Raw genomic sequence first — 144,179 nt, forward strand, 5'->3', positions numbered from 1 at the left:
TTTAGGTGGTTTGCACTATATGGTAACATTTTTAGGGCTAAATTCCACACATACATATGCAATTCCTTTAGGCTTGAACTGTAGTTCTGCATGTGGGTCTGAGGGCATAGTTTCAGACCCAGCTTTCATTTATATCCAAATAACCCTAGTGAAGGAAATGTGGTTGCTAGGATGTAAAAGAGGACAGAATTTGACCCATAATTTGGTCCTTAGAATTATATAATTGATCCAAGTCTTTCAGCTATTCTTATTCACTTTATTCTTATTACTCAATCATCCATTTGTTTGTTTTCCTGTAATTCCCTATGCTAAATGACTGTTCATAATTTTATAAGTGTTGAAGATCAAAACAACTGTTTGTAAAAATGAACCAGATCAAAATGTCCTATACCTTTTTTGCTTCAATAGATGACTGTTCTTTTATTTTTCTATGAAGTCAAAAAATGACTCTACTTCTGTATTATTTATCATTCACACATAGCTGCCTGAAGTCTTATCTTCTGAAAGACTGTCTTTACTGACTAAAATGAACTGTTTTTGTCAACTTATTTTTAGCTTTCAAAATTTTTCAGTACATTTGTATCTATACTTAAGCTGCATGTTTTACTCATTCTTTGCTGTCCTCTTGCCATCACCTACTATTTCTGTCTTTGATTATCTGAGCCAAATTTCCACCCAGCCCACGAAAAAAGGCTGGGAAATGATAGTGGGGCCAGCCTGCTGATATCTCCAGGCAAGAGTTAGAAGCATACATGAGAAGGAAATGGGGCTGAGAAACATTCTAGCTAGAGAGGCTGGGGTAAAGTGTGGTTTTGTGAAAACACTTAAGGGTTGACACATTTTTGTTGAATCTCAGATAGGATTTCCAGGCTTCCTGATGCTGAGCCAGACTCATGAGTCAGTCAGGCAGCCTGGAAAGCCAGCTGGCCTGGCAGTCCTGCGGTTCCTAGGCCTAGGATTCCCTGGCTCTAGGACAATCCATGTGGCTGGGCTGCCCTGGAGCTGGTAGAAACCAGGCTCTGCAGTAGCTGCTACAGACACTTTCCATGTCAGTTTCACAGGTCAGTTCCATGATACTGTTCAGTGGTGGGCAGCTGTGAAACTGCCATGAATTATGTCAATTTCATGAACCAGCTATCTGGGATCATCTTTTATCTAACACCATGTTTCTGGAATGAAGTTTTTCAAAGTTGCCAGTTTGTGGGAAATTTGGGGGAGTGGAAATTGGTTTTGACCTGAATTTGATTGAAATTTCAGAATGACAATTTTCTGTGAACCAGAATTTCCAAATTTCAACTAGCTCTACTTGAAATACATCATAAATTGCTTGGGAGTCTTATGTTGAGCATGTCACAGCATCTGGCCCTAGAATTTTTATCATTTTCTTTTTGCACCCAGCTCCATCTTTAAAGAGCTTCCTGAAAAAGGAAATAGGGTTCTTTTTGAGGCAGGCAGGGTTTTTACAGCTGGGAAACTGAAGCACCAGGACATTAAGGTCAACATTTTCAAAAGTCACCACTAATGTTGTGCAGCTCAATGACGGGGCACCAAATTTAAGACAACTAGGACCTGGTTTTTCAGAATACTTAGCATTTTTTGCAGCACTTCATATGTTCAAAGCACATTAGGGACATTAACTGATTAATCTTCTTAACACTCCTGTGATTTATATATTATTATCCCCCTTTTACAGATGGGAAAACAAAGAAAGGCAAAGTGATAGGTCCCCAGCCACACAATGAATCACTAATACAGCCAGAATGAAAATTTAGGACCCCTGTTCCTCAAACATTTGCTCAGTCCTTTAGACCACCCTTCCTTAGCTCCACAAGTAGTCAGCAATGGCAGCTCCCCTTGACTTCCCTTGTAGTTGTGATTGCTGAGCACCTGTGAAAATCAGGCCCTATATGTTTTAAGCTGTACACCCATCAAATGAGTAACACATGATTAGCGGTTACATGCAAAATTTCTGGTGTGACTCGCCCAGTGTCATGTAGGCACTTTATGGCACACACAGAATCTAGGTCACCCGGATGACACACAAACTGTAACCATAGGCTCATCCTTTCTCTTTTTGCAGTTCTTTGCCTCATTCTCCACACGCCTTCCAACTTCTGCAACCCAGGTCCTTCCTCACTAGTAACCCTGATTCAGCCACAGAGCACTACCCATCCTGGGCACAGGCAGGGGTCCTCTAAGGGAAAAAACTGCGCGATCACAGGAAAGGCTGCACAACAATGCATGCACGCAAGGGGGCTGGCCAGGGCCCCCTTAAATCTGGTTCTCTCATTGCCCACTAGGGGGTTTCTTGCACCTTCCTGGGAAGCTCTGCTATTGGCCGCTGGCGGAGGCAGGGCACTAACCCGGGCTGACCCCGACCAGCAGCACCCAGTATCCCCTCTCTCAAGGCCCACGCGTGGAGACTGGCAGCGGGGCGGGCGGCTCTGCAGTTGGAGGGCGCCACCCCGCCGCGTGCACGCGCCTCCCTTGGGACTGCGCGCGGGGGGAGGGAGAGGCGGGAGCGCGATGACGTCTCCGGGACGCCGACAGGTTCCTATTGCCGCCGCCTCCGCTGCTGCCGCTGGGGTTTGTATGAAAACATCGGGGGCGCTGGGCTAGAGCCGCGCCCGGCCTGCGGGTGACTCCGGCTTCCCACTGGCCCCCTCTCGTTTGGGTGCGACGGGAGGTGCCCGGAGCCGGGCGGCGGAGGCCGAGCCTCGCGGACCGCAGCCGCCGCCTTGCCCCGGGGTGAAGGTGAAGCCGGGCTGGCGGGCGGGGCGCGGACGGACAGTAGGCGCCCCCCTCCCTCCCCGCAGGGAGCCCGGCGCTTGGCTGCTGCGCGGGCGGGAGCTGGGCACCGGGCGGGAGTGGGGAGAGCTCTGCCCACGGGCTGGGGATCTGGAGCGGGGGTGGCTCTCCCGGCTGAGCCGAGCGGCGGGCGGGCTGGCTGCCTGGCGTGCCCGAGTCCGGCTTGCGAGGGAGGGAAGGGAAGGGAACCCCTCGGTCCTCTCCACCTGGTGAGAGGTTAGCGGGGCTTCCGATGCAGATCGGGTCCCTGCTAGTGGTCCCAGGAAATATTTGTAGGGTTGCCTTGGTGGTGGGTAGCCCCGATTGGCTATTGCTGTCCCACCTCCATCGCTACCAAAGGCGGCCAACGTAATGGAGGTGTTAGTTGCACTCTTCGACTCCGCGAGAAACAGTGTGACTTTTGCAGTGGAAATGTTGAGTGTCCTTAATAGTTGTTTAGTCTGGACTGTTATCAGGTTATCTTACTGATTGCTTGTTTTTGTTCGGTATTTTTATCTAGTCAGTGCTACTATGCCAAGTGTACTAGGTTACACAATTTGTTTACACTAGTGCATTCTCGCCCTCCCTCTGATTTACAGCATGTGGCTTTTTTTACATCTGTATTTTGGTGCCAAACATTTTCTGGTGATGTTAGATGGCCCTTGAACAAAACTTGTCCCCCTTAGAAAGCAGAAAATTATACATAATATTATATTGCCTTATCCACATTTGTATTGCTGACCTTCCAAAACTTTCCTCTCATGACTCCACTGTGCTAACTGTGTAGGCAAACGAGCATAAGTATTTGTACATAAATGACCACTGTGGAAATAACGCTTAGTAAGTGCGCTTAACCTGCCAGGAATCTGCTTAACATAACGTTCTTAAAAATCTATAGACTAGTGTCTCAGTAATAATATTTTGCACTTAAATAACACTTGTCTTTCCCCCCTACCCTTCTATTGAAGTGCTGTGAAATTGATTTGTAGAACTGGGATTATTGGTGACACTTTCAAAAGTGCTTAAGTGCCTCAGTGAGGCTTTTAAGTTAAGTATGTGGTGTATAATATCTGGAGATATACCTATCTCATAGAACTGGAAGGGACCCCAAAAGGTCATCGAGTCCAGCCCCCTGCCTTCACTAGCAGGACCAAGTACTGATTTTGCCCCTGATCCCTAAGTGGCCCCCTCAAGGATTGAACTCGCAACCATGGGTTTAGAAGGCCAATGCTCAAACCAGTGAGCTACGCCCCCCCCCCCCCCCACTTTCAAAAAATACTTTCAAAAGTGCCTAGGAGATGGTAAGCTATATTTCTGAGACTTCTGTGTGTAACCCTTTACAAACAAACATCTGTAACTGTTTAGACAATCAAAGTTAGTTGAGCTTTTACTCTTTTCTTTCTCTTCTAGGTGTAAGATTTCAGTTGTAAATTTTGGGGCAGGGATCATATATTCCTATATATTTGTACAGTGCCTAATGCAGTGGGGAATTGATCCGGATTGGGTGTGGTGGTCTTCAGATACAATTGTAATACAAATGTTGATATGGAGGAAAATAGAAATATGTTCACAATGATGGGAAAGTAGTGATATAATTTTAGAGGAACTTTCATACTTGAATGACCTTAACAAGAAAAGGTTTTGCAAAATGTAATTTACTTTGCAAGTAGCTGTTAGTGTTCATTTTGTTGCATATCTATTTTTGAATACTTTTTTTTTTTTTTTTTGGTGACAAATCCTGTAAAACTGTCATAGTCTTATGCTTATGACTGCATAGCTGTTGCTGGAAATGTTCATTACACTAAGCATTATGACTTCATTTTAAGAGGCACGGATGAGAGCATTGTGGCTATGATGGTATAAGTTCTTATTTAAACACCTCTTGTAACTGGAAGAACTTGTTAAAAGAGATTGTCTTGGCATATTTAAATTGCTTAGTAATGTGTGCCTAATTAAATCTTAAAATGGTTGTTACACTGGGAACAAGCTAGTGATAATTTGACACAATCTCAAAGAATGCTCAAATTTTCTAACAGAATGGTGAACAAGGGGTTTATTAGCACCTTGTCCCTTGTTCACCACCTTCCCCTTATCAGTACAACAACACATGCTTTTAATTTCCTTCTCTTCTCTTTCTGCATTTTATCCCCCCCTTTCTTTTTTCCCTTTTCCCTTTTTACTTTTTGCATTTTGTCTCTCCCTTTCCCTTGTGTGCTCTTCCACTGTTTCTCTAAACTTGGTGTGAAGAACATGCTTTGGGAAGACCATAAGGGTCTTTCATTTCTTTAGCTAACTACATGTGGAACTTGCTGTAGAGGACAACTGAATTACTGAAGGTTTTCCCTCTGAAGCAGTTGGCTTTTTTTTTTTTATTGCTGTTCAGCTCTGTATTCTTAACTTCATTTTGCTGCTAGACTGTTCGCCTCAAAGTATAAACCAGAGTATACATCTGCTGGTTCATTTCTCTCTCTGGCTATAGAAGCCACTGCAGAGCAACACAAGGTGCTCCTTTCCCTCTGACTTGAGCTTGCTGCTTCTACAGTACTCTTTCTATACTGGGAGGCTAAGCCTCAGTAGTGAATCCATTTCTCATGACAACACAAGATCACTAGTCTGGCCCAGATGTTCATGAACATTTCAGTAAAAATTGTCTTCTGATTGTAGAAAAGTTTCCCCTCCTTCCATCCCTTCTTCATTGGAATCATCTGATTTTGAGTGGTGGGATTCTCAAAAAAGGGACTTTAGTGTTTAGCTGCCATTCTAGGTACCTTAGTCGAAACATTTAGATTCTCATAACACTGATCATCTGCTGTCTAGCCTTGTAATCACATAGGAAGTTTAGGTGCCTAAATTTCTTCTAGTAAAGTCCCAAGCTGATTAAATTTCTGCTGGTGGCCATACATGCAGCCGCCTCAGTCCTGACACCACTGAGCAGCTTTGCACCTAATTCACACCTAAATCCCAGTTGGATTCACAAACTAGGCATTCCCAACCTATCTTGCCTGTGGGGCCTGATCCTGTAGATGTACTTGTAGGCTGCCTTAGAACATGTTGACTAGACGGGGGGCAGCCGCCTAGTGGGGAGCTGGGGACAGCTGGGCTCTGGCTGCCCAGCTTTCTTGTCAATTTCATGGCTGCATGAAATTGACAGTCAATAGCTGATGGAAGTAACACAGTGTCTACACCAGTGGTTCTCAAACTATTGTGCTGGTGGCCCCTTTCACATAGCAAGCCTCTGAGTGTGACCCACCCCCCTTATAAATTAAAAACATTTGTTTATATATTTAACACCATTATAAATGCTAGAGGCAAAGCAGGGTTTGGGGTGGAGGCTGACAGCTCGTGACCACCCCCCCATGTAATAACCTTGCGACCCCCTGAGGGGTCCCAACCCCTAGTTTGAGAACCCCTGGTCTACACAGAGACTGTCGCCCCAATTACACCGACATAGGCGCTATGCCTCTTGTGGAGATGGAATTATGTCGGTGTAGTAGGGTACTTACATCTGTGGGACAAGGCTGTCGTGTGTACTCTGACATAAGCTGCCTTATGTCAACCAAACTGTGTAGTGTAGACCAGGCCTAACTCACTTTGAGGGATGGGGCTTAAACCACACACCTCTTCTTGGCATTTCCTATTAGCTAGTCTATGTGGCTCCCCACTCAAAATGCTAGTTATGTGAATCCCCTTTTTTAGGGGCCCTTTTCTTTTTATCATGTTTATTGCCCAAGTATTTTGGTACTTCCCACCCTAAACACATTCATGGGAAGTTAAATCTCTAAATAGGTGAACTGTTCTTGTGTATCATGTTTTCTTTCTGTTATAACTTGCTTGGCAGGCAAACCTGAAACAAATTAGTAGCCAAATTACAGCCTAAATTAATTTTAAAAAAAAGTTGGGGAGTGGGGAAAGGAAGATCATTTTACCTACATAATACTTCCAGCTGAAGTTGTAATGACCGAGACTCAATCACTGGAAATTCTCTGTCAGAGACAGTTCTCAGATATGGATTGCACTTGCTAAAATTTGTTAAACTTCAGAGTGATAATTAGGGTTTCTCTTTCTCTTTCTGTTAAATACACTACACTAGGGCAAAAATGTAATACTGCTCACCATAAGAATTCTTGTGATCTATTGTTGGCTAACTATTCCACACATCTTTACTGTGTCCGAGACCTTCATAAAGCTTTGTATAAGCCTTTTTAAATGCCTCTGTATAAACTGCAGGTTAGTGTTAGCCTTGACAAAGACCAGCTTTTTACTGTAATGTGGTAGCATGTAAACTTTTGAGATGGTTAGTTTTCTTGTATAGTAAATATTTGTAGAAAAAATAAATATAAGGAAACGACAATAGTCCATCTAAAAGTATCCTCTCTAAAGATTTTCCAGCTTCAAGAGCTTATACTTAATTTTTATTGTGGGTCTGAAAATAGACTCTCTAATTTCTTATGAGACTCCTAGTTATGAAGAGATTTTTTGCTTTGATTCAATTGGTAAAGTTACATTTCTGTCTTCCTGTACTTATCCAAAAGACTGTAGTCACCAGAGTTGGCAAAGACCTTCTGATATGAAACAGCTTCTTAAGGAAGGAATATTTTCAATGCAATTTGAAGGTGTCCATGCTATGAAATGGGGAAAATATATTGATATCAACACTCAAATTCACAGCCATGCAAATTTAGAACATAAGAATGGCCATACTGGGTCAGACCAAAGGTCCTCCAGCCCAATATCTTGTCTGCCGACAGTGGCCAATGCCAGGTGCCCCAGAGGGAGTGAACCTAACAGGTAATGATCAAGTGATCTCTCTCCTGCCATCCATCTCCACCCTCTGACAAACAGAGGCTAGGGACACTGTTCCTTACCCGTCCTGGCTAATCGCCATTAATAGACTTAACCTCCCTGAATTTATCTATTTTTAGCTGCACAAAATCTCACACTTCATTTATCTATGGTATGCATTCAAATATCTGAAAAATTATTAGGGAATGGTAGGTTCTGTGAATAGGAATGGAGCACACACTAAAACATTTTATTGTTTTTAAAACTGCTTTAGAGGAAGAGAGCTGATCCCCACAAATTGTGTATCTTTATTTCTGCTGTTGACTGACTTTCATTCTTAAAGAATTTTCAGAAAATATGTTATTTAAAAAAAAAAAAAGTGTTTGTATCAAAGATCTTAGAAACTAGGCTGGCCCTGGGCAACATTCTAGAATAAGTGTAGATACTTGCAATATTAATTATAACTACTTGTAAAACAAGGTGTTACTGTAGAGTTAGGCACAACATAAAGTTGATCACTTGAAACATCGCTGAGAGTCCTGCAAATTTAATAACTGATTAAGAAGAATTGATGATATTTCAGGTCACTAAAAATGTGAATTGGGCTGCAGAAAGAAAGTAGATTTTTGAATTTGTGCCTTAGACAGAGACCTCTAGATATTATCAAATTTGAAATCTCCCTGAAGCACTTTGGAGTTTCATGAGTGTTAGTAAATGAAGCAATATACGTTGAAGTTCAATCTGTTAGTCTTTAAGGTGCCACCAGACTCCTTGTTGTTTTTGTAGATACAGACTAACACGGCTACCCCCTGATACTAGTCTAATTTAGAATGGAAAATAGCAAGTTTCCGTTGACTAGCACTTCTAAGCTTGTATAGCTACGTTGTAGAAATGGCCTCTTTCAGAAATGAACCAGTCCCTCAAAAAACCAAACCAACCCCCTCTCCCCAAACGACTGGTAGAGATTGTCATTTGTACTACCTTAATGTGGAACTTGTCCACCAAATCTGTGAATGAAGAAGTGATCACTTTCTCCTCTAAAAGAATTGAATGTATGCTTTAGATTATAACTCCTTCAGGATGGAGATTCTCTCTTCTGTGTTATAGTGCCAAGCACAGTGAGGCCCCAATCCCAGCTGGAACTTCTGGGCACTAACATAATATAAATGTTTACTGCTAAAAGGAAGGACATTTTGTTCTGATCAAATGATCACTCACACCAATCTATAGTAACTAGCTTCTGTCACCCAAATTATGGGTGAAGATGCGTGACCCTAACTACCCCTGTATTCAGACCCTATGCACTACTGCAAGGGTATTTGTACAAACTATGCCTTGTGAGATGTCATTTGAGAACTAAAACCACACTAGTTAATAATATAATTGAGGAATATATGTGACAATGGTGCATGTGGAGTTATGGAGGACCTCTGATACTATGTTTTAAAGTCTGTATTTGAACAAAGTAAAAACAAGTCTGCCCTGGTCTTGAATATGAATGGAGCAGATTACCGCATATGTAAATTGTAATTTCATGGTCAAATAGAATCATCAAAGCTCACAAGGTGGTTTTGGGGCGGGGGGAGGTCTGCGTGTTTGGATCATAAAAAATTGTGTATTTGCTTGTTTAACCAGCTTGGTCATCAGACAGAGACCATGAGGCTATATTTACATAAAAGCTAAACAAAACCATCAAACTGACAAGGGGAGGTGATAAGGGCATAACTGTCAGCAGAGGATGGAGACTGCACTCCCAGGAAGGCATCCTGTTCAGGGTCAATGAACTTTAAGAGAGATGCTTTTCAAAGGTTTACTGGACCTATAAAGAGAGGGGCAGTGAACCCTTAAGATGACAAGGGTAACCTGCACCTTGTACATCTGTGGAAGGTCCTTATTGAGAGAGAGTCAGCCATGCTGGACCAAGAGTAATTAGTGAGTGAAATCATCTTAAACAAAGACTATGTCTTGCTAGATTAAGTTCTAGATTTGTAAATGCATGTTAGCACTTTTATTTGCTTGTAATTATATCTACCTGTTTTTCTTTTTTCACTTGGCATCACTTAACCTGTGTCCTGTTGTTAATACTAGTTTTGTTTTAATCTAAACCAACCCAATGCTGTGTTTGAATTGGAGTTTCCAGTTAATATGTGGCAAGCTGCTGAGTATTCTCTCTTAACGGAGCAAACAAACCTTATTTCTCTGAGTGGTCTAGGAGAGGGTTGGTTGCCTCAGGGCAGATGGTTTTGGGGAAATGCAGGACTGGTAGTGTGTTGGGGTCACTTGGCTGTTGTAACCAAAGTTGGTGGAGATCAGTGTGTGTCTGTGGTGTAACAAGCAGGCTGTGGAGTCAGTTACTGAAACATAGCTGCTTATCACACAGACACTTGGTGTGTGCTTTCTGGGAGCAGAGCATTTTATGGCATTCAGGGCCGGCAGTGACACAACCTCTTGCTGGTCTGGATTGCATCCCTAAACGTCACAGGAGGATATTGAGATAAGTGTACACCAAGTATCCTAGAGATTCTTGCTACATCTAGTAGGATTCTGATGTTATAAACTTAAGCCCTGATTCAGGAAAACACTTAAGCACATGCTTAAGTGCTTTCCTGGCTTGTGGTCTTTGGGCCTGTTCCTGAAAACACATACATGCATGTGTAACTTGTAAATCAGGTCTCTTTGGGAACAGGCCCTATGTTTGTAAAATCAAAGTCCTACTGGATGCTTTAGCAGAATGACATCCATAGGGAGTACAATGAATGTAATAGTCTATTTTTATACTAGTTTGTCTAACCAAACATTCCAAATGTCTTGAAAAATCTTGCTGCTTATCAGTTTATAAGCCATTCTTTCATGCATTTTTGAAGTTTCCCAGTATCACCAATGATGTACCATCAGGATCCTTTCTGTTTTCCATTGGTGTGATGCACAAGAAAAAAGAACATGCAGAAATTCTTGTCTGTGAGGACCAGCAACATCTATAGGAAGAGTGCCACTATTGGTTCTAGTGGAGGGTTTTAATTCTGTTCTAATTGTTCACATATTGTTTTTCTGTATTTTTGTAGTTTATTCCATAGTGTGTATGTATAAAAAGTTGGCATCCTTCCATATTTAGTCTCTATTCATCTGTGTAATCATTTGAGTAGAACAAAAATCATGAAATATATTCTAAACGTTGTATCTACTGCTATATCTTGTTTCAAGGTACAAGCATTTTTTAATCCCTCTAAATGTTCAAGAAGCCTCTTGCTCAATAACCTGTTAAATCGTATCCTCAAACAAAAAAAATCATCCGTTGTGTTGTGGTTGGGTTCATACATCCATTTTTTGTCCATTACATCAATAATTGCATTACAGTAGAACAGTGGTTCTCAACCTATTTATCATTGTGGGCCGCATATGAAGCCCACAAAGTGTTAACTGGGTCACAAATTGAGAACCACAGAGCCCCCCCACAGTCACTTATCCTCAGTGCCCTCCACCCAAAGACTCCTCCACAAAGTGGGGCCAGGAGCGGAGAGCTGGACGTGGGGCAGGGACCCCGGACTCTGCTGCGCGGCGACCCCGAGTCCTGCTGTGGGGGGCTGGGCGATAGCCAGCTCTCCAGACAACGAGCTCTGCTGTGGGGGGGCCAGACGGCAGCCAGCAAATACAGTACCGTACTATGGTAAACCTAAACTACAAAGAAAATAAAGGGAAAACAGCATTTTTCTTCTGCATACTAAAGTTTCAAAGCTGTATTAAGTCAATATTCAGTTGTAAACTTTTGCGAGAACAACCATAACGTTTTATTGAGTTTCAAACAACCTCCATTGCCAAGGTGTTTGTAACTCTGAGGGTCTACTGTATAAGCATGAGCTTAAAAAAAGAGAAATAGACTCCAATCCTGAAAATAATTAAGCACCTGAGTAACTTTACTCACCTGGGTTCTGTGGGACTACTTATGTGAGTTATAGTAAGCACCTGCTTTAGGCTTTGCAGGCTTGGGATCATTGCATCATGAGGCTCTCACGTATTCTGTTAGTGTACTCAGTTCAGAGAAAATGATCTGATGTTAGTTTGATCAATATTGATTTGTCTTAGGAAGACAAAGCTTGGTGTTCAAGTTTTCAAACAGATTGAAACTTTAATTAAAAATCTATAACATCTTCTGGATTTTTGAAATCTCAATTATTTGGGTGGTGATGGGGATCTGTCACATGTAGAAAGTACTCCATTTGCTTGGTGTTAGGGTAGCTCTTAATTTTTTTTTTTTTTTTTTGGTCAATCTGATAAGTTCTGGCAAAATTGTCTTATGTGTATGTAAGCAAAGTCAGAATGAGCTCTACCCTGACATGTGGTGGTGAGTTGCGGAAAAGGACTTCAGGGGCTGATCTCATTTGCCTGGGCACACCCACCCCGCCTAGCATGAAGGAACTACTTGCCCAAATGGTCACTTTGGCTGCTGTGGGACCCTCAGTCTCTTTGTTATTGGGGGCAGGAGTAATAAAGTGGTGTTATCCTGGTCATGGAATCAAGGACAGTAGAATTCTACTTGGCATTTTATGACAGAGGGACTCGCCCTCAACTAAATAGCACTTGCTAGGCAAGGGACATGGGTTCCAAAGCCCAGTGAACTGAGAGAGGCTGGGGATGCATATCTGTACCTGGTGTTTAGGGCCCTCAGAAGGCGCCCACAATACCACTTTGACCCCTCCTCTCTCCACTGTGTAATAACAGAGCTAATTTTTGACTTCTTTAGGAGTCTTGTTACATGCCGCAGAGCTGAAATTACTGATTCCTAGGTCTAAGCATTAGACCTACTTTGGCCAAGTGGTTCTGAGTGTGTCAACACTGCCTCCCCCCCCCCCCCCAACAGCTGAAATCACTAAAGAGCTAAAGTTACTAAAGAGCTGAAATCACTGAGAGCTGTGTTAAGGGAGGGTGAGGGGGAGCTGAAGACATATTGGTTAGCGGCCAGCAGGACTGCTGGCGGAGAGGAGCAGCTGGTGGTGAAAACTGTAGCAGAACCCCGTGGAGAGGCGTGGCAATCAATGGTTGACCCGAGTAGTGGAGCATGTAAACTGACCCCCATACCTTCCTCCACTTCCACCCAGGCTGGGAGGTAAACTCTGCAGATGAACTTCTGAACTCTGGGGGCTGCACTGACCAAGGACAGAAACTGTGGGTGGGGTGACTGTTGGATTGCTGTACTTTTCCTGAGGGGAAAAGGACACTGCCAAACTTACTTGGGGGTGGGTCTTTTGCTCATTGTTTGCGTTATGAATCCTGTTTGTGTGATGTTTCCCCAACATAATGCTGCAATGTTTCCCTCCTTTATTAAAAGGCTTTAGCTACACTCCGGCTCTGTGCTTGCAAGAGGCGCTTAGTGGGGATGGTATGTAATTGTCCCAGGTCACTGGGTGGGGGCTTGAGCTGGTTTTGCATTCAGTTATTGAAACGGAACCCCTAGATACTGAACCTGGCCCTTGTTGCTGCCAACTCTGACGGGCAGAAGGGTTACATGTAGGCTTGGCAGAATAAGATTTTTATTTTTTACATGAGATTCTAGGAGCATTACCTCAAGTGGCCAATCCGGCACTGTTTCGCTTGTGACATTGACCAGCTGGCGGACAACTGAGTCTATGGGTGCATGCAGTATCCACATATTAACATGTACTGAAGTGCTTTACAAGTGGAGCCAGCTACAGAGCTAAAGTAACTAGGATCACAAGATAGCAATTTGTTTCATTCTGAAGCCCACAAAAGCACTTTGGTGCAGTTCAAGTGTCTGAATGCTCTAGGTCAAGGGAAAAATAACGACAGGAAGAGGGGGGGAAAACAGGAGGAGACAATAAAAGAGATGGGGAAAGAAAAGAATGGGGCTGTTAATGTTAGCAACTCACATGACTGGAGAATTGTGTGCAAAGTGTACTGATGAATTATCAAAATCTCTCTTTAGTAGTCTGCTAGACCATGCAGTGAACTTGTATTTAAACCCTTTAAAAAAAACCTAAAGAAATAATCCTCTGATCCTATCCACTTGCCCCACACTAAGCTATTCCTTTACTGCTGGCAGTCAGACAGCATTACCTACAGCTTTCTTAAAGAGACATCAATTTGAAATTTAGTGAATTAAAATAAAAACTTAAAAGTATTTTCAGATACCATATCTACCCCATGCCCACTCAGAACAGGTATAGTATCTACAAGAATTTAAAAATAAGGTGTGTGGGGTTTTGTTTAGTCATATTTTCAATTACTAGATTTCCAGTTGATATTTCATATAGTCCAATATGCATGAAGTAATAGCCCTCTATGGGCTCAAAGTTTACCAGTTACAGAGAAAGAGTCCAACTTCCACCATTAGGACTACCAACAACCCAACAGACCAAACCTGCATACAACTACACTGGACCCTCGGTAGAACACAGGATTTGGGATCCATGTACTGTACCGTGGGGACTGCGTTAAAATGAAATGCAATTAAAGTAATTAAATTTGGGATCCATGGCTGCGACCGCATTATATGCGAATTCGTGCTATGTAGATGCACGTTCTTCCGAGGGTCCAGTGTATATATTTTTTAAATTTCCAAATAAAAATGCTTCTTTAAGCTGGAGTTGCAGTTTTATGTACATAAAAACAGCCAAAATCCAGGAGATTCAAAGTTAAACTTCTCATTCAAAGTGTATTTAAATATATAAAGAGAACAGAAACAGAGTTTGGTATCAAACACTCTTAAATCTGCAACCCTGTCCATCCACAACGTAAGCTTTGTGTATGAGATCAGTATCACAGTTATCTATTCATTCAGGCTCTTATACTGGTGCTCAATTGTAATATGACCTAACATTTTAAGCTTTGGCTATTTTTCCAATTCAACCAGAAACATCTAAACACCAGAGTTCATGAGCTTTAAATTTATGGTTAAACTACGTCAGTGATTTATGTAGCAGAGCATACATATCCTAAATGCGAATATAAATTGGGTTTATGAGGTTTCCAGCCACAGGCAGCCCTAACTACTGGGCACAGAAACAGGTTAAAATGGTTACAAGAGTACCACAGCATTAAATGAGAAAAGTATATTAGAAAGGGAAGAAGTTAGTTGGTCTTTAGTTTATAAGCGTGTGTTAATACCTTGCATTTATATAGCAGCTTCTATCTGAAACTCTCAACATGCTTTATGAATTTCAGTTAATTTAACCTCACAGCACATCTGTAAAACATCTTTGACCTTCCATTTTTCCACGTGTGAAGAGGGAATAAGCAATTTTCCTGTAGGAACTCAGTGTTGGAATAATGTGACTCCACACCACTCACTCCATCCATTAAGTAATCTGCACTGTACCCAGGCATGCAACCTAAAAACCAAGGCCAGAAAGGTTTGCACTGAGGAAACCTACACATGTACTACACACACCCCTCTGTCTCTAGCCATGAATCCTGAGAGACGAGCAAGTCAGACACTCAACTAGCACAAATCTAGAGGAGGTGAAACAGCTGACCCACATTATGTGATTTTGGAAGTTGTACATGCAGTTATTTGTATTTTAAGAAAATCTAAAGACGTTAACCAAGATCGGGGGCCATTGTGATAGACTAGTGCAGGGGTTGGCAACCTTTCAGAAGTGGTGTGCCGAGTCTTCATTTATTCACTCTAATTTAAGATTTCACGTGCCAGTAATACATTTTAATGTTTTTAGATGGTCTCTTTCTATAAGTCTATAATATATAACTAAAGTATAGTATGTAAAGTAAATAAGGCTTTTAAAATGTTTAAGAAGCTTCATTTAAAATTAAATTAAAATGCAGAGCCCCCCAGACCGGTGGTCTCTGGCATGCGTGCCATAGGTTGCCTACCCCTGGACTAGTGCTTGAAGGGTTTCCCTTGACACCCATCTGCCCAGTGAGTAAGCCCATTACCTTGGGTGAAAAGGTACCTGTAACACAGGGGTGGGCAAACATTTTGGCCTGAGAGCCACATCTGGGAATTGAAGTTGTGTGAGCATGCATGGTCCACCATACAATTGGGGTTGGGGTGCTGGAGGGGGTGAGGGCTCCATGGTGAGGCCAGAAATTGAGTTCAGGGTGCAGAAGGGAGCTCCGCACTGGGGCAGGGGGTTGGAGTGCTGGAAGGGGTACAGGCTCTGGTTGGGGGTGCAGGCTCTGGGGTGGAGCTGGGGATGAGAGGTTTGGGGTGCAGGAGGGTGCTCTGGGTTGGGATAGAGAGGTTTGGAGGGCAGGAAGGGGATCAGGGCAGGGGGTTGGGGCACAGGGAGAGGATCAGGGGTGCAGGCTTACCTCAAGTGGCTCCCGGAAGCAGCGGCAGTTCCCTTTTCTGACTCCTATAGGGAGGTGCAGCCAGGCACCGCTCCTGCAGCTCCCATTGGAGCGCCGGCGGGGGCCATTGGAGTGGGTCCATTGGAGTGCGTAGGAGCCGAAGTGGGGCTATGCCACAGCTTCCGGGAGCTGTGTGGAGCAGGGCCATGCCATGGCTTCCAGAGCCGTGTGGTGCAGCCCCCAACCCTGTGCCCCGGCTGGAGCGGGGCCGTGCTGAGGCTTCCAGGAGCCATATGGTGCAGCCCTCAAACCTGGGTCCTGGCTGGAGTGCTGGAGCGGGGTGAGCCCCAGATCCTGCTCCCTAGCGGGAGTTCACAGGTCAGCTTAAAAAGGCTTGCAGGCCGGATCTGGCCTGTAGTTTGCCCACCTCTGCTATAACACCATGTTCCTGGAAAACATTTCTCCCTACCAAAATTAAATCAATTCCTTCTCTCCCACCCCTCTAATCCTCACTCCCGTCTCATCTCTCTTAGCATTGTCCTTTTCACTTTCATATACACCAGCACACAAAGTTTCAAGACTCCTTAGCAAGCCTATAACTCATCCAATTGTATTCTCAATCTTTATTGCCAAAAGAAACAGGAGAGGGGAAAGAAAATGTAAGCACCATGACCAGACAATGAGTATATTGGCCAGGAATTGCGTTTCTCCCTGGTACCTGGCTGAAAAACTCCTCTATTTTGTACTTCTCTTAAGACTAGAGAGTCAACTTCTAAGGCTTGGTCTACACTACCCCCCTAATTCGAACTAAGGTACGCAACTTCAGCTACGTGAATAACGTAGCTGAAGTTCGAAGTACCTTAGTTCGAATTAGTTCGAACTTACCTTGGTCCACACGCGGCAGGCAAGCTCCCCCGTCGACTCCGCGGTACTCCTCTCGGCGAGCTGGAGTACCGCAGTCGACGGCGAGCACTTCCGGGTTCGACTTATCACGTCCAGACTAGACGCGATAAGTCGAACCCAGAAGTTCGATTTCCAGCCGTCGAACTACCGGGTAAGTGTAGCCAAGGCCTGAGATATCTATTTGTTGCAAACAAAAACGGGTACTGTATAGTAGAAATCTCATTTGCTCTGAATAGCAGTTATGTTCAAACAGTAAACAACCAGCTGAAGAAATAAGATACGGATATATACTGCCTGTGTGATAGCCTGCTCGTTGCACTCTTCCATGCTTGCTTATGTTATGTATACCCTTGTAACAGTGATGGAACGGGGGGTGGGGATGAAAAAAATCTAATGTCTTCAAAAATCACTTTACAGCTTTTTAGTGTTTGTGTTAGATTAATCATAATTGTATGGTTATTGCATGATATCACTACAGGGCAGAGGTAAGGTTGTTTGGGTGCCTTAACTGTTTGTTTGTTTCTTTAAGATGTTGGGATTTCTTATGTGTAACCTTAACTCTAAATTCCCTAGGGCTGTACAGCTTGGTTTAAAGATAAAGAAATAAAAATTGGAGATGTTGTTAGTTAATACAAGTTAATGAAACATTTTCTGCCTAGTAATATGAACAGGTTATTGGCAACATGCTTCTTGAAAATTTATAAGGATTTTTTGCCGTCTTCGAACGCTTGTTTAATGTGCATTCTTCTATTGTAATATGAGTGTCCTCTCAGACAACTACCATAAAAGAACAATCTATGGTAACTTAATCATGTCTTCTCCCTCCAGTTATCTCTCTGGCCTGGTTTGAATAATCTGAACTTTATAACCTTGTAGATAAGGTATTTTGTGTAGTAGACCCAGTTGTAGTCCTTGTAACCAATTCTTCCCCCACCTCCCTCTTTTTATGGAAGGAAGCAGAGAAATTCTACGTTTGAACATTGGTTGGACAAACTGGCCAGCCACCTGTTAGCCAGACACACACTGTTGGTGCTTCTTGTGAGAAGCCAAACATTCTTCCTCCCCATTGGTTGCTAGGAAAGGAAATTGCTTCAGGTAAGGGGAGGGAAGCTGCTGTTACGCCTCACTGTTTATATTGGTCTTGGCTTGTAAATGTCTGAAAAGTTTGGAGTCGCTTCTGCTGTTGGTTTGGGGTTCTCTTTCTTCTACTGGCATCAGTATCCTACTTGCGCGTGAAGCATCCTATTCTTTCTCTCTATTTAAATTTTTGATCCTCCTTTCTCTCCTACAGATCACTTTATACCTCTTCTGCGGTTCATCAGCTAGCTGCATAACAAAACTGGAAGTTTTGTTACTGCCTGTTATCTTCAAGTGGTAGTGATAATAACAAGATCTTGTAAACTTGAGGCCTAGTACGCCGCAGAGAAAGTTTCTCACCCACAAATCGCAAGAGGATAAGTGCCTTTGTTTTCCAAACATACTGTTTGAGTTTGTCTTGTACTTCAGTGCTTTATAACAAACATATGGCCTCTCAGAGAACTCTTCTTTGTATTCTAGGGGGTCTCACTCACATTTTATCTCGGATAGAATCACTGAGATTCAGTTTATGGTCCTATAAACTGCAACCTTAATTGCTTAGAGGCACCATATAAGTCTGAGAGAGACTCCAAGGACACTATGTACTTAAAAGGATAGGAAAACTAAGCTATTGGCATGCTGTGGTTTCTGTCCAAGAAATATTTTCAGGTCCTACTTAAATAAGAATACCAAACACTTTGTTTCTGACGGTGCATCTAGATTTCTAGTCTCAAAATTTAAGAACATGAAGCGGCCATCAAGAAAAGGAGGTATAGTGTGGCATCTCAAATTTTTTCAAGAAATTTGGAAAAATGTACATATCTGGCTCCAGGAGATGGAAAGCAGGTAGCTTTCTTCTCTGGACATATCACGCAAGTTGTTCATGATACATGCATTATGATAAAATTACTGATTTTCAATATCTTATCAAAGTCTGTATTCCCTGAGATTAGCATGATTAAACTATAATTTAAAACCTTACTGCATGCTTACTGTATTTTCAGTATTCTATTAATTTTGCTCCGTTCCTCAGGCCCTATATGTTGAATTGGGAACAGAATTACCTTTTTTCTTCCGTGTACCAAGTACTCTTTATGAAATCACTTGTATTTAAAACTTCCAGTGCAGAGATTCTGAGCACTATAATATGATGGTAGCACTTCATTGTACAGCAAGACAATACATTGCTAATAAGTCTTAATTTTTTAAATGTGTTTTACAGGTTATCCGAGATGGTGAATTGAAGAACTAAGTTTTTTCCAAGATGAACAAAGTAAAAACAACATCAGAGAAAAGGTAAATGCAGCAGTATATAGACTTCTTGAAGTTCAACCTAGTTACTTTTCCATGTAACGGATCTTGAGAACTTTACATTTTAAGGAAGCATAATACATTTAAAAAAAAAAAGGGCAAAAAATACAAAACCAATTATGTGGGTCCATAGGGCTACAGTAGTAATCAAACAGTTACTGTAACCTCTTCATATAAAAATAGCTTTAATTAAATGAATTATTTTCTTTTAAATAGTAACTGATTTGGAATTATTTTCTCTCTCATATTGATCAGGATAATAGATGCTATCACCCTCTTAAGTGCATTTTTGTCATATTTGAATTAGACTTACTATATGAATAAACACTTTCAAAATTGCATTTAATATCTTTGAAAGAAGTAGTAATAAATTAGCACAACACTAAATATTTTGGAGGACAGTCATATGCAAAAATGCGCATCAAACTGCATGCTTACCTTTGGGCATGCAGTTATCCGAACTGCGCATGCAAAAATGGTCATTTGGACACCTGTTACCTGAAATGCAACCATAGTAATTAACCTTGCAAATACTGTATAGGAAAACTGTTGCCTGCCTGTATTTGAGCACATCTCTGGGATTCCATCTCCGAATTTGTCTTGAATAGCAATCCTTCAAAGCATTGCATAACTACAAATATGAACAGAAGCACCAACTTCAGTGGGGCCATATGCATGTATAGAGAGAGGTGCTCAAGACTGTCTATATTCCGAACTAAGGGGGTGATTCCCCTGTTCGTGTACATATGTTTGCATCGCTCTCATCAAGCTAGCACAAGTATAAATATCAGTGTAGCTGCAGTAGCACGGGTAGTGGCTGTAGAGGCACAGCTTAGCTGTGCAAAGTACATACTTACTGATTTCCGGCAGGTTTGTACTCGGCACAGCTAAGCCGTGTCTCTCCTGCCGCTACTTTTGGATCCAGGGCTACGCTGCTATTTATACTTGTGCTAGCTCAATGAGAGATAGCAGGGGAATCGCACCCTTAGTTTGTAGTGTAGAGGTAGCTTAAGTGGTTGCAAAATCATAGCCTTGACTTTCTTTTGTTTATACCAAGTACCTACGAAGAAGCTTCTGGGCATGGGGGTGGCAGCAGTGGAAGCAAGCATACAGGCAACTGAGTATACAGTACTACAAAATTTCAACAGTATTAAACTTTTCTCCAGGCATTTCAAAAGCAAAACTCCTGCCCATTCACCCCATCCTTTTTGGCATAACCTTTCTCAGATAGCAATTTCAGTCAGGCAGGTTTCATGCTCATGAATGGTTATTGCTGAAGGAATAAAGTGTAATTTTATAAATCACATACATGAGACAAATTTACATGTTGTGTTACCAAAACATGAGCAAGAGACATTTCCTGCTACAAAGATCTTGCAATCTAATATAGAGGCAAGGGTGTCAAAGTCAAAATGCTGATTACTGATGCATATATATGGCTGATGGCTCAACTCTTGAAGTTTGTATATAAGGAACAGATTATTTCATCATTATGAAACTATTTAGAGAATTTACAAAATGTCTTATGAATGGAAGAAGCTTAAGACATTTGTAACAGTTTGGTATTCACTGCAATAGCAAAAGCATCTAGCTAGCTTGCTCTCTTGGAAAACTTTCTACCCCTCCAGTGCAAAAAAAATTTGCAGGGTATTTTACCTTTCAATGTATTTCTCTATAGTATTCCTTTCTAAATTAGAGTATGGATTTACATGTTGGACCCATATGCCACCATGTGGATTTATCTCAACCACAGGAGGGATTTCAAGTTCATTATGAGGATCTCTTACCCCCATTTGGAGTAGTCTTGGCTCCTTACTTGTCCACTGCAGCCATGGAACAGTTTGACATTTGAGACTAGTGCTTGTTGTGTTTCCTCGCCTGGGCAGCTAATGAAAGACCGATCTTTAGAAATGGTCAAGAGATCAATATGCATCCCAGCCAGGGAGCATTAGTTTTTGGAAAGTGAAGTCCTTTCTCCGCAGTGGGTATTCCTGAACTTGAGTTCCTGCTAATGATGGTACCAAGAAAAAGGTATCCTTAACTGGATTCAGCTCAGGATACATTGGCCTTTTGCATGGAAGGATAATCGGAACTAAACAGATGTAGATAAAGATAGTCAGTCATTTTGTTATTTTTTAAACGCAGTTAATTTTGTTCAGCCATATAACTAAAAACAGATATACCTCTAATAATGAGTAAACTATGCGAAATACATTGCATATCGTAGACAGTGTGTATTACTGAGCTGTGTGCCTGCTGTGGTCATTAGAGGGTTGTGAACCTTCAAAGATCAGGTTAAAATTAAATTCACAAGCATTTAATATTGGAACTGCTTTGCATTGGGCTCTGAAATAATAAAATAATAATAAAACAGAACAAAATGCACAAACCCCAAAACTGGGCTTAGAGAAACCTCTTATGAGAAATCTTATAGTAAAATTTGAGTTTGCTGGCTCACTGGACGTGTAACAAGCAGTCATATTGGAATGAGTCATATGACTTGGCCTCAGTGACTTTTCCCAATAAGCATTTCTTGATGTCTAAATTCACTGAGTTGCATCCTCGGTGTATACCGATAGAGGAAGTAGAGCAAAATAGCTGACAAACTGAAAAGTACCAATGACTTCCTCACTCTGGCTGCACTTCATTCTTAGTGATAGAATTCCTGTAGGAAGTGTAGCCCTAAGCCATTCTAAGATGACATCTAATGGTTACTATAGTAACTCCTCAGGATTCAATTCTCTTTTTGGTTAAGCTCTAGAATTAGGTCATTGAGTAGAAACTGAACAAGGTGTAGGATGTATTTAGCTTGCAGCGTAGTGAAAGTCCTCTGCAGAAGGAGTAATGGATATGTGTGAACCCATCATTCCTGCAGAAATACAGTGAGGATGCTTAGACCTCTTGGGAAGTGGGCAGGACTTGACAAATCCACTTACCAATGGCAAGCAGAGACCTTTCCCTGGTGAGTGGGGAGACCTACGACATAAACTTCTGCAGAATTCCATCTTTTTTTGAAAAGAAAATTTGTTTATGGCTGCTATGATACCCTTCCAAATATGAACCAATGCTCAGTTCTCTGTTCTTGATTCTGTAGACAGCTCCAGTGCCTCTGTAGCTGCTAGTTTTCCCAAGCTACTGTTGAGTGAAATGGACAAGAGTGGGCAGTTACAGCTTTTCACAGGATTCTGAATGGCAGTAGTGAGGGTGACCAGTTGATTCATTTAATTTAACTGCAGCTTGGTGGGGTGTGGGAAGCTGCAAGCTGAAGCACAGACATTGGCACTATCCACCGGGGAAAAAAGGTGACCCAATAATAGCAGCCCTGCCCTGCAACAGTCAGTAGCTAGGACACTGTCTTACTGCAGCTAGGAGGCTTTAGGGTGGGAGAGGGGAAAATGTGCCTCTGCTCCCTGTTAGTAATCAGAAGGATTCTTGGGTGAGAGAAAATAGGCTTCACATTTATCAGAGACTGACTCCAATGTTTGGAGACCCCAGACATGGCCCAGGAGCGGCAGCATCTGCTTTCCCAGGAATTTTGACGTACTTGGTTTCTGAACAGTGCTTTCCCTATGGAGCTTTCTGATGGCAGTGTCCTCTGTCTTTCTTACCAGTTTCTCTTAATTTTTCTGGTCCTGGGTAAACCTAGGAGGACCAGATTGCCTGAGACAAAGTTAGTGCTAGGTGTGAAAGTAGATAATTTCTCTTATGGCTATTTTAAGCAGCTGTGTGTGAATCATACATAAACTGTTGATGACCTTTTTTCCTGTTTGGTGTATACCAGAGTTCTAGGATTTTGTATATTGTCATACATTATTCTTGTGGAGTAGTCTAAATTGGTCTTCCCTTAATTAGTGCTGGGTGTATATAACTGGTTAAGATGGGTGTTCATGAAGTTAAACTATACTTTAAAAGTTATAAACTAAAGGAGAGTAGGTCATGCAAAAAACAAAAAAAACCCTCTAATCCTTATTACTGATAGATTTGATACCCAAAGTAGATGTCTGTAGTGCTAGGCCCTGGCAAATCTTAGTTTTGATTCCCCCCTCCCCCCCTTTGACTTTTCTTGCTTTTCTCTCTATCAGAACTGTCAACATTCTAGGGTTGAAATACCAGACTCAAAATGAAGTATACAACAAAAATAGAATGAAAGCTTCAAATGTTTCATTACTTTAATATTTTTAGTTATCTAGAACTTCATTTTCAGAATTGAGCTTTTCTGTTATCCATTTAATAGAGGATATATTATGGCTGAGATTTTTAAAGTAGTCTAGGTGACTGAGACATCTTCCATTGGTTGTGATGAACACATACATCTAAATTCACAAGCTGCTTTGAAAACTTTAATCTTTCAAATGTTGTCTCATTTCCAGCGGTATATTTGAGTTGGACTTTATGTAACTTGTGATCAAGTACAACTGGAGGTATATTATGGTCATGCTTACTATGGGACCCAAACCCATAACAACAGTATGATTCATGGAGCTTTTTACCTTTGCATTTTATTGTCACATACCTACCTTGACAGCTGCACTTCCAGCACAGTTAATAGCACGAGGCCTATATGGTGCTAACACTCCTGTCACCCAGGTGTCTGATTTAAAATACTTGTATTCTATAACTGTCTGGCGTTTATGCTTAAAATATATTTTTAAAAAATGACCCAAGCAGGATTCAAATCTGTGAAATGCTTCCACTAGAGACTAGCCCTCGAACTCAGAGTGCCACCCTGCTACATGGGTATACACTCTCTTGACAGATCTTCCTAAGTCTACAGTTGGGGTGAGTGGATTATGGCGGTGTGGGGAGGCAGCAGCATGAATGTGTAGAGTGGCTGTGACTAACTGCTGTATTGATTATCTAATGCCTAGCTTGGTTTGCATAAATGGACATCAGTGAGTTTAATTTAGTTTCTGGATTCAAAGAATAAGTATTAATATAGCAAATCCTATCTAAAATTTAAAGAAAAGTTTAGTTCCTGCTTTTTTTGAAAAACTCAACTCAGCCTTAACTGTGGAGTCAGGTCGATCTCTACAATAATCCTCTTATTTTTACACTTTCTGATTCTAGGTTTATCGTTTTCAAGACAGTTTTATTCAGTTAATGTTCTGAAGATAGTTAAGCTCTTTAGAATGTTCCTGGTTGATTGCTATAATGCCAATTTCCAGCACCCTTTTAAGTCTAGACAAATAAGCCTCTTCTAAACCTTATGGATGAAAATCTTGAAGTATTTCTGAAAGATACAATCTTGTAGTGAGAATGGCTTATCCTTTCTAAATCTCTAAACGCTTCCAGTAAGTGTTGAGTGATTATGCTATGTGTTGACTGGCTTTTGTGAAGTGCAGCTGAATGGCTCTTAATATGAATAAAGCAATCTTGCATAGATTCATAGATTCTAGGACTGGAAAGGACCTCGAGAGGTCATCGAGTCCAGTCCCCTGCCCGCATAGCAGGACCAAATACTGTCTAGACCATCCCTGATAGACATTTATCTAACCTACTCTTCAATATCTCCAGAGATGGAGATTCCACAACCTCCCTAGGCAATTTATTCCAGTGTTTAACCATCCTGACAGTTAGGAACTTTTTCCTAATGTCCAACCTAGACCTCCCTTGCTGCAGTTTAAACCCATTGCTTCTTGGCTCTATCCTTAGAGGCTAAGGTGAACAAGTTTTCTCCCTCCTCCTTATGATACCCTTTTAAATACCTGAAAACTGCTATCATGTCCCCTCTGTATTCTCTTTTCCAAACTAAACAAACCCAATTCTTTCAGCCTTCCTTCATAGGTCATGTTCTCAAGAACTTTAATCATTCTTGTTGCTCTTCTCTGGACCCTTTCCAATTTCTTCACATCTTTTTTAAAATGCGGTGCCCAGAACTGGACACAATACTACAGCTGAGGCCTAACCAGAGCGGAAGAATGACTTCTCGTGTCTTGCTCACAACACACCTGTTAATACATCCCAGAATCACGTTTGCTTTTTTTTTTTTTTTTGCAACAGCATCACACTGTTGACTCATATTTAGCTTGTGGTCCACTATAACCCCTAGATCCCTTTCTGCCATACTTCTTCCTAGACAGTCTCTTCCCATTCTGTATGTGTGAAACTGATTTTTTTCTTCCTGAGTGGAGCACTTTGCATTTGTCTTTGTTAAACTTCATCCTGTTTACCTCAGACCATTTCTCCAATTTGTCCAGATCATTTTGAATTATGACCCTGTCCTCCAAAGCAGTTGCAATCCCTCCCAGTTTGATATCATCCGCAAACTTAATAAACGTACTTTCTATGCCAATATCTAAGTCGTTGATGAAGATATTGAACAGAGCCGGTCCCAAAACAGACCCCTGCAGTACCCCACTCGTTATGCCTTTCCAGCAGGATTGGGAACCATTAATAACAACTCTGAGTACGGTTATCCAGCCAGTTATGCACCCACCTTATAGTAGCCCTATCTAAATTGTATTTGCCTAGTTTATCGATAAGAATATCATGCGAGACTGTATCAAATGCCTTACTAAAGTCTAGGTATACCACATCCACAGCTTCACCCTTATCCACAGGGGTTATCCTATCAAAGAAAGCTATCAGATTGGTTTGGCAGGATTTGTTCTTCACAAATCCATGCTGGCTGTTCCCTATCACCTTACCGCCTTCAAGTGTTTGCAGATGATTTCCTTAATTACTTGCTCCATTATCTTCCCTGGCACAGAAGTTAAACTAACTGGTCTGTAGTTTCCTGGGTCGTTTTTATTTCCCTTTTTATAGATGGGCACTATATTTGCCCTTTTCCAGTCTTCTGGAATCTCTCCCGTCTCCCATGATTTTCCAAAGATAATAGCTAGGGGCTATTAGAGAAGTATTTAGAGACCATATTGCTTCCTGGCTAAATGAGGCAAAAATCCTGTTTGTTGTAAAACACCTAATGCCTTTACTGGGAGTTGAGCAGGATTGGGAGTACGGTGAAGTGAATGAGATTTGCAAAGAGTAATTATGAAAAGTTTTGAGTAGGGATCTTGGCTGTATTACTCCCTCTCATGGGTATGAATACTATGGCGGATGGATTGATATTTGTTGGATGGTTCGGTTTACTGGGGAATGGATTGGAGAAAGGTCTTGTATTTGAGTGCTTTCATCTACTGGAAGCTTGGGGGTGTCTTGTGTTGTGTTATAGACCCTTGCAACCTGCTTTTGGAGTCCTTGCTCACCTACCTAACTGGCAGATAGTCATTCAGTGCCACTGCAGGATAGCTGAGAGGGTTCGACAGCATTACAATAAATTTAGCATATAGAGGCCTGGGGGTTGGCTGAAGGGGCTTGGATTTTCTGTTACTTGCTGAATTAGGCAGGGGATTGGACAAAATAAGACCACAAAAGAGCAAGGGTAATGTAGCTAATATTAATCACACTACTCTAGTTTGTAGTCTCTTCTTTGGTGTACTGAATATTGGTTTTGAGCAACTTAACTCTCTAATAAGCTGTTATTAAAATAAAGTTAATGCTTTTCATGATAACGTGCATGTGGTATAAGACCTGTCAGGATGACTGCAGGACTGTTATTACTCCAAATGTTTCCTTCTGGGTTCTCGGCTCAGCATGAGGAAAAACAGGATTGGGGAGGTGTTGTGGCTGTACTGGTCACATTTGTGTTTAAATGTAGGATATTTTCCATCCCAAAACTACATTCAAGTATAAGAGTGAGTCATGAGAGATCAAAATGGAAATTCTTTCTTAGTGAACAAGCTGCTACAATACACAGTAGTTTCTAGTCAGGCTGGTTGGATTCCTGTCCATTTTGGGTCTAAAATTGTTGAGAATGAGCATCCTTGAAGATTACCATTGAACATTGAGTCAGCAGTCAGATATCATGGCTTCCGTTATAATCATGGGATCATCCTGGGTGATTTCAAGCTCAGTGCATACAGATACCACTGGATCTCAGTTTTGGATGGGGATTAGAGGCAGAAGTGTGGAATGAGGGATGTGAAGATTATCTGTTATCATGGAGTATTATCACCTCCTGTTTTAGTAGCAGTGCTCACCTCTGCCCTGGATGACTAGAGAATTAATTAGATTATGTCTAGCCTTGGAAGGCTAACATTTTTATTGATAAATGTTGGTAAATGTCCGTTAACTGTACGCACAGAAACGGACAGAAATCCACTGGTGATCAAAATTTGCAGATACACAAAGTGAAAATCCTTAAATCAAACTAAAATTCTGAAGAGCATTCTTCTTACTTTGTCTATTTCTTTTGACATGTGGTGTTTAGCAGTTATAAAGCTTTTAATTTTTTTAATCCGTCTTATTAAATAATTACCTAACCCCCTCTTTGCAGCTTTGAAAATTTAAATATTTAAAAATAATGGATAAAACCCATAATTTTGCACAACTGTGAAAACTTAAATTGATAAAATTCAAAAATGGTTACAAATAAACCGATAGATAATATCAGTTTTTTAAAAATCAATTTCTGACCCTAATGATCTCGTTGTACATACAAGGAAGCAAAACTGGAACAGCTGAGAGGGGAAAGGGAGATTGTCAGATTAAAACTTCTTTTTTTATACACTTTTAACTCAAACAGTTGAGAAGATGCATATATTTAGTAATGGGATTTTATGATATAAACTTTAGATTACGGAGGACATCTTCAAGCAGTTTATATCAGTTTTAAGAATAGGCCATATTATTGGGCATAAACATGTGGCAATCTTCCTTTTAAAAGTTACTTTGGTTTTGGTTCTGAAGTTATAGTTTAGATGCCAGTGTAAAGAAATGAAGTGTGGCTAGAATAAGTTTCCTTTGCTGCTGTTGCATCAAATTGTTTCCACAGTTATAAAACACTTGCTGTCAGCCATTTTTTTTTTTTTTTTTTTTCTTGTTTTAACATTTACATCCAAGGGTAAATTCATCCTATGGCAAACTTAATAATAAGAGCAAAACCATTCTAAACTATAGCTCAAGCAATAATAATCCATCAACTTATTTATAAACAACATTGTCACTATTTATAAAACTAGTGTCATTGTTTAGTTTTATTGCGAATAGCCAGAACTCACTGTACATCGATTAAAATAAGTTGTCATTTACTATTGCTGAACTGTAATGGAATGCTTTGCTGTGCCAGTTGTTCCTTAGAAACCATAGTTGTACGCAGCAATAATTTTAATCATGGAAATTTTTTAAACCTATTTTCAAATGGTGGGGTGAATGTAAAAATGAATGAATACAATCTGATTAGTAATAGTTTGTTTTAACTTTGTCAATGACATCTCAAGTATCTTACATTCTACAAAGATGAAGATGGTTTGATTTATGTTGTAGGGGATTTGAACTAACCTTAAGGTGTTTGTTTAAAAAATATAATTAAATATGGTAGTGGGGGAGATAATATAAATATCTGGATAGAAGTGCTCCTTATGAAATGTATCTCCTCTTAAAACACTATCACTTTTATGTAAATGACTAAGACATCAAGCCAAGCTGTACTTGTGTACCTCAAAATGAGACAAAACTGTGACAGAATAAGTCATTCCCATCAATGTCAATTTAAAACGTTCTGATTCTCTACAGTTCTTCACTTTTATGAACATTATAAAATAAAGACCCTCCCATCTAATAGTGATAGTTTATTAAGTTTTGTGCTGTATTTCTTCCAAAAAATATTTGCAAAACTTAAGAAACCAAACTGGTTGCATATATTCTCTAAAGATAAGCGAATAAGTAATAAAGAATGGGATTGTCTCAAAATGGTTTGCAGAGAGTATGAGGTAAAACTTAATACGGCTGTATTTTTTCACTGTTAGAGATTTATCAGAAAATGTTGAAAGTGAATGCTTGCTGTGAGAAAACAGGTGATATCAGTGAAAAAGTGATGATATTAAAACTTTCAGCCAGTTTTTTTTTTTTCTTGCTGCATGTGTGCAGAGTAAAGCCTAACACAAGGATATGATTGACTACTCAGTCTTGTTCGGTAAGATAGCAGGAGCCAGGAAGGGATGGGAGACTCTAGATATGACCTCCTCTTAGGCTCTCTCAAGCAGAGGCTGTAGACCTGAAGCATTGCTATGGGGGTGTGGGAAAGAAAAGATAGGAACCCACTAAAAAGGTGACCTGTATCTCCCAAAGGAAACAGCATTATTTTCTCAGGATAGGGTTGGCTTCCATTTCTTCTAAGCTTTTTGTCTAAATGCTCCTTTCCTTTCCCTGGTGTGGTCATTTTCAGAACAGACTTATTGTTCAAGCTGTCTGAAGAGGAATAAAAGTTTGGAAGAGCAGAAAAACGCTGAGGAACTGAAAAGTGATCTGCTCTTGTTTTTCTCCATAAACAGTAGTCTCTTTTGGGAGGGTGGGCTCTGGTTCTGTTATGTTCTTGAGTACTTTATTTCTCCACATCTGGATGATTACACACCCTACAGGCTAGCCAGACTTTGGGGCTTTTGTAGGCATTTTTGTAGACCAGTCTGGCAGACTTCAAAGCCAGGGCTACTGTATAGACAATAAAATGTCAAAGTAGTTGAAAATGGATTCTGATAGGTGGATTCCCCCTCCTGTGGTAAAAATTCATGAGAGATGGCCAAGGAGGAAGTAACTTCTGCAAAGTCCCCATTCTCCCCTTCTAGTGGTGTTCTCTGGATGTTTTATTGGGGTGTAGGGTGAAAATTGTCTCACTCACTTGTGGAATGAATCCTTGGGGGGAGGCCCATAATGGTTTTAGAGCCTAAGTGATTTTCCCCATCAGACCCTTCCCCATGTTCCTTGAGAGCATGGCTCCACCAGAGATGTGCGGCCCGGGACTTCCCTGGTCATGGTGGCACTGGAGACACCTCTTGACAAGAGGGATCTTAACTGTAGAGGAGGTTCCATGGAAGATGTGATACAGCCCCAGTTTTATATAGTTGTAGCTATTTTCCAATCAAGACTAAATGTTGTGGTGTTATAGGTATGAATTTGAAGAAATAAGTTGCTAATAACAGTAGATTTGTAATAGTACAAACTAGTTAGTTTTAATTAATTAGTCAGTCATGAATTTCCCATATGATTTCCTTGGGTAATCTCAGTAGTTGGGGTGATCACTTATGTCCTTGGAAAATAATGGGAGCTTTGTCACTGAATTTAGTCCCTTTTAACAATGTAGCAAAGACAACGCTGCCCTCCTCTGTATAACTGTCTTAATGAGTGTGTCATTGATAGCAGGGAAGAAAAGCTAATTTTGAGAAGTAACTAAATAGAGCAAAACATTCTGTTTTAACTATGAAATTGTACAACCTACTGATCTAAACCTAGTTCACTGAAGAACTAACTTTGACTTTAAAAAATGTAACTAATTGGATTTTGCCATGTGAGGCGAAACAAAATATTTTTGTCATATGTTGAATAAGGATTGAAACATAAATATAAATGTTTCTTCTAGTCTTACTAACAATTCTCGGATTGTGGGTCTGCTGGCACAGCTGGAGAAGATTAATTCAGAATCTTTGTTGGTAGAAGCAGACACTGCCAGATATGTTACCTCAAAGATCCTTCATCTGGCTCAGAGTCAAGGTAAATATTTTATTTTACTTAATGTTTTAAAAATTGTCCCTTCTTCTCTTTCTACACCTCATCCCAAAACACACTTGTATACAGCATATTTGACTGCCACATTTCAGCACTGAAGTTCTGTTGGTGTTTTCTCACCTAGTCCTTCAAAAGAATTTCTATATTCCTGTTTTATGTGAACAAACAGTGAGAAGTGGTATTTATTACTTGTCTCTATGTACTTGCATGTGGAACACAAGATTCTTCTATCTCAGTTCTTCATAATCTGACAGTTTGCCATATTGTACGGTATTTTTGGTCTCCTAAGAGTACCACCACGAGTAATTCTATCAAAATAAATGACAGTACTTGTCCTTACTACTGTATTTAGGCATTCACATTTAAAAAAATAGAGAAGCAAGCACTTGTATTGTTGCTTAAGAACATGCCATATAGAAATGATTTTTGTTTTTTTTTGTAATTTACCTAAAAGGGGGAAAAATAACAGACACAAGTATTTTTTCTGCATCTCTTGGCTGAAGAAAAATGTAACCTTGAAGGTCTTTGGGTAAAAGATTCTTTCTGGTACCCTAAAAACACATCCAGTAATACTCTGGAATAACAAAGGAGGAACCTCATTAATATATAAAGCAGCTAACTGATCAACAGAACTTCCCAGTACAGTCAAATCCATTGGAACAGCCTGGCAGACAGAAAGGGAATGGCAAATATCCCAAAGAATGATGTTGAGGTAGCTTTATTTCTCACATGCACTACAATGGAGGCATCTTAGTTCTTTTATTTCCTTCCTTCCTTTTGAATTCAGATTCCCCTTGCTCAAGTGCTGTATGATCTCAGTTTATTTTCTTCTGTCTGGGAGCAGGATCATTGGTGTCCACAGCAAAGATCTTTCAGTGTGTGTGGATTTCCTCTCAAACCTGTGACCTTTTCAGAAGAACTGAATTTCTAGTAACTGGAACTTGTTGTCCTTCCTTTTTAAGGAAGACTGAGGAATGTGCTAAATCTGAGTTCCTGTTGTCTCCTTTAGATTGCATATATCAATGCATCATAATTCCAACCTGCCATTTTACCATTCCTTTCCCCAGTTCCTCAGTACTGTAGGCGAGCAGTCTAGCTAATCTTTGGTGGCTTACCTAAGAACATAAGAGTGGCCATACTAGGTCAGACCAATGGTTCATCTATACTGTCTCCTGACTGTGACCAGTGCCTACTACTTCCAAAGGAATGAATAGAACAGGGTAATTGTCAAATAATCCATCCCTTGTTGTGCAGTCCCAGCTTCTGACAGTTAGAGGCTTAGGGGAACCTGTGCCAGTACCTTCTATGCAGAATCTTCTGCCCTCCTCCCAGTCCCCTTACTAGCACAGTCCATCATTCTATCTCCACCTTCCAGTGGCTTTCCACAGTAACTCATCTGAATGGTCTGGGTCAGGGGTCGGCAACCTTTCAGAAGTGGTGTGCTGAGTCTTCATTTATTCACTCTGATTTAAGGTTTTGCATTTAAGTAATACATTTTAATATTTTTAGAAGGACTCTTTCTATAAGTCTATAATATATAACTAAACTATTGTTGAATGTAAAAGTAAATAAGGTTTTTAAAATGTTTAAGAAGTTTATTTAAAATTAAATTAAAAATGCAGAGCCCCCCAGACCAGTGGCCAGGATGCAGGCAGTGTGAGTGCCACTGAAAAGCAGCTTGCGTGCCACCTTTGGCACGAGTGCCATAGGTTGCTTACCCCTGGGTCATACCACTGGCTTGTCTGCTTCAGAAAAAAATCCAAATAGCTAGAATCTGCAGAGAGAGGCAAGCTTGAATTTCTCTCCTCCCATGTTGTGTCTGTGTGCACCAGGCTGGCCTGGTGTAGGCTGCCATCTTTGTGGCCTGTTAACAGTTCTCCACAGATCTGTGAAGTAAAGAATAATCTAGTGGATTATAGCAGTGGATCTCACTGTGACGGGTTGGATCACATGAACCCCCTTGGGAACTGACAACTGAGGTGCCAAGACTACTTCTGCCCCTGCTTTTCCTGCCAGCCTGGGAATCCAGCATCCTGTCTTGCTGAGCCAGATATGCCAGTCTGCTCCAACATAGACCCAGGGTCTAAACCACATGTTCCAAAGCTGCAGACTTAACTGAAAGCAACTTACAGAAGTGTTTCTGTCTTTAACACTCAGATGCCCAACTCCCAATGGGATCTAAACCCCAAATAAATCTGTTTTACCCTGTATAAAGCTTATTCAGGGTAAACTCATAAATTGTTCGCCCTCTATAACACTGCTAGAGAGAGAGATGCACAACTGTTGGCCCTCCTTCCCCCCAGGTATTAATACATACTCTGGATTGGTTAATTAATAAGCAAAGAGTGGTTTTATTAAATACAGAAAGTAAGATTTAAGTGGTTCCAAGTAGTAGCAGACAGAACAAAGTGAATTATCACGCAAAATAAAATAGAACACGCAAGTCTAGAAAACTGAATACAGATAAAAACCTTACCCAGTAAGCTTCCATTTACAGACTAGTCTCCTTCTAGTCTAGGTCCAGCAATCACTCACACCCTCTGTAGTTACTGTTCTTTGTCCCAGCTTCTTGGGGGTGGAGAGGCTACCTCTTGAGCCAGCTGAAGACAAAATGGAGGGATCTCCCAGGGGTTTAAGTAGACTCTTGTGGGTGGAGACCCCCTCCTCTCTCCTATGCAAAGTCCAGCTCCAAGATGGAGTTTTGGAGTCACATGGACAAGGCACGTGTCCATGCATGACTGAGTTCCTTACCTGCCAAGCCACATTCCTGGAAAGGCTCCGATGCGGATTGGCGTCTTCGAGTTCATTGTTGGCTTAAGCGGTTCTTGATTGGGCACTTAATTTCCACATTCCTTTTTCAAGAAGCCAACCAAATGCTTTATTAGAGCTATCAAGCAAATATACAGCCAATATTCCTAACTTCAAGTACAAAAATGATACATGTATTCAAATAGGAGGAACGTGTTCAGTAGATCATAACCTTTACGTAAATATGTTACATGGCATATGTAGCATAAAACATATTCCAGTTATATCATATATACATTCATAAGCATATTCCCATGAAGCCTTATGGGGTACACGGTCACCTGTGACTCAATGTTACAATAGAAAAATGTTTCAAGAACTTCTTCCCATGTAGTCATAAAGAAAGGGAGGGTCTTTCTTGACCGACTTCAACCAATTTGTGACCAGTTAGTTGAAAATTCCTGACTCTCATCATCAGCCTCTTAGTGCCACTGTACAAGTCAAGTGGCTGTAATCCTGCCAAAAGATAAGTATTGGAGAAGAAGTGCCCCAAAAATGGTATAGTGGTCAAGCCACTTCTGAAGGGCCTATCTATACAGTGCATTTTCAGACAAGGAAAGATGTCCAAATACCAGTATTCTTGCCAATCACTTTTGGTATCCTACAGTTTCAGCCTTGTCTTCAGCGGTATTGTTCCTCGGCCTATTCAAGGTGATCAAGAACTGTCATCAGCAAATAGTTATAAAAGTGTCAGACTTAACTTTTGCCTCCTCCCAAACAAGGCATCCCGTTTCAAGTTAGTAATACCTTATTAGAATGGTTAAGTCAGATGGGGATCTGGAGGATTAATTATCACTTTTCCCTGGCAGCCTTTTTCATTCTTAGCGTATCCTAAATTTCTTGTGCCTTTTTATATCAAGAATTCTTCTACAGGGACTATCTATGTCAAGTTGCCTGAACCCAAGCTATTTCCTTACAGAAAGAGTCTTCTAAATTTATAAGAGATGCCAAAAGTGGAAGGAAACTATTAAATGCATTTCTTAATGTCGACATGTTTTCATTGCTACACTTTAAATATGTCAATTCAAAAGATCAGTACAAATATAAATGAATATTTCAAATGAAGTTCAGATTATGGATATTTTCTTCTGTTTTTTCAAAGTCATCCCTCCTTAGCCCTGGCTGCCATTAGTCCCACTTTAACTTCAGCGGATGTTTTAGGCATCCATAAAGTTCTCAAAAATAATAGCAACAAACAAAATTTTAATGAGCCTTCTGTTTAAACTGTTATGTCTTTTCCTTGCCTTATTTTATACTGCTTTACAGAACTCTTGTCAGGATAGGTGACTTTTAAATCCCAGAAATAAAAACAAATTACGTAGCAGTTCAGGTTATGGTATTAAGAGCCCCCAGTACAGAAAACTTACATTTGGATGATTCATTTTACAAACTATTAATGTTGGAGATGTTAATTATTTAATTGTGGCATTGCTTGTTACATGATATGGATTTTCTAAATACACAGAGGGACATAGTGCTTGCCCCAAAAAGCATACAGTGTAAGGTACCAATCCTGCAGACCACTCATGGTGATAAAATTAAGCATATGCAGTTTTTGCATAAGTGTTTACAGGTTCAAGGCCTAAGAACTTTATTCATAAATAATAGAGATCATCGGTTACTTACGACAAACTTAACAAAATTTCTCACAAACTGGGAAGGAGGTGTGGTTTTGGGATTTATTACCTTGAATACCAAAACCTTAATTACCACGTAGGTGTGGTGTGTTTGTTTATAATTTGACTAGGGTGACCAGACAGCAAGTGTGAAAATTCGGGACAGGGGTGGGGTGGGGTTGGGTTAATAGGCACCTATATGAGAGACCCCAAAATCGGGACTGTCCCTATAAAATCGGGACATTTGATCACCTTACATTTGACTAACGGTTGGCATGCCTATTAGTGGTTGACTTTGTGGATGAAATTTTTCAAGCTTTTTCATTAATTTTCTCATGCACTAACTGGGGGAGGGCAAAGAGCAGAGGTTTGGGATTTACACTGTGTGTGTGTGTGTGTGGATATGTAATGTGTATGTATATATGTGTATGTACTCTTGTACATACTTACTAGACTTTTACGTATATGGTAGGCTTCTATGATAAAGGCTAATTATACAGTGTGTGTATGTATATATGTGTAATATAAAAAGCTACATTATTGAAGGTGTTTTTCTGTGTCTTGGTTTTTTTTTCTCCCCTTTTTGGGGATATTTTTTTAATTTTTTTTACTAGGATTGCTGTAAAATAATACTTTGTAATAAAATAACATTACGTCATGCACTTTGAATAGATTGAAATGCATATATTAAAAATAGTTAATTTAGGGGACCTTCATTGACAGTGAAAGAACTTCGTAATATAACTGGAAAGAAGGGAACTATGAAGACAGTATAGATGAAAAATTGTATAAAAGAGTAAAAATGGAGGACAGGTATAGCAATGTATTTATTAAAATTTTGATTAAACGATCATTTATCCCAATTTTTAAAGGGCCTCATTAGTTAAAGAAAACTTGGAATTTTTTTGTTACGAGATATGGTTGACCCTATATACATTTATTTATTTATTTTCATATCTTGTTTTCTAAACAGTCTTAATATGCTTTTCTATTGGATTGGTTTATTTTTATTTTGCTTGGTGCATTATTTAAAGCAGGCACAAGATGCCCCCTCATTAGGTAGTTCATTTAATCACTGTTACATTGGCTATAGGGAATAAAGGGGTTAACTAGGGATTGGATTAGGCTACATTTCTTTAGATGAGATTCTTCAGTCTAACGTACAGCATTATCAGCAGTATGTGAGACACATGTTGGAAACATTGAAACTTTCCACACATCAGTGTAACTTTACCTCTTGAAAAATTCTCATGCTAGTCTCTTCTCATTTTACATTTTCATTTTGGCAGCTGAACACTAGCAGGTTGATGTTTCTATATGAAGTCACAAATAACCTTGTAACTCATTTGTCAATCTGTTTGTTTTTCTTTTTTGTCTGCTTTGAAAACTAATGATAGTACATCTATTTTTTGCACTGTTTTAAGAGTCCATTGTCTTAGATTCAGAAACTGGAGAAAGCTCCTGTCAAAGGCCATGTTAAATATGTCCCAAAGTAATATTTCATGACTCTCCAACTAAATACTTGTTGCATTGTCAGAGCTATAATTTAAGAATTAAAGTATGGTAAAAGAATGGTGAATACAAGCCTGTCACAAGTTTGGGGCTTTGTAAGACACAGTACAGTATAAGTTTACTGAGTGCTGTTATATTGTGCAATAAAAAGATTAGTTTTAAGTTTATTTTTTCTGAAATTACCTTATTGCAATATTTTGAAAAGATTTTGCAGAAGGGAAGAAATGTGTACTAATTGTGTCTGAAGATTAAACTGATATTTTAAATTTTACAAGAAAACTTGCATTTAGCTGTGAGTGCTGTTAACTAGAAATTTCTTAATAGACGTTAAATGGTTGAATGGTTATTTTGGCTTGAAACTAGTTGGCGATTAAGGAAGACCTGGAGAGTTTTATGAAGATGTGCATTAAGTGTACCACGTACATAAGACCATGAATTTTTGAGTGTTTCTATTAATTGTACATGAAGTGTTCTCATTGCTAAGTCTAGCAAAAAAGTTATTTTCTTGCATTTCTTGGGGACCATAACAGTATGTTGCAATGATCACACATACTTACCTAAATCAAGTCACTGTTGAGTTAGCATTTTGAAAATCTCTTAAGAAAATCCAGTCCACAAAACAATGCAATAGAAATTGAATTTTGAGGGGTCTACCACTTGTTTTCTGAAGATACACTTGTGATACTCTTTGGTCTATGTCCTTGCAGGTAACTAAGTCTGAAACTCAAATTTGAAATATTGGTTTCATCAGGGGGAGTCTTGTGCCATTCTTGCAATGGAAAATAGCCCTCTTTAGTGTGTGTGTTTGTTTGTTCTTCCACAGTGTCTTAATATTTTTAAATGTTTACTTCCTCAATAAGTGTTCCTCAGCAGTCTAGTTCCAGAAGGTCTGAGTTTATTTACTCTTGCTCCTCATCTGTATATATCCATCTGATGTCTCTTGACTTGCACTTAGTCTCTGCCCCAAGGGGCTTACAATCTCTTTTTTTTGTTTGTTTTATATTTGTACAGACCCTAGTACAATGGGGTCCTTTTCTATGACTAGGGTCGTTAGGTTTCTACTCCCTTGACTGCTCTGTTTCATTGTGGAAAAAATCCAATTGAAATGGGTCAATTGTTTTCCCTAAAACAAAAATGTTTTGGCATTTCCCTTCTGTCTGAAATTCAGCAATTTCTAGTTTTCATTCCAAATGGGAGCAAACTTTTTTAAAATGTCAAAACTTCCCATGGAACAGAAAGTCCTGAGTTTTGATTAGCTCTAGTTAACACAATGTTTAGATTTATGGGAGGAGTACAAGCTTTTCTTGGAGTTATTGTTTCAATCTGTCTGCTTAGTCACACAGACAACACTGCATCATTAATCTTTTAGGGGTATGTTTTCATTGCAGAGTTAGGCTTAATGATTGACGCTTGGGTCTGAGCACCTAGATTAACCTGTCTCTGGTGTGAGCAGCCACACTGCAAAGCCATACACGAGTTACTGTGTCCTCAGTGGTGCTGGACTCACCGGTGTGTGACTCTGAGACTTATGGGGGTACATCCCATGGTTCTCTGTGCTGCCCTAAGCTGAGCTGTTCTGATTCTTTCCCAGTGACTTGAGAAAGCATGTTTGTCCTTCAGGATATGCAGGGGAATTGTGGGAAGGTATTGGAGGACTATTGGCAGCTGAGCGATGTAACCTGTGTCCTCATTGTAAGGGTGATGGGAGTGGTTCCCAACCTCAGTGAAAGTGACACCTGGGCACTCTTACATCCCCAGCTCGCCCTGGTTAAAAGCACACCAGACTTTGTGGGGAGAGGGTTTTGTGCATGATATGAGGGAGATTAGGAGCAGCACCCGAGTGACGGTCACTGTTAACTCTGCAGTGAATACATATGTGCATTGTATGTAATTTTCACTCCATTAATACTAGGTACTACTTTTTAATGAAAGTTTATATTCTGGAGAATCTGTGCAGCATTTTGCAAGAGCATGATTCTGCAGCAGTTTGGTCAGTCATATAATCACAGTACAGATACAGGTTAGAGTTACGTAGCTATTTCCATACTAACTTTTTTTTTTTTTTTTTTTTTTTTTCAGTGGCTCATGGCTTTCAAAACTTTAAATTGGGGCTGTTTTTTATAGGTTGGCTTCACTCTGAAATGAATGTTTTTGGTTTTGGAAATAACTGAATAAAAATGGTTCAGCTTGTGATGGGGGTGACCTGACCCCTTAAGATCAGTGGTGTCTAGGGGTCAGCCCATTGTCCTCATGTAGTGTGGTCATTTAAGATTTTGGCAGGTCTGGTGAAATTGGGCGAGAGGAAATGGTCTCGGGAGTAAGTAGTGTTTCAGAGGAATTCCCATTACTGTTTCCTTAAAGTACTGGGACAGGAGCTTGGCAGCGGGGGCAAGACAAAGCTCCGATGTCTCCTGGAGCATTGGAATGAGTTTTGGGAAGGGGATCAGCGCATATGCTGCCACCTCCCTCATAGCAGGGCAGACATCAGCAGGAGAAGGCTGGCCTGCTGAGCGCTCCACGTTGGAAGACTAAGTGGGGGAAAGGTCCAGCTGAAAGTAAAGCTGGCTAAGGCTCTACAGCTGGCCTAAACCACAGCCTTATCTCCACGGAGAAGAGCTGGGGGGATTCCTGTCTGTAGGAGGTACCTGCCTCCTCTCACTACCTCAGCTCTGAGAGGAGGGCTGCGGGGAGCTCCTGTCTTAGGGAGGGAAACCAGGAGGACTGTTTGAAATACAGCCCAATGGCTGCCATAGAAGCCAAGGAGCCACCAGGAGTAGTAGCCTAAAGCAACAGGGAACCAGATCTTCTGGAGGAGATGACCCCCTGGTGTATGACTCTGAGGAATGATCTGCAAGTGACGGATGGTAGGAAACAGTAAAGGGGTGGGAGAGTGGTGCTTCAGGCAGGGTACCTGGCCTATAACCCAGAGGAGTAGGTGAGCCTGGGTTCTCCTTCCTCTCCCCAGACAGAGTGAGGAATACAGGTTTGAGGACAGGAAAGAGGCCAAGAATCAGTGGTGCAAGTAGAAATAATTTCTTGCCGGTACTGCACTCATGGGAGGGACACAAGGGAGGGCATGTGACCCTCCATGTGACTCCTCCCCACCCCAGCCTGGGGCCCCCACGCTCTCCCTGTCCCCTCTGACACTCCCCTTACCTGTTTAAAATTTTAAACTGTTTAACATGCAGTTGTAAAATGATGCTTTGGGCTCCTGGTGCCACCTCTACTTCCAGGTGTCATTGAGGATCCAGCAGCACCCCAAATTGAAAACTTCTTAAATGAAAGAAGGATAGGAAGGACAATCACCCCACTTTCCCTTAACACACTATCAGTGCCTCCCGTATGTCCAAACTAAGCTTCTGCTAGGTTGCCTTTATCTAAGTATTGCTCTCCGCCAGGCACTAGGAAATCAAAGATGTGTGCCATCTGGGTTTAATGGAAAAGAGGCATAGAACTTTGTGTGCCATGTGCATCTTGATAGAACTACAGCCCAAATTGTTTTATTGTTTTCCTCACCATGAAATACAGGAGGGGCAATCAAAATGAGCCTGGCAGAACATGCATGAGAACTGTCTCTGGACAGATAAGCAATTTATCAAAATCACATTCTCTGATCTCTTGGGGCCAAATCCTATTCCCATTGAGATCAAAAGGAGTTTTGATGTTGAGCTCAATGAGAACAGGCTTTGACATTTGGAGAGGAAAGAACAAAACCACTCAAGCAAGGGCTATGTTGCTTATACCACAGGTATCAAAGGCTGCTAACTCGTGTGAGAAAGTCAGCAGATATCTGATCTTTGTCCATTGCAAGGGAGAAATCCGCAATCAATGAGGATAGAACAGTTTCTGTACCATATGCAACTCATAAGTACATCTGCAAAGGATCAAGGAAATATGAAGGCTCCAGGTTACCTTAAAGTCCTCAGTCCCTTGGTTAGAATGCTCCCATTAGTATATGTTCATAGTCCAGAGGCTGGAGCAGGAAAGAGGCAAAATAGATGTTTCCAGGCCAGGCCTTTTAGCTTTTGCCAAGTAAATGGAGATCTGTTCTTACTATGAAAGATGGTGTTTGGAGTCACATGGGCAAGTTACATATCCATCACCCCCACCCATCTTCTAGTTAGAACATGCACAAAAAGTCCATTAAGAATAGACAGGCGTTTTCCAGGGTCCGTTGTGAGCTAAGTGTTCCTTAATGGGCCATTCAACTTGACTTGACTTGTCCCTTCATGTGCTGGCTAAATAGCTTGTGGGCGTTACCAGAGGAGCAAACATGTAGTAAACATAGCTAATATTCATAACTTCAGATATGAAGATGAATATACATGCATAGAAATAGCATAAACATAAGTACCAGCTATTTCATCTACATGAGTATTCCCAAAAGTGATTCTGAAAAATCACACCACGTACTTGAGACCCTATGTGCCAGCACCATGCCCCACTGGAGTTTTATTATCTGTTATGTAACCACAGAAAGGGAGCCAGTGACATGACTCCGTTTAGCTGTTCAGATGTGACTGCACCTTTAGTCAGTGAGGGCATACTGGCTGGCACACATTCAGGTTATTGGGCTTCAGTGTTTCTTTGCAGTTAACTTTTTAATGTTCATAAACCTGGTATGTGCTGAGGTGGCTTAAAGCATAACACAGGTTTTTAGGTTTGCAAATCTGTGAACCTCTGCCTCTGAGATTTTATTTATTTATTTTTGCTGGTCATAATGTGAATGGGTATCCTCTCCGCCCTCTGCTCATGAGATTATGTATGTGTCTTGTAGCACTCTTCTGAACACCAGTTAAAAGGATTTTTTTTTTTTTTTTCAGTAAGTGTGGACTGATTATTTTCTCTTAGAAGGTATGTAATTTTTTCAGGTTCACACTGATTAACACAGAAAACAATTGGGGCTGTTAAATTTTCTTCAAATTCCATAGAAAATTAAGTTCAGCTATATTTTCCAGTACAGTGATGAAATGGGTGTTCGTATATACCAACATTATCTGATCTGGACTTGATGTGATGCAGTATGAATGTCATGGATAATTCAGACCAATGGGGAGAAACAGAATCAAAAACACAGTTTAAACACCTTCCATCCCTGTTCCCCCCCCCCCCCCCGGGACTCCTGACCAATTTAACAGTACAATACATATGCTAACAAACTTAAACAAAGCCTTTGTTTAAGTTTGTTAGTACACCGCTACCTTGATATAATGTGACCCGATATAACACAAATTCGGATATAACATGGTAAAGCAGTGTTTCGGGGAAGCGGGACTGCGCGCTCAGGTGGATCAAAGTAAGCTCAATATAACGTGGTTTCACCTATAACGTGGTAAGATTTTTTTGGTTCCCGAGGACAGTGTTATATTGAGGTAGAGGTGTATATGCATTGTGCTGTTAAAGCCATATAAAGAATGAATGCCCTCCCTAGCTGTGTTCTGCTCCTTTAAGGAGCAGAGTGCAGCCCTCCTCTCCCCAGCCCCAAGTCTTTCTGGTACCCCATACCCCCTAAAAATCTCTTGCTGGTACTGCGTACTGGAGAGTACCACCCTACTTGAACTACTGCCAAGAATGAGGAGTCCCAGATGAAGGCAGAGGGCCTGGCATAGAGATCAATGGACTTTGGATTTTTCCTGTTTTTGTTTGCACTTTTATGTTAATCTGGAAAAGGGGACTGGACTGGTAAGTGACCTGGGTGGAGGGCTAGGCCATGGAAGCAGCAGACTTTTGCAGACCTAGGACAGGAGATACTAGAGTGGATGAACCACTACAACTCCACCTTCTGATGTGAGGAGGTACTCTGGTGGGGAGTGTATGCCAAAACACAGCTATTCTGGAATATGAGGAAAGTTTTAAAAAAAACAACAACCTGCTAGCCTTACGACTCTTTAGTTTCGATATTGGCGATTTAAAGAAAAAAAACTGCTACCATCAAATCATGAATATTCCACAGTAGACTTTCCCTGAATGCATCTTAGTAATGAACACCTTTCTACTTAACTGGATTCAGGCAGGAGCCTTACAAATATTCATAGTGATTGATTTTTATAAATGGGGACAACATTTTCAGCTGGGTGTCTGTATTTTCAATCAGGAGACATGTTCCGGAATCAAGAGTCTAAAGAGTACACAGTATGTAATCTTTTGCTTTGTGTAAGATTGAGGATGCTGATTGTATTTCTGTGTTTATACCTGTGAAGTATACTGTGGATTCAATTCTGAGAGACTCTAGTCAACACAAGTGATAAGGGCCAGTGGAGTAGTCAAAGAAGACTGGAATCAATTAATTGTTTAGATTGAAGGCTGGGGAATGAAACCTACTTACATTTTGTGTTGTCCTTCCTAATAAAAAGAGATTGTCTGTCTGAAATTTTTGTTGACTGTAAGGATTACATACTTCACTTGTGGATTTGTCTGTTAAATTAGTGTTTATTCATAGAAATCTATTCTATTACATAAAGCATAGTGACATGTATTTTCCAGTTTAGATGTAGCCAGCCAGTGTGTAGTATGATCCTGATCTTTTATTGGTTTTATTATATTAGCTACTTTCTTGGCAGAGCATTTGTTTTCATTAATTGGTTTTCAGCACTTTTGAGTCTAAAATGTCTTTTGTTCAGCTGATCATAGGGCGTGCAGCATCTCTTCTCATACATCTGCATTTATGTATGAGATGTATGAAAAAAGCAGCCAATTTTAGAAGCAGGCAGAAACTATTTTGGGTGTGAATGATTGCACTTCAAATGACATAGATAGTGATTCTGATTATTTCTCTATAGTGTCAGTAAATAAAAGCTTAAGAATGTTGCTTGTTTTCCTTCATCTTACTCTGATATTGTGGTTGGAAGTGAGGTTTCAAGGTTTGGCTTTTTTATTACTTGATTTGCCTCACCTGACATGTGAAAAAGTCAAACCAAAATGAGCTGGTACATATCCAAAGAAAACCCTGATTTGCCTTCCATGGCTCTGTGCTCATGAGAAAGTAGATGTGCATGTGTTCCAAAAATAGTATAATAAACTCTCTCGTGAGCTGTTTTTTGCAGTCTGGTGCCCATCTACAAGTAAACCAGAAAGAAACTTTATAGGGATTATATATTGATTTGTTTTGGCAGTTACATGAAGCAGGTAACATAAACCAGGAGATCAGGGAATCAGATTCTCAAAAACCCCCATATTGAAGTACTATTTGCAAGTCATAGGATAGCAATAATTGTATTACCTCCCCAATCACACATTTTCTGCACTTTACCCTCTTAATAAGGTGGAGAGGGAATCATAGACTGTGGGCTTTCAGTGTCTAGCTCCGTGAATTGAACTACAACTGCTTATTTCACCCCCTTTTCTTTTTCAAATGTCAGCATTACTGTGCTGCAGTCTGTAACAAGCTTATATCTGATGACATGTTAACGCCCCCACTCCTGCACCTAAAAATCCATCTTCCGTCCTCTTTCCTTGCCTGGAATAAGGCTGCTGTATGAAAACAGCAGGAAATTGTTCTGGAAATCTCAAAAACTGACTTTCTCATGAAATTTCCAGAAATTCCTATTACTCTTACGTGACTCCAGAAATATTGCACAAGATACCTTTCTTTGTAGTATTTTTGGCCAAAACTGTGGTGTGCGGAGATATGTACACTAAAAAAGAAAAATGTTAACCAAAATTAAAAATAAATTCAAAAGCAGTTCAAATTTTGTATTTAAAAATAGGTAAAGGTATGAATTCATTCCTACTGTATCTAAATCAGTTCACCCTAATTTTGATAGGTTTTTGTACCCTAAATGACTTTTTTGTGTGCAGGTTTTCTTTTTATAGGTTAGATTTTTCAGAATGTGGTATCCATTTTTTATGTTCAGAAATTACTCAACTAATTTTATAATCTCCTTTGAGGAAAAAATATAATCTCTTGGGCTTTCAGAAAAAACCAGGAAGGAAATGACTGCCAAAGGTTCCCCAGCAATAGAAGTTATCCTTTCAACATTAGAGGTAAAACATCTTATTCATGTACATGTGTATGTCTAAGTTGTATAGTTTGCAAATATCAGACTTCCAATTTTTCAATATTCTTTAATTTTCTTGGCCACTACGAAAAGGTACTTGTCCATGATCTTGATCGTTACATGATATCTAAGGCCTTGATTCAGCAAGTTTCTTAAGAACATGCCTAACTTTGAATATTCAAAGGAACTACACTTGTACTTAAAGTTAGGCTGTGTTTAGGTGCCTTGCTAAATCAAGTCTAAAAATACATAAGTCAAGTGGTTTGAGTTGCAGTCGGAACTCTGAGCAGTGTGTCAATCGTTCAATTTTGATATTCGAATTTTAACAAGAAATATACAAGTTTCTTAAAATATGAAAAAAAAAAAAAACAAAAAAAAAAAAACAAAAAACCCTCAAGTATTTACCAAAGAAAATTTCTTTTACAAGTAGAATTCAAGCAAAATAAAACCGCTTGTTTTGGAAATGTCTGTGGATCTCAAAAGTTGGAGAAGTTGGGCAAATATAAAACTACAGATGGTTTATTTGGGTATAAGCTTTAAGTATGCTAATGACTGAAGCTTGGAAGGAAGGGCATGTGTGGCTGTGGAAAATAAATGTAATAAGGTACTCCCATTAATAAGTCTTGAAACAAAACCTATTACTGTTACAAATGAAGCAAGGATACATCTGTGTCCAGTATGCCATATTTGTTACCAAAACTAAAAGAATATTATTTAATTTCAGAATACAAGAGATCTTCAGACTACTCTAAATATATTAAATATCCTCATTGAATTGGTGTCAGTTGGTAAGTTTTAATCAAGTGGCAATTTTTTTTGTGTACTTAGTGCAAATTGTTATATTTTTTCCAGGCATTTAAGAAATAGCTGATTTACATAATTTTATTTTTGTGAGATTAAAAGTGATCAAAAGTCTAGTTTATGCATGTATATAAAAGTTGAATAGTGCCAATATTGCTTGGTGCATTGCAAATGGATATGAAGAAAAGATTAAATAGCTAGGTATCTTAATATTTTTTGACTACTTCTAATATTTCTATTTTTAATTTCAAGGTGGTGGTCGGAAAGCAAGTGTCTTAGTTTCTAAAGGAGGGACGCAGATCTTGTTGCAGTTACTTTTGAGTGCCAGCAAAGATTCCCCACCCAATGAGGAGTTAATGGTGCAGCTTCATTCCCTTCTTGCAAAAATTGGTCCAAAAGGTAATCATAACGGTTAATACTTTATCCATGTGTAATATCCTTCATGTGATGATCTCATTGAACTTTTAAAAAATTGTTTCATCACAGATATTAGGTAACTATCTGTTCTATTCTATGTTGTAACGGTTTGTATAGTGTGCTCATCATTGTAGTAGTCGCTTAATGCACTACTGGAAGGCTCTTAAAATGACTACACACCCGTCACGTCTTGTCCATTTACAGTTGGATAAACAGAGAGAGAGAGAGAGATCAAGAATAAATTTTTGGAAGTGTTGACTAAATTAGGGTACCTCAAATTTTGAGTGCCCAACTTGATATTTAGGGCCTGGTTTTAGGAGCCTGATTTTGGAGGTGTTGAACCTTTCAAGATGGGCACCAGTGTACTCAGCATTAGTGGATGAAGGCATGCATGCAGACAAGAAGGGAATGGTGAAATGGAGTTCATTATGCAGAGGAGAGGGGTAGAGATGTAGAAATATCTTTTTTTGGTCACTTTTGAATTAAGCTTATTTAGTTACAGAAGTAGAATAATTTTAGCTTCAAAATCAAATTCAGTGATTTTTCTTCGGTTTTGGTTCTGTTCTATTTGTTACAGATAAAAAATTTGGAGTAAAAGCTCGAATCAGTGGTGCTCTAAACATATCTCTGAATTTGGTGAAACAGAATTTGCAGAACCACAGGTTAATCCTGCCATGTCTTCAAGTACTAAGAGTATACTCAACCAACTGTAAGTATTGCAAAGCATTCTTTTTTCTCTTTTTTATACAGTGCTGGGTAAAGTATTCGACAATGTTTAAATGGAGAATTAATTTTTTTGTTTAATATTACATGATTACAATGACTGCTATTTTCTGAAGACTTTTTACTACTTTTAAGTGGTGTCCCCATGTGTGCTTCACTTCAGGTGCCCGTGCGCCTTTCGAGCCCTTGATCAGAGATTTGCAGTTAGCAGTGTCCGTTCGGCCCCTGCACGTGCCCTGTGCTTCTTCGTGCTGGATACAGAGACTATATAGGGGTGTGCGGGTGAACAGCCATTAGTTCCTTTTCATCCACTTCAGCCAGAGATGGAGCCTTAGTGTGGCAGTCTTAAGCTTGCCTTGGCTTATCTAATATTTCAGTAGAGGTTAAGATAGTGGTTTTTTTTTTTTTTTTTAATAGTTGTCAGTTGTTTGTATAGTTAGATGAGTGAAAGGATTGTTTCTCTCCCCTTTCCCCTGGGAGAGACTTACTATTTTCCTGACAGGGCATGCCTGGCTTGTCAGGTTTCAAATGTTGCCTCTCCTGCTGAGAGGCTATAGCTGTGAGTGACCACCCCTCTGTGTGTCCATTGCTTGCCGGAGTCCCGCTTCTGCCTGGCTCTCGCATCCGGGACAAGGACAAACCGGGAAATTAAATTCAGACTGCTAATGATGGAACACACTCTTCAGCCAGTTTTGAGTCAGGTCAGGAGACCACCCCTTTTCCCCCTCAGACAGATCCAGCGCAGGCTTCCTCTACGAAAGAGAAGACCTTGGAAGCTTCAGGGAAGGCTTCTAAAAAGAGGACTCTCACCTTAAGGAGCCAACTCTGAAGAAGTCACAGATTCTCGGCGAGATCTAGTCTCCAAAGCGATGACCTCTCAACTCTGTACTGTTGAGGTGAAGGACTCCTCTTCCAGCACTGGTGGGGCTGCAAAGTCCCGGAGCATGAAAGAGAGAGAGAGAGACAGCTCTGGTAGGGCCTCAGTATCTTTTGCCAGCATGGCGGGCAAGCATAGACACTGGGGGTCTGGTTCAGTTCAGTCCAGCTGTTGGTACCCAGGCATGCAGCACCCTCTACACTGAGCAAGCAACAGCATCAGACGCCAACAGTGTCTACTTCAGTATGTCCACCATTCGTGGTACTGTTGGCATTGCCGACTTTCGCCTAGGCCACTGCATCAGTGCCAGTCCCTTACTCGGTACTGTGACGGGTTGGGTCACGGTAACTCCATCAAGACTGTTACTAGATGTGCTGGGATACCACTGAGAACAAACCCCCTGCCAGAGAAGGCTTCCCTCCACTCCGATCTTGCTGAGCTAGACACACCAGTTAGCTACAGCACAGGCCAAGAGGTTGGGCCACTCCTCCCCCTCCCCCCCTTCAGTTCACCGAAACTAAGATTCACTTAGCCCAGGGGCTTCTCAGTTAACAGGGACTTTCCCAGCACCCAGTATTCCATCTTTCTGGGAACCTAAACCCCAGATGAATCAATTTTACTCTGTATAAAGCTTATACAGGGTAAACTCATAAATTGCCTGCCCTCTATAACACTGACAGAGATGTGCAGCTGTTTGCTCCCCAGATATTAATTACTTACTCTGGGTTAATTTATAAGCAAAAGTGATTGTATTAAGTATAAAAAGTAGGATTTAAGTGGCTTCAAGTAATAACAGGCAGAACAAAGTAAGTGCCCAATCAAAGCAGTTTGCCTGAAAGGGGATTGTGTAGGAATCCGCCTGATGAGCCAAAGGTGATTCTGGATGTAAGTAAAACTCAGGAGTTGGTAGTGGCTCAGCAGAGCAACGCTTCTGTGGAGCAAGGTAAAGATGAACTGGTGCTTACAAAGATTCCTGAAGAAAAAATTTTTCAGGGTAGTCTTTGCAAGCAGTTTGCTGCAACTGAACGGTGTGGAAGTGATTTGATCAAGGAAGTTTCAGTTCCTAACAGCCAGAAATTTTCTGTTGTGAATGGATCCACTGACTTTCCTTTTGAAAGATCCAGTGTGGATCGCTTTGAGAAAGTGGAATTAAAATTGTTAAGAAAGTTAAACAGTCCTATAACCAAGTGGTTGTGCTTGACCTGTTTGTTGGGAAAACAATGTTGTTGGGACAGAAATGTCTCCATGTAGATTCTGTATATTGAAAAAATTCACCAGGGCAAATTCTATTCACTATATTTTCCCAAAAAGTTGCATGACAGATGCCAATAGCACAGAGGGGAAACACCTACATCACTGCTGGTGCTGCTTGTTTTTGAACATTTCAGACTTCCTAAGTAGCCATCCTCTGTACATCCAGAACCAGGCCCTTCCCCACCCCCCACTTTTTTTTTTTTTTTTTAATATTTCCCCTTACAGCTAGATTATGGTCGCTCATTGCAAGCTCTTATAGGAAGACCTAGATACATTTGTACAATGCCTAGCACAGTGGGATCCCAATCCTGATTGGAGTCTCTAGATGGTACTGCAATAGAAATAATACTGCAGGCACTCACTTCAGAGAGCGACTAGTGTACCTTTTCATCCTGATGCTGAAGGACACCCTCTAGTCATCGGAGCTTGATACATTTTCTTATGTTAATTTTAGAAACTGTCCTCTTCTTGGCAAAATATACATTCTAAGGGAGAAAAACTTCCTTGCTGTACATCTTAATAAAGGAGGGGGAAACAAAGCGTACATTGTAAATAATGATTTCCATTAGTTCTTATTGACCTGAAATAGAAACCAGCAGAGACGTCAGTGTGCATGTGCAACAGCAGGTTTCTGCCAACACTAACGTACGTTCCCTTCTGTGATATTCACAGTCCTGCACCTTCCTGCAACGATTGTGCTGCCTCTTTTAAAGTGAATGGCACATTAGCAAGTGCCTGCTTTTCTGAAATAATAGGCTGTGCAGTGCTTGATACCAGACTTCCTACTGAGCCCATTCAGACACACAACCAGCTATCCATCTTTGTGATACACTTCAGTAGTACAGCTACAGTAGACCCTTGCTAATTAGCACTCACTGGGAAACTCATTGCAGATTCCTGAATTCTGAGAATCCGTAAATGAAAAAAACATAGTGAAACATTTTATGATGCAGTATCTTCACTTTTTTCAACAAGTATAGTTAACTTCAAAGCATATTAGTAAAGGCTCAGTAGTATAGTTTGTAAAAACAATAATATGAAACTTCACTAGAGCACTCACATTAAATGGTTGCTGAGGAGTAATGTGGAATGGTGGATTCGTGAAATAAGAATTAGCAAGATGCTGTTTCGTCATTTTTGTTTCATGGTTTAAGCACAATAATGCATATTATCTAAATTCAACTTGTAAATTCCCTCTGCTTGATTTTGATTTCAGCAAATCAATATTTTCAGGATTATTCTAATCTTCATACTACATTATTTCACAAAATCTGTTTTAATTTTTATTCCTTTCAGCTGTAAATGCAGTATCCTTGGGGAAAAATGGAGTTGTGGAACTGATGTTCAAGATCATTGGCCCTTTTAGTAAAAAGAATACTGGCCTTATGAAGTGAGTAAAAGTTTTTAACATACTATAATCAAAAATTTAAGATGCTTTTCAAACTTATTTTTTGACGAAAAATCAAATCTTTCCTAGTATCTGTCAGTTAAATGACAAGGGGAGAACACCTCTTTCCACCCACAACAAACCCAAGATTCTATTAAGGCCTGTCCAGAGCCATGTAGCAAAATCTTAAAATTTGTGTTTATGGTAGTTATTTGCCTTCTACCTTTGCACCCCTTCCTCATAATTAATTCCCCTTTTTTTAAAAAAAAAAAAAAAAAAAAAAAAAAAAATTTGTATGGCTTTACCATGTTGTAGATTAAATTTACTAATTTGTTGTTTCTCTTCTTTTTATGTTGACAGGGTTGCTTTAGACACACTTGCTGCATTGCTAAAATCAAGTAAGTGACTACTAGAAACTATTTTTACTAAAACATAAAAACTTGATTAAAATAATATTAAGAGTCTGGCTGAAACCAAGAGAAGCCAGAAAATGTAGAATTTAAGTTGAAATTCATCATTAATATGTTCTGTTCGTTATTGCCACATGTATAATACATAATAACTCTTTATCCAGTTATGCAGCACAGAGACTACCTCACTTAGGCAGAGACTGACTTGGATCCTGAGAAGTGGAAGAAGCCTTTTTACAGCTACTCAACCATGCCCCTCAACAGTAGAGTCTATGACCCTCTTCTCCCAGCCCTGATTGCCATGTGTCAGTGAGGGTGCTGGGGGGTGGCACCAATATAGTCTCCGTCATAGTCAGGCTGTCACTAAATAGGTCTTGGTGTCTAGAGTATGTGTCCTTTTGCTGATAGCTCTAACGTGTAGCTGTAGGGAAGTGACAGGGCCCATCCTTCTCCAGTGGCAGCTGAGCCCGAGAGGAGAGTGATGACGACAAAGTCTACCCCCACTGACTCTTCAAGTATGTTATGGGCAGTGGTGCAAGTGGAATCCATTTCTTACTAGTACGGGGGTGGAGGGTATGTGATGTCCTCAAGTGACCCTCCACGTGACTCCTCCCCAGCCCGGGGCCCCCACGCTCTCCCTGTCCCCCTCCCCATGATCCCCTCGCCCCCTTACCCTTTGGAACCGCAGTGGTGAAAGGAGCAGAATGTAGGGCCACTGGGTGGCTCCACGCCCGCAGCTCCTCCGGCGCGGCTGTACTGCCCCCAGCCCTGTCCTCTGGTGGGGCTGCTGTACAGATGGAGGAGACCCTGTGTGGAAGGTATGGAGACGGTACAGCTGTGCTGGAGGAGCTGCGGGCATGGGGCTACTCAGCAGCCCCATGTTCTGCTGCTCCTCTTTCTGGTATGCCGTACTAGCTATAAATATCTTGCTGGTACGGTGTTCCTGACCGTGCCGCCCTACTTGCACTGCTGGTTAAGGGTCATGATCCTCTTCCCTCACAGGAACTGTATGCAAATTATGGTAGTCGTAGAACTTCAGTAGATTGGGTAGGCATTAAGTGGTGATCAGGGCTTATGGAGAACACCTTCAGGGGTTTGACTGGAAGCTCATTTGCATAAGGTCTCTGCCCCATTTTGTACTGCACTTGCTATCCTCACATTTGATCAGATTAGTACACAACCTGCCTCTGTGACTCTCAGAACTGTGTAGTAGTAAGTAGTTTTTAGGATTCATCCCTAAGAGAATGCCAATGGAAGGAAATATTATCTCAGAATAATGTTGGCCTGCTGCTGTGTAAATGCAAAGTCAAAGCTGAGATTTATGGAGAATTAATAAGCTGAGATGTGTATTTTCAGAACAGGAGACCTTAAATGATGATGTGTGTAGGAAAGATGGGAAGTATGGTAAGAGCTAGGTTATTATATGCTTTAGCAATCTTTAATTTCTTTTCTTTCTTAAGAAACGAATGCCAGGAGAGCAGTAGACAGAGGATATGTCCATGTGCTTTTAACAAGTTATGTAGATTGGCACAGTCATGATAATCGACATAGACACATGCTGATCCGTAAAGGAATTTTACAGTGTATTAAAAGTGTTACAAATATCAAGTTGGGAAGGAAAGCGTTTATTGATGCCAATGGGATGAAAATTCTTTACAACACTTCCCAAGTGAGTTTAATTTCTTTTTTTGCTACGATTGCATATGAAGATTTTTTTCTGTATGCTATTACTATGGGTATGCTTTTATAAATGATGTCATGACTCACAGTAGTTGTCTTGTAGAAAATAAATGCTAACTTCTAAGATCAAAAGTACAAAACAGTTAAATTGCTTTTCACCATTGAATTGTTACAGTGTAAATTGTAAACTACTGTTCCGTGGTAAAAGTGTATTTGGCTTTTTTTACATCCGTGTATAACCATATATAAAACACTTGTAAATGTTTAGCTAATCCAAACCTTCATTGGTTAAAAGTTTTGACACCCTGCTCCACAAAAGAAATGTTTCTCATGCAACAGAACCTCTAGTACATTGCTCCACTACTATTGGGAAGGGCATTAACAAATTTCCTGTGCTGAATTACACATGTCGAGGCTGGTACACCACCACTTATGTGAATTGATAGGGGTTTTTATTGCTTTCCATTTCTAGTTGAATGCTCAAGGTCTCTCTCTGTCTTCTGCTTTACATCCTAAGATGCAAAGCAGAATTCATATACTACGGTAGTGCATCATCATTGTCAAAGTCCTGTTCTGTGTAGTGGTAGTGCTCTGCCCTGCTACAAGAATGAAGTTTAACTTCTGTGCTTGGTCTCATTCTTTGGCTTGGCTAAAGCTGGAGAGATGCAATGTGATGGAAGTGTTTTATACTATTTGGCAGTAAATTAGGCTACCAATTGAGAGACTTTGAGCTCCAAAAAGAATAATCTTCTAAATGATAAAGGTGTAGCGGAGTTGGAGGAGGATCTACAGGTTTCAGTCAAATGGAGTAGGCAAAGATTCTTTTATATATTCCATTTATTCAAACTTAGTATAACTATTTTTATATTAAATTCATGTTGTACTGGAGTTTTTCAGTGGCAGTATAATCTAAAATATTCTAGTCTTTTGTATGCTCTACAATGCAATGCTGTATGTTTCTAAAAACAGTTGTGTAGTTTGCATTCCATTGTTTTCATTCTTTCTTTTTTCTAACAGGATTGCCTTGCTGTGAGAACTCTTGATCCTCTAGTCAACACATCAAGTCTTATAATGAGAAAATGTTTTCCTAAAAACCGTCTTCCACTACCAACTATTAAAAGTGTTTTTCATTTCCAACTACCAGTTATCCCTATTAGTGGTCCTGTGGCTCAGCTGTACAGTTTGCCTCCTGAAGGTATGGTCAGTTTGTAATACGTTGGCTTTTGTGTATATATATTTAACACTTCTCTGCTAGATGGATCAGACTTGCACGTGTGTTTGTCATTATCTAGTCCTCTAGAGCTTGGGCTTACTGGGAAGAGTGAATTAATATAGATTCTCCTTCAGCTCAGTGATAGGTCTTTGGTTTTGGAGCAGAGTGTGAAATTCTGTCTCTTGTACTATATATGTGCAGGTAGGCTGACAACAATTTCGTCTGCATGTGTGTGGCTATGGGCTGAATTTACTTTCTTCCAACTGTCCAAATAGGCACTAATATTGCATTCATTAAGGAACCCATCAACAGAATGAGTGCCTAAATGATCTTTTACAAAAAATCTGCAAAATTCCTGCACAAAATCCATTTGAATTTTTAGAGTATTTTCTGTGATCCGTAATAGGCCAAATTCACCAATAGTGTAACTGAATACGTATGCACTGAAGTCACTGGAGTATGCCCACTCGTATCAGCAGTGAATTTAGCCCAGTGTCCCTGAATTGTATCATGCAAACAGTTTAATGTGCTTACCTTAACTTTTTTTCCATTGAAATAAATTAAAAACACTAAGTCCTTTCCTTCATATTGCTGGAGCCAGATCCAGTCCAAAATCTAGCAGTGCAAAGTGTCCAGAAAGGCAACTTAAATTCCCCAGCCCTGTTTGGAAGAGGTGGTTGCATGCTGAGCAGAGAAGGCCCAGTCCGGAGGAGTTGGTCCGAAGTGTCTTCAGTGCATATGTTGAACATTTTCTATGTGAATATATTTTTTTTTTTTAAAGTGGAAAAATAGTTTAAATGTTCTTATTGGACAGAAATGTAATAGATGGTTCTGCAGTATTGCCAGCTGAGCCTTCTGTTTCTGATACAGCTGGTAATATTTAGCGTTCACATGTTTCACTGAAGTTTAATTTGTGTGGTATTGACAGATTTCAGTTGGTGAGTGAAAAAGTTTTACATATTACATTTTTTTCTGGAATGTACATGTTGTAGAAAACCTACATCTGCCTTACTTATAGAGCATTTTATATTACAGTGGATGACGTAGTAGATGAAAGTGATGACAATGATGACATCGAAACAGAAAGTGAGATTGAAAATGAAAATGAAGATGACAAGGACCACCTCTTTAAGGTTAGTACTAGACCCAATCAAAGGGACCAGATTTATACCATTAATATATTTTTCATTACTTCAAAAGTTCACTTTTGCCATACCCATAACTATGTGTTCACGTATTAAGGCAATATCAGTAGTGAGTCCAGCTGGGATTTCCAAAGGGGCGTAATGGAGATGGGTATCGATATAGTTGCTGAAAGTCCATTGAAAATGAATGGAAGTTGGGTGTCTTCTTCCCTTATGTTCTCTTGAGGGAAAAAAAAATCTTCTATAGTTAAGATTCACGATTCCTACCTAGGATAGGTAAACCTAAAATATCTGTTTCACACATCAGTAATTTAATATATCCAGATGTTGGCACACTGATTCTTCAGAGAGCAATTGAATTTACATGCAGTTTATAGCAGAAACATTTTAAATGTTCCCTCTGAAGTATTGCTCTGCCGTCTGCACTTTTTGCATTCCTCCCTAAACAACCACAATCCCCACGAACTGTACATATGCATGCACATACTTTCAGATAGTAACTTTGGCCCTGGGCCACATTTGACCTTTTTCAAATTAAACATGCATGCTTTTTGTCGGAGTGAAGTTTCCTGCCTTCCACTATCAAGCCCCACTTTTCCCACCGCCACCTCCATGTGACCCTCCTTTCGGATTTCTTATGCAATCCTGCTGCTCTGTCATCTCATCCAGAGCCCTTTCTCTTGCAGCCCCTCTGCCTAACATCCATAAAATGGATACTGATAAACTGATTATCAGTGTTTAAAAGCCAAATGTTGTAGGAAGGTGAAGTTGTGGTAAAGAGCAGGGGTGTTATGGAATGGAAAGAGGGAACAGTAGGAGTGAAGCATGAGGGAAGTCTGGGCTACATTAGGTTGCAACGGGGCAATATAGTGGGACATGCAGGAGAAATGCAATTCTTCAGGGCCAGTACAAGAAATAGGATGGTGGAGAAGGAAGAGCATGTTGAGGTATCAGGGCTCTGCATGAGTCGTTTTACAGGGTACAATATGCATCAATACTGATAGTGTCCGTGTGAATAACTACCAGAGTTGAAACATGCTTATTAAAGCTGGGAAATATGTACATCAAAACCTTACTTAACTTTGAGATAAGTGGTGGTGGGTTTTTTTGTGTTTCAGAGTAGGCCATAAGCCAAACTAATGCAAGTTGTTAAAGCAAGGGAGTAAGCAGTTAAATGATTTTATATCCCATCTGCTCTCAACTCATTAGTTCCCCCATCACAATCTCTATCCCAATCCGCAGCCCGCGTAACTTTGTACTCATCTTGGATGATTTCATCTGAGAAATATATTACACTGGGATGTTTTACGAGATCTGTGCGTAATACAGTTGCATACAGGCAGGAAAATTTGTGACGTGGTGAGATGTCCAAGGTTTTCTGCAGACAAATCAGATTGGTATGCTAGTGTCTGGCTTATGTAAAGTATTAGTTCTTAATATATAACTGTTTTTAGATTGAAGCTCTTTTTTTGTAATTTAGCTGAGAAGTTCATTTATAATACTTGTGTAGTTAACTTTTTCTGTTGCTCTTGCAGAACGACGATATAGAGACTGATATTAATAAACTGAAACCAAGGCAAGAATTGGGACGACCCGTAGAAGAACTAAAAATGTATGAACAATTTTTCCCAGAACTTTCAGATAACTTCAAGGTAAAGCATGTTAGATTTAATGAATTGTTGTTCTGCATATCTTGAATGCTCTGTTTTTAACTGCTCATAACTCTGCTAACTTCCAACCTCTCCTTTTCAAACTTGATCATAGTCATCAATGGAGTACGTCTTGCTTGCATGCCAAACAGCTAAGTTCAGCTGTTTTAAAGTTATTGTGTGGGAATAATGTTTTTAGCAAGCATAACTACCCCATGTCTGCATTTGTAATTTTAAAAAAAGGCTCATGGTGTCACACTTAGATTGGAGATAAGGGAGAAAAGTGTGTGTGGGGGCGAGATGGAGTCCACATATGGAATGCTATGAGCATGTGAAACCAGGGTATACTTGGTAATGAATCTGTCTTTTACCGTAGATTACATTTTAATTCTTTTAAATAACAATGAATGCTGGCTTTTAGTGCTAGGATGATGATTGCTATGCTAAAAGGGCAATGGTCACAAGACCCCCTATTGACTTTAGGCTCCAAGTAATCAATTGATTTAGCAGGTAGTATTGGCGGGTGTTCATGAGATTAAATGAAAGTGACTTTAGCATGTTTGTAAACTGTAGATCTCCTCTGAAGCATAATTGTAAAAATGGTGGTATGGGATTCCATGTTTGTCTCAATAACTTCCAGAACAAACTTACTTGGTTTACAAATAAAAATGTAATTTTCTTACTTCTTGCCCTTTGAAATCAACTTGACTTGGAGCACAGGTTGAATTTTGCCCCTCTTGTTCAACACCACATATAATAATAATAATAAAAAAAAAATCTGTAGGCCAAACTGGATGCCATATTTAACTCTATAGTTTCAAAGTTGTCTTTTGTGTCACTTTTCACATCGCCTCTGTAAACCCATCACCTCCAGTGGTTCTGCACAGATGTAACTAATTTGAAATATTAGTAAACAATCCTTTTGATACACACGAAAGAATAGGATACAGGTCACTCTCTCTTTCCTATGGTAGCTGTGCTAATAAGAGAACACTAAAAACTGTTTTTGGCACAATTGTAGGGAGGGCTCTGAAATAACAGAAGATCTGTTACGTCAGAGCGTGTCTTTTTTTTTTTTTTGGTATGATCACTTTTCAGAATAGAACAGTACTTCAAGCATCTCATTTGTGTGTAATTTTGTGATGCGCAACAACTTTTATTATTGTAGTATCAGCTATTTGTATAATCAGCAACACATTTTTATTTGTAAACTAATCAGGGTTGATATGGGTAATTGAAGCAATGGTTTGTCAACTCTAGAATACTATTTTAAGTCATTTTTAACCGTGTACCTGCATCTTAATTATGTTACTGAGCTAGTCGCTAATGATGATCACTTTTTCAGCTTACCTAGTGACACTAGCAATATAAGAATTTTGTTTTAAGATTATAAATCAGTGTCTACCTTGCTGTAACTAATCAGAAAAAATATTTACTGTGTTATAAAAAATCAAATAGTAACTTTGATATTTCTAAACTGGTATAAAGTTGTTCTGTTGAAAATACAAAATCAGCACTGAAAGTTTGCAGATGACACACAAATTGGGGGTGTGGTAAATATTGAAGAGGACAGGTCACAGATATAGAGCAATCTGGATTGTTTGGCAAGCTGCATGGAAGCAAACAGTATGTGTTTTAATATGGCCAAATGTAAGGAACAAAGAATATAGGCCTTATTTACAGGATGGGAAACTGTAAGCTGGGAATCACTCACTCTGAAAAAGACTTGGGGAGTCATAGTGGATAATCAGCTGAACATGAGCTCCCAGTGCAGTGCTGTGGCCCAAAGGGCTAGTGTGATCCTTAGATGCATGAACAGTAGAAGTAGAGGTTATATTACCTTTTAATATAGCACTGGTGGAACCACTGCTAGAATACTATGTCCAGTTCAGGTGCTCACAATTCAGGAAAGATGTTGATAAATTGGAGAGGGTTCAGAGAAGAGCTACGAGAATGATGAAGGAATTGGAAAATGTGATAGATTCAAGAAGCTCAATCTATTCAGTTTAACAAAGAGAAGTTAAGGGATGACTTGATCAGCCTCAGGGATAGCTCAGTGGGGGGAGGGATCACTCAGTGGTTTGAGCATTGGCCTGCTAAACCCAGGGTTGTGAGCTCAACCCTTGAAGGAGCCATTTAGGGAACTGGGGTTGGACTAGATGATCTCCTGAGGTTCCTTCCAACCCTGATATTCTATGATTCTATGAATACCTACATAGGGGACAAATACTTGATAATGGGATCTTCAGTCTGGCAGATAAAGGTATAACAAGATCCCATGGGTGGAAGTTGAAGCTAAACAATTTCAGACTGGAAATAGGGTGTACGTGTTTACCAGGAACTGTTCCAATTAATCATTTGGAACAAGTAACCAAGAGTTGTGGTGGATTCTCTGTCACTGGCAACTTCTTCTAAATCAAGATTGGATTTTTTTTCTACAAGAATATGCTCCAGTTCCCCAAAACAAGTCCTTTTTGAAGTTCTATGGCCTGTGTTCTATAGGAGGTCAGACTTGATGATCACAGTGCTCCCTTCAGGCCTTGGAAGCTATGAATAGCACAGCACTTTCCCACTGTTTGCATGCACATATCTGATGACATGAAAGACTTATGTTTGAAACAGTAAATACCTTACTGCAGAAAGATGACTTCTCATAGCTATTTTTGTTCTGACTTCTTATGGCAAAAGTACTACTTGGGGTTTTGAGGAAGGTGTACAGTTTCCCTATGGGCTTTGACTGACTGACTGGCTTGGCAGACAGGAGACCTATGTTCTTCCTGGCTCTGCTGTTGGCTTGCTCTGTGACCTTGGGCAAATTACTTGATCTCTTTGCCTCATTGTCCCCAGCTTTAAAATAGGGATAATGATGATTACACACCTTTTGTAAAGCATTTGGTGATCTAAAGATGAAAAGCATCATATAAGAGCTAACTATTATCCTTTAGACTTCATACAGCAGAACACTGCTAAATCTGCATGAGGGAAGGGGCTAGGAAACAATCAAAACTTGAGGGAAATGAATTTTATTTCTTGTTTAAATATCTGAATGTTGGAAAAACTGGAAAGCAAATGGGTAAAAATTGATCAAGTAAGTTTTTGTTTTAATGGGAGGACAAAGATGTTGTTGATGAACCTTTCTAGGCCTTATGTCAGCAATATTGTATATGCTATGTGATTAAATGCTGCACAACTTTTTAATTTCATGACACAATTTAAAAAAAATTACTTGAAAGTTTGGTGATGTCACTGAAGAATTGCCTCATTTAGGTGATGGCATCTTTCATTTGGAAAAGGTTAACTTTTACAAAGTTTCTGTAGCTTAACCGGCAAACTTTTTAGGATTGTTTATCCTGAATACCTTATTCCAAAATATACTTGTTTTTTCTTTTCCATGATTTTTAGTGGTAATAAGTGTCTTTTTATAAGCAAATACAAACAAACTTTTAAAATGTGAAAAATTGTTTCCTAATCATGTTCTTTCTTTATAAAGGATTATGACTTAGTCTCCAAGGAACCAAAGCCTTTTGCATCTGATGCAAATCTAGGTGGACCTATTGTTGTTCCTACTGCAGGAGAGGAGCAGTCTGTAGAACCAAATCACTCAGTCAAGGGAATTACTGTGAAAGAGAGCAATCACTTGCAAGCAGAGGAGAGTAATAAAAGGCCAGCCTTTTTGGATCTGCCAAAGAAAGATCGCAACAAAGACAATAGCTTACAGCAGCAAAGTGATCAAAAGAAACTGCTTTCGTCATGTCAGTGCCTAAGCTATGAAATAGTGAAAGGCTTAGACAGGATCACTTTGCAGAATACTTCAAAAAATGAACAGTATTACAAAACAGGGTGCGTAATGAAGAAAGAAAGCAAAACTAGCCTTACCTCACTCACTTGTAATAAACCTTGCCAACATGTTTCATCTTGCGGAAGTGTTCTGTTTGAGGGACGATCTGTCCAGCTGGGAAAGCTGTGCTTCACGGGTGTTGATCCTGAAGAAGAGGATGATTCCAGCTCGCATTCATCAGGGGAGCAAGTGATGCTTGAGGTGCCTGATATATTGCCACTCCATGACCCTGATCTTTATATTGAGATTGTGAAAAACACAAAGTCTGTCCCTGAATATTCAGAAGTGGCTTACCCAGATTACTTTGGTCACATTCCACCTCCATTTAAGGAGCCTATCTTAGAAAGACCTTATGGTGTGCAGAGGTGAGTTGACATATTTCTTTGAAAGAGCAATTGTTGCAAGAATAGTACAAATGAGAAATTCATGTTTTAATGTATAAAATTATCATCTTTGTTTATAGTCTTGTCTCTAAAACATTTAAAAAAAAATTATTCTGAACGCAAGTGACAAGCTGGTACAAACTAGTAAATAAAGTAATGAAGTTCTATTGTGAAAGAAGTTTTTGGTGTAACTTTCTGTAATTAAAGCTATCTGAATGTTAAGCTACCAAAAAAAGGTTTTCTGAAATGAGAAATACTGCCTTTAAAACTTAATGTGAAAATAAGCTGAAGGTGCAAGCAGTAAACGTTAAATTTCTAAAATTAAGCAGTGAATTATCAAATTAACATTTGTGGATTTCAGCCTGGGATTAGGGAATGTGTTAACAACCAGAAGAATTTAGAGCTTGCCAAAAAAAAGCAGTGAACTTACATAGTGTCAATTCTTTTGACACTTCTTTCTTGCAGAAGGAAGAAAGAAGAGTTTAGCTCCCAATTACATAAATCAGTGTACATGTGAATGGTCAGTTTCACCATCCCCTTTTACACTCCTTCACTAATCTTTCAGTATCTCAGGCATCTTACACTCTCCTCAGAATACTACTACTGGGTAATCTTGTGCTTAGAGAAATCTTTACATTAAAGATAAAATTGGCATCTCTGTTCCAGTACTTATTTTATTTTGGTGCCTTAACCAATTAACACACAACTTTCCCTTTTAACAGGTGAATGTATATTTGCATTTATGCCTAGGGCTGGTGTGTGTAAACCTGAGTTTAGTCTGAGAATTTTCTTTATTTTACAAAACTGCCATAGTGACTTAGGAGCTTAAGTCTACTGATTTTCTGTGGGGAATTAAGTACTTTTGAAAATTTTACTCCTAGTATAAAGTAAACCTTCAGGGGAAACTACCTGTTTCCAGGGTTTTGTAGTAAAGACATTCCCGTAGGATAGGAGCTGGGACTACTGGGAGAGAGGAAGTGGCTTTGTGAGGCAGTTGGAAGTTTTGGGGAAGAAACTCCTGTCGCTGTCTGTGTTCAGGACCCAAAACTGGAATTCCAAGAGCAGAGTAGGCTAAAACTCTATTCTCTCTACTCAGTACAAAGGGATTACACTGGGATTGTGTGCTTTAGTGAGTCTCTCTCCCTCCCCCTTCTCTCTTTTCCTCTCTCACACACTCACAGCAGACTAATGGCTTGTCTACACTGCGACGTTGTCGACAAAACTTTTGTCTTTCAGGGGTACTTAAAGCCCCCCTCGCGAAAGACAAAAGTTTTGCCAGCGCAAGTGTCAGTGTGAACGTGGTTTTGTTGGCAGGAGCGCACTCCTGCCAACAAAGCTAATGCCACTCGCGGGGCTAGAAGTATTTTGTTGGCAAAAGTGCTGACAAAATACCGACAGAACGTTCACATACGCTGACTTTTAGCTGACTTTTAGTGGGGATGGGTATATAAATAGCTCTCTTCCCAAAGTTCTGAATTCTTTTGCTTGATAACTTCTAAATAATCTCGTGCCTGAGACCAAAATCCGAGAGTGTGAATCTATTATAATGGCTGCTGTTAAAAAAACAAGAATTGCAGATAAGTAATCTTTTTTGCTTTTACAATTTTCCCTTTGTTTTTAAATATAAATGTCTTCAGCTAGCTTTTTTCCAGCCCCATAATTATTAGCTGGTTAAAAATGTCCAGTATCTTATTACCTTTATTTTTTTCTGCAGTTTTTCCCTTTTGTATGTTTTTTCGAATTCATTTCCATTTCCATTATCATTTTAATTTGTCGCTTGTCACTGAGGTATCTGAGTACCTCACATCATTAATGGATTTTATTCTGACAACACCCTGCTGAGGTAGGGAAATTGTTCCCCATCTGTAAAATAGGGATAATGAGGCATAGGGTAGATAAAGTGACTTGCCTAGGTCATCTAGGAAGTCTGTGGTTGAGTCAAGAATTGAAGCCAGGTCCCAGTGGCCTATCTTCTAGACTATCTTTCCTGCTACACTGGTAACTTGGTACTTGTTGGGCTTGTGATTTCTTTTAAGATTGGTTACTCTTGTGACTAGACTGTCCTGGGTTAACAAAAAATGGCCTTTCCTCTCCCCAGCAACCTTTACTTCAAGTGCAGATAATTGCCAGCCTGAGCCCACTTTCAGACTGCACTACAGTACCCTACAGTGTTGATTGGCTTCCTTCTATTTTATTGCAGCTGCTTCCTTCTATTTTATTTTCCCACACAGCTCTACCAATATACACTCTAGTTTTTCCAGTCCAGGGCCTCCTTTGAACAGATACTGCCAATTATGCAGTGGTTTTGTAATATGGATAAATTGTCGTCCAGGCATTTGTCTGAGACCACCAAACACATTCTCATTTGCGACCCATTTAGTAGATAAACCTAGATCTCCAGAGGTGAAAGACTAATGCACTATAACCCACTCACTCCAGAGCCTAGCCCAGGGGTGTTCTCAACAAATTTTTTGGTGGCCTCAGAGTGCAGCCACCAACTCTCACTGATGGCCGTACTGACACTTTTTCCTAAAATACTTAATTAACTTTAGGGAAAAACAACTAAATATGCACAGATACACACACAAATCATTGTAATGTATATTTGTAGGATTTTTTTGGCAGAGTCAGTAATAAAAATAATGCTGCCTCTCCCTTTGGGAGTGATTATTTGTAAATATCACAGCACACTTAGTGAGTACCTGGGACACTATGAAAAGAGATACTTGATATTAACAAACCTACAAGTATCACTTTTCGGAGATTGCTAGTAAGTCTGATGTCAAAAGTGATACTTGCATGTTAGTTAATATCACTTTTTTCCCTGAAGGGGTGGGGAGCAAAAGGGGAGGCAGCAAGGGCCAGAGGTGAAGGTGGGATGAATGCGGGGCTGGGGGGAGGCGGTGGCCTGGGGCAATGGGGGCCTGGATGCGGAGCAGTGGGAGGCAGTGGGGCCAAGGGCGATGAGGATGGGTGATGAGTCCCCTATCGTGTGGCCAGAGCCAGGGGTCGGAGCCAGCTGCCACATGGCTGGAGCTGTAGGTCAGCGCCCAGGGCCAGTACCTGCCGCCACATGTCCAGAGCCCGGAGTTGGGCTCCAGAGCCTGGGGCTGCATGGCTTGAGCCAGGAGCCAGCGCCCGCTGCTGCACGGCCGGAGCTAGGGGTCAGCACCATGAATCAATACCTGGGGCTAGTTCCGCCACCACGTGGCCAGAGCCTGGGAACAGAGCTGTGAGTTGGCGCCTGCTGCCGTGCAGCTGGGGCAGGGTCCGTGCAGCTGGAGTCCAGGACCACTGCACGGCTGGAACTGGGGGCCAGCACCTGACATACAGCTGGAGGCCAGGGCTGTGTGGCTAGAGCCGGGTGTGTGTGTATCAGTACCCACTGCCCTGCGGCTGGAGCCTGGGGCTGCACGGCCAGGCTCCTGAAGTCCTGCCGCTGGAGCCTGCTGCCCAAACCCCCTCCCCCAAGGTGGGTCAAGCACTCGCCTTGCTCCTGCAGCGTTGTGCCCCACCTCTCTCCAAAGGCGGTGCAGGGTGGCACATCCAGGAGCAACAAGGAAGGAGTGGGAGGGGCCGATGCTTCTCTCCGCCCCCCCCCCCCCCCCCCATCCCCCCAAATCATTGCCCAGGAGGCTGTCATGGCTGCAAGAAAAGCCCTGGTGGCTGCATGCGGCCACGATGGCCGCATTTGAGAAACATTGGCCTAGCTCCTAAAATCCCTTATTTTAGTTACAGAAGGACTTGTATAAATTACTCTTATAACTGAATCATTTTCAAAGGTTACCTAGATTTAAGTACTAATATCAAATAATATAGCTAATCACATACTCTGAGCTTCTTCTATAATTATATGAACAAATTATTTCATAAAAGTTAAATCCTAATGGGTTTCGTACCTGCATGTGCAGGGGTTGAATGTGCAAGTGTTAGAATTGGTCAGCAGTGTATGCAGGTGCTTACATACCACAAGTGCACACATGGGGATGACATGGAGGCCTCACTGAAAATCAGGCCTTGCATGTTGTGTTATAGCTTTGGTTGACAAACAAATTGGTATGTACCATTTCTAATTGCTGTTCTAGAATGTATTTTAAGTGAGGACTCTCTTCTTACTACAGGACAAAAATATCCCAAGATATTGAAAGACTGATTCATCAGAATGATATTATAGACAGAGTCATGTATGACCTTGATAATCCCAGGTAGGCTATATTTGTGGTAAAACAATCTTCAATTTGATGATTGCCAATTTTGTTTTCTTCACGGAAATTATTTTGGCTTAAGATAAAGATGAAGTCTGTGGTAAAGCCTGTAATCCTAATCAGGGCAATGCTGTACCTTTTTTGCTGTAATCCTGAATGTAGTATTCTAGATAGATTTCCAATCAAAAATCTGAATTAACAAATGAGTTCCAAAGATCCATTTCACTTACTTAAAATGGTCTTTTTTTCCCCTTTCTTTTAAAGTTATTCAGTGCCAGAAGAGGGGGAGATTTTGAAGTTCAACTCCAAATTTGAGTCTGGAAATCTGCGCAAAGTTATTCAAATTAGAAAGTAAGATATCTTTCATTTTCTTATTTTGCATATGTACTGCAAATTTCTTATTTTAAGAAGACTTATTTCTCTTTGTTAATCTTCAGAAACGAGTATGATCTCATTCTGAACTCCGATATAAACAGCAATCACTATCACCAATGGTTTTATTTTGAAGTCAGTGGAATGCGGCCAGGCATTGGTTACCGGTTTAACATCATCAACTGTGAAAAGTCGAACAGTCAGTTTAATTATGGTAAGACTTCTTTTCAAAGGGATGGAAAACTAGCATGTAGGGAGACCTACTGGACTAGCCAGAACAGGATACTTCCCCCCCCCCTCCCCCCCCCCCCCCCCCGGGATCACTGGATTATTCATCTCTTTATTACAAATCAAACTCCTAATATTTCATGTGACGATGTCATTAGAAAACTAAAATAAGTGATTAAAAGAATCCATGTGTGTATGTGTTTAAAATTATTTTTCAAATGGAAAACTAAGGGAGTATTTTTTTTGAGTAAAGCTGAAGTATAAGAATGCTGTTCCAGGCTCCTACTAAAATTGTGGTAAGGCTATTATCATAAGGTGCTGGAAAAGACAAGCTGAGTTCTACATGGACGCCAAGAGGATGAAAACTGGGAGCCATTAAGACCCTCCCTGAAAGTTTATGCATGTTTTAGTAAATGAAAATAAGTGCAAACAATGTCAAACAACTTTGTCTCCTGGATTTTGGGGATTTACGTGTGAGGGAAAATGTCATGTTGCTGAGAAATTAAATGTAATCAGTAAGTCCATGTAGGAGACCAGAATGAGCTATAGGTTTAAGTGGAAACAACTCAAGTTCTCTTTTCAAAATTGTTTATTTGCATCCCCACTTTGGAAGTGTTCATACATAGATATGTGATATCTGAAATTTCTAGCCAGTAGTGTCTATTGAGGTTGGATGGACGCTCTCTTCCAAACTACATGCTGACATCCAAGTGTGTAAAAAAGAGCATGGTCCCCACTACTGTTCTTTTCTTCCATCCACCAAAGGATCAGTGGCCTTAGAACACTTCCTTCATCCTGGTTAGTTTAGTTTTTTTTAAAAGTTGTTTTTTCACCAGTATCATTGTGGGCATCCAGAGCTAGTTTTTCAGCCTTGCTGTGCCTCTGTACCAGTAGTTGGGTCTGCAAACCTCTGTGGCACTATTAAGGCAGACTTCAGGTGCTGTGGTTCTTGTGATGCCACAGTGTTGGTCACAGACAGCTGTGTTCAATGCCTTCAGTACTTGAGTGAAAGATCAGACCTAGATAGATGTTCTGTCTATCTTACCTTCACTTCCTGAACCTGGAGGAAGCACAAAAATCCCATCAGACTCTTTTTAGTGGAGGAAGCTTGAGACTTATTTGGCACTCTCGTACTGAATGTCACGGATAGTCTGTTACTCAAAAGACCTGAATAACAAAAGAGCCTGCTTGTGACATGGATCAAAGCAGAATGTAAAGGTCAGTGGGAAGAGCATGAAGCCCTGCCATTTAGGCCCAAGAGTCTGTCTAAGTGTCAAGCTATCCTCCATTTCTCTGGATAATCAAGTTAAATAGTGTTTCTCTGAATCTGCTGTGCAGCTAGGCAGAAAGAGAATACTCCATTTTGAATTATAACCCACTAAGAAAAAATTCAGGTGCCCACTCAATAGTTATAATCATTGCAGGATAATACTTTTTCACAGAGCCCATAATTAAAATGGGGGACTCATTGTCACAAGAAGTTGTTGAGGCCAAGAATTTAGTGATAACTCTCAATATTCTTGTTATCCATAGAAATGTCTAAACCCTCTTGAATTTTCCTATGAAAAATTTTGCAAGGAATATTAAACCTCCTGCTTGAAGGCTTGAGCCAATCTCTGATGGAGGTTAGGATGAGCCCTACTGTGAAGGACACCCCACCTCTGTTACACCTTCTGAAGCATCTGGTACTGTCCACTGTGGGGAGACATGATAGCATGGGCTATGCAATTTTGCTACTCAGACCTAGAGAAACTCCTTACCTTGCTGGTTCTGCCCAACCTGGACTTTCAGAATGAGGCCAGAGCCTGTACCCAAACCAGACATCCTTGCACCGCATAGCTTGAATGCTGCCTGGATAATGTCTTCAGAGAAGCTGATCTGCTGCTGTTCAAGACATCTTGCTCCACAGTGGAAAACCTTTAACCAGGCTGACATAAAAAAACAAATGAAAGAAATGTTTCTATTTAGGCAGTTCAACACCTTTCTCCAGTGGCAGGTCCAATTGCAGTGATACTAGACAGTTTACTTTCCCTGAAATAATTGGGTCTGTCTCTAAGCCTGATAAGGGTTTAGCTGGCAGTGGTCTCTGCAAATCCTCCCTATTTACAAGACCACATTGTCTTTTCACATCCCACAGTGAGGGCAGTCAGGACCAAGGGTCAGAGCTGGGTCAAACCTGAGGCTGGGAGTAGTGGAGACGTCCATAGGTTCCAGGCCAAGGTCAATACCAAGGTTCAGAGTCAGGTTTCAGGGGCTGGGTCAGGAGATGAAGTCCAAATCAAGCTGTGGTCAAAGCCAGGAGTTCAGGAGCAAGGAGTAGGAATAGTCGTGTCAGTTACAGGAGAGCTGGGCTGGTGCCTGGACATTTCCTAAAATACCTTTTGAGTTTATATGGGCCAGGGAGCCAATCAGGAGCCATGAGGGTGCAGGCTGTCAGACCGCTGGAGGCTTCCCATGGTCTGTGTCCATAGCAGGTCATGGGCAAGTGGAGTGCAAGCTTGTGGCAGCATGGGGATGTCAGCTGCCTGGCAACTCTGCAGGCCTGGGTTCTAGACTCATGGGGCCTTACACTCACCAGTCAGGAAACACCCCTACTTCTTGAGACCCTATTTCACTATTGATTATATTGATGGGGTCTCCCTCTGAGCCTACCGCTACCTGCTCTGTTTATCGGTGAAAATTGCCTTTCTGGTAGTGTTTTGCCTTTCAGATAGGAGGGATTCATGCCCTCAAGGCAGGCCCCCCATATATGGTCTTTCACAAGGACAAAGACTCCCTCAGGCCTCACCCTAAGCTTTCTATGCAAGGCAGCTTCCAACTTCCTTGTCAATCTGTCGATTCCCCTCCTGATTTTCTTTCCTAACTCGCATTCTACGCCAGGTGAAATGAAACTTCACTGTAGATAGAACTAGGCCATTCAGGTACACACTTAGATTCTTTATGGTGTTTGAAAGTTTTAAGAGAGAACCCATATCATCCCTGAGACTAAGTGGGCCTTGGTCTATATCAGGACTTGTTACAATGTGGATATGAAAGATCCCACTAGACTTATTAGGGCTCAAATGGCCTCGGTGGCCTGCTTAGTTCACTTCCCAATATCAGAGATAGGTAGAACAGCAACATGGAGCTTGAGCCACACATTTATCACTTGCTGTTCCTTGGTACAAGCTTCCAGGTCAGATGCTAGTTTGGGTAGGGCTATCTTACAATCACAGTTCACTTCTTAAAAAACTAGGCAATTAGTAGTCACCAAGAGTGGAATCTGTGTGGAGAATCACTTGAAATAAGACCAGATATGTAACCTATAACAGTTCTTTGCAATGTGCTGTCCACACAAACTTCTTGCTCAGATTTTTTCTAAACTACTTCTAGCAACTCAAGTCATAATCCTTTCCCTGAAACCTTGCTATGAAACGTGTAAAATTCCTGTTAGAGCCAAGTGAACTATTCTTAACAAATAATGCACTCAAACAAAGTAAGTCCTATTAGCTGCTTCCTAATTATCATTAGCAAATTTTGATTTTTATGAAGTTACTGGGTAGTCAAAATTGACTACAGGCTTGTCTGCTCAGTGGGGTAATGCATACTATGGGACTTTGATTTCTAAAGCACACTAACATGTTGCATATTAATTGCTTTGTTTAGACCAGGGGTGGGCAAACTTTTTGGCCCGAGGGCCACATCTGGGTGGGGAAATAGTATGCAGGACCATGAATGTAGGGCTAGGGCAGAGAGTTGGGGTGTGGGAGGGAGTGCAGTATGCAGGAGGGGCAAGGGGTTGGGTTACAGGAAGAGTGCGGGAGAGGGCTCAGGGCAGGGGGTTGGGGTACAGGAGGCAGTGTGGAGTACAGCAGGGGGCTCAGGGTTGGGGGTTGGGGTGCAGGCTCCGGCTTGGCGCTGCTTACCTCGAGCGGCTCTGGGTTAGCAGTGGCACGCAGTAGGGCTAAGGCAGGCTCCCTGCCCACTCTAGGCCTGTGCCGCTCCCGGAAGTGACCAGCATGTCCGGCAGTGGCTCCTGGGGGTTGGGTGTGGCAGGACAGGCAGCTCCAATGTGTGCTGCCCTCGCCTGTGGGTACCACCCCCAAAGCATTTGCCGTGGTTCCCGTTCCCAGCCAATGCGAGCTGCGAGGGGCGGTGCCTGCAGGCAAGGGCAGCGTACGAAGCCCTCTGCTCCCCACCACAAGGGGCTGCAGGGACGTGGTGCCGTCGCTTCTGGGAGCAGCACAGGGCCAGGGCAGGCAGGGAGCCTGCCTTAGCCCCACCGCGCCACGAGGCTGGCAATCCCGCCGGCCGAATTGAAAGCCCTGACGGGCCGGATCCGGCCCGCAGGCCTTAGTTTGCCCTCCCCTGGTTTAGATGCTGCTGCTACGCTCTGAAGGTTTGCTCACATGCCTTAATGTAGTACTGTTTGGCAAAGGAAACTTTTTTCTAGTTTACCTGAAAAGCTCTGCTCATAAAATAGTTTCTATTTTTCATTGGTATTGTGGTTATCTGGTTTTTCAGGTGGGTAGATTGAGATACAAGAAGGCTGAGACTTCCTATGAAATTTTATAGTGACAGTTGGTTAGATGTGATTGAATCCAGGATCTTACTGTTTTAGCGTCCATTCGAGCCACTATATTATTTTTGAATTACATTTGTTTTTTTTGACCCATGTTTCATTTGTATGTTTCTCATCTTGAGTCATTTTTCATTTTATATGTCTCTTAGTTGTTAGAAGATGGTATGACATTCAATCTTTATAATGGACTCTGTAGGTTAGACTTCCATAAAAAATGAAATTAATATAGTGTGCTTACATGAGACTGTATTCAGATGTGATCCATTGCTCGTTAGCTGTACAAACAGAATTCAGTGACCTTAAGATAAAAATCTATTCCTTTTTTCTTAAAGGTATGCAGCCCCTCATGTATTCTGTTCAGGAGGCGTTAAATTCCAGGCCATGGTGGACTCGTGTTGGGACAGATATTTGTTACTATAAGTAAGTATGCCAACAAAAAATGGAGGTAAGCAAATCTGTATTATGTTGAAGATTAGAACAAAATCTAATTTACATGACTAGAACAAGCACAAACATGAAATGTATTGTGGTAATTTACTTTTAATATTTCTATAGCAAAGCAATTGTGTGGTTGGCTTTTTTATTTTTTTTTTTAGTTTCTTAGATGTTGACAAATGCATTTAGAAAATTAAGTATTTTGTTAATGCTATGTTCATAAAATTTTCTGGGAAAATTGTATTAATTGAATAACTTGTGTATATAAATATTTAAGCAATTTGTATTAAGAATTTAACCTTAATACCTTTAATACCTCACATGTGGTATTGTTGACTTTCTTTTTGGGATCCTGTGATGGAACCTCTTTCTAGGTATTTACTCCTTGTTTATTGGAGAGATCTTGGAGTATAAAACAGGAAAACTGCTTATCTTTACAAATGGCCCTGTCGTGGGAGGAGCTGTAGGGTCCCTGCTTATCATCCCTTCTGTTCAATGGCTGTCTGTTTTGGTTCCCCCTCCCACCCTCACCACATTAAAATTTCCCAGCATTTCTACTGGAGTGCGTTTCTACCTGTAGTAGCAGCAGTGTACACAGCAGCATACAAATGTTGTAACCATCATGTGATCTCACACTTCTCAGAGCCAGGGGGTTTTCATATTATGTTCAGAAATGATAACCTCTGATGTAGTAAAAATACCTACAAATCTCTAACACTTTTATGTTGGTTTCACTTCACTTTTAGGAATCACTTTGCTAGAAGTTCAATTGCTGCTGGTGGTCAGAAAGGAAAATCCTATTACACAATTACATTCACAGTGAACTTCCCACACAAGGATGATGTCTGCTACTTTGCTTACCACTATCCATATACGTATTCGACTTTAAGGGTGAGAGAATCTTTGAACTGGATTACTTGGATGTCCATTTATATTACTGTATCTCTTTCCATAAGAGAATGCTGATTGCTTCCAAATATTAGTTCATAGATACGAAAAGGCTACATAAATGAAAGCATATATGTTGAAAAGAATAAAACACTCTCATTAAAAGTTCAAGAAAGGAATCAGTCTGTTACAATATATGTAATGAGTTTGCTTGTCCTTTAGAACAAAAAACTTCAAGAAATTTGACATGATCTTCATTTCCCCTATACAATATGTCTGATAATTATAGGAATTACAGCTATATCAGTAATTGACTTAGATGTTCCCTTCTCTCCCCTCCCTCCCCTCAAAAGGCATTGAAAACACTGACAGCAGGAGAGTATGGATAAAAGCTGACAGCTGGATATAACTCCCCTGTAAAGTTGCCTAGAATGACATTGTTTACCATGATCTAGATCTATCTCCCATTGAAGTCTATTGAGAGTTTTTCCATGGACTTTGGTGGGAATTTGATGAGGTATACATGGCTAAGATGATAGTGTCAAATTTAATCTAGGTTCTGTCTATCAGATCTTATCTGTCTACTTATACCTTGCTCATTATGGATGTATCTGAACTATTAAGGTTAAGATTAAGAAGTATTAAAAAGGAGACGTTTTCAGGATAATGAATTGAGTAAAATTGGGGTGTTCTGAAGTTTTGTTGATGTTTGTAAAGCAAAGTGAGATGCATAACTAGAATGTGCTGCATTCGTTATATTAACAAAAGCAGATCTGGGACTCAACATATAGAATGGATCAATATTGAATGAGGCTGATCATTTGGGACCGTTCACAAACCAAGTGGCTGCTCCTTGAGGGAGTATCATTTGGTTAAAAACAGAATAAAAGGGTGGTGCATAGAAGTGGAAAGTGCTCCAAAAAAAATTGAGACTCAAAACACTCTATACAAAAGAAAACCTTAGTCAGCTATAGATGTAGTGGAAACCTAAAAGGTATTTCATGGCCAAAGTAGTGATGGGAGAATTATCTTCTATACCTGGAACAATAAAAATAAAATACTTAAATAAATCTTTATTTATCATATACAAAATTGCAAAGGACTTAAGTACCTTTTCATCATTTTGGGGATGAAGATGCATCTTCAGAAATTGGAATCCATGCACAACCCTCAGCAGATCTATTTTCGACAAGATACTCTGTGTGAGACCCTGTCTGGGAACAGCTGCCCTTTAGTCACTATCACAGCCATGCCGGAGTCGAATTACTATGAACATATCTGTCAGTTCAGTAAGTATAAATTCTCTCTGATCCACTTAAAATTATGTAATGTTACCTCTTTCTAAAAATGTTAATGCTTCATTTGTCTGCAATTCTTGGTGGGGTCCTTACTGTAAAAATAGCAAAACGCAGTTTTATATTCATGAGATTACCACTGGTAGGTCTGCTCACATTTATAATTTGCTTTTGTGTTTAAACAAACAAAAAAATCTCACCTGATTCTTGAATTGTTAAAGATAAATTTTGGACCTGCATGTTTTCTAAACATGATTTTTCTTTCTTAAAAAAAAGTACTGTCAACTGCCAAACAAGATTTATTCTTATGCTAAACTTTTTAAATGTTATTTCAAGACAGTCCCTAATTCCTCATTCTTTAGTGTTCTTCATGATCTCATAGTAATTCTTTTTAGTGGAAAAATGTATTTTCCATGGAGCCCATTTCATAAATCTCACATAAGGACTGTACCACCATATGACCCCCCAAAGCATCCCATTTTTTTCCTGAATTTCTCTCCCTTATGAAGAGAGGAATTTGAATTGTATCACGTAAGTTACCAATCATCAATTCTTTTAACAGATGGTGTTTATGTAGTTGTTTTTTCATGTTGCATTAAACTTAATCCATTGAGGCACTTGTGTAACAATCAATATTTATGATTAAAATCCTGTCATAAAGATGCAAATGCACTGGTACATTATTTTTCAATCACTATCCACCAACTCGAGCTATTTATTGTTTTGAAACTGTTTTAATTTACTTGTTTTACATCTTGCTATTTTTGTGAATGCTTCTTTTAGGGAATCGTCCTTACATTTTCTTATCTGCTCGTGTACATCCTGGAGAGACTAATGCAAGCTGGGTTATGAAGGGAACATTGGAATATCTTATGAGTAATAACCCCACTGCCCAGAGTTTACGAGAATCCTATATTTTTAAAATTGTCCCTATGCTCAACCCAGATGGTGTCATCAATGGAAAGTAAGTTGAACTCTGCTCACAAAAGTACAATTAATTAAAGATCTTTCTGTATCTTGTAATAAAAACAATGTCTAAGTCTTAAAATAAAAATGCAGTAGTTTTCCAGAATTAACACAGTTAGTATTTAGGCTCGATTTTTTTTCATAGTTGGATTTTTAGTCTTTCCATTGGTTTGCTAGTTAACAAAACTACTATAAACAAATCTTACTGACAAAATATTTTCCCACTTTTCTTTAGTCAAACATATGTACTAGTAATTTTAAGAACCTCCATGATCCAGACTATGAAAAACTTGCTTTTATATACTGTCTGTTTTGAGATGGCACTTTTTTCTAAGAATTAACTGTGGCTTTAAGTCATAGCCCTGGGTACAAGCAGTAACATGAAATTTAACAGGGAGGCTTATGCCAATGAGAGTGGAAGAGGAAGCGCAGCGTACATAGTGATGAGGCCATAGACTCATCTATCTATGTCATGTGTACCAGGTATGCGACAAATTCATTGGAATGTTAGAACACGACTGCAGCACCGTTGTTGGAATGGAGGGCTAGCAATGAAGTAATTAAAGTATGAGCCAAATATGTAGCATAGGTTAAGGTTTATATACTGTAATGAATCCGGATTTCTCACAAAGCTGTCTTCTAGTACTTTTTTGTTGGTGAAGAATCAGTAGTGTAAATGTATTCCTATACAAGAAGGTAATGCTGTCTCTCAGTGTTGATTTCTTTGAATTTTACTATGAAAATATTATGTTCTCAGGATAATGTTTTTGTAAATTGCATTTATAAAAATAAGTACCTTCACAGAACTTGCTTTTGCAATATGGTTTTCCAGAACATATTTTATCATAGTTTTACATGTACGCATGTACCCCTCACAAATATCTCTTGGTAGAGAAATAGATAGGATGTGCTGTTTGTCTGCCCTAAACTCTCAACTTCTTAAAGTCCCCAGATTTCTGGTTTAAAGAACACCAAATTGACACAATTTTATATCTTATTAACTAAGCCTAATAACTAAAATAAGGTTTATACAAAGATATTTCAAATAATTAAAAATAAAGGTCAAAATCCAACACATTTTATACATTCTCATCCAAAAATTAATAATCCTTGCATCTAATGCAAGAAAAGATGGTTTATAATCTCTGTCAGATAGAAGGGTGTTATTGAAGTCAATTCAATATTCAAACTCTTTGTCAAAAAAAGGACTAAAGCAGGGGAAAAACAATTCCCAATTTAATTCACTAAGGCTTAACCACAAGGTTCCACACTGCCATTCTTTAATATTAGTATTGCCACCCAGTCCCCAAAGGGATGGTCACAGATGTTTCCATATCATTTTTTTAATAAAGAGGTCTAGGAGAAGCTCAACTTACTACATTCGGCTACCAAGAATTTAGGTGGAAATAGTTTTCTGAGGTTAAATCTATAACTTCTCTTTAATTAGTAAACATGACAGCAGGTGTGACTACTTGCTCAGAAAGTTTCTTAAAGGTGCTGATATGTGGCACATAAATGGCCCCTCTGGGCTTCAGAGTTGCTCAGTTATCCCCCCCTGCCCCCAGCCATACTTACAGACAGTCCAGCAATCACTCGCTGGTTTAAACACTCATGCTAATGCATGAATGCCAAGGATATGTCTCTGCAGATTGAAAACCAAAAATCTAAAATAAAATACTTAAAATGTCTGTATGAATTTGTTAAACTTACAGTACTACTTAAGTCTTTCTGAAACATTGCTTGCTCTAGACACTGATCTTCCTGATTTCTGTTAGTCTTCTACTAGCTAGCTGGTCTCCTCAATGCTACCAGGCTTGCCTGTGACAGGTCTTGTATGTTGGCTGATGATGGGTTCCATATCCCTGTCAATTGTCAGTCAAAGCAGGGGTGTAGACAAAAGCCTTGCTTGAAATCATATGGCTTCTGGAGTTGTGATGGTGTATAAAGGGTACATGAGTTCTCTTTGAAGCCACTATTTTAAAGGTTCACAGCCATGCTTCTTTCTTGATGATCTGAATAAGATTCCATTGAAGTTACCAGGCTTCCCATCCAATTACATTTGATTTGATCATCTTAATGGAGATCGGGATCTTTCCACAAATTAGCAAATTGTATGAAGAATTCTAGAAGAATTCAACAGATTCAGCAAATCTATAACTGAATATTGCTGACAGTTGACTGTCTATTTAGCAGTTCCAAAATATCAAATTGAGCAGACAGATTATGGTCACAAGATCATGAACTAGACAAAAAGATTGAACAATAAAATCATTGACTATCTTACAAAAATTTAAATGTAAAAGGCTATTAACTTTTTTTAAATTAGAACTTATAAATTTGGAACTGAATCTGTTGACTTATCACACACATTCAAACATCCAATTTTCACAACAGATAATTTTACTTCCTCTAATCTCAGAGCAAGTAAGTATGCAAATATCTTTAAATAAAAATTTACTTCCCTTTAATTTTATCTGATCCAAGTAAAATATATTAGTAACCATTAAATTAACTCTTCTGCAAGAATAAAAAATATTCTGAGTACAAACTTGAATTTAAATTTCACTTGACCTCACAAATTGAGTAGTTGTGTCACAGGCAAAACTTGAATTAGTGAGGGTAACTTTTAAAATAAAAGTGAGGTTATATTGAGAGCCATACATTTCTTTATAAATTTGTCTTTCATAGCCATCGCTGTTCTTTAAGTGGGGAGGATTTGAACAGACAGTGGCAAAACCCAAACCCAGACCTTCATCCCACAATTTACCATGCCAAGGGCTTACTACAATATTTGGCTGCTATAAAACGTTTGCCTCTGGTGAGTATGTGTGTTTGCCCAAAATAGGCATTTCAAAATCATTTTAGCTTTTTGTATAGATACTGTCTCGCTCTCCGTAAAAGAAAACACATTTATAGGTCCTCGCAACTGCTTCATATGCTTACAAATGTGACTTGGAGGGTTCATCAGAAATTTCTGGAACTATTTCCAGTTGTATTGAACGAGAGCAATCACTTTGGTTAATGCTGCAAAAATATTTAGTTATAACACCCCAGTTTTGATTCTTGAGCCTTTCAGTACTGCATATCTAGCATTTGTTTGCAGGTGTTGTTGAGTTAGAGGATGGAAAAAAGCCTCATGTTCTGAACATCGGAGTGGTCTCCCCCCCCCCCCCGCCCCCCCCCCCCCCCCGTTAAGGCAGCTGTAGTAACAAAAACAGTTTGAATTCAGAAAGTTTTAGATATTCTGTGTTGCTAGATTTGAAATTTTCTTTGGAAATGGCTTAGTTTTATGAACTCAATCAGCAATTTGGAACATATGCAATATGCCTAAACTTTACGTTGTTACTTATGTTGTACAGTATATGTGCATAACTACATGAGTCATTTTGGCAGGATTGGGGGCTTAAGTGCAATATTAAGTATATGCATACATCACTTTGAAACAAATGAGATGTCCTTGCAGAATCAGGGCCCAATGGTCAAATCATGGTGTCCGTGTAGGGTTTAATGTGGAAGGGAGAGACGGGATTCTCCCAGCCATTTTCGGTCTTCCTCTTTCCACTCTTCCCCTTAGGAAGTCCAGAAGAGAGGAGCTCTAATCCTTATAGGAGGCACATGCGTGTAGAGCTCTTCCCTCAGTCCATGAACATTTTCGTTTTACTTTTCCATATGCATTTGTTAGCTATGCATATAGACCTCTACCCCGATATAACACGAATTCTGATAGAACGCGGTAAAGCAGTGCTCCGGGGTGGCGGGGCTGCGCACTCCAGCGGATCAAAGCAAGTTCGATATAACGCGGTTTCACCTATAACACGGTAAGATTTTTTTGGCTCCCGAGGATAGAGTTATATTGAGGTAGAGGTGTATGTGTAGCAAAGTCTTCCTTAGCTGTGTGGTTTGAGTTCAGGAAAAATTTTCAGTCCATCAAAAATATAGTGTGTATGCAGCTTTGAAAGGCTCATAACTCCATTTAACCATCTTATTTTTAGTAGAACACTCAAAGGTTCTATAGAAGGATTCTTTTTATGTCAATTTTTTTAACCTCAGCCATTACAGCTGTAGACAAAGTTTAAAAAAATTGTTAAATAGGGTTGAAGAGTAGTTTCTTTCACTCTCCTCTTCCTTGTAAAAAATAACTGCACAGATTGAGTAAAACACAAAAAAAAAAAAAAAAAAAAAAAAAAAAACAAAAAAAAACAGAAAACCTTTGGCAAAGACCAGTTTCTGTCTGACAGATGAGTTTCAGGAAATTGAGTGAATGAGAACAGGAGTTTGAACGGGATACCACTCTGAAAGCTTAACTCTAGTTACTGGTTGTTGCTATTGCTTCTGCTGTGATAAATATGTTAGTCATGCACTCTCATAGACTTTAAGCTCAGAAGGGACCATAATGATCTTCTAGTCTGACCTCCTGCAGGCCACAGAATCTCACCCACCCACTCCTGTAACGAACCCCTGACCTATGTTTGAGCTATTGAAGTCCTCAACTTGTGGTTTAAAGACTTCAAGATGCAGAGAATCTTTCAGCAAGTGACCCATGCCCCATCTGCATAGGAAAGTGAACCCCCCCCCTTCTTTCCCCCCCCCCCCAGGCCTCTGCCAGTCTGCCCTGGAGAAAAATTCCTTCCCGACCCCCAAATATGGCGATCAGCTAAACCCTGAGCATGTGGGCAAGACTCACCAGCCAGACACCCAGGAAAGAATTCCCTGTAGTAACTCAGATCCCACCCTATCTAGTGTCCCATCACAGGCCATTGGGCATATTTACCGCTAATAGTCAAAGATCAATTAATTGCCAATATTAGGCTATTCCATCATACCATCCCTTCATACACTTATCAAGCTTAGTCTTGAAGTCAGATATGACTTTTACCTCCACTATTCCCCTTGGAATGCTATTCCAGAACTTCACTCCTCTGATGGTTAGAAACCTTCATCTAATTTCAAGTCTAAACTTCCTGATGGCCAGTTTCAGTTTATTCTGAATTTGCTGAAAAAACAAACAAACTATGCTTTCTTCTTAATAAACAGGTTGATTGTATAATGTACCTTTCATTTGCTAATGCTGGTGTTTTAGTATGTGTAAATGAATGCAATTAGGATAAGAGATGAGGAAATATATAAAACTTTAAATTATTTGATGCTGTAGCCTGTTTTAAAACATTGCTTTTATTTCTCCAATTTTTGTAGGTTTACTGTGATTATCATGGTCATTCTCGTAAAAAGAATGTATTCATGTATGGCTGCAGCATCAAAGAGACAGTGTGGCACACTAATGTTAGCGCTGCCTCTTGTGACCTGATTGAGGACCTTGGTTATAGGGTGAGTAAAAGTTAAACCTTCAAGTAAGTTGTGAAAGTGTAATTATATCTTGATTTCCTCATGTTGTTACTTCCCACCCCCCAAGTAAGAACAGTGTTAATCTGGTGTAAAATGAAAAGGTGCCTATGTACTTCTGCTTTGTCAAAGTATTCATCCACAATAATAGGTAGTGTTTGCTTGTCCCTAGGCTATGTCATTCTCTAGGTACAGGAGATGGTGTGGGGCATGTGCAACATACGACAATTTATGCTTTGGGATTTGTGCAGTAAGACACCTACAGGTGCACACCTTACTCATAATGCTGGCTCTAAACTGGAAAGTAACATTTGATTGCTTTAACTTTTCTCTCTCTGAAAAGCGCCATGGGCAACTTTGTTTCCTTGTTTATGCTGTTTTTAAGCATGAGCAACGGTGTCATTAAATAGAGCAGGGGTCGGCAGCGTTCGGCACGCGGCTCCCCAGGGTAAGCACCCTAGCAGGCCAGGCCAGTTTATTTACCTGCTGTTTTGGCTGATCATGGCCCCGGGCCAATGGGGGCGGCGAGAAGCAGCGCGGGCGAGGGATGAGCTGGCCGTGGCTTCTCGCCACCCCCATTGGCCCGGGACGGCGAACCGCGGCCAGTGGGGGCTGCGATCGGCCGAACCTGCCGCGTCAGCAGGTAAATAAACTGGCCCGGCCCGCCAGGGTGCTTACCCTGCCGAGCCCTGGTATAGAGCATGATTACAGTCTCCCTGTGCAATTTGCATGCACAGTATAAAAACAATTCCCTGACTTCCATAATATGTAACAGACTATTTTTTTAGATATTTTTCAAATAACTTCCACAACTTTGTGTACGCACCATGCTGCTTTACAACATCTATGCCCACTTAAAACTATCACTATTTTTATGTTTGTGAATGTTCTTGAACATTTAATAGAATAATAGTACTCAAATATTAAAGAACAGGTATATCATTTGTTTACCTTTTTAAAAAAGTCAGTTATAGTATAGATATAATTACCTCAGTATTTGTAGCATTGCATATGCTTTCCTACTTTCTCATATACACAGAATACCTCAGAAATACTACACGTACTAAGAAACATTATTTAATTGGTTTTATTATCTAAGACAATTTGGAAGTGTAAGGGTGACTGCTGTAGTGGGGGGAAAAAAGTAAACTTCTGAAAACAGAAAAGCATTCTGGAATCTAGGAAGGTATTTTGACAAAGTAATCAGTAATGTTGTGATACTTACTCTGTAACAGTAGAGCTGTGTATGGTTCTAACAGAGTCCAGGGGTCTAATTATAGCTCTTCTTTCTCTGCCTAGCTTCATGCAAAGTTAATAGAGTGCCAGTCAGAGGAATACTCTTTATATGTCAGGGAGTGCCAAACAGTTGGATTAGATCACTGTCATGTAGCCAGGAAGGGGAAACAAAGAAAAACACCCTGTTCCCTCTGAGAAGGAGGGATGTAGACAAGAGAGTCAACAGTCATAAAATAACGACAAATAATCATTCATTTGACACAGCTGATTGTTTTATCTTTATTCTTCTAATTAAACAAGACAAAATATTTGTCTATATTTCATTAAACAAAAATGAAAGGTAGAAGTAATTCAGCTTTTCAAAACAACATTATTATTAACTGGGCTAACAAACTAAGCAATATTTTAGTAGATTATTTTGAAAAATGTTAAACTATGAACAGAATTATAAATACTTCCATATTTTAGTATAGCAAACACTTTTGTCATACTCTTTATTCACTTCATTGATGGATTTAGATCAGTTATTACAGGCAAGGCTAGTAGTATTGCCTATTATTAAGGCTGCTGAACACTTCCCATTGTTAGATCCTGCTTTCACTTGCTTACAAAACTTTACCCATTCCATCTGAAATTTTCCATGAGGATCTCTGCCTCATCTTAATTATTTTGGAAAATTTCAGGCTAAAGAGTTGAGCCATTTTTGATAATGAAGCTAGGGAAAATACATTCTGCTCATATTAAATTTGCGAACTTTTTTTTTCTTTTTTCTTAGAAACTCCTATGCAGGAGCAGAATACTGAAATTAGTCAGGGGATGGCCTGTGTGTCAAGGCTGTGACTTTTTCTGATCCCCCTGAAAATCTGCCCAAGTTATAAACCTCTGAAAGAGTGCAATTTGCACATGTTTAACAAAGATTTGCTAGAGCTTCACAACTAAATTTCCAGAAGATTCCATGAGCACTAAGCATGCTCCAGTCTGGGACTGTGAGGAGATTAGCAGAACTGTCTCTGTAATTGTGACTCTGGGTTGCTGCAGCCTGTGCCAGGTACAGACCCTGGAACAGAAAGCAGGGAAACTCTCTGGCTCTATGCCCCTCCTGCTGACACTTAAGGTGCCTCTTCCACGCTACCTATCTGAATGCAGAGGGAGCAAGAGCTAGACCTGGTGGGAGATTGGGAATGGTAGGGTTACCATATGTCCGGGTTTCCCCGGACATGTCCAGTTTTTGGATCTTTAAATAGCCGTCCGGGGGGAATTTGTAAAAAGCTAAACATGTCCGGGATTTCCCCCTGGATGGCTATTTAAAGACCCAAAAGCGGCTGACAGGGCAGCCGCAATGGATTGAGCCGCTCACTTGGGGCCTCCCCAGCAGCAAAAGCTCCTCCCCCGCTTCCCCCCCTCCCCTGCAGCTTCAGCACGCCGGCAGCACTGCGTGGGGCATATGCACTCCCGGCTCCACCCCTTCCCCGTCCCCATTCCAATCCCTTCCCCAAATCCCAGGCCCCGCCTCTTCCCCCGGGCGCGCCACTTTTCCCCTCCCTCCCAGACTTTTGCACAGCAAAAGGGAGGAAGGAGAAGCAGAGCGCTCAGGTGAGCTGGGGGAGGGGGGCGCGGGGAGGGTCTGCCTGCAGCAGGTAACCCTGGGGGCGGGGAGGGCGCACAGGGGAACTGCTCCCCACCCCAGCTCACTTCCGCTCTGCCTCTGCCTGCTGCCTTGAGTGCACAGCCGCACCACTCCACTTCTTGCCCCCTCCCTCCCAGGCTTGCCGCGCGGACATCTGATTCGAGGCAAGCCGGGGGGTGGGGGGCGGAGAAGTGGGGCGGCTGCGCGCTCAGGGGAGCAGGCAGAGCCCGAGCAGAAGTGAGCTGGGGTGGGGCGGGGCAGGGAGCGCGGCGAGTCAAGAGACAGGGAGCAGGGGTGTTGGATGGGGCGGGGGTTCTGGGGGGGCCTGTGTGTGGAGAGGGGTTGGAGCAGTCAAGGGACAGGGAGCAGGGAGAGGGTTGGATGGGTTGGGGGTTCGGGGGGGGGGCGCCTGTCAGGGGGTGGGGGTGTGGAGAGGGATCGGGGCAGCCAGGGGACAGGGACCAGGGGGAAGGTTGGATGGGTCAGGGGTTCTGGGTGGGGGCCTGTCAGGGGGCAGGGGTGTGGAGAGGGATTGTGGCAGTCAAGGGACAGGGAGGGTTAGATGAGTTGGGAGTTCGGGGGGCAGTCAGGGGACAGGCAGCAGTTGGATAGGCGTGGGAGTCCCGGGGATGTGGATAGGAGTCAGAACAGTCAGGGGACAGGTAGGGAGTGAGGTCCTAGGGGGACAGTTAGGGTGGGGGGGTCTCAGGAGGGGGCAGTCGTGGGCAAGGATAAGGGAGGCTTAGATAGGGGGTGGGGCCCCAGGGGCAGGGGCCCTGGGAGAGGGCGATCAGGGGACAAGGAGCAGGGGGGGTTGGATGGGTTGGGGGTTCTGTGGGGGGCAGTCAGGGGGCGGGAAGTGGGCGGGAGTGGCTAGGGGGCGGGGCTACCCCCCACGGAGTGTCCCCTTTTTTGAAAGTTCAAATATGGTAACCCTAGGGAAGGGGAGGGAATAGATTGGAATAAGGAGTCTGGGGAAGGGTGGGGGTTGGGACTGGAGACTAGCAGGGTTAGGATATGAGGGGAAAACTAGGAGTTGGGGTGGAGGGAGTCTACAGTTGGCTGGGTAACAAGAATCTGACTGGGAGCTGGGTGAGAGGAGACTGGAACTAGGAGCCAGTGGATTGGAGGAGACTGAGACCCAACTAGGAGCCAGGGGGAATACTGGCACTGTCTGGGCAAGGAGACTGGGAACACTGAATAGTTATTCATTACGTGAGCACCATTCATCTTGTGCACTGAAAGAGGCAGAGGTTGTGTGGAAAAAGTAGTATATGATCATGTAATTACTGTTTCATACTGCATGTGTACGAGGGGGCTGGATTAAGGTTGCATGGGTAGCCTTAATTCTGGAAATTCCTTGAATTTGCAGCCATAATGTTCTTTTAATGTAATTTTTGCTGTGTAATATTTCCCAGTGAATTTGGTGTATAAATCTATTTGATAAGGATTTTTAAATTAAGCATTCAAAATAACTTTTTTTGCATGGTCACAATGACTATAAAATAATCTTTCCTGAAAATAAGCTGCTTATTGTGTAGTTTCACTGCCACCTTGTGGCAATCACAAATATATACAGGCTTTTTTCTTTTTTACTTTGATTTTTTTTTTTTTTTTTAAAGGAGGCCCAATATCTGCACCTGTTTGCATACCTACTTTTTTCTTCACAGTTGTGCTCACCGATCAGGTGACTGCACTTGTTAGATTCATAACTAGCCATTTACATGTACAAACAGTTATGCATGCTTTTTGGTGCTCAGACGTGGAAAAAAAAATAAATCCAAATGCTACTGGATTGTTTCCCTTACAATTTCTTAGCTGTCTGATTATTTACAATTTCATTATCCACCTCAGTCACTTAAATCTTGTCTACACTATGAAATTTTAGATACTTGCCCCAGTTTTAGTAACAATGTAAGTATTGTTATAGACCAGCCTCTTGAGTTTTTTGACAAGGGCTGAAATGTCTGAGCCGAGTCTATATCAGCGCTTGAACCATTTGCTAATGAAAATGGGTACAGAATTTTTATAGAAGTGCAGTGTGTCCATATTGCTAGCAATGGAGAGAGTAGTCCTATAGTATGGCCAAACAAATTAAAATAAGTTGAAAACATATAACTTTTTTGCATCTATCGCATGCAGCAACATATTTTTGACTGAAGTGAAATCATTTCTGTGAACTTTCCAAGCGTGAAGGATAAGAGTCAAAGAGAAAAAGACCTGCAAGTGAACAGCTAAAGTTAGTATAATATTTTTCAGCTACAGAAGAATTGAAGATGCCACTACTGGTTAGCACTTAAATTTAAAATATGAGGTTTTGGTGTACATATAACAACAGTTGAGATTTGTAGGGTGAGTGGTTAGCTCTGGCATAATTTAATACAGCTGCTCCCAGTTTTCTTATATTTAAGGACAGGTGCCTTAGGTGATCACCTGATATTTGAAAAGCTATTTTATTAGGTAGGATTTTCAAATCATGTATGAAAATCACTCTCAAGCATCCTTGTTTAAATAAACCCTATGTCAATATTATTTCCCAAGAGGCATAATCCTAATGCAATTTATCTATACAATGTACTCAGTGCTACAGAAAGCTGGGCTGAAATGTTGCTGAATAGTCTCTTCATAATAGTGCCTTTTTACATACCTTTTTACTCTAGCGATTTTGACTATTGCTTGTAGTTTATTAAGTTCGAACAAATTATATCATTTAAACAAGTCACCAAGTCCATATCAAGTTGATGTGCTGTACATGTGGAAAAATAGAGGAATTAATTTAAAGGCACATTTTTCAAATAAAGCCCCGGTTCAACATAAGCCTGATCCAAAGCTTTTTGAAGTCTATGGAAAGACTCCCATTGACTTCAGTGGGCTTTGGATCAGGCCCAAATGCTTACACATATGTTAACTTTCAGCCTATCCATGTTCAACAAAGCTCAAATGATAAACTTGCACTGACTTTAAAGTTTAAAATTAAGCGCACATAGTTAAGTGTTTTGGGCCCCAATCTAGCAAACAATTGAAACATGTACATATACACTTAAGCCTGTGAATAGTTCTGTTGAAGTTGAATTTATTCACATGCTTTAAAGTTAAACATACACTTAAGAGCTTTGCTGAATCAATGTCAGAAATACTATATAGTATTTTAAAATACAGAACCTCCTATACGTTAGACTATTGAAACTGAATATTAATTTAAATTACATTTCCCTTTTGCACTTCACTCAGCTGCAACAATAAGTACAAATTAGTCATACATATAGTCCAATCTTTTCTACTAGACACTTCACGTTCTATTTTTTTATGCACTTGACTCACACACTATCTTAATAACTGGGTTGCAAACGCTACCAGGGAATTTTTGAAGATGGGGTTCTTGGCTTTTTTTTAAATAACGAAAACATTACTTTGGATGGATTTTGCAAAATCTTTCTTTTTTTTTTTTTTTAAACTGGAATTTGAGATCTGAACTGTCTGATTAATATACTGTGGTTTCACATTTTCGTAAAAACAAATTGAATCTCTTTCAAATTACTATCCTATAGACTCTTCCTAAGATTCTCAGTCACATTGCCCCAACATTCAGCATGAGCAGCTGCAGTTTTGTAGTGGAAAAGTCCAAGGAATCGACAGCACGTGTAGTTGTCTGGAGAGAGATAGGAGTACAAAGGAGCTACACAATGGAGAGCACGTTATGCGGCTGCGATCAGGGCAAATATAAGGTAAAGAAACTAGATGAAGTGAAAGCCTATATGTGGATTGAGTTTACCATTTACATTGATATCACTTTCCAAAGCCCAGCTTGTCTGTTTTTAAAAAAGTGAACATCCTGTTATAGGGCTTTTTACATTATATTGCGCAAAACAGTCTATTTCAATGTAATGTAGATTCCTTCATTATTCGTTTGGATCTGTCATTCTAAAAATGTAATGTGCATGTTCTGTTGATTTATTAATAGTCTTGTTAATATGGACAATCAGTTACCAGTACACTGAACTATTTTAATAGAGACTTCTTGGATACATGACCATTAGCCAGCTTTTGCAATGGGGGGAGCTCTCCTCTTGGTACAATCTGGACTTATCCACCAGACATTCGGTAATGTTGCCTCCAGAATTCTCCACCATGGCAGCAGAAGGAGGCAGATAAAGCCAAATATTTTCATGCTATTTTAGCAGCTTGCTGTTCAGCAGTGAATAAAATTCGCCTCCTTTCCTGCCTCCCTCCCCCAGCCTGTTTCCAGTGCAGCGCAAGCCTATTGCCCTATGCCTTTTTTTGCGCAGCAGTTACCCAACAACCAACAGTTGAATATTGCTAAAAAAGTACAACCAGTAGAAAAGAGTGGATGACCTGAAGCCTCCATCTTCTTTCCCTTCCCACAGTGCCTCAAACATTGCTGCAGGCTGAAGCAGAGAGGCAAGCTGAAGCAGGCTTACAAAGTACATGAATGCCAAAATATCCCACACAGTAGCTTCTCCTTTTTGCAAGCAGACTTCAGCCATGTTGAACAGGTGGACCAGAAGGCTGCAAACCAGGAAGACAGTAGACAGTGAGGTATAATTATCCTATTCCAGCACGCCAAACCAGGCTCTCTTGGCCTATTGACAAAGCACACACCTCAGCAGGCTTCTCAGTAGGCCCATATAGAGTACATTAATTCCTACTTCGTACTAGGTACACAAGTATCCCTATGATAGGTTGGTTCCAAAATATTTCCTGACCACCTTCTGTGGTCCTGAGATGGGGATGCTTTTAGGGTTCCGATCGATAATAGTGCATCCAGGAGTCCCACAAACCAAAAATCTTCAGAATACTTTTTAGATAAATAAGGTAAAGTATGGGATGCCAAACTGAAATTTTAAGAAAATTAACTTCCCAAAGGCCTCAGATCAGTCCTCAGGTAAAAAAGAGTAGAAATCAAATGGAAAATCTATCCAGTTGAGTCATACTGAGAAATCAGTTATCCAGAAAGGAAAACCCCTTCATGCTTATTACAAACCAACCAAGAAAATCAAATCCCTGCACAATAATCTTTTCTTTGAAGTCAGTGCAATGAGAGAGATTTCCATCTTCCTATGAAGGCAAAGAGGACATCTGGGATGCCTGGCCTCTAGAAATGCCGACACTCTCGTTCTGAGAAGGAAATAATGAGATTCATCTGGCAGCTTAAGATCAATTGATAGAACAAGAAAGAGGCAAAAGTCTTCCAAGAAAAAGTACAGAAAGAGTGTGTTCCTCATCCAACTTGTCTTCTACTGAGAAATGAGTGATGTCAGGATTTCAGATGAATGAAGTAATGGTAGAAACATAAAAAAAAAATCTCCAAATGTATCCCATTCAGTGCTGAAAAAGGAAATTATCTTCCTAAAAAGAGGAAAGATCCTGACAGCTCAGACCAAAAGGCAGACACATTCCATCAAATATCTGAACAGTATGATCTTCCCCCTCTCATAACTTTAGAAGCATCACCAAATTCAAATGTGAGTATCTATCAAAGCTTAAAGAGACGCATTCAAAAATTCTATCCTGTGTTGAGGGAAAAGATGGCGTATCCTTGCTAAAGATGATGCAGAAGTAGCCTCCCTTCTAAAGAAGATGAGTATCCCATCAAAATATGAATTTTTACTCTGAAACCCCACTGACAGGAAGGTGGAATCCTCAGTCAGGAAGGAAGTCAAGTCCATTTTATTTGAAGGTTTCTTATCTGAAGTTGAAATAATCCTTGAGAGAAGTGTGTCTGGAGACAACCTTGTGTTAGCGGATTCAGTGAATTCTCTACAGTGTGTAGCTAGATCCATGGTCACAGCTATTGCTAGAGTTATCTGGGCATGGAAAATGAATGCCCAGGCAAAACAACTAATGACCATGTCTGAATGCTCTGGATGAAAGCTATTCAAAGAGCCACTGTATAAGATGATTATTTAAGCAATAGCAAGAGGAAAACTACCTACCGTCAGTAACTTCAAGACATTCTAAAAAGGTAATGTAATCTGAACTACAGACACTACTCCTTTTCATACTGGCAAATACAATTGACAGATCATAAACACTTTCTCAGGAATATGGCTTCACTATTATTGGTAGAAAATTCTTAAGGTCTGGGAGTCATGATACAAACTCAGAAAAGGGAGGGTTTTTAAAGAAGCAGCAAAGATTCTTTGAACAATAGAAGTACTTCTATCTGAATGGCACCCAAGTTAAGCTCTTGAAGATGCTCATATCTTACATCAGCCTATTCTGACTAAGGTTCTGAGAACAGTGGGGGTGGGAGGGAGAGCACATGACTAGAAATACTACCTCACTGGTCCAGGAGCCCCTTGTTTTCCGGTATTTGACATGGCAATGGAACCCCTGGTGAACGTACCATTATAGGAAGACTCTTCTCTGCCAAAGGCAATCATTTTCCTGGCCTCTGGTATCTTGAAACCAGTTGCCTGAAATCTGAGTGCCAACAACAAAGTAAAAAGGGTTATTCATCCAAAGCAGTCTCCCCCATAGTTATAGCAAAGAAAAAATCATGCAGCACATTAAATGCCACATCTGAAAGAAAAAATAATATATATTCGTAAAGAACGGAATATAGTATGAGACTTCATCTAGCCCAAATTCTACACATCCAAAATTACCTCCTGACAGCTGAGCCTGGGTTTGAAAAGAAACTCTATAATGATTATAAGAATTATATGTAATAGCAATTGCAAAAATTCAAAGGATCAGATTGCAGAACAGACATTTATTTTCCCTGCATCCTTAATAAACTAAACTGTACCTTACTCCATCAACATCCATATGAAACAATCTTTGCTGACTGAAGCAGACTTTTGAGCCCATCACTTTCTAGAAATCAAGAGAGTATTCACTGTAGCAGTAACTTTGGACTGAAAAATTTCAGTTTGGCAACTGTGCAATACTGCTCTATGAAAGAGTTAAGTATGATAGTTTCTATTCATTCTTATTCATGAATTATTAAAATGAATTATTTATTCATTCATTCTTGGTAAGAAATAATTTTGCAAATTAGTTTTTAAACAAATTGATGTATTTTACTGAATTTAATACACCCGGAATATACTCCATTTTTTTTCATTCTGACAGAACTTGCTGAAGAAAATTTTTAGATTAAAATTTAAATACTGTAAATTCAGTTTCTGTGAAAAATGACTTAATATTCAACTGTTCTTCCTTTCCATTAATGAATTACGGAAGACTGATAAACTGTGATTTAAGAATCTATGATCTCTCTTGAGTGCTACGTGTGTAACCCTCATTTGCATCGATGGGAATTAAGCTCCGGCACAGAGAGCAGAATATACCTCTGAGATACTGAAGTCTTCTAGAAATGGCCGTTCTATCTAAGATGAAAATTAACTTTGAGTTTTGTAAATTCCTGCTTTCTAAGCATTTATGTAAAAATTCTTGTCTGCATTTCACAGCTAATTTGGAGCAACCTATTGTAAAATATAACAAAATACTGGAATGTGGTTATAAGCTAATAGAGTGTATCTGTATTTTATTTCATGCATAGGGGTTACAGATAGGGACACGAGAACTGGAAGAGATGGGAGCCAAATTCTGTGTTGCCTTACTGCGTTTGAAAAGACTGACCTCTCCACTGGAATTCAATCTGCCTTCTAGCCTCCTTGACATTGAAAATGAGTTGATTGAATCAAGCTGTAAAGTAACAAGGTAAAACAAATGAATTGCATTTGTCTTTCCAAAGAAATAAATTATCCATACAGTGTCTAAAACATTAAAAAATCAGGCAAAAGCTTACACAAATGAAAGTTTTAAAAATGTTTAGAATGTGTCCTATTGTCACAAGTGTCATGCCTTCCGAGGGAAACAGTGGGGGCGACGGACCTGTCTGGTTTTAAGATTAAGTTGGATAAGTTTATGGAGGGAATGGTTTAATGATAAAACATAGTAGCCGAGGAAAACCAAGCAATGGTACATGAATAGCATAATGGCCATCAAGGGTCAGGCTAGAGATTCTTGCCTATATGCTCGGGGTATTACTGATCGCCATATTTGTGGTCGGGAAGGAATTTTCCTCCAGGGTAGATTGGCTGTGCCTCTGGAGGTTTTTCGCCTTCCTCCGCAGCATGGGGCAGGGATCACTAGCAGGAGGGTCTCAGCCGATTGAAGTCACTAAAACACAGGATTGGGGACTTCAACGGGAGAGGCCAGGGAAGGGTCTTGCGGCCTGCAGCATGCAGGGGGTCAGACCAGATGATCATAATGGTCCCTTCTGACCTTAAAGTCTATGAGTCTATGTACATTATTAAATGTTGAAAGGTTTTATTATTTCATATTGTAAAAAAAAATGACTAAATTTGAAGCAAACTGGAATATCAGCTTGAGAGAAGAAAAAAAACAAATTGGTAATTATGGGCATATTTGTTAGTGTAAACGTGTACAGCTCCATTGACTTCTGTGTCAGTTTACCCCAGTGGATGATTTGGTTCCATAATTCTAATTCACCTAGAGACTGTATGCTTCAGTCATTGTTTACTATCAATAAAAGGTCTTTGTGGAAGTGTTAATGGATAAAACCCATGGATGTTTCTACAGTTCAGTGGAGGCGCTATAATTGATATTTTATTGAAGTGAATTAGTATGGGGGAAGTTAACTTCAAAATTCTGCTGTTTTGTGTTTTGACACTAGACAATTCCATCTAAGGTTGGGTTGCCAGAATGGTATTACAATGGCTTAAATTGAGCTGGTTTCTCTTTGCAAGAGAAAGACACACGCTTTCAGTTTTAAACAAAAATATTGCAGAGTACAGCAAAAATGTGGCAAAAACCTATAGAAACTTGATCTGCGCCTCTCCCTCCCCAATGATTTCTCCCCCGTCTCTGGTATTGGGACAGTCACTTGAAAAATCCTGTTGGATATATTTCAGTAAGAGGCTTTTAGTTATCTGTAAGCAAACTGTCATAATAACTGCTTCTGTGCCTGACAATCTCTGTAGGGGGAAGGTGCAGTTCTTCCATCCCTTAATGAGGGCACACAGTGTGAGATGCTATTCTGACTTTGCTAACAGTCTTAGCAAATGCCCATTGAGTATGCTCGTTATAAATAAAGACTAGCTTTTAAAATCTTTCTTCCTCCCGTCCCCAGTTGTAGCATGGATTACGAGACACAAACTAGTTTTGGAGGTTGTCTAATGAATTTGGTAAGAAAAGTCTGGAGTTTTGATTAGTTTCATTTCTTTTTATTTGAAAATGTCTATCTTCCCATAATTCAGAAACCACTAAATGGAGTTTCCTCAAACTTTCTATTCTTAGCGTCGGCTCAAAGGAAAATATTTTGGAAAGCTTTATCCCAAACAATACTCTTTAATGAAAAGAGATTATAATAGAAATATATTAACATTAATTACAGCTTTTGTGAAAGCTGTAACTGCTACTTACCTAGTGGTTTTTATTCAAGGGTCTCAAAGTGCTTTACAGTTTGCTAAATCCTGCAATATCCCGGTGAGCTAGGGAAATATTTTATAATTACAACCATTTTACAGATGGGTAAACTGAAACAAAGGGGTTAAGTGATATCTTACCCACAGTTGCACAGGAAATCCGTGGAAGAGGTTTTCATATGGAAGTATGTGTGGCGTTTAGTTCCTGTATTATAAAACTTCTATTGTTTTACTCTATTTAAAAATGTAGTTTTTGTTTGAATATAATCAGTATGTACACAATCCTAAAGTAACAATAATCTTATAACCAGTTTAAATCACTGAAGTATAATTTGACGTGTAAATGATATCACTTTGACCATTTAACCATTAATAAATGTGTGAAGAAAAAGCATTTATGGGTAGTCTGGTACTCTATAGCTTTGAGGTACATTTTCCTTCATGAAATATTCTCTGCAGATCCCTCTTGTAGGAGTTTGTATGCTATGCCTCACAATCAATGGAATTATTTAAAGCAACAAACTCTTAGGAGATATGTGTATGGACCACGGGTTAAAGAATACTTTTCCCCATTAATGGTCTTTCTCCATCTGCTAAGCAAAAGCAGTCACAAAATATTGATTTTCATCTCTTGTTTTGATTGGTGCCTCTTTAAAATAAATAAATAAATAGGGTATATAATGGCTATTAATAGTTTTGTAGTAATTTTCAATGTTTTTAGTTCATCTAAGGTTTCAATTCTATTCAAACTATCAAAATGGTCCATCTCAAAGTGCTTGGGCTTTAAAAAAAATGCTTTTTTGCAATAATTGCAGGGTTATCTTTGACTAGACATGTTAGACACCTGAGGTGAAGGCAATGATTTCAAGAGGGCTAGTCTTTCAATTTTTTACCAGTTTACTATTACCAAACCGTTAACTGAAGATTTCCGTTGTTTGCTAAATTTACAGTGGAATCTGAAGCTAGTTTTATGAAGGAACAAAGGAGGCAAACTTAAAAGCGACTAGTATTCTCTGATTATATTGCCTCTACGATTCAAACAGACCTTCCCTTCTCTTATTTGGAGAATTTATGTACTTTGCTGAGGTAGAGAGGAACTGAAGACAGGTAGTGGAAAGACAGGCTTTTCTTAACTGTGATTTGAAGTGGTTAGACCAATGGTCAGTTTGTGCATGCCACCTACCTGTTCATGGCTTTAAACAATTCCATGACTCATAAGATACGATATTCTACAGTTTGGGTCTGCAGAAGCAATATAAAACCTTCCTCTTAACTAGCTCAAAGTGATTATAGTTTGAGGTGGATGAGACCAAGAATGTCAGGTCATTGACGACAAGGAGCTATTAGGAAAAGAAAAGAAAAGGAGGATTATTGGGGGGGAAATATTTGGAAGGAGCGGAGAGGAGAGGTGGTAGGTCCCTAGGGAATGGGAGACTGTTCTAGGGGCAGCTTGATAGAAGGCATAAAGTAGAGAGAGTAAACAATAAGGAGTTTCAGGTGACAGGAGCAGAAGATGGCGTTAGCAGTGCCATTGTGAATAAACTGGAGAAGGGAGAGATGTAAGAGAGCAAGTCAGGAATAATGCTGTATTTGGCAAGGTGAGAGAGTACCAAGTTGTGGACGAGGATTTTAGCAGTGGGAACAGTGAAGAGGAAGGATGGACTTGGTATGCTTAAGTAAAAAGACTTAGAAGATAAATGGAGAAATCAAAGGCTATTACATAGAGGTTCCAAGCATGAGAGGCAGGAGGGATAGCATAGCTATCTAGAGTAGTAGAGAAGGGAGTGTTCAGTTTCAGGGAGAGTGAATTTGATGTAGTACTGGGATCCAAAAAAAATGTCTGAGAAAGATTTGGATATGGTGGACTAGACGGGGGAAAGAAATAGATTTGGTTTGGGACTCAACTGCAGTGTGATCTCTCTTACGCAGCTACTTAGGACTGACAAAAACTGGTGATTTGCTGGGAGTGGACATCAAATTGAGATGAAGCAGAACTGTGCTCTAGTGTTGCCAATTATACTGAATAGCCTATTAAAACAGGAGGTTGCCTAATATAATTTCTTGCACAGGATTCATTGTAGTTTGTATCTGAATCAATGGGAGTATATGTGCTGATCAAGAGTGAGTGTAGAGGGAACACAAGAAAACAAAGGCAATGTGCTCCAGTGGATAATTCGGCCTTATCTATTTAAATATTAAATTTAGAGATTTTCTTTATACAGTATTGTTTGTATAGTGGCCACCATGATGTGGCTTTGATTTTAGTTGGGGTCACTAGACATGACCATAATATGAACAGTAATAGCAGTGTCCAAAAAGACAAACAGGGAAAAGAATGAGGATCAAATAAAGTAGTAGTCAGCAAGGTGAGAGGCCACAGAAGTTCGGAGTCTTCCTGGCTAGTGCACAATGCCTTTTCTGTGCCATCAAGATCTCTTGCAGGCCGGTGGGGAGGGAGGGAATTCACCTTTGTGATGGAAACAGCTTGCCCTCCCCAACCTCCCTTTGCGGATCAAGCCAGTGGAGGACTGCATATTATTGTCTACAAAATACAGTAATTGTTTGTTTAAACAATTTAACCTTAATAAGATTTTAAATTTGCAGAAACAATATAAATCATGTCTTCCATCATGTTTGCTTAATTGTGTAACACAGAGAAAGGGTTAGGATGACCTGAAGAGTAGAGTTAATTGCAGCTACAAAACACATTAGGACAGTAGGTCACTGGAAAGGCCATTTAGTCTTCGTCCATGTAAACCCACAGAGTGGCAAACGATATTTACAATCTGTCAGTTTCTAATTATTGTGCAGTTATATCATTAAAACTACCATAAATATAACCTGTTAGAAGTTTGAGGTTTACTTTCCTTTGAAAAGAGTACATTTAAATTGGGAGGTAATTAAAGAAAGATAAACCTCTTCAATAAAATGAAACAGTAATGTTTTTATGTTTGGGATGCCTTTATTTATTCTACTTAATTTTAAGTGTTCACTCTATTTATAACTGACATAATTTCTACAGAAAACATCTTGTAAGATTTTCAGGAGATTTAAAGTGCAATTGAGTGTGTTGGCTGTAACCTCTAAAACATCTGAAATGATTCTATGCATATGTTTTCACTGCATGTTAATCATGAGGTAAAAAATTACAGGATTAGTTAACCCATTATAGTCTAATTTATGAGTATGTGACCACATGTACTGTGCTGTCACTTCCTCCACCTTATTCCTGAGGGCATTCTGCGCACAATATTTTAAAATTCTGCACATTTTATTTGTCAAATAAATGTGGAGGCTCCAGCATGGCACTGGGGAGCACAGGCTACTGGCTACACAGAGGTGGGAGATCACTGTGTAGCTTCCCCCGGGACACTGACTCAGCGGTGAGGCTGCACCCAACCCTGACACAGTGCAAGGACCCAGCCTGCCCCAGAAACACCCCAGAACCCTGCCCTTCTGTCCCAGGTGTGGGGGCAGGCTCAGCAAGGCAGGATCTAGGTATGGAGGGGCTTAATGGGGGGGATCCAGGTATGGGTTGAAAAGGTTCTGTGTGGGGCAGTCTGGGTGCGGGAGGCTCAGTGGGGGATCCGCGTGCAGAGTGGATCTGGATGCACTGGGGCTTGTTGCAGTGTTCTAGGTGCAATGGTAATGGGACTCTGCAGGGGGGTCCAGGTGAAGGTGGTTGTGGCTCAGCAGAAGGGGTGTCTGGGTGTGGAGGGCTCAGTGGTGGGGTCCAGATGCTGGGGGAGTGGGGCTCAGTGGGGTGGGGATCCAGATGCAGCTGGTTGGGGCTTCATATGGTGGGGGTGTGGGTGGCTTGTCAGGATGGTCCAGGTGCAGGGGAAGTGGGGCTGATCAGGGAGGTTCTGAGTGTAGGGGGGATGAGGCTCAGTGGGAGGGTCTGGGTCTGAGGGGTCTGTATGCATGGGGGTTGGGTGGATGGGGGAGCAGCTCCCTGTACAGTGATCCCTCCTCCTGCAGCTGAGGAGCTGGCGCAGGTTAAGAGCCACCAGCCAGGTCTTCCCCAGTCCTGCCCCCTGCCCCACAGTGATTTACCTCTCTACCAGTTGCCTTGGGCACCCGAAACATACTGTTGGGGGTGTGTGTGTCACATGACCACTCTTGTGGCTTCCTTTTGCTTCCCCCTCAGAAAGTCATTTTTCTGTGGGAAAGCAAAGAAATCTGTGGGGGACATCAATTCTGTGCAGAATTCCCCAAGGAATACCACCTGCACTGGCTCTGTATCTGACTGTGACAAGCAACACAGTTATCTGCGTGCAGATCCCAAAATGTATAGCAACACAACTCTGTTGCTCTACACTTGCACTCGCAGGGTGGTGTTTGGCAATTTGTCTGCCCACTCCAGGAGTTTAGCTGAGAGAATACACATGCTTTGTTTTAGATATAGCAAATACTAATCAGAAGAGGAACTGAAATGAACTAAAATGACAGAAAAGCATGAGTCAAATGAAAGCAGCCATTAATGACAAAATAACTATTCTCAAGATATGCATGGTAAGAAAAGTAGAGAAAGGAAAGTTCTTTTAAAACCTTGCACTTTTCTATCTTCATTTAGCTTTAAATGACAAAAAGACATAGCCAACTAATTGACTATACTTGTGGTTCAATATTAAGAATGTTCAAGAGACTAAATAACCAAGCTCAGCCAAATTTATTGGCTAAAGATAAAGCAATTCAGTACAGGAAGGAGAGAGTTAATCCATTACCAGTCCTACCCAGGAGGCAGTCTCGCAATGTGTTCGGTTCATCTTACACAGAAGATGTGCTTCCCAAAAGCCCCCTTAAATTCACCATCTTTTATAGATGGCTGTTTACAAGTTACAGAATGCTGTTCACTATGCTTAAAGTTTAATTGGCCAGATTGTGCCATTTTTGTCTTTGGTGCCTCCCTGTAGTTTCCGATCTTTTGTTTGAATATTAAATTCCAAATGCTAAAAGGCATGAAGATACTCCCTAACAGAGAACATTCATACATTTACATTATTCATACATACACAACATTGTACCTTAAGACTAGTCCATCTAGTTTTTGACAGTTATTGTGTTTGCTTAAGCCAGGAGTTGAGCTATTCTTGTCCCTGGGCATCATAGGATGTATGCCTTAGCTTAAGAGTGCAAGAATAGTCAGAGTAGAGTTTAGCATGATTACACCCGCCCACACACACATGCATTATAATAATACAATGGGCAGAATACATATTAATGTGTTGTGTGTGAATGTGTGTGTAACCTACATACATTGGCTAACAACCTTCAAAAGAGGCTAACCAGGTGTTAAATGGTTCGCAGCTTGGGGTCTTCCTTGTAACTCAGGGTGAGGTGTTGTCTCCCTGTGTGGCACTGATAGAGGTGTATGGATGACTGAATGCAGTTAAGTCTGCCGTAAAGAACAAAACCTATGTGATACAATGACACTGAGGGCAGCTGAGGCACTCAAGCTAACATCCTGATTTAAATGAAAAATGGTTTAGGCATTTTCAGTGAAGGGAGCGCAACTCTGGAACTTGCTTGCCCCACTGTTTCAGAGGCTAAATTTGTTGATCTTCAGGTCACTCTGCAAAACTCCTCTTTTCCCAGGTTTTTTGGGGAAAAACTAAGTGGGTTTTTTTTAAATGTGGAGAGAGTCCTGATTTGAGAGGATTTTATATTTTGTACATCGGTTATAATATGTTTAATATTTTACAGGGTTGTCAAGCAATTAAAAAAATTAATCACGATTAATCGCGCTGTTAAACAGTAGAATACCATTTATTTAAATATTTTTGGATGTTTTCTACATTTTCAAATATATTGATTTCTATTACAACACAATACAGAGTGTACAGTGCTCACTTTATATTTTTTATTACAAGTATTTGCACTGTAAGAAAACAAAAGAAATAGTATTTTTCAGTTCACCTAATACAAGTACTGTAGTGCAATCTCTTTATCATGAAAGTTGAACTTGCAAATGTAAAATTATGTACAAAAAATAACTGCACTCAAAAATAAAACTTAGTTTCAGAGCTTACAAGTCCACTCAATTCTACTTCAGCCAATCACTCAGCCAAACAAGTTTGGTTAAAATTTGCAGGAGATGCTGCTGCCCGCTTCTTGTTTAAAATGTCACCTGAAAGTGAGAACAGACGTTCACATGGCACTGTTGTAGCCAGCGCTGCAAGATACTTATGTGCCAGATGCGCTAAATATTCATATGTCGCTTCATACTTCAGCCACTGTTCCAGAGGACATGCGTCCATGCTGATGACGGGTTCTGCTTGATAATGATCCAAAGTAGAGCAAACTGACGCATGTTCATTTTCATCATCTGATTCAGATGCCACCAGCAGAAGGTGGATTTTCTTTTTTGATGTTTCAGGTTCTGTAGTTTCCATATCTGAGTTTTGCTCTTTTAAGTCTTCTGCAAGCATGCTCCACACCTCGTCCCTCTCAGATTTTGGCCGGCACTTCAGATTTTTAAACCTTGTGTTGAGTGCTGTAGCTATTTTTAGAAATCTCACATTGGTACCTTCTTTGCATTTTGTCAAATCTGTGAAAGTGTTCTTAAAACGAATATGTGCTGGTTCATCATCTGAAATATATGGCAGAATGCAGGTAAAACAGAACAGGAGACAGACAATTCTCCCCAAGGAATTCAGTCACAAATGTAATTAACGCATTATTTTTTTAACGAGCATCATCAGTATGGAATCATGTCCTCTGGAATGGTGGCTGAAGAATGAAGGGGCATACGAATGTTTAGTATATCTGACATGTAAAAACCTTGCAACACCAGCTACAAAAGTGCCATGCGAACGCCTGTTCTCACTTTAAGGTGACATTATAAACAAGAAGTGGGCAGCAGTATCTGCTGACAATTTTAACGAAACTTGTTTGTCTGACGGATTGGCTGAAGTAGGATTGATTGGACTTGTAGGCTCTAAAGTTTTCCATTGTTTTATTTTTGAATGCAGTTACTTTTTTGTACATAATTCTACATTTGTAAGTTCAACTTTCATGATAAAGAGATTGCACTATGGTATAGAGTATCATAGTATAGTATTAGATGAATTGAAAAAAACTATTTTGTTTTTTACAGTCCAAATATTTGTAATCAAAAATAAATATAAAGTGAGCACTGTACACTTTGTAGTCTATGTTGTAATTGAAATCAATACATTTGAAAATGTAGAAAACATCCAAAAATATTTAATAAATTTCAATTGGTATTCTATTGTTTAACAGTGCGATTAATCACGATTAATTTTTGGAGCTAATTGTGTGAGTTAACTGGGATTAATCAACAGCCCTAATATTTTTATACTTGTTCCTAGAGTTCCAGGTGGATGTATTTTAAAATAAATCTAAATAGAGCACTTCAGGGATATGCAAAGCTTCACTTATGGCCTATTCTTTTTGTATAGAATGTATGGAACAAATGGTCAGAGCTGATTGTTGGCGGAAGGATGCCTCTGTATATGAACTAGAACCTCAGCTGATGTAAATAGGTGTTGCTCCATTAACTTCAATAAAGCTATATTGATTTACACCAGTTGAGGATATGGCACATAAAATAAATGTCATAGTTGCCCAAAACAGGTAGATCCATCCCTGTGACAGAGCTTTAGGATCTGATTTTTAAAAGTGAGCAGGAGTTCTGAAACACAAAGCAGTTCTAAGTGAAATCACTAGGTGACATTCTGTGGCCAGTGTTATGCAGGACAAACTAGATGATTTTAATGGTCTTTTTCTGTTCTTAAAATTATATATTTGCTGAAACCTACTTTTCTAAATTAAATGATGCAGTTGTCTGTTCTTTCTCCCCCCCCCCCCATAAGGTTTTAGTCAATAATATTCTTAAACTTTTGTCCCTAAATGTTCAAAAATCACTACTGACTTTGAGTGCCTGAGTTTTGGAGTGCCTGATTTTCAGAAAGAGTCCTGACATCAGAAGGTGCTGTGTACTAGCCTTCCGCAAATTAAACTCCTTTAAGGTGTCTCAGGATGTGCCCCCAAAATACTAGTTACTCTTGAAAATTTAAATTAAAAAAACCAGATATTACCAGAAATGTCAAAAACTCTCTATTCTCTATTTTCTTTTATCCCCGAACAAGTTTTCACAGCCAGATTATTCCTTGAAACTCTTTTCAGTGGAAATATTGATTGTTTTAACCATACTGGACTATTAGATACCATAACTGTTTTCAAAATGTTACTACCTGTTACAGGTTCCTCATTGTATGGGTACCAGTCTATTGCATATGGTCCCAATTTCAGAGTCCCACATGCTTCCAAGCCAACTGCATCTGAGTAGAGTGTATTCACTGTTTCTAGCTCAAAGTCTACAGGCCACACTCCCAGGATCAGACATTGTCTGTTTCCTTTCTTTGGGATGTGGGGAACTACCACCCAGCTGCCCTAGATCCCCCAAATCAGTGTCTAAGACCTACTGAGTCCCTCTCCAGTTGCTGCTTATATATGCTCCCTCAGAGCTTCACTTAGGTTGTGGGCACTCCAGCCTTCTAGTTTAATTCCTTCTGGGACACATTGCAGGTGAGGCAAGGAACACAGAATTAGCAAAGGAATGTCTTAATCACAGAAATTTTACTTTTAAAACACTCAGTGGTTACAGATCTTTGAAAACAAACAAAAGTCTTGTCAGATCTCACCCCTTCTGGTGAATCTGTGGTTTGTCAGTGTGTTTTGTTAGGATAGTCCCTCCTGCTCTCACCCTCCTGCATATCCTCCTTACATATGGCAATTGTCAGCCCCCACCTAGCTAGAGCAGCTTCCTACTCTCAAACAGACATCTCTCTGCCATGTGCTCCACTGGAAAACGCCACTCCAGTCTTCAATCATACAAACCTCACCCCCTAGGAACCCTCAGTAGGAAGTCTGTTGCCTCTCAACTGTTGGCCCTCTTCCATAGAACTGATGGCCTCAGATTGTGGTCTAGATTACTTCTCAGTAATAAGAGACAAGGACCTGAAGAAGAGCTGTAGGTAAGCTTGAAAGCTCAAACAGAAGTTGGTCCAGTAAAAGATATGACCTCACCCACCTTGTCTCTCTAATATTCTGGGCCCAACATGGTGGCAACAACAGCACTGCAAACAATTCTCTATGATAGTCCTTTACACCTTGTTGAAGCACTTTTCCTGGGCTCGACATGTTTTTACTCTCAGCAAATTCATCATACAAAATGGAGTTTATATTTTGAGATTGACATATCCTGCTCTGTGCCACGTGTATTTTGTCAAAGGGAGCCTTAGAGAAATCATTTAATTATCTTGAGCATGTGCAGTAGGCCTAAGTAATATTCCAAAGAATTTTTGTCTGGAAATGAACTCAAAAGGAATTTTGGTAGTGTGTAAATTACAAATGGAATAATAAATTTCCCTTCACAGTTGCATTATTTCTATCTCAAATCCATTAGCAACAAACTTTGATTAAAATATTTCTAGTAGAGTTTGATAGATAAGAGGATAAAGCTCTTTGTGGGATTGCATTTTGAATCAAATTTGTGGCTGTAAGTGATATAGCTTTTGTGGTTCCAGATTAATCCCTATGGTGCACACTAGAAAACAACCACATATAATTCAACATAATTTGTATTGATTGCATTTATTGTTAGTGATGTCTCAGATGGAATCTTAGAGTTTGCATTTTATCTTAGCCCTAGAAGAGGTTGACTTCCCAGGTCACAACTAATAAAGTTATTTGTTAGGCTTCATTAAGAGATTGTGGACCAGGTTTCCCAGTCTTCTAAGGTTGCACAGGGCTAAGTGGCTTTTAAAACAGACAGAAATAGACATTAGAGACTTTCTTTTGAATATGGGAATGCTTTGTTTCCTCCTACACTAGCTTCACCTGACCAACACACCCACAACTGGTGTAAGTGGAGAGGATGGGGCAAGACATGGGCATTTGAAAGGTGGAATTGGGTAGGAAGGCGGATGGTAGAGTCTAGCTGCTTCCATAACATCTTACCGCTTCAGTTCTCAAAAAATTACAGTCCTGTAATGTATTCATGAAGGAGAATAGAAATTTAATTATAGTTCTTGACACTATTTCTTGTCTAATTTTTTTTTTTATGTTTTACTATTTGACTAATCAAAATGACACTAGAGGTCCTCATTGATCATTAGTTAACAGGACTTCGAACTAATTTTGAAGTATTAAAAGGCACTTGTTATCTTGATTGAGTGATAGTGCCAAACATTATTACCTTAAACAGCTGGAGGAATTATTTGTGCTTCAAGTAAAGAAACTTTTTTTTATAGGTCTGTGACCAATAAATACCGAACATGGAATGCTTCATTACTCTCAAGGAAAACTGAACACTAGAGGAAAACTAATAGTTCATGACTCCATTTCTGCTGGATGTTGTATGCAGAAAGATTCTTAAGCCTGTACACTGTCCCACTGAAGTCTGTGCAGGCATAAGTATCTCCCCATGTGGTCCTGGGCCTCCGTATGATAACAGAATTTCTCTTCTGCTGCAATTGTCAAGATTTTTGTTTCCAGATTCTTAGAGCATTTTATAAATGTGCCAAAGTATAAAGGTGCCTTCAGCATGTAAAGGATTATGAGGTTCCCATCAGATTAGGTGATCTGATGGGGTTGAAAAAGGGAAGCTGGTACAGAAAGGGCTGTCATAGGGGATGGATGTGTCCTGTCTCCTCCAAGTTGGCTGAGCTGGAAAGGTGTTTGGTGTCTATTACCCAGTAGTTTGAGTGGATGTGTTCTGGTTTTGAGTTGGTTGGGTTTTTTTGGAAATAAAGCAAGACCTGAAGAAAGGGATGTGAAGAGATCTGTAGTTGGAACTTTATTTTTCCTTCCCCAGTTGGTGAGTTTGCATGCCAGCTTATAGTGAAATGTTCTAAATACTTATAAAACCATAAGTGCAATGTTTGAACAAGTTTTGTCACTTTTTGTTTAACTGGTTTTATTTACATTTGGAATTCCTTTGACATCAAATCCATGTATAGTAATATAGATTTTCTTCTATTTCTATGAAAATCACTTTATTCCTCCTTCCCCCCCTTCCCCTTGTGCAGTTAAATGAGAGGTGTTTTGGGGGGTTTATTTATTTATTTTTGGTATCCAGTACTTGCAGGCTTGCAAACTATTTTCACTCATGATGTATTTTGTAGTTTGTTACAGGAAATGTTATAAAATTGAATAAAAATGTATGTAATCCATGGATGATGATGATAAAGTAATCCATTCATATCCAGATCCTTATTGGGTAGCATTCATCCCTGGGACAAGTCCTATTCACCATATCTTACACCTAAGTTTCATCCCATGAGAGAAGAAGCTGTTTTGCAGATGTGTATCATTTGATTCTTTGTTTAATTCATAGGAAATCTAGTTTTTACGTGCTGAAAGTCATTACAACCTAGAAGAGCTGATTTCTACTACAAATGTATAGGACATAATGTAGTGAATGTTTTGTTCTGATTGTTCAAAATTCGTATCCTTCATATTATATACGGAGCCTGTAAGGAAGAGAGAGGGAAGTGATATGCAATACTAGTGATGCACCATTTAACTTTCCTAGAATCATGAACTTGGACAAGAATTGGTTACTCCACATGTTGCCTGGATAATGCAAGGTAGCACTACACTTCCTATACACAATTAACTTTGATAATTATTTCCCCCTTTCAAGTGTTCCAAATAATATAAGACACATCACTCCAGAACTTAAGGGAAAGAAAAATCAGAAAACAGTCCACTTAGGCCATGTCTACACCGGAAAGTCTTCCCAGTAGCATTTGTGCCACCACATAGCTGCTGACATGGTAACCTCACTAGGGCATGTGCACACTTGGCTGCCTTTTCTGGTGCATGCAGCCTCACAGCACGAGGTTGTATCAACACAAGACATGATGTCCTGTGGATAGACATCCCGATGTTTCCTATGCTGCTATCCAATGTACAGCCTTGTGCACCACTTTTGTAGTGCATTGTGGGACACCAGCATTCCTCTCAAGGAATTGTGGGAACTTTGGGGTGTCAGGTTCCCACAATTCCCTGTGTTCCAGCCCTTAAAAAATTTTTTTGGTACTTTTTTTTTAAATTCCCACAGTTCCTCCCATCCATCCCATAATCTGTTCTTCCTTGTGTCAGTTTTTAATCTCTCTCCCACTTCAGCAGAATCATGGATGCTGAACAAGTCAGTGGAGTTTTCATCTCTGTTTTAGAGACAGGGAACCTGATTGTTCTGTGTTTGTGGAACTTTAACTATCACAGGGGCCGGTCATAGAGCAGTGAAGATGAGAATACTGAGAAAGCGTGGATTATGTGGATAGTTGAATGAAAATTGCCAGCTGTTAGCACATTAGCGCAGTGCTTCTGGGCTCATGAAACAAGCACTGAGAGGTGGGACTGGATTGTGATGCATATCTGGGAGGATTATCAGTGGCTGCAGAGCTTTCAGATATGGAAGGCCTGGAGTAGTATGCTGAGCTCACGTAAGCCTTCCTGTATAGAGATGCCAAAATGAGAGCTGCTTTGACGGTGGAGAAACAGGTAGTCATTGTGCTGTGGACGTTTGTGGCCCTGATTGCTATCTGTCAGTGGGCAGTCAGTTTGACATTGGCAAGTCTATGGAGGGGGCAGTAGTCATCCAGGTGTGCATGGCTGTTGAGTTTGTCATGCTGCCCAGGATTGAGAGTCTGGGCAAAGTTCAAGAAAGAAGAAAGGGATTCAATTCAATAGACTTCAAAAATTGTGGTGGAGCGACAGGATGTGTATTTGCCCCCCCCCCCCGCCGTCCCAACTTTGCTTCTGTGTACATAATCAGAAACTGTTACTTTTCCCAAGTTACAAAAGTGTGATGGATCACCAGGGATGTATCACTGACATTATCTCTGGATGGTCAGGGAAAGTGCATGATGCTTGCATGTTGAGGGATACAGGATTTTTGAAAAGCTGCAAGCAGGGACACTCTTCTTGGAATGGCACATTTATATTCGTGAGGTTGTAATGCAAACTGTTGGGGACCCAGGCTACCCTTTGTTTTCCTGGCTCATGAAGCCATACACTGGGCACTTGGACAACAGGAAGGGAAGACTGAACTGTCATCTGAACAGTTGCAGGATGACCGTTGAATGTGCATTTGGTAGACTGAAAGTATTCTGGAGATACCTCATGAGTAGCCTGGATCTCAATGAGCCAAATATTTCTATTATTTAATATTGCGTTTTATCTAATTGCTCAGCAAATGTGGGAGGGGGAGAGATGGAATGACAGTTGATTTTTTTTTTTTTTAAATGACTAGCGCTTGAGCACATTGAGTTGCTATATGGCTGAAGGAGGCCGTAAGAGTGACAGTGTGTCATAGTCAGGCAGCATGCTGCTTTGTTAGTTTGTGTCTCTTCATGAATAAACTGCACTTGGCTTGTATATGAATTTTAAATGAATTGTTAACACATTTCATGACTCTGATGAGGGGAATCAGATTTAGTGGGGGGAGGTCACGTCTGTTGTGTAAGACAGTATGTAAACCAGGATTTTCACAAAGTAAAACTACTGGGCAGTAACAAACAACAAAGGGCACATCTTCACTACCCGCCGGATCGGATCTATCGGGGATCGATTTATCGCGTCTAGTGTAGATGCGATAAAATCGATCCCTGATCGCTCTGCCGTCGTCGACTCCAGAACTCCTCCACAGCGAGAGGCGGAAGCGGAGTCGACGGAGGAGCGGCAGCGGTCAACTTGCCGCCATCCTCACAGCCAGGTAAGTCGACCTAAAATACACAACTTCAGCTACACTATTCGCATAGCTGAAGTTGCGTATCTTAGGGTTTGGTCTCCTGAGAGGCTACAGCATCAGGAAGATTACCACCAATATTAGATTAGTATCACTCACATCTGCTGGGGAACCCCAGAGTGACAGTGGTCATCTTCATCATCTTTGTCATCACTAGTGGTAGTCATCCTGATGTCTCCCATGACACATAGGCCAGGTAATACCTTTTATGATGAGTTATGCTGATACCCATTTTGGTTCATACATATTCATGTACTTATCTATACTTTCAAACCCCACTACATTTGGGGTGCCCCAGTTTTCATAGGCTAGCTTGTTAGTCCCCCTTATATTAATATTTACATTACTCAGACACCAAACAGCTTGTGGTTAGCATGTTGCTGACACCCCATGTCTGCAAAAATCCCAAGAATATTCTAGCTGGCTTTAGCTGGTACATTGCAATATACATTTCTTAAATATCAGCATTAACACATGCACGTACTGAAACAGAACACTTTTTTTTTTTGTGGCTGTAAGTTTATTTATGGGTCAGCTGCTCATGCTAGCCTAATTCAGGTTAAAGGCCCTGTTTGGCTAAGCCAAATATCTTACAGACCTGGGGCCTCTGGGTCTTGTGTTACAGCCTAAATCCACCCCTACCTCTTACCTATATACTTATTATAAGCAAAAACACCCCTCTCAATATTATACCCAGTACTGGTATCCTACTTATAGCCTTATCCTATATCTATTTTAGCATTAGCTACATTGTGCACTGGCCTCAGCGCTCCTGAACAGATGAATGAACATGTCCTTCCTTGTCTGGTTAGTCATTCTCCTGATCAAGGCCGTCCTGTAGGAGGTGCCCCTCAAAGATACCTCAGCCAATGCCACTGATTAACTGCCGGAAAGACATTGTTAGATTTAAAAGGTTAGCAAACAGGAAAAGATAAGTGACAAAACTCCCTAAAACTTTACTATAAAGATCTTCATGCAGATATGAAGTCAGACTAGGTATGGGGCTGTGCAGCAGTTATCAGCATGGTAAGTATGTGAGAATATAACCATGAAGGCTGGGGTAGATTGTCGGGAATCCCCGGTAATAACTGTAGGGATAGTGAAGTCAGTATTGCTATACTTATAGGCAGTGATGATTTTGGCGGATGCATCACTCATGAGGGTGCTAAGGCCCAGAGAAGGCAACTGCTCGAGTTTTCTTGGGTCTATATGTTGCTGGGCTTTTAACAGCTCTGTTAGCACTGAAGCTCATGGCAGAGTGGTATGGGAAAGTGCCCTACCATGGTGGGAGAGACCATGGCAGCCTGTCCTAGAAATGTGCAATCAAAGAGTAAAGAATGCCTGTTTGAAAACTTCATCAAGATTGTGCCAGGACAAAAGGGATGCCCTTGAACTCCACAGGTGGAAAAGGGTGGTTTCCGCTGCCTACTTCTGCAAGCCAGTACAAAGCCAAGCCACCATAGCCAGCAGCATACTGTCTACTTCTTTCCACCCCATAATCCAAGCACAGCATGCAAGAAATTTGTTTTGAATTTGGACAATCATATTGGAAAACCAAAACGTTGAGGTTTTTAATGTTTACGTAACTGGATTTGCACTGCACTTTTTCCCCACAAAAGCCTAGGAAATCCTGGATGTCTTTTTGAGATCAGGCTGCAGCATGAGGTTTGCCTGAACTTTCTTTAGCTGCAGCTTTACCTGGTGCCATACTTGTGCACTGAGGTAGCAAAAGTATGTTGGCAAAGATGAGCCAGAATTCTTTAAACTGGTTGTAAAGCAGGGCCAGTGATAGATAAATGCTGCATGTGCTTTGAGCTATATTAGATACATTTAGTGTGGGGAAAAAATAATTTTGTTGCTTAGAAGGAGATTTCCAAATGCTCCTAAAACAGGGTTAAGTTTATGCAGACTTGTGAATTAGTTTGTGCTGTATTTTATAAGAAATAGCATAACTTTTTCTCACAATGCATTGTGGGTTAATCCTTAAGAACATAGAAAATGCCCAACAAGAATACTGTTGGTCCATTTTATCTGGCATGCTGCCTCTTCTATTAGCCAATACATGATCCTTTTGAGAGAAGAAAGCAATCCATAACACACGCAGCCAATTTTATAATACCACAAGAGAGGCCCAATTCCCTGCCCTGTGCTTTATCACTAAATCACAGTGTGTCTGTAGTATGTCTCCTTTCAAAAATTACCATTTTTTTCCCCTAGTAAAAAATGTTTCCTTCAATTTTTTTAAATAGTGGAAGACTATGCTTAAAAGAAGAGGCGGATAAAAGAAAGCTTAAAAGTTATCTATTATGCCATAGAGTGCTGCTAAATAACTGTTGCTAAGATTTAAATCATTTTCTGTGAATGCATACAGAAGCAGTGAAGTACTGTATATTTGAAATCTTAGTAACCATGGAAGGATTAATTACACAGACCCTACAGGTCACACCCCCAGTTACATTGGCATAAAGTTTGTCAGGCTGTTTTTAATAATTCATAAATAGCCTCTGGATTGCCACCCCCCAGAATGACAATAGAATTTGAAGTGTTGGAGATCTGCCATGTTAAATGCATTCCAGCTGTTCCTTTTACCCCAGCTAATTAAATGAGAACTTGTGGGACCTCGCAGGCATGTGACAGGATTGTAGGGCTAGTTTGTCAGACACTGTGTGCAGTGGTTTGTTTTTAATCCATTCTGCTTCTGTGTAGCTGCCCTTTGTGAGCCCTTCATTCTACCTAAAAACAGGTGTATCTTTACTGCAGAGAAACAGAGTAACACAACTTCAAGTGGTTAGTCACATGGTTTTTAGACTTTGTTAGTAAACTGATCCTTTAAAAAAAAAAAGTTACAAGAAACTGTTGGTTCAATTTACAATATCTGTTTGTTTTTCTCTTTTTGTTCCCTTTATTTTGATTTATGCAATTAAAAACAATAGAATACCTCTATCCTGTGTTTTACATGCCCTTGACAACCATTATAAATACAAAAACAACAAGGAGTCTGGTGCCACCTTAAAGACTAACAGATTTATTTGGGCATAATCTTTCATGGGTAAAAACCTCACTTCTTCAGCTGCATAGAGTGAAAGTTACAGATGCAGGTATTATATACTGACACATGGAGAGAAGGGAGTTACTTCGCAAGTGGAGAACCAGTGTTGACAGGGCCAATTCAGTAAGGGTGGAGGTAGTCCACTCCCAATAATAGATGAGGAGGTGTCAATTCCAGGAGAGGAAAAGCTGCTTCTGTAATGAGCCAGCCACTCCCAGTCCCTATTCAAGCCCAGATTAATGGTGTTAAATTTGCAAATGAATTTTAGTTCTGCTGTTTCTCTTTGAAGTCTGTTTCTGAAGTTTTTTTTGTTCAATGATAGTGACTTTTAAATCTGTAATAGAATGACCAGGGAGATTGAAGTGTTAACTTACTGGCTTTTGTATGTTACCATTCCTGATGTCCGATTTGTGTCCATTCATTCTTTTGCGGCGGGACTGTCTGGTTTGGCCAATGTTCATGGCAGAGGGGCATTGTTGGCAGCGGACAGTCTCTCCGCAAAAGAATAAATGGACACAAATAGGACATCAGGAATGGTAACAATAACTAATGTGCGATAGTTATCTCATTGTAAAATCCCAGTGGAAACAAGCTCCCTCCCTGTAGTTTTTCTGTGAGGCAAGCAGGGGAGGTCGACACTATACCCTTCACTCGGGGTTGATATTTATTTTGCCTCTTGGTTAAACTACAGTGCCATGTGTCCAGTAGGAGTTTACAGCAGATAGCTATCACACACTAGTTATCTCACAGTAAAAACACATTTTTTAGCAGTGAAGACAAAGCTAGTATTGTTGCAGGGATCTGCAATGTTGTGGAGGTAACAGGCTGGTCTCCCCCATGGGGATGGAGCACCTCACAAAGGTCTGTAGTGACCTAAATGCAGGAAGGTAGGGAGGAATGAACACCTCTTGTCATTCTCTGATGCAACAGCTCTAACTACAATTTCGGAAGTAACCTTAATGAGCTGGGAGAGAAGTTGCATTTGGCCTTGGAGGGAGGGACAGCTAACATCACTGAAAGATTGGGAATAAAAGTGAAAATGTAGGTGGTGTGATGGGAAATAACACATGGGAGGTGCTTAAAACCTCTTTTTTAACTATCCCGATAAAGTCAAAATTGTAAGCTATTCTGTAAAATAATCCTTGCACATAAACAGCATAGTTCTAAAATGTTTGCACTCTTTTGCAAGAAGCCATTGGTAACATCTCAAATCAGGCATTAGTGGAACATTTTCATTTCTACTGTACAGCTTTTCTCATTCATTAATCATGCATTAATGACCCCCATCTATGGAATTGGGAGGAGGTCCAGTGTTGTTCTGAAGGCTCCAGGAGTAAGTGCCACCCTTCATCGCAGGCCCCCAGATTTTCTGCTGCTGTTGGTAGAAAAAGTTGGCAATTCAATTTCTCCCAACAATTTTGTATTCTAACTTTAATTTGCATTTTTGTGCACTAGCAACCTATAATCAATCATTCCTCTCCTGGGTTGGGTATTTGGTAGCACAGATGTTTCAGTCAGCCAGATGTGCCACTTAAGCAGCTCCCCTCTTCGAGTCCTCTGCCCCCCTCGGGCAATGTGAACTGTCCTGCAAGCACTGCACTGAATCAAAGCAGCATTCCCTATGTGCGGTGACATTCACAGGCTCTACATAGGGTGAAATACATAGCCAGCCAACCCTCACACTGCCAGCGCACAGGGCTCTGAGTTGGACTGGCAGCTCAGGTTCCCTCCCCTCCAGTGCTGGATAGGTGGGAATGGGTCTCCCTGTCTCTCAACCCCTTCCCTACTCCACAGGCTTTGAGTGCACATTAAAGCATAGGGAGCACTTCAGGTAGTTTCTGACTAGAGCAGAGATGCATGAGGATTCCACTCCCCATGAAGCGACACCATTATGGGATTAGAGAAGAGTTAAGTGAGAAATCCATTCCCATGTTCAAAATGGCTCCTGAGTAAAGCCCGAGTGGGACTAGGTTGCTCTTAAAGTACTTTTTTGGGTGCTAGATAACCTGTGGGATCAGGCAGACAACCTTTCAGATTCCTGGAGATATCTAGCAACTTACTTCTAGAGACAACATATTTGTACCAATACCCTTCCTCGGTTGAGTATAAACAGCCAGGGGAAGTACCACGCATGCACCAAACACCTCAGCACACCGCCACTCACCCCAACAAACTTTCTGTGCAGGACGTTTCCAGGATAAGATGCCAATGGCTTGCCAGGAATTCATTAATGTATCTTTCCTTTCAAACATTATTTCATGCATGATTTTGTAGAGACACCATCTCTGATACCTGTACATATAAGCAGACAGTGAGAAGCTGTTTGAAGGAACAGTAGAGAAATTAGTAGCTGAGATAACAGTGAGGGTTGAGGCCTCTATGAAAGCCAGCATAAAAATCTATTGGTCACTATGAAGCACCCGAGTATCCAAGAAGGAACTGTTACTTTAGCAGAGGTAAAAATCCGGAGCAGAAGCTTTTAAGGAAACCTAATTACATTTTCTACCAGACCAACAAAATTCTCAGCGTGACAATGATGAAACGAGCATTCGCATGTGAGAGCTCAAAATCCCTTCTTTCTAATCTACTCTCCACACCCAAAGTCTTCAGATGTGGCTAGTAGTAGTCACAGCAAGGCACAGGTTGCAAATTACACATGCATAGACAACATATGAATCGGTGCCCTGTCCTGAGGAGGGAAAAAACATTTGTAACTGTACAGGTTGATTTTGGCAAACCAGTAAAGTGCCTGAAACCACTATAGCCTATTGCTAAAAGCAGCCTAGTCAGCAGGTTTAGCTTAACCAAGGCAGGAGGGGAGGGGGTTTTGGGTGCCACAGAAAGGGCAGCTTGACCCCACGTCCTTCCTGATAAGAATTGTGTTGAAGTCGCTGATACGTGCATTTTAGAAGAGCAGGATATGCCCCAGGAATGTCTGTTGGGGCCTCAAGGCTGCAAACTCTGGAAAAACCCACACCTGGTTAATCAATAATCCAGAAGAAACCTCTTGCTTGACCATTGAAACTGCTTACTTAAGTTTTCTTTAAGGGATATGTCATTCTATTACTAATGTATAAATAAGGGGAAAAAGTTTGAGGCAGTTGGACTCGTTTGGACTCTCCCTCTGGATACATCTTGCAGTCCCCACCGGCAGATGGAAGATTTCATCACTGGAAGCCTGCCGCTGTGTCACTCGAGCCACACTCAGCTTTGGTAATTATCAAGCGTTGGAGGTGTTTTACTAACCTGTTGCAGACGTGTGTAAGTGCTTGAGACTAAGTAAAGTTTAGCTTTAAGTGAAAGCACTCTTGTGTTGTCTTGTTTGTGCCAGTCATCGGTCGGATGGCCATGTCTCCCCTGATTTATTTCCCAACACCACCTCGCACAGAGTAAAACTTACCAAGAGCTTTGGGTTGAAAGAACACTGGGTAACAACTGGACAGCTGCTTAAAAGGATTAATAACCGCCAGTTGTTTAAAATCCTGAAGAGCTTAGATCCCAATGAATTGCTCATTCAGGGGTCAAAACAAGGATGGCTCAAACTGTAATTTTATTATCATGATGAAGATTTGCATAGATCCAAAACTTCCTTGCATCAGTCATTCCCTGGCAATTGGCAATGCTCCATCCATAGCCAATTATCTCCAGTGGGCAGGATTGCTGGTTTCATCCTGTGAGTGGGTTTCTCAAAATACATCTATGAAAGCTTCTCCTGATGACAAAGGATTGACAGTGGCGTGTCTGAACAAAACTCTCTTTTTCTCTGTCTGACATGGCCATATGGGATCGAGTCAGTGATCCAATTAGTCAGTATCCTGCTTATGATGCTGGCCAGTACCATCTATGTCAGAAGAAGGTATAAGAAGCCAAATAGTGAGCTGTTACATGCTCACAGTGAAGTATTCTCCTGCCTCCCGTTAGAGGCTGGTTTATGGTTGAGGCATGTATATTGTATCCCTTCCAAAATCAGAAAGTAAGCAGAGGTCGAAACTTCTCTGTGCCAATGGAAGTAATGCACTGGGCAGAGAAGAATTTGTTTTCAAGACAATTCATATAAAGGATACAGAAAAGAGGAAACCAGAGAAAGTTGAAGTCCTCTTAATTCTCTACTGCCCAAAAGGCAGGACTTCCTATACAGCCAAGGAACCCATACTGGACCTACAGAAAAGACCGGATCCCTTGAAGCCGGGACTCCTTCATCCAGACCACGAACACCAATAGTCATCAGCCGATCATTCAAAGAGAAGTGTAGTTCAGCATGAATTCTCTTAGCTTCCGGTATCCAGACAACCAGGAATGTCATACATTGATCTGGGACATTTTTACTTTTCTGGTGAAATGTAAAATAGAATTATCTTTTGGGGCAGGACTGCCTCTTTATTTGTACCATTCCTAGGACAATGGGTCCTGACCTCTAAATGCTACTGTAATGTAAGTATAATAATAATCACAAAGTTATGGTGATTTCAGCTACATTGGAGTTTCTCCAGAATAGCTGATTGGAGACCTACACTCAACATGATGGAAACATGGATACAAGTCCTAGTGGCATTCTGTAGATAGGCGTGTTGGACTTTCTGTTTGAGTATCATCAAAGGACAAGATTAATCAAATGACAGGTTATACAAGACAAAACCATTTACCTCCAAAAGGCAGGTTGTGGAATTACTTCCCTTGTCTATACAAGAACCATGCTGCTGTTGTCCTAAGAAATGATGTTAATCTTTTATAGCTTCAGAAACCTTTCTGTTCAAGATAAATTCCTCCTTCCATAGTGCCTGGGAAATAGTCCAAGGCTATAGTGTCCCAGTTGGAATATTTGTGGTAAATAAGGTAACAGTTCTGTACATACTTTTCTGAAGTTGCTGATGTAATAATATGTCTGAGACAACAAAAAAATCTCCTTTTTCAAAGACGAAATATGTATGCATTCAGAAGCAGTGTAATTAATGAAACATTGTAATTACACTGCTTCTGAATGCATACATATTTCGTCTTTGAAAAAGGAGATTTTTTATTGTCTCAGACACACTTACATCAGCAACTTCAGAAAAGTAGGTACAGTAACTGTTGCCTTATTTACCACAAATATTCCAACTGGGACACAAGACCTCCTCTTCCTTAACTTGGGAGAAAGAGGACAGGCCAACATTTTAAAGTACTTCTCAGTATTTCATTACATCTGGATGTACTTACCTTAAGTTAACCAAAGCTTTTTCAACTGAGTCAGCAGTATGTTTGATTTACAAAAAAGAAAGCAATAACTAGATTTATTTCCCTCTGGTAATGCACTTTAACATTTTAGGCGATGAATTAAACACTTACATAATTTATTTTCCTTTAATTATTTTGAACTCTTTTCCCAGTATTTTCCCCCAGTTTCCCCAAAGAGAAACCATTAGACTACATGTAATAACGGTCCTGTAATAAGAAATATGGTTGTGATGCTGACAGGTTTGATGAGCTCTGTGAATGGAATGAAACAAAAACATATGATTCTGATCATAACTAGTGGAATTTATTCGCATTATCTATCTTTGCCTGATGACTTGACCTTGTTCAGAAATTCTGGTGCCTTGTTCAGTTCTATAAGGCTCATTCAGTGTGTTCTAGGTTAGTGGTTCTCAACCAAGGGTACACAGATCTTCCAGGGGGTACATCAACTCATCTAGATATTTTCCTAGTTTTACAACAGACTACATAAAAAGCACTAGCAAAGTTACTACAAACAAAAATTTCATACAGACAATGACTTGTTTATACTGCTCTATATAGTATACAGTGAAATGTAAGTACAATATTTATATTCCAATGAAAAAGTAAGCAATTGTTCAGTTATAGTGTGTTGTGATACTTCTGTATTTTTGTCTGATTTTGCAAGTATTTTTAAGTGAGGTGAAACTTGGGAGTATGCAAGACAAATGTAACTCCTGAAAGAGGTACAGTAATCTAGAAAAGTTGAGAACCACTGTTCTAGGTTATCCAGTGTTTTCAGTTTATAGATTTGGTTTAATTATAGCAGACACAGATTGAGCTTTAGGATTTCTCATATTACTTTCTCAGAGTTAACAAAGAGGAAATTTGGGGAAATGGCAAGGAGGAGACAAGCTCTAGAAATGAGAGGAGAGCTACAAATGCTACATCCCCATCTCACTTTGTGGGAAGGTTGATGGCACCCGGCTCCTTTTGATTGTGAATAGAAGTTGGACACCTAACTGCTTCTCAAATTTGTCCTTTAGATCTTTCCTTCTCACATAGGAAAAATCATAGAAGGGGCAAATTACTCAAGGGAACTCCATAAGTAGATGTAAGTTGAGTTCCATGAGTGATATTGCCTTCAAGGGAGGGATTTTTTAACTACTGTAGGAGTATGGCCTTCCAAGAGCTTGGCTATCCAGAGATCTCTGGGTAAATTCTAAGGAACTGAAGACATGGAAAGCTGGTTCCTTTGCACTACTCCCTGACTCCTCTCCTCCCACTTTTACTTCCCTGTCAAAACTCCTTTGGCAGCAATCACGGGTTCCTTGCCAGTTATATTTCTGTCTCTCACTGATGTTATGTGCTGGTGTAACTTTCAGTCTTTGGGCAGAAACTATCTCAATCTCTTCTTGTAAAGCACTGTAAATATCCTGGTGCAAGTGTGTTTTAATAAGTTATAGAAAATTTTTGCTTCCTTCAAGGTTGACTTCTGCAACTGAAGCATCTGAATAATGAAAAATGAGACTGGTGTTTTGTATCAGGAAAAAAACAAAACAAAAAATCATGAGTTTGTTGTGGCAAAAATAGCTATTTTAGCTGGGGGAAAAATCACAACTTTTTTCAAACAGATTAGTGTGTTTTTATTGGTAAGTATACCAAAACATTCATTCAAATAAAAAAAATACATAACATAAAATATTGCTAAAATTATTAGAAAAATTATAGTAGGTCTTGTTTTGATAAAGCATTTTATGCGTTTTAAAATTACATGATTTTCTAGATTTCCTGTCCTCTCTAAACACGTTGTATAAAGGAAGGGTATGCTTTTGAAAAGCACTGTTTGTTTGAGAGTCTGAGTCCTGCAACACTCATCAGTTACACTTAGTTTTCATTGAGAAGTTTATCTTCACACTTGTAAGGGTAAAAATTAAATTTAAATAAAATATCTGAACACTAAAGAAGTTTTAAAGGGGTCACTTGAACATCTGTGATTTTAAAGAAAGCACACACATTGTGGAATCCATGACAAACCACCAGTCTTAATAATAATAAACCAATTTATTATTAATTTTTTTGTTTTAAAAAGGAAAGCAAGAGATGATAGAGCAGGAGGGATTATTGAGTATGTTAATTAGAAACAACTCAAGGGAAAAGTTAGGAAATTAAAATCCACAGAATCAGCATGGAAGGCAGCTAAAAAACATTGAGTCCCAAGATATGTCATGATATTAAAAAAACTAAATTGATTAAACAGCAAGGTTCAAGTGTTCAAGTCACAAAAAATGTAGAAATCCAGCACAAGTGAGAACAGTGGAGTAGAATCTAAATGTTGTTAGATGCATTCTAAAATACAGATAAAAGAGGGCTAAGAAGAAATTTGAAGAACAAATATCAAAGGATGATATGATAAATTAACTACATCAGAAATAGAGCCATCGAAGGGCCTGTTGACTGTTAACTGTACCAGACCCTCGGATACCTTTATGATGGGTACAGAAGGAAATGAAACATGTAGACAAAATAAGCACATCCTAATATATTGATTTCAGTAGAATGTGAATGGGCAATAGTAGCACAGTGCGTGCATTGAGAGCCAGGTAAACGTGTTAAAATGAAAATAATTTCGGAGCCAAACTTAATAGGGGCAGATATTTAGGCAAGCTTCTCCATGTAGCTTTGCTAATCCTGACCTGTAATTAACTCTTCTAGTACTGGACTTCTCCTGAGTGGAGAAAAATAATTATTGTATTGATAGTGTTATGATTAGTAAAAATTTAATTAAAGATTAAACTACCCTTACATTTCTAACCTGAGATTTGAGTGCAGATTGGCAATTGCAAATGTCTAATGTGGTGCATTATATTACTCTGCTTCGTTCCCTGGATTTTAAAAAGACGATCATGTTAAGATTAAAACTTGGCTTACCTAAATGTTACCCGATGCCTCTTTTGAGACAAAGCTGCAGTATTGACATGTTCTTAATACTACTTGCTAGTTGTTGACCTAAAACTGAGTTAAAATGGCAATAATTTTCTGTATATCTTACACTGTCTTGTATGTGTATTGCAACACAGAATTCAGATTGTAGACTGGGACATAGTCTGTCACTTGGTAAACAGAATGTAAGCTCCTAGAAGTGAAGGTGGCTTGCTGAAATGTCCAGTTCTCTGCATAATCATCAAGACAGTTGCAACATGTTCTGGACTGTGTATGTGTAAAATAATTTTTTTTTAAAACTACAGTAAACTTACCTTTATGGAGAGAGTATCTCTTGCAGAAGACTCCATTGCATTCGCTGTTGTCCTAAGCTACATGCAACTAAACAAATCAATTTTATAAATGTCTATTTTAATACATTTTTATACGTTAACTTCATGCTAGCACTGGCTAGAAAAAACATGTCATTTGCACTGCAAATATTAGTTTTGTTAAACTTTGAGTTCTCACAACTATGAGTTAATGAGGGCAGTGTTCAGAATTAATGGCTGCATTTCCTGTGAATTGAATTACACAGAATATCCTGCAATTGCAGTGGGAACTCCTTGTATGTGTAACCTAGCAAATCAATATCTGTGTTGAGTGATCCGAAGCAGAAATCCCAGAATAGTCTATACACTTGTTGAGATGAGAGGTGTTTTGAGTGTGGTTTCTTGCAGCGAGTAATTTTCCAAGGAGTTGAATGAAAATTTCAACCTGTTTTCCTTCAAATGAACTAGGTGTTGGTGGATTATGATTTTCTAGAGGAAGAAATAGTCACATCATTAAATCACGGGATGGGGAGTCAGGAGATCTGGCTTCTGTTACTGGCTCTGCCACAGATGTTCAGTGCAATGTTATACCTCAGTTTTCCTATCTGTAAAACGAGGATACCTTGAAGACTTAATTCATTAATGCTTGTGAAGCGCCTTGTGAGCCTCATGTAAAGGCACTAGAATAACAGTCTCATTATAAGTTTATTTGTGCCAGTCGGAGTACCTGATTGTATCCTTCTCCTTAGCTCTTCATATGTTGCTTGTCTTTTTGGAATGTAAACTAATTAGGGCAGACACCCCAATATATGTATGTTCAACATCTAGCATAATTAGCCTTGGCCCTAGTTGGGGCCTGTGGGTGCTACCAGAATATTAAATAACAATTGTTGGACACATTTAGTTTTGTATTGCATTTCTTTTTGCAGTATTTATTAAGCACAATAAGCTCTTAACCCTTATTCTGAAAATTTTAAAGCTTAAATGTAATATGCAGTAGCCTAGACTCTTTCTTTTTTTTTTTTTTTTTTTTTTTTTTTTTTGTGCTAATTTAATTTGTTAGGCCTTTGATTTTCAGTACTTTTAAAACCTTTTTTAAACTAAAAGAAGTGCAGGTTTTTTGTCATGTTCCCAGTATGTGAATCTTAGCTGTCAATTGCACACTTGACTTGAGGTTTGAAGGGACAGAGAATAAGCTCAGTGAAAAATATTTGCACCAAATTTCAGCCCATTGAAGATTAAAATGGTCCTTTGCTTGCCCTCTAAAAGAGCTTTAGAGTGGAAACAATAATGAAATAAATGCAGAGCTACTGTCAAGAGATCCTATAGTGTACCTCAAGAAAAACTTGTAAAAATTCAAATGTATAACTTTGTTTGAAATGCTTTGTTTAATGATCCTAACACAATAACCCAGAGACCCTACATGTTCCTAACACACCTGTTGTGTTTTTATGAGTTGTATCTGGTTATTATAGATTCCTTAGTTCCCGCTCCTCCAATGTAGAAACAAACCTAATGGAGAATCTGTATGATTTGATTATGAATTAAAATGGAGAAGTTGCAGATCCTTTCTGGGACCTCCTCTGAACTCAGAGCTATTTACCTTATGAAATATTTAGAATCATTTAGTGCTTTTAAGCAAATAGCTTTATCCTGTGTCCCAAGGGAGAATAATAAAGCTGGGGATGAAAAATTCACTTTTTATTTTTTTCTCATAATAGGAAACTTTCAGGTGGTGAAAAAGGCACATTTTCAGTCTTCTTGGGTTTACTCTAATGGTCGATAACCATTTTAGAATCTTGGAAGAAATTAGTTTAGCACATTACTGTAGAATCCATTTTGAATATCCCATAGTCACTTACCCAGCTTCTTAAAGTTAACTGCTGCCTGTGAACTGCAGGATTTAAGATGAGACTTTTAAAAAGGAATCTATGCAAAGTATGAGAAAGTTTAGCAATTTGCAAATAACCTTGATAATTTTGCATACAAAAGAAGGCTTAACACCCTGCTTTGTGAGTACTTGAGTTTTCATTTACAAACTAGTCAAAAGTGCTCTTTGTAACATTTTCCAAACTAATTAATAACTTTTTTGTAATTAAAACATATACATTTACAATCTGAAAATGAGCTTATAATTTAAAACACTAAAATTGAAAGCTCTTAAGGGCAGGGTCTGTGTTTTCTTACATCTGTCCAGTCCCTATCACAGTTAATACATAGTGTGTATGTTATATAATAGCACCTAAAAAACTAACTTATTCCAATTCAATGACTTTTAAATTATGTATAATTTTTTTATATTTTACATATGTCTCCTATGTAGTGTGTGTCCATGATATTAATTTGTCAGCTTTATAAATGTCATTTTGGCTCACAGTTTATATGTATTATTCAGGTTAATTATTCCTATTAGTCTGATTTTCTTACTTTAAAACAAGTATCATTTTGAATTATTCATTTAGGTCAAGATAAGGAAGTACATTGTCTAACTGACTAGCGGAATTTAAATCTTTGAAAGCGATTAATGCAACCTATTGTGTGTTGTCTTACTACAGCCCCACTACATATGTTCTGGATGAAGATGAGCCTCGCTTCCTTGAAGAAGTTGATTATAGTGCAGAGAGTAATGATGAGCAAGACATTGAATTGGCTGATAATGCAGGCGATTATGAACCCTCTGTTCAGGAAGAGGGGCTTTCTGACTCAGAAATGACAAGGACACACCTGCCTTGAGCCATCTTTGTAGACGCAAAGAAGAAAATGAATATCCTGGTTTTTAGTGGACAGGAAACAGGGAAGTGTCTGGCTTTCAAGAGGGTTGGCTCAAAGAGACAGAAGTAATTGAAGCCAGTTTAGCTGAAAGACAATAAATGTGTTTCTGATTTATGATAATATTGGCATTTGTTTTATTTAAGGGATTCAGTGCCTTCATTTGGCACTGACTATATCAAACAATTGCTTTACTATTTCATTTTCTACCAAGTATTGTTGCATGGCTTTTTGTGTCCTTAACCCTCTATAATCTCCAACAAATGGATTATAAATTGTAGTGTGTCGGGTACAGAAATTAATATTAAAATTCCTTGTGGTACATACCTTTGAGTTTCTTCCTGAAAAATACATATGTACAGGTTTTTAATTAATTTGTGTGTTTATTGAGGCTGAGGTTTTTCTTCAGAATTATGTTAAATGTTGGATTGTTTGAAGTAATNAATAAATCTGTTAGTCTTTAAGGTGCCACCGGACTCCTTGTTGTTTTAGTAGTAATATAGATTTCAACACTTTAATACTGTGGCCTGATTACATTTAATTAATACATTCCTAATGTTAAGAACTCCATGGTCTCAATAGTGCAGTATCCTTAATGCCCATCCCAAGTAAGTGTGTCTGTGTGTATAAGCTCTGTTTGGACTAGTGGTTCTGGAAGATGAGACAAAAGAAGTTATAAATGACTACTGAATACATATTTATTCAGGGCGTTCGTTACAAACGGACACTTAAATACAAGTCTGAAATGTAAACACAACAATGTTTCATTTCAGTCTAGGTTTTGAGAGGCTAACTGAACCTTGAATTCATTGTGCATGAGAATTTCAAGAGCATGTTTTGTATACCGTACTGTACATGACTCAGTATCTAGGTGCTAGTTATGACAGATGGAATTCTAGTCTTAATTCTAAATTTTTTTTTTTTTTTTTTTTTTTGACTCAATATTCTTGCAACATATTTTTGGTATTACATGATGGCTTTAATACAACCATGACAGAGTCTTCATAAGGAAAGAGGCTATGCCTTTGCCTCCCTCCAAAATAATGAGTTTTAGTAACATAAGCATGCATCTGGTGAAGTGGGTATTCACCCATGAAAGCTTATGCTCCAATACATCTGTTAGTCTATAAGGTACCACAGGACTCTTTGTCGCTTTTTACAGATGCAGACTAACACGGCTACCCCTCCGATATAAGCATTTGATTTTGATTGTGATATTTACTCTATGCTTCTGAAAACTGAATGCTTTGCATTGCTAGATAATGAATTTCAGTATTCCCCATCCAGGTGTGATACAGAGACTGTAACACAAACTTGATATTCTTCCTTCACCAGTGACATCTTTCCTTGAATGTAATGTAATTTTCAAAGATTGCCATTTATGCCAATTTGTATGTGGTGGTTTTTTGGATGTGAAATATTGTGCAAGTCTAATTGAACAAAAAGAACCAGTGTTCATTTCAAATAAGGCAATAGTAGCAGTAAACACTTACAAAATCAAAAAAATTCAGGTATCGGATATCTTTTCATTGTAATGCTGTACTAGACACAATTGTGGCAGTATTATTGTGCATGCCCACATATAAATATATTAAGAAAATATATAATAAAGGAATCATTATAATTGCCTTGTTTCCCTACACATTTTATTGGATAGAAAATAGAAATAGTTAATTTTGTGGTATTTTCCTTTTGCCAAGTATATTTAATGAGTACTTATGCTCCAGTTTTCAGTGTGAGCTGGGGTTGCTCAGCATTTCTGAAAATGAGGCCATTAATATTCTAATTCTGTCAGTTTTTAAAAATTTAAGAAGGCAGCATGCTGCATTGTGTTAAGCTTTTCATTCACAGGTTAATGGGTAGAATCAGTTTTAGAAAACTGATTGCTTTTGGTACTTGTAAAAAGTACCGTACTGTCCAAATTGGAGATCACCATTGTACAGATACAGCAAGAGACCTAACACTGCACATTTTCCTGCACTACATAACTAATATGCTTCTCTCCTCATTTAGGGAGCAGTCTAGGTGTATGGTTTAGTCTCTGCCTCTTCATTCCTTGGCACCTCAACTGAGGCTGGAAGCAAGAGACCCAGTTAGTGCCCACTGAACATGGTTTTTGTGATGTCAATGGTACAGTTATAATTTTTATTCAGTATTAAGAACAAGACCCACAAAATGGTTTATAGGATGGAGTCCTAATACAGTACAAGCACATAACTTTCATGGCTATGCATTGGAGCTAGTATATGAGGGCAGGTAAGGGGTGTTTATGAATTGGCTATGATATTGTTTCACAAAATAAATACATAAATAATACACAGAACTACAATATATTTTCCTTACATTATACCACTTGCAAGATTCCCCCATACCAGCTACATGCTTCATCATTCTTTGGTAGCAGAGAAGTCTTTATGATGATGAGAGAGAGCCAGGAAGATTATAAGGGAAAAGGCTGTTGTATGATCTGAATGCCTGTCTGACTTTCTAAAATATGGGGCATTTGGGGGGGGGAAAATGTTTGTTTAAAAAAACTCTAATCACATGCAAAGACACATGTTGTCATCTAAAACACTAAACAGCTTTGACAAATGGTAAATACTATGTAATCAGTCTTAAATTGTATGATTTCATTATTTTTGAATAATATCAAGAGACTGATTTCATCTCTGAGAAGCCTATAAGAAATTTAAAGTAAATACCCTTAACCACCTCCTACAATTAGACAAATTAACCGAAGATCAGTTATCCTGTCACAAAAAATGAAATCTGCTACATTGTTTATGATGGCTTGAGTTTGACTAAATTAAATAAATTAGATTATTTTCCATAATTGTAAGTCTAATTTGAATCAACTCAAGAGGGTTCTGTGCCTTGTGTGATAACCATTAGCCAGTCAGAAAAATGGTTGCTGTTTAATTCATGGTACAGCAATATTCATCAGGAACTGCAAATTACTTCAACAGAGTAGAATAGCACAGGTTCTTCCTTTTTATTGCTGCTGCTGTTGAGGACAGTGGGGGAAGTTATCTCCAAGGCAAATGCAGCAATGTAGTCAGAAGAGAATTTCAAATGACTAACATCAATGCTTCATACCACTTGCAGCTGTATATTATTGGGTACCGTAAATACAGAATTATTACTTATCTCCCCAAAATTATAGGTATTTAAATTTTGGTAAAGAGAAAATGAAGATGTGTGTGAGGAAATGGAAGCAAATCAGATCCTAGTACATCATATGGCATACCTGTCTATGTTCTCTGACCTTATCCTCACAAACTCATGCATTAGATTCGTAAAATGAGCTCCGAACTACTTCATTTACATATATTTCAGGTCACTTTTTAGTTTAGAGTGATTTAAAATAGAGAGAGAATGAGCAGTGGTCTGAACTCAGGACTGGGACTTAAGAACTGCAGGCAGCTAATCCTAGCCCAAACTGGTTCCTTCTTTTTCCTTGAGAAAAATCACTTAATGTGTCTGTTTGTATTACTCCAACTACAAAAAAGGAGACGAATAATAACAGCCTATTTTTCAAGTGTATTGTGAGGTAAAGATGATGGCTTTTGTTGGTGTTGGACTCCAAACAGAGGAAAGATGAGTAAACTAAATCTATGGACAAATACATTTGAATGTATTCCCGTTTTGGAGAAGTCATTTGGCAGCTGATGCTCAAGTGGCATCCTGGATAGAATGTTTCTGAATGATCTAACCCTGATTCAATGAGTCTGTGCCCCTCTCCTTGCAAATACTGGATGCAGTTCAAATTTGTCCATGATGCTCTGAGTCTGGCCATGTCCCTTTGCCCTCCCATTACATTCTCTGCCTCCAGCAGCACAAAAAGTATAGCAGTTCAATGCTACTGCTTCGTCTAGCATCCTCGCTTTTAAAATCCTATTTTGGGGCAGAAGCAAGTAGAATCTCCTCATAGACCAAACTTATCAGATCTGTGTTCCCCTAACAGAGGCCACCTGCTGAGCAGCTTCTCTTCTGTAGTTCCATCCTACATCATGGTGGAGCAGGCAAAACAAAGCAAGCTGAAGGCCAAGGGCCATTCCATCTGCAAAGAGATCATATCAAGAGCTGCAGAAGGGGAAACTCCACAGCTGCTCCAAGCCTAAGCAACCTTTTTGCTATCACACTAGCAATGGACTCAATCTGGACAGCATGCTGTGTCCTCTTCCCCACACCAGACAATGAAGCTAAGTTGGTCCTCTTCAGTAACAAGGGTTCAACAGACTCTTAACGAGGATTCTTTGGACGAAATCCAAAAATTCCCCAAAATCTCCTAGTCCAATCCACTTAGAGGGGAGAAAAAAAAAAAAAAGATCCAGGATCCCTTCTCAAATGCTTATTGAATGAGTAAGTGAGCCACTTGGCAGGATGTCTATTCTGCTATTTGACTGCTTATTCCCAAGGGAAGGATCTGGGGTGTTACAAGGATCTACCTACATGTTACTCCTTCAGTTGCATATCAAAGGCATAGGACCATCCTGAGGTTAAATTCCAGATGGGAGCCCCAACTAAAAAAAAGCAACCGATATTCCGAAAGGGCTGAGAAAAAACCCTTGTGTAATAGACAAAAGAAAAATAAAAAAGTCAAACACTAGAAAGCATAAGAAAAAGTCACACAACGCCCTAGAGCTCAACAGCATAAGCTCTTTCCCCAGAGCAAAGGAAGATCTCTGCTTTGGTCACAGTCACCACACCACCCCGCATCACACCATGCCAAGGAAGCAGGAGTGTTTTAAACAATGGGGACAAAGATGGTGGCTTCTGTTGATGTTGGAATCCAGCCAGGGGGAGAGGATGAGCAAACTAAATCTCAGGTCAAATATATTAGAATGTATTCCCATTTTGGAGAAGTCATTTGGCAGCTGATGCTGAAGTGGCATCCTTAATAGAAGTGGCATTTCAATTTCTGTTGAGGCTGTTTTCTTCCCCCAAAATCCTGCAGATAGGAAGATAGAGACCATCTTTGTTTTGTCTGCCTTCAGAATCTAACTGGAGACCACCTATTCTACCAGGACCATAATCTTCTGGTGCGCTGTTCTTAAAAGTTTAGGCTTAGATTTTAAAAAATGGTTGTCTAAATTTTGGCACCTAAGCAGAAGTGGCCTAAGAGCAATGGGAGCTTCTGGGAGTTAAGCACTTTTCTATGTAGATGCCTTAAAATTGGCTACTTTGGTCTATCTAATAATGACATTGAAGACCTGATTGTAGACACTGGTGGCATTTCTATCACATCTGTCTACAAACTGCCATACAAATAATTCAAGTTTACTAGTCCAACTGACAAAATGTGGGTGATTGGTGACTTTAAGTCACTGTGTCAAACAAAGCTATAACATAACTGATGAAAATGGTGAACTGGTTGAATCATGGGCAGATGCACATGCTTAATTCATGATCACAAGCTCCCCAGTTCTTTTAACAGCAGCCAAGGGAAATGTGGCTTTAACCCTGATACGGCATTTGTTTGCAACAACGTAACTGGTTCATGTAACAATCTTAGTTTTGGGTCTGATTCCAGATCAATGCACCCTTAACACTGAACTCAGTACCAGTCTACTAGTGCTTTAGTTTTAAGAAAGCAGAATGGAAGAGCTTCACCAATGGCCTTGATGCTGTTGTAAGAAAAACTGAACCAATTCCAGCATGTTGTCTTGAAGTGTATTCTGTGAGGCTGCAAAACAATTTATGTGCCAGGACTAACATCCAAGTTACCAGATCAGAATACAAAATACACCTCTACCCCAATATAACACTGTCCTTGGGAGCCAAAAAATCTTGCCGCGTTATAGATGAAACCATGTTATATTGAACTTGCTTTGATCTGCCGGAGCGTGCAGCCCCCGCCCCCTCTCCCCCTGGAGCGCTGCTTTACCGCGTTATATCTGAATTCGTGTTATATCGGGTCGCATTATATCTGGGTAGAGGTGTACAAGCAGAAGTTTGAAGCAGACCTATTCTCTGAGGATACCATCATAGCTCTTGAAGAACTGGTCTCTGCACTAAAGGAGGAGAAACAAGTCATGGCAGAATCTCATTGAAAGTGTGGACATGACCAACAGCAGAAAGAAAGCATCGATAACCATTCAGAAGCTTAACAATGACCCAAAGAAGGCAGAACAACACTACAATATTACTGCAGATCAGATTGCACACCACCTTCTACAAAATGGCACAGCACTGAACAAATAACCCAAAACACTGATTAAGCAGCAAGAACACTGCAAAATTTACAGTTTTGGGGCATAGTACACAGTGACCAAATTAATATTCTGAAGTAATGGCCTCCAGAGTAGCAAAGCCACTGGTCTAGATGGTATTCGCACTGATCAAAACAAACACTTAGAACCAGCAACAAAGAACTGGTTACTCAAATTGTTTAATACATGTTCAGACACATACAAACTACCCAAGGTCTGGTGACAAGCATGGGTTGTGGCACTCCTGAAGCCAGGGAAGGATGCAACAGAGCTGAAAAACCTTAGGCCTATATCACTATTATGTCACCTCTACAAGCTGTATGAGCATCTCATCTTAAACTGCCTATCACCACTCATTTAAAAGCACCTAATCCCAGAGCAATCTGGATTCCACCCAGGCAAGTCATGCACCAATCAAGTGCTGAACATCCCTCAGTTCATCAAAGATAGCTTTTGAAAAGGATATGGTAACATGCCATGTTTGTTGACCTATCGGCAGCATACAACACAGTTAATCACTGAAGGCTCTTCACAAAAAAATAAACATGAATGATCACCTCATATGACTGATACAATTTCTCTTAAAGAACTGATGTTTTTACACTTAGCTATGTGGGAAGAGGAGCTGATTGGTGGCACCAGAAAAATGGCCTCCCACAAGCATACTCTCGCCAATACTCTTCAACACCTACATGAAAAAATCAGCCAATCCATCTTGATCACTGATGGTTACCCAACTGGACATCTGGTGCACAGGCTTCGAAACACTCAATGAGGATGTCAAATGCATATTGACTTTGCTGATTGCTTTCCCACAGATGCAGAGAAGGATTGGTCAAACTGGAGGTGTTTAAATAACCTCCAAAGAAGAATCGGCAGGTCAAAAGTCAATATGCGAAAGTTGGCTACTCCAACAACACAGATGTCTGACTGTGATGGAACACAAATCATGGAACATCTGTTGGTCTGTGGCTCCTGGAGGAACCAGGTATCCTGGAAGAGCTCACTAGGGCTACTGACCGAGCCATAATGTGTGCCCAACATTGGAAAAACCTATGACGGGTAAAAGGACAGGAGAAGAACCAAGGTATGATGTAGTCACAAGGAGAAACAGACATTTGCTGTTGGAGGAAAGGTTCAACAAAATTTGTTCACATCATTGCACAATAAGGTGCCATCCATCTGTCTGCCAATCTTCTAGGTGAAAATTTCAAAACTGATCATTGATTTTTGGATGCCTTAATTTTTGAATGCCCAACTTTGTCACTTTAAAGTTTCCTGATTTTTTCAGAGGTTGGATACACAGCACTTACTGAAAACCAGGCCCCTTTGTGTTTCAAGTTGACCACCCAAAAATTAAAGCACTCCGATTCATTGGTCACTTTTGACAATTTTCGCGCTAGTCTCTTGGATGGATTACTACATTGATAAGACTGTATACGAGTTTTGGGGATTCCTCCTGGCCCATGCCCAACTAAACCTGCAAAGGAAAGTGAAGGTACCATCAAGGGGAATTTTTCCCTTAGTTGATGGAAACAGGAGACCCACATAATGATCATACTTTCATAGTCCAGATCGCAGATTTTTGATTGGATGCTAGCCTTTCAGGATGGACAGCATGCCTGGGACACCACAAAATTCATAGGGCATGGTCAAAAGTCAGAGACTTCAGAGCATGTCTCCTCAAGATGAGTAGTTCAGCTGACTTTCAAGATTTCCAGAAGCAACTGATAGTCCACATCCTGACCTAATCAGGGAGCACAACAGCAACAACATATGTGAATTGGCAAGAGGGCACAAGAATCTTAAGTCTAAATGCCAAAATGATGCAGAATCTCTTGTGGATGGAAGGTCACCTAGCTTCTGTCAGTCAGTTCGCAGAAAAGTGTCACTGAACACAAAGGCAGACTATCCATGTCAGTGGTCCCCAACGTGGTGCCCGCAGGTGCCATGGCACCCGCCGGAGCATTTATGTGCGCCCGCCTAGTGCCCAGCACGGGAGAGAAGCCACAGCCCCGCGCCTGCCGGGGACAGAGAACTCCGGGACTGCTTGGGGCGGCAAAAAGCAGGGAGCTGGCCCCAGCCAGAGCCCTGCTGCTGGAGAGCCAAAGCATCATCCCCTGGAGCCAAGCCTGTGCTGTGGCAGCGAGAGGGGCTCCTGGAGTGTGTGAGGAGCGAGGGAGGGAGGGAGGAGGGGTCCTGCTGCCGCTACCGCCATTGCTGCTGCTCTGAGCCTCCCCAGGACGGCGCGGCGTTTCCCTGCCCAAGTGGGCTGTGCAGGGTGCTGCCACGCTGGGCAGGGGGCGCGGATCCCGGCTCGCACACTGATGAGGCGAGTGGCTGGGCAGCCCGAGCTGCCAGGGAGCTGCCCCCGGACCCACCCCGCCATGCACCTCTCCCGCCTCAGCCCCGCGCTGCTTGCCCCGGGCCCCGACAGCATCAGGGGTGGGGAGAGGCAGAGCCCGGCTCTGAGCAGGGCAGCAGGGGATACTGCCCCACCGGGGTACCCCCGCGGCTCGAGCACCTGGGAGTCAGTGTCCATCCTCTCGGCTCTGCCTGCATGGGTTTCGGGAAGCAGCTGTCAGCGCCTGCCCCTGTCAGCCCTTGCACCCCCCATCCCGCTCGCAGCCTCTTCACTTATACCTCCTCCCATCGCTCCTTCGCCGAACCCCTTCCCCTTGTACTCTCCCTTCACCCGCACTTCTCCTCCCACATCTCCCCCTTCCCCTGCACCTCTTCTCCTGCAACTCTCCTGATACCCCCTCTCCTCCTACACCCTCCTCCGCGAGTACATCACACCCCGCTTCTCTGCCAGTGTAGAGCCCCTAAGCACCCCAACACCCGTCCTGTGCCCGGACCCTCTTTATTAGATCCCCATCCCTTTTCGGGTACAAGGTTTGAGGGTTAGTCCCTATGCCTTTCATGTGCATCTGGGTGCGGGTGGGGGAGGGCACTGGTGTGGGGGAGGAGAGCCCAGAGCTGGGGTGAGGGGCAGCCAAAATTTTTTTTGCTTGGGACTGCAAAAAACCTAAAGCCAGCCCAGTCCTGGCAGGCGCCTGCTGGGGACAGAGTACTCCGGGGCTCCGGGCACCGGTGTTCTCTGTCCTCGCGCCTTCTCTATTCTCTCTGGATTCATATATTATGTACTATTAAATATGATGTTTTTCGTATTATTTAATGTACAAATATAAAATAAGCCTTGAAAAATTGTTGGCGCCTGCCACACTCTTCTGAAAACATGAATGTGCTACTGGCCACAAAAAGGTTGGGGACCACTGATCCATGTCATCAGCAGATAGACTACTTTCTGTCCCAGGGTTTGCTTCTGCATCCCAGTGCAGATTATTTGAATGTGATAGCTTCGGTATTGAATGAAAAGCCCTAATCAAGGTGAGATACTATTCCAAAATAATATATATTCTCCTATCTACTTTCTGAACAATTATGGACAAGAGTCTCAGATTCATGTGAGGATTGGGAAATCTACCTCAGAAAACTAGATGTTCCAGCTCTTCTGCATTTCTCATAATATAACTTTGACATGGACCTCTGCCTTTCCACTATTACATCTCCTGTACTGTCATGAAATGGTGTCATAAATGCAGGATCATCCAAATCTTCAGTAGATCACTCAGTGACATCAAGATTTTTTTTAAGCTAGTACTTAACCAAACTAATAGGCTTAAGTGGCATCTTTCCCGCCACTATGTCCTCTCAATAAACACATGCTTCCTGCTTCAATCACATCAGCAAGAAGAGTCTTTTAAACCACTCCTTTTATTAATCAGAAGCCTTACAGCATCTTCCATGGTGAAAGATTTGTGGCTCCATTCTTTACCAAGGCTAATGCTTAATTCCTGCAATGTGTTGAGGACTGTGTTCAAATTGCAAACTATCACTTTAAGACGTGTGGGGGTCAGGGGTGGTCCTGGTCTTGCTTGCAGGCTACAGGGTTCTGTAGCAAAGCTTGTGATTGGAGTCAGTCCAGAAAGAGCCATCTTAAAGCAAGGTGGGGTGCATCGTACCTCTCGGCCTTAGGAAACCTGTTTTTTCTCTGGTTTTGGGCTCTTGTAAGTTATTGTTCTGAATTTCCTAAGACATAAAGTAGTGTTATGTTGCATCCTTCCAGCAAGAGTGTTTGTTTTTCATTTCTCTGTGTGTATACTGCGAACATAAGAATTCCATACATCAGAAGAAACACATTTCTTTGCTTTACCCAAAGCCTCAACCTCTGAAGAAGAAGGATGGCACATGGTGTGAGAAGAGTTGCTAAAATTTACTTTAGTAGAACTAACTAATTCAGGTAAACATTATCTGTATTCATTTTCTGTCACCCTAACGACCTAGACCTGAAAGCACCTGAATCTTGGTGAAAGTAAGTGGATCAAGTGTGGAATTACTGAAGCACATGTAGCTACAGATAAACTAATTCTAGAAGGGATCAGAGCTGCCCAACACATTCCACAGCAGCCTCCTGAGTGGACAGGACATCCGTCCCCACAGAGGAAATCTGTGAAGCTGGAGTCATCCATTAAACATCTCTGTGTTAGCATTCCATGCTTGAGGCTAGCTTCTCTCCTGCATCCCTGCTCTGCTCCGCACAGAGAGTGAGATGGGGGAGGAGTCAGAGAATAAGTTATGGCTCCATGATTTTATGGGTCAGTCTATGCTGGTCCTGACTCTGGCTTTAAGAGTAGCCTCTAGTCTGGTTAACTTATTCTACTGACATATGTTCCATATGGGACCATACTCCAGTGGAAGATCATCATAGCAGAGTGGACATCCGCCACACCCTCTCCCAGCCTCTCCGTTCACAGGGCTATGGGAGGTGACTGGTATAGGAACTAGCTTCTCTAGCTTTGGACCAGTGGGGAGCGTCCCCACCACCAGGGGGCAATTCTCTTTTAGAATCCGACCTCCTTCCACTGCCTGAGTGGTGCAAATCGAATGGCTCATAATCAAGAATCTAACTTTTGGTCTCCCATCCAGTACAGTAGAATCCTTTGTGCTGAACATGCTCCATGCAGGGATATTAAATAGATTAGAAATATTAATTTTTAGAAATTGTATAACTCTAGGTAATGGAGTGTCTTTTCTCTGCTTCCTTACTATTTTTTTTCTTATTGCCAATGTCTCAGATTGAGGAAGAGAGCAGATTCCATAATGTAATAATGCAACGTATTACTTGATGACTTATCTTGGATTGGCTGAATTGGGGAGAGATAAGTTCACCAGTGCCCTCTTTGATTCACATACATAGTTATCACAGTTGAATAAGGTGATACTATTAAGAGTTTACACTGATCTACTAACGTGAATTCAGTATTTTGACAAATACTTTGGAAATAGTCATCAGATGTGAAGGTGGAAAGAATTTGGCCAAGCCCTGGGGCTTAATGGGCAAGAGGAGCTGGGTCCAGTGTTTACAGGACCTAAATGCTTCTGGCTGGAGGAGAGCTCAGTGTCAGAAAGGAAATGAGGTAAAAAAAATGAAGTAGTAAAATGGTAACATCTTCAGAGTGTTTTATCAAAATGAAGAAATAGCAAAATCCCTAGGAGGTAAATAAGTGTTACCTACATTTTATTGATAGGGAAACTGAGGTAGGGAGAGCCTAAGATTAGAGGAAGACTAGGAGTACTTGTGGCACTTTAGAGACTAACCAATTTATTTGAGCATAAGCTTTCATGGGCTACAGTCCACTTCATATGATGTATAGAATGGAACATATAGTAAGGAGCTATATATACACATACAGAGAACATGAAAAGGTGGGAAGACTGGCCATCCCAAGAATACAGCCTAGATTTCCTGACTGTCTGTCCTAACCACAAGTCCAACCTTCTGCCCTTATGTTGATGCCCTTTAATTCCTGATACTTAATATAAGTAAATAACTTGGAAGAAAAGTATAGTACATAGTACTGAGAAAACACTGCCATTTTCCAGCCCACAGTTTGTAAAATGATGAAGGTAGCTATATTATACACTCATGCAAGGGTATAAAATATTGATTGCCATAATAAAAGCTTACAATAATTGGTAGTATTACATGTGTACAGGATACCTATCTCCCCATGATGCCAGATATTGGAGTAATCCCTTGAGAAGTGATGTAAAGACATAGAAAACCATTCCATATGTAATATATCTTATGCGATAAGGCTCTAGTGGTATGCTTAACAAAACCCAATGTCTCATATATCCATCCTAAATTTCAGCTTTTCATCATACAAAATTGACTGCTTGTATTCATTTGCTGCTTCATTTTTCTAGTCTGCATGCCAGGAGTGTTAAGACAAAATAAACCAAATAGACCACACATAGACCAACCAAATCAAATAGAACACACATTATAACTTCAGTTGTTTTGGAATGGAAAAACAAATGGTCTATTCTATGTGTCTTGATCAGAAGCTAGGCACAGACTACCTGCTGATATTAGATCATATTTATCATGTACTATTGTTTTTTTCCCTTAGTCGGCACCTGTAAACTATGGTGAAGTACTTCAGTTAACCTAGTGGAGAAGTGGAGAATACACCTTTCATAAATAACATTGAACCAGAAGGTGGCCAGCCCAATGGTCATTCAAATAATATCTTCTGTACTTTCTTTGTGCTGAAGTTTTATTTATTGTTAGTGTTTGTTTCATTCCAAGGCAATTGGTAGGGGCTAGAGTAGGTATATACCTGGTAAGCGAAAACACCATGGGGGGCTAATCATGTTACAGAAATTAACAAAATACCTATTTTCAGTAACAGGAATAGTTTTTGGTTTAGCAGTTTTCCTTCCGTTCATACTTCCATAGGAACATAAGAATTTCCCTACTGGATCAGACTAGTGATCCTTCTAGTCTTGTATGTTTTCCCTAGCATTGGAATATATGATGTCCATTTATTTCTCTCCTCTGTCAAGTAAACAATCCCAATCTTTTCAGTCTCTCTTTTGAATGAGAGTTTTTCCATGCCCTGAATCTTTTTTGCCACCCATTTCTGAAGTCTCTCTATTTTCTGTTGTATCCTCCTCTTGAGAATGTCATCCATTATTTAAAACAAAAAATATACAAATATTTGGGAGGGATAGCTCAGTGGTTTGAGCATTGGCCTGCTAAACCCAGGGTTGTGAGTTCAATCCTTGAGGGGGCCACTTAGGAATCTGGGGCAAAATTAGTACTTGGTCCTGCTAGTGAAGGCAGGGGGCTGGACTCGATGACCTTTCAAGGTCCCTTCCAGTTCTAGGAGATAGGATATCTCCATTCTACAGTAATAGACCAAAACATTACAGTATCACTATTGTAAGTTGTTGTGTTCTGGGCCATTATTGTAGAATGCTTTAGTGCCTTTAAAAAGAATTGTATTCAACACACCAAAGATTCATCATCCTAGAAAACAAGTTTCAAATGAGTCTTGGAACTGAGAATGCTGGGCTAGCTTCATTTCATAGTTACCGCCAGTCAGCTTTCCGTAGAAATATTATAGAAAATACTGCATATTTTTAATCAAAAGTGTCTCAAAACAGTCCATATAAAAGTCTTGCTGTTCCTTTTGTAAACACATACAACTGATGATGTCTGGTAAAAATGCATAATGATTCTACATGTAACCTAAAGACATACTGTTTCTCTTTGATGTAATGCACCAATTTCATATGACTACATGAAACACTGATTTTTTGTCTCCATTTTTATTAGTCTTCTATTTGTGTATCTCTTTGGCTCTCACTTCAAAATGGTTTTAAGTTTGCACAAGGGCAAAACAGATGTGGAGACAAGATGAGGATGTCTTGAAAGCATAAATGGATTGAATGTTTCTTAGAAACCGTTACTCTTTTATGTTTAAGTTTTTATTTGATTAAAAAGGTTATTAAAATTAAATATTAAAACAGGGTGGATTAAAAATGGATTACTTCAATATTTTTAATCTGTTTTTTTTTTCACCTAAAGTGAATACATTATATCTTTTAAAAATAAACTTGTTTAAATTATGTCAACCTAACTTTAAAACTTTATGTTAAGGTCTGAATTTACTGTAACCTTTGACATTTTTTAACTACATTTTAAACTGCTGCCTCAATGAGCCATCCTCAAATTTTAATTAATTAATGGGTGCTGCTTTTTAAATTGTATACAGGATCAGGGGGAAAATATCTAACTTTTGAGGTCTACTCAAGCTTTATAAATACATCGCAGTCATAGAAGAATAGAAGTGTAGGACTGGAAGAGACCTCAATAGGCCATTTAGGCCAGTCCCCTGCACTCAAGGAAGAAGTGGGGCACAGGGGCCTGTACTAAATGGTAAAAGGGTGGAGTGGGACAGGGCCTGGGGCTGAGTGGGGGTTTACCCCAGGGAATATTAGAAGCTGGCGCCTGTCCTGGACACCACGCTTTAGGAAAGTCACATTTCAGTTACAATATTTGTTTTTCCTGTAAGTTAATATAAAAATGGGAGCAACTTTACCAGGCTACTTCTGTTTTCTGAATTTTATGGTGTTTTAAACATTTGAATTCTGAACAAATGCTGCAAAGTTTTTTAAAAATGGAGAAAAGAGGAGATTGTAGTTATCTGTTTTTGCAGGTTAGGAAAGTTAGCCATTGTGATCACATCTTAGGGAAGATGTGACTGGAGAGTTGGTAGTTCCAAGAGAATCGATCTATTAAAGTGTGGCCCCACGCTATGGAAAAGCTTCAGGATTCCCTGCCTTAGAGTAAGACATTGAGTTCTCTGGCTGATTCTGCTAATGACTTGTTCCATGCCACTTATTTCTTCTGTTCTTCATTTTACCCATCCAAGTATACATCACTGTTCTATATGGTACAAATTGAACCCTCACCAGTGACGATGTTATGGTACAACTCCAAACTGCTCCAGTGCTGGCTAAAGTGTCCGTCATTACATTGAATGTAATGTAATTCTTTTCTTGCAGAGAAAGCTGGAAAGTTAAGTGTATATCAAGGCTGGATCATCTTGAACAAGTAATAGAATTTCTTTGTGCGTCATTTTACCATTTGTATAATGAGAATGATGACCCTTCCTAATCTCTCAGGGGTGTTGTTGGGATATATATTCACTAATGTACATAAGATACAGATACTACAGCAAGAAGCACCATAGGAAAGCCTCGAACAATAATAATCAGTCTCCATGCAAGTCATTGTCATTCTAGGGGATGCAGCAGCAGTAACAAAGTGTCTCTTGGTTCAGTTTAAAAAGAAAATTAAACCTCAAGAACTAGGATTATTTTAAGAGTATCTAATGCAGCAAACTAATAATCTTGCAGAGAGAGTAACAAAAAAGAATAATGACAGCTGGAGAACTGTCAGGTATTCCCCCTGTGTTGGAGCAGATAACCCCTGCAGATAACCCAGTGCAGAAAGGCTAAAGAACTCCTGGGGTCACAATCAATCTCCACCCACTGCAACTGTGTGGCTTGTCAAGCATGGGAATGGACCCTTAAAAGGGGGGAGCTCAGCTCAGTTATGGTGGCACCCTGAAACAGGTACAACTAGCATCCAGGGCTCCCACACCATAGCACCTGGTTACTTGCTGATGACCAGCTTGGGAGCACTGCCAGCCCAAGCGCTCTTGGGGGGGGGGGGGGGGGAAGACCTGTTTCTTTTGTTAAAATCCCTCAGACTAACTCTGCTTTTAACCACACTGGAGGGTGGGAGTGGAGGCTTTCTAACAGGCCTGAAAGGCTGCTTCCCCTCCTTTATGTGAGAAAGGGGGCTTGGGCTGTGGCCCTATTTAGCTTTGTTTGGACTGTTTTATAACTCCTTCTGGAAAGGGGTGTACTTGCTAAGAGATACAGCTGGAGGGTAATACCTCATAGCTCTGACTGGACCACAGGACTGCCTGTAGCCTGAGGAATGATATACAAAGTAAACCAAAGGGGTGACCTCGAGACACAACTTTCCACCCTTCAACTCTCCCCCACTCCCCACTACTAATCACATCCAAGGCCACCAGGAACAAAAGGTCCCATTGTAATCCTGAAGATTAAAGTCCTCTGTTTATCCTTACGCATAGAACAGGTACAGCACAGACAGCGGCACTTCATGCTTCCTTGCTCTGCCCCTCCTTTGTGCCTCCCCCCTGATCTGGAAGGATCAATTTTAAGAGCGGCCCTTGGACAGTCTGTGAGTGTGCTAGCAAGGATTTTTATACTAGTTAATAACTGTGCACTGATAAATTTGATGCCCTAGGGGGCAGCCTCATGCTGTCTGTTGCTCCCCTCAAAAAGATTTAGCCTGTGCCATGACAATGAAGAGCTGCAGTAAGTTCAGATAACATACAAAGCCGTGATGCCTATTGTAAAACATAGGGGTGTTGACTCATATCGAAGTGGATTTTCTGATTTTGGGACAAGTTGCCTTGCCTCCCCGCTGAGAGCCAAAGTCCGTGGGTGTTAGGGTGACCAGATGTCCCGATTTTATAGGAACAGTCCCGATTTTCAGGTCTTTTTCTTATATAGGCTCCTATTACCCCCAACCCCTGTCCCAATTTTTCACGTTTGCTGTCTGGTCACCCTAGTGGGTGTTGGAATGGGGCAAAGGCTCATAAATCTCAACACAATCTGTATGGGGACAGTGTAATCAAATAGTTTTCACAAACTTAAAGGTGGCTTACATGGCAACCATAAGCTATGCTCCCTTGCGAGTGTACCTTATGGTCCGCTGTCCTAAGGTGATATGGTCTGCAGAAGACCCCAGCTTTATGCACAGACAATGCCATTCTATTCACAACTCTTTTGAGATCCCTCTATAATACAGTCCAAGGTCATCTTGTTAGAGTGCCATTTTCTCTCATTTATTATAAACCTCACCATGGACTTTAAATTATTTGCTCAGTACCACGAGTTACTGGTACCCCATTCTTGCTTCACGCGACTTTTCTGCTAACACTCCTTTTCAATTATTACTTGTTAGTGCATCACTTCCTAAGGGAAACTCTCTCTTACTAGTGTTAGTGATTTACTGTTTTAATGGGAAGGACAGCACAGTCATACAAGGGCATAGCTACAGGGTTGGTGGCCTTATAACCTGAGACAATTGTATGAAACTATAATGGTAGTGTTTGTGATTTACTATTTTAGTAGATTGGACATTACAAAAGGACTTGGGTTAATCTGCTTAACAAGCTAGTGGCCATATACTGGGGGCCAGAGCAATTGCATGAGCCTGTTGGTAAAATAGGTGCAGAATCCTTTTTTTTTTAATGGGAGAGTAAGATGATTATATTCAACCGAGTCATGTATTAAATTGTATTACTCCTTAGTGCATCATAAGGGAAACACTCTCTTATTAGTATTGGTGATTTACTGTTTTAATGGGAGAAATATATGCCCAAATACTCATGAAGAAAACTAAATAACCCCAGGTGATCGTATTAGTCCTGCTCATATGAGCAGAAATTACTTTACCATCTTTTAGTGTATTTATAAAGAATAATCCAAACCCTAATCCAGTTTGGAGTACTTTAGGAGACTGCCATTTCACCAAGGAGACTGGCATCAACTGACTTCAACAGGGCCAGGATTTCATCCCATATTTACAATCTATATGAGGTAGGTAAATGAAGATGAACTAGAGAATATTTGTAAAGTGCTTGGCAATGAAAAGTACTTTTGTCTCCTGTTGGTTGGTTGGGTAAATATGGTTCAAGAATAGAACAATAGAAAGGTACAACTAGTTTATTTTTTAACTTATTCTCAGGGTTAGCATCAGTTTATTGATAGCTGTAGAAACCTAAATAGCCCCACCGCACTTAACTGCATTAAAACATATATATATTTATGCTACATATGCTTAGTAAATGTATCATCATGAACTTTTCTGTATTTTCTTTCTTATAATTCCCGATGGATTATGCTGTATGTGTGTTGAGTATTCTCTCTCTTTTATAATATATCTTTCCTGGCTAATTCATTCGGCGGTACTGCTCCAATTTTTCTAGTAGTAAATTTTGAAGTCACAGACATTGGCTTTTGACATTACTACAGAAACTGTACAGGAATATAATTGGAAATGTGAATACTCCTGTTTCACAAACAGCTTGGTAGTTAGCAGTTTATGGATAAACGGATTATCAAGGAAAGAGTCTATCTCTGTCCCTCATTTAGCTGTTGCTTTAGTATTACTTCTGGGGTTAATGATCCAAAGAGTAAACATTATTTGAAACCAGGACTTAAGGCATCATCAAATATGCTTGTTTTTGAAGGTACAACTGACTCCTTAACCCAGTTAATTTCAAGCATGAGTGTGGAGTCCATTTGCACTCTTCATGTTAGAACTCAATCACAAATGCCTTTACAGATGTGAATGTCCACTGGGATTGTACAGAGGAGACTAGCATCACTTCTTGATGTTTCCTGTCAGCCGATGAACTGAACCAGATAATTTACTATCCCAGCTGCCCTAAACCAAACTGAAACAAGCTGCAACTTTGTCTTGTTTTTTGAAGAAGTCTTTGTGGTGGTTGATTTATTTTCTTTGTGGTTCTGGAATAGCCTCTGAAAAGTATACTCTCTCAGTCCTCTAGCAAGAAAGAACCAAATATTTCAGCTCACATTTGGGGAAGAGTTCATGGCTGACTATGGCTTACATGTGTCTGATGATGCACTACCAGTTTTTCTTCATTTTCAATGTTCTTGTTGACATGTACTGTACTGTGGGATAGGATTTAAGAGGAGGAATAAATGGATTAGGGTTGTAGAAAATACCTTTTGGCTTTCTTCTGCAAGGTGTTGTAGCTGAGAGCACTAAACCCCTTTGCAGAATCATAATGCAGACTGGCCTATATTAATACTGGGCAGTGTAGAAATTTGGCCAGAGCAGATGATCTACAGCAGTACTTCTCAAAGCCGGTCCGCCACTTGTGCAGGGAAAGCCCCTGGTGGTCCAGGCCAGTTTATTTACCTGCCGCATCCGCAGGTTCGGCCAATCGCAGCTCCCACTGGCCAAGGTTTGCCGCTCCAGGCCAATGGGGGCTGTGGGAAGGGCGCCCAGCACATCCCTTGGCCCGCACCACTTCCCACAGCCCCCATTGGCCTGGAGCGGTGAACTGCGGTCGGTGGGAGCCGCGATCAGCTGAACCTGCAGACGTGGCAGGTAAACAAACCGGCCCGGACCGCCAGGGGCTTTCCCTGCACAAGTGGCGGACTGGCTTTGAGAAGCACTGATGTACAGGATTAGACTGAAGGACAGGGAAAAGGGAGTGTCCAAGAGCCATGATAAGTACTCAGGCTAGCTTCTCTCGCTGTCATGGCTACACTTGTTTTTAGTGCACTAGCTTGATCAGAGCTAGTGTAGGTACTAGGGTTGTCAGGTGATTAAAAAAATGAATTGTGATTAATCGCGCTGTTAAACAACAATAGAATACCATTTATTTTAAATATTTTGGATGTTTACTATATTTTCAAATATATTCATTTCAATTACAACACAGAATACAAAGTGTACAGTGCTCACTATACTTATTTTTTATTACAAATATTTGCACTGTAAAAAAATATTTTTTTTCAATTCACCTCATACAAGTACTGTAGTGCAATCGCTTTATGAAAGTTGAGCTTACAAATGTAGAATTATGTACAATAGAAACTGCATTCAAAAATAAAACAATATAAAACTTTAGAGCCTACAAATCCACTCAGTCCTACTTCTTGGTCAGCCAATTACTCAGACAAACAAGGTTGGTTACAATTTGCAGGAGATAATGCTACCTACTTCTTGTTTACAATGTCACCTGAAAGTGAGAACAGGCGTTCGCATGGCACTGTTGTAGTTGGTGTGCTCCACACCTCATCCCTTTCAGATTTTGGATGGCACTTCAGATTCTTAAACCCTGGGTCGAGTGCTGTAGCTATTTTTAGAAATCTCACATTGGTACCTTCTTTGCATTTTGTCAAATCTGCTGTGAAAATGTTCTTAAAAGGAACATGTGCTGGGTCATCATCCGAGACTGCTATAACAAGAAATATATGCCGAATGCGGGTAAAACAGAGCAGGAGACCTACAATTTTCCCCGCATGAAGTACAATCACAAATTTAATTGACGCATTATTTTTTTAATTAGCATCATCAGCATGGAAGCATGTCCTCTGGAACGGTTGCCGAAGCATGGAAGAGGCATACGAATGTTTAGCATCTCTGGCATGTAAATACCTTGCAACACCAGCTACAAAAGTGCCATGCAAATGCCTGTTCTCACTTTCAAGTGACATTGTAAATAAGAAGCAAGCAGCAGTACAGTATCTTCCGTCAATGTAAACAAACTTGTTTGTCTTAGCAATTGGCAGAATAAGAAGTAGGACTGAGTGGACTTGTAGGATCTAAAGTTTTATACTGTTTTGTTTTTGAGTGCATATCTTGTAACCAGTTGAGTTAATCGCATCAGTTAACTGCGATTAATTGACAGCCCTCGTAGGTATGGGTAGGTCTGCTCAGACTGAAAATGACACCTTCCAGCTCCCATGTTGGCATACTCTTAAGGCCTGATTTTCAGTGATCAGCACCTACGACTTCTCTTGAAGCCAATGGGATTTGTGGGTGCTCAGCACCCCTGAGAAATAAGGGCCTTACCTTTTTTTCCTCCCCACTTCTGCCCTGCACTTCATTTGGAAGTCTGAGAGATTGATTTCAGCTAGTGACATGTGAGCAATGGATTTGGGAGCTCAAATATGTTTTATGCTAATTGCCGCATGTTTCTTGTGAGTGGAACAATGTTACCTGTAACATAAGGACTTCATAATATTCTGTAATCTCCCTGTTCAGGGGTAAAGGGGAATCCATGCTACATAGACAGATTTGAGAGAGGCAGATAAACACCAGTGCCTCATTCCCTCAAGCAAATTTGGGCATGTATGATCCCAGATGCGAATGATTATCATCCTTTCAGACTTATTTACTGATTGGACAACACAGAAAACAAATGTAGCACCAAGTAATGAAAAGGCTTTTTAATGTAGTGTTTCACATAAAAAAAATCATTATGTCATCACATGGCAACTGAACAAGAGGTCTTGAATGAGAAACATTAAAATAAAATTAAAAAAAAAATACAAGCCAGCAACCTTCAGCTGAGCCCTTGTTGCTATGGTTACCTCAGATGCATTGTTTTCCAGAGCAAGTTGAGTCTGCTGCAAAACTGCTGGGCTTAAATGACTGCCAGAGATGTTATGCTGACAGTGTAGAGTAAGTGAGGAACTCAGTAACAGCATGGCAACCTGTTCCCTGTCACAGGGTTTGAAGAAACATATAATCCATACCAGGGCAAATGTAGCCCTGCCTTTAAACCTACACAGAGCAGAATCTGGACAATTGTATGCTTAGAGCGATTGATTCGTTCAGGTTAGGATGACCTCCTTTCATGCAGCAGTCTGGAAATAAAAATGTCATCACCTCAGTATGTAAATCGCAGAATATTTAAACCAGCCTATGTGTTTGTATAAAATAAATTCAAAATGTACCTTTAGTTAAGGTGCCTTATTTTGAAAAGGTTACTAAGCTGCTGTGTCTATAGCTTTTTATTTTTTCTAGCTTGTAAAATAAATGTTATGAAATCAGAGAGGTGGGGCTATGGAAAATAAAGTCAGGTTAATAAATTGAGACCAGAGATAGGAAATAAGATACAAAATCATCATTTGGTTGAGAGTCCTTTCAGGACTGCAAGTTAATTTTAAATTACAGTGCTAATACAGGAATAAATATTCTTTCAAAAAAGTCAAATCTTTTTATTGTTTTTCCAGAAGGTGGCCATATTTTACTGCTACCCGTTATAACTAAATTCAGATACTCCACAACTGTGATTCTTGAAGGTCTGACCTGCTGTTTCTATCTTCGAGGAAGGGAGGGAGAAGTGGAAAGTGAACAATCATCTCCAAAATGTTTTGCCTCCCTCCAGGGGGCCCTCGCCTCTAATCAGGAAATTGTGGTTTGATATGCAGATAAGTAAAATCTTGATACAATCCACACATTGGCTTGAGGTTCAGGAATCAGCCTTCATATATTTTGTTGTAAGACTTCCAGTGAAAGAAGAATAACAAAATCTCTCTTGGCTAGTAATCACAGAACTTCTCAATGTTTCTTTTGTTTGTTGTGCTTGATGCAACTGGTTCTTTGTAATACTCTAAGGCATTCTGGCTTCCTTAGCATGAAGCACAACTGTGTTTGCATTGTTTAAAATTCTTTCCCCCTATTGGTTTGGGTTTGTTTCTCTCTGTTTGTTTATAACTCATTGGATATTGGACAGCTGATTGTCATATCATGGGAAAATAAAGAATCTGTTAAGACAAGCTAGGATGAGAGGATTTCTGAAATCCTGCTGATGAGCACATGATAGATGCCTAGATAACTTCAGTTGTAAAACTTTTCTGGGAAGTTTATAGGATAAATGAAAAGGAAGCAGGTAGATTCTGGAGGGCATATGGACATGCATGGCTTCTGCATACATTTTTTTTGAAACTAGAAAAGCAAGATGTAAATACTTATGAACTGCATGTGAACTACATCAAAAATGAACAGTAAATATGGAATGTTGACTTCATAACTGTTCAGCTAACATCACTGTCCTTTTCAACAGGACAGACATAAAGCATATCTGGATCTGAATTTTCCCCAATCCTGTGGCTTTGATTTGGATTTCATTCCACGAGAAGACTCAGTGAGTAAGAGCACAGCAGGTTGCACCCTGAGGCTGAAAGAAAGATAGATACTTAAAGGGTCTGTGTGTGGTATGCAGTCCCCCTGAAGATGAGTGAGACCCCAGTTTAGATTGGGGGAGGAGAGCACTACCTACTTGTCCCTGAAAAAGCCTGAGTGATGGAGAGCAGTAGTTGACTGTGAATAAGTCTCCTTAGATCTTTGTTTGACAAGACCCAACGTTGGTTTAGTCCTGCCCTGCACAGGGACGGAGTCAGAGTTCTCCACTGTAGGTTTCAGGCCATATGTAACTTGCTCCTGTGTCCAGACAGAAGAAACCAGGTACTAAAATGCATTTTAAAAATCCAGATATGTTGCTAGATAACTGGATTACACTGATTCTAATATATTAATGTATTCCATTTTTTATGATAAATGAATCAAATGTTTCTAGAAATGGTTACACACAGCTTTGAAAGCTTGCCAGGGCCTTAGATAATGCCATGACAACTACATACTATCTCAGTATTTCAGTACTCTAGGAATTTTTTAGTATTTTTATTGCAGTAGCTTCCAGAGGCTCGGGATCAAGGCCTCATTGTGCTGCACAAACACATATGAAGACACAGGCTCTGTCCCAAAGAGCTTACAATGTGAGAAAACACAAAAGATATTTATAGGGTGTGAGGAGAGGGACACAATCCAGTATATACAACTTGTGGATACTTTGCTAAAGTACATATTGGGAAGAAGTCTATTTATTTATCTAAGGCAACATTGGCAAATTTTTAAGGCTGACCATTGTATTTCCAATAGCAAACCAAGGGGAAAGCAAGTAGAAATTACAAACAGCAGCTGTATGCACACTGCATCTGCATGGCTTGCTTTATTATACCGTAAAAATTGTTTAATCTATTTTATCAAAATTAACTGGTAAAATGTACTTCTACACAAGATTGTGATTTTTAATATTGATAAGGGATCTTTCAACTTATGTTAACCATCATATTGATCATTTATGACTTTGTTATCAACATCTGTCAATATGATTGCCAAGCTCCCAAACTTCCATTCTTTCTGCACATTCATAGAAACAACAACATAGTTTCAAACTCACTGAGCAAGATTAAATTCACTTGAGACAGTGGGGCACAAATATCAATAGGATCTTTACAGGATGGTTATGAATAGATATAAAAATGATTTTACCATAAAGTAATACATGTGTGTCATTTACTCGGGGATCAGAAATGAAACGTTTGTTGTATTGACCAATTTTTGTTTCCCTTTGGTGTAGTGAGATTTAGCTCAGTCCTATTAGGAACTGATTCTCTATTTTGCAGCAGGTGCCCCCAGAGAGCACAGTTTGTTACAATAATGGAGGTGGTACAATAGTCAGGCACCAAATTTTCCATTTTGCTGGAAATTCTGCAAACTTTAAAAAAACTAAACATTTCTGAACTTAAAGGTTTGGTTCAAGTTTAGTTGAGATGGGAGATTTGGAACAGTTCTGATTTTATCTGAACTAGCTCATCCATATTCACAAACCAGCATTGTTCCCCCGCTCTCTACTCCAAAGTAATTCAGTTGAATATGAAAAGATAATATTCCTTTTCTAACTGCTGTGTTTGTGGATGGAGTAAGTTTACTGTGCTTTGTCACATGTGAAGATAATATTGTGTTGCTAATTAACTATGTTCCCCAGGTATGTGAGCTATACATCCTGTTCATTATACAGTAAGTTGGGAGCTGCCATGATAGTTCAGGGAATTGGTAATGGGTGAAAGAGCCCTTTTTATATAGCTCATAGGCCAGCCGTCCATTCTCAGCAGTTATGGAAAGTTGATATTATGAGAGAGCTTTTTGGTAGCCTCTGTCTGTGAAATAAGTTGGTAGTCTCAGTTCAAATGCCAGTGAGAAGAGTCCAGATGACAAAAAAACATCCTCCTAGCTGGCATCTTTGCCTGGAAAAGGGGATTCTAATCTGGATAATGGTATTTTTGAGTGGTTGAGAAAATTGCTAAATTCAGTTTGTAACACAAGGAAAATTGGCATCAATGCAAAAGTTAAAGGAAGCAGTTCAGTAAATGTTGGTACTGTGATTAAATTGGCAACACACACACAAAGAATCCTGATACATTTCAGGCAAGCCAGAGCATCAGAAATGTTTAGTGAAAGTCTCTCACTTACTTTTGGGAAACAGAGGGACACCAAGCTGAATGGGCAAACTTTGGAAGTACGAGGAGGAGCTCTGCAGTTTTGTTTAGATCTGGTCAGTTCAACAACAATAATGGGAATTTGGTTACTGAAGGTGTAATAG

At 40.1% G+C, this 144,179-nt stretch overlaps 1 protein-coding gene across 3 annotated transcripts; it reads left to right on the top strand.

The window, feature by feature from the left end:
* Window positions 1-2,413: 2,413 nt before the first annotated feature.
* AGTPBP1 (ATP/GTP binding protein 1) lies at window positions 2,414-119,301 on the top strand. Of its 3 annotated transcripts, none has more exons than XM_034773721.1 (26): window positions 2,414-2,586; window positions 19,034-19,107; window positions 30,536-30,666; window positions 44,533-44,600; window positions 45,339-45,402; window positions 45,668-45,814; window positions 46,410-46,541; window positions 49,983-50,076; window positions 50,434-50,471; window positions 51,944-52,152; window positions 53,181-53,358; window positions 54,412-54,509; window positions 56,057-56,173; window positions 59,661-60,373; window positions 64,513-64,596; window positions 64,861-64,947; window positions 65,034-65,182; window positions 70,090-70,177; window positions 70,939-71,083; window positions 72,216-72,369; window positions 73,159-73,339; window positions 76,030-76,159; window positions 78,535-78,666; window positions 85,093-85,269; window positions 89,073-89,233; window positions 118,798-119,301. In XM_034773721.1, the coding sequence occupies exons 2-26, from the start codon at window positions 19,076-19,078 to the stop codon at window positions 118,973-118,975; spliced, it is 3,687 nt and encodes a 1,228-aa protein (XP_034629612.1). In that variant the 5' UTR covers window positions 2,414-2,586; window positions 19,034-19,075; the 3' UTR covers window positions 118,976-119,301. The 3 variants fall into 3 exon arrangements, with proteins under 3 accessions (XP_034629612.1, XP_034629613.1, XP_034629614.1); XM_034773722.1 differs by lacking the exon at window positions 2,414-2,586 and adding an exon at window positions 2,602-2,754; XM_034773723.1 differs by lacking the exons at window positions 2,414-2,586; window positions 30,536-30,666.
* The last annotated feature ends 24,878 nt before the right edge of the window (window positions 119,302-144,179 follow it).

Source organism: Trachemys scripta, chromosome 6 (assembly GCF_013100865.1).
Source record: "Trachemys scripta elegans isolate TJP31775 chromosome 6, CAS_Tse_1.0, whole genome shotgun sequence".
Classification (NCBI taxonomy): domain Eukaryota; kingdom Metazoa; phylum Chordata; order Testudines; family Emydidae; genus Trachemys; species Trachemys scripta.

Excerpts from the sequence above, each read along its gene's own strand:
- AGTPBP1 (XM_034773721.1), top strand. The coding sequence starts at position 19,076 with ATGAACAAAGTAAAAACAACATCAGAGAAAAG. Across the intron at positions 64,597-64,860 it reads TATGACCTTGATAATCCCAG|TTATTCAGTGCCAGAAGAGG; the intron begins GTAGGCTATATT and ends TTTCTTTTAAAG. Across the intron at positions 89,234-118,797 it reads TCAAGCTGTAAAGTAACAAG|CCCCACTACATATGTTCTGG; the intron begins GTAAAACAAATG and ends GTCTTACTACAG.